General features: G+C 36.0%; 7 protein-coding genes across 13 annotated transcripts in view; 2 read left to right on the top strand and 5 right to left on the bottom strand.

Annotated features, from left to right (window-relative positions):
- rapgef5a (Rap guanine nucleotide exchange factor (GEF) 5a) overlaps positions 1–47,981 on the bottom strand; it is a 57,604-nt gene extending 9,623 nt beyond the window's left edge. The window contains exons 1-13 of one of the 2 annotated variants that reach the window (XM_039678396.2): positions 47,622–47,981; positions 39,175–39,228; positions 35,030–35,136; positions 32,805–32,926; positions 30,444–30,606; positions 24,745–24,826; positions 22,939–22,987; positions 22,387–22,463; positions 17,499–17,627; positions 8,541–8,671; positions 7,904–8,004; positions 2,886–2,964; positions 2,273–2,417 (exon numbers count right to left, since the gene is read on the bottom strand). In XM_039678396.2, coding sequence (XP_039534330.2) covers positions 2,273–2,417; positions 2,886–2,964; positions 7,904–8,004; positions 8,541–8,671; positions 17,499–17,627; positions 22,387–22,463; positions 22,939–22,987; positions 24,745–24,826; positions 30,444–30,606; positions 32,805–32,926; positions 35,030–35,136; positions 39,175–39,228; positions 47,622–47,780 — 1,398 coding nt within the window. In that variant the 5' untranslated portion in view covers positions 47,781–47,981. The remainder of the gene's footprint in view (positions 1–2,272; positions 2,418–2,885; positions 2,965–7,903; positions 8,005–8,540; positions 8,672–17,498; positions 17,628–22,386; positions 22,464–22,938; positions 22,988–24,744; positions 24,827–30,443; positions 30,607–32,804; positions 32,927–35,029; positions 35,137–39,174; positions 39,229–47,621) is intronic. The other variant, XM_089122880.1, reaches the window with a different exon arrangement.
- An 18,669-nt stretch (positions 47,982–66,650) lies between these two features.
- Positions 66,651–70,394, top strand: il6 (interleukin 6 (interferon, beta 2)). Its single transcript, XM_039678470.2, has 5 exons — positions 66,651–66,752; positions 66,836–67,044; positions 67,120–67,230; positions 68,185–68,328; positions 70,132–70,394. Exons 1-5 carry the CDS (start codon positions 66,737–66,739, stop codon positions 70,348–70,350), a joined length of 699 nt encoding a protein of 232 aa, XP_039534404.2. The 5' UTR covers positions 66,651–66,736; the 3' UTR covers positions 70,351–70,394.
- Positions 70,395–70,539: 145 nt separating this feature from the next.
- tomm7 (translocase of outer mitochondrial membrane 7 homolog (yeast)) lies at positions 70,540–76,395 on the bottom strand. Its single transcript, XM_039678501.2, has 3 exons — positions 76,195–76,395; positions 70,938–70,986; positions 70,540–70,857 (listed from the first exon to the last, which is right to left on the bottom strand). Exons 1-3 carry the CDS (start codon positions 76,295–76,297, stop codon positions 70,842–70,844), a joined length of 168 nt encoding a protein of 55 aa, XP_039534435.1. The 5' UTR covers positions 76,298–76,395; the 3' UTR covers positions 70,540–70,841.
- Positions 76,396–77,738: 1,343 nt separating this feature from the next.
- hycc1 (hyccin PI4KA lipid kinase complex subunit 1) lies at positions 77,739–113,241 on the bottom strand. Of its 4 annotated transcripts, XM_089122774.1 has the most exons (12): positions 113,097–113,241; positions 104,095–104,155; positions 92,158–92,239; positions 91,972–92,073; positions 90,304–90,483; positions 87,950–88,030; positions 87,757–87,872; positions 87,509–87,604; positions 85,967–86,083; positions 84,909–84,996; positions 83,488–83,647; positions 77,739–79,192 (listed from the first exon to the last, which is right to left on the bottom strand). In XM_089122774.1, exons 3-12 carry the CDS (start codon positions 92,206–92,208, stop codon positions 78,645–78,647), a joined length of 1,539 nt encoding a protein of 512 aa, XP_088978900.1. In that variant the 5' UTR covers positions 92,209–92,239; positions 104,095–104,155; positions 113,097–113,241; the 3' UTR covers positions 77,739–78,644. The 4 variants fall into 4 exon arrangements, with proteins under 4 accessions (XP_088978900.1, XP_039534370.2, XP_039534372.2 ...); XM_039678436.2 differs by lacking the exon at positions 104,095–104,155; XM_039678438.2 differs by lacking the exons at positions 104,095–104,155; positions 113,097–113,241 and adding an exon at positions 107,895–108,078.
- Positions 113,242–114,563: 1,322 nt separating this feature from the next.
- On the bottom strand, positions 114,564–118,598 carry LOC120483440 (uncharacterized). Its single transcript, XM_039678471.2, has 4 exons — positions 118,420–118,598; positions 116,573–116,645; positions 115,963–116,172; positions 114,564–115,433 (listed from the first exon to the last, which is right to left on the bottom strand). Exons 1-4 carry the CDS (start codon positions 118,534–118,536, stop codon positions 115,063–115,065), a joined length of 771 nt encoding a protein of 256 aa, XP_039534405.2. The 5' UTR covers positions 118,537–118,598; the 3' UTR covers positions 114,564–115,062.
- Positions 118,599–122,085: 3,487 nt separating this feature from the next.
- cdca7l (cell division cycle associated 7 like) lies at positions 122,086–129,259 on the top strand. The gene is made up of 10 exons (XM_039678446.2): positions 122,086–122,236; positions 123,269–123,343; positions 124,048–124,167; positions 124,245–124,631; positions 125,277–125,339; positions 125,476–125,646; positions 126,847–126,999; positions 127,070–127,219; positions 127,429–127,565; positions 128,910–129,259. The coding sequence occupies exons 1-10, from the start codon at positions 122,207–122,209 to the stop codon at positions 128,929–128,931; spliced, it is 1,308 nt and encodes a 435-aa protein (XP_039534380.2). The 5' UTR covers positions 122,086–122,206; the 3' UTR covers positions 128,932–129,259.
- Positions 129,260–131,551: 2,292 nt separating this feature from the next.
- On the bottom strand, positions 131,552–140,783 carry sp4 (sp4 transcription factor). Of its 3 annotated transcripts, none has more exons than XM_039678393.2 (6): positions 140,200–140,783; positions 139,750–139,835; positions 136,841–138,272; positions 135,353–135,557; positions 134,043–134,242; positions 131,552–133,503 (listed from the first exon to the last, which is right to left on the bottom strand). In XM_039678393.2, the coding sequence occupies exons 1-6, from the start codon at positions 140,204–140,206 to the stop codon at positions 133,253–133,255; spliced, it is 2,181 nt and encodes a 726-aa protein (XP_039534327.1). In that variant the 5' UTR covers positions 140,207–140,783; the 3' UTR covers positions 131,552–133,252. The 3 variants fall into 3 exon arrangements, with proteins under 3 accessions (XP_039534327.1, XP_039534325.1, XP_039534326.1); XM_039678391.2 differs by lacking the exon at positions 140,200–140,783 and adding an exon at positions 139,930–140,162; XM_039678392.2 differs by lacking the exon at positions 140,200–140,783 and adding an exon at positions 139,953–140,162.
- Positions 140,784–144,179: the final 3,396 nt, after the last annotated feature.

Below are 144,179 nucleotides of genomic sequence, written 5' to 3'. Positions count from 1 at the left end.
TTTCTTAAATACCATTGAATAAGATTTCAATTTAAAGATGGTAATATATGGCCATTGCACATTGAAATCCAGGAAATTCCATATCATTAAATACAAATCCAGTCAGCAGATACCAGTCATATTTTATTACTATTTATATACTATTATAGAATTTATAAATGTTTTGAATTAGCTTTTCTTTTTACATATATATATTTTTTTCATTTAAATTTTAGTTCAGGTTTTAGTAATTTCGTTATGTCCTTTTATCATTTATATTTGTTTCAGTTTTTTTTTCTTTCATTTGTATTTTTTGAGGTAATATTTATAGTTTGTTTTATTTCAGCAGTATTTCAATTAACAATTTTTTTTTATTATACTGCCAATTACAGGTTTGAATATATATATATATATATATATATATAAAAGCAGAATTCTGTAATGTGTGTATATGAGAGACTGTGTTTTTGCACAGGCGGTTGACCTTGCATCCATGCTGGGCAGTAAAGGGAAGATTAATTACCCAGCATGCACTGGGAATGTATGTTATAATGGTGTACACTTCCTCAATGCATGCTGGATAATGTCAGTACACTAATACAGTGAGGAAATAATGTAAATAATCCCTGTTTCAATGCTGTAAAACAACATAAACTACATCCACATTCACGCAAACACACACACACGCACACACACAGTGTCTCAGCAGCATCATGTGCATCTGTTCCTAGCGTTTGATGGAATGTGAATGTTTTTGAGCGTGGTGTGTGTGACTGAGCCGATCACATGCGTGTGTCCGCTGTGAGTGTGTCTGACCCATCACCCCCCCCCCCCCCCCCCCAATTCTGTCTGTTACCAGGCAACTATCACCTGGGAAACGCTCCATGTAATGATCTACACGGCGACCGTGAAACATCCCCGTCACTGCAATGACACTACAGTTGCCATGGAAACACTGCGTGAGCGTGTGTGTGAAAGGGTGCAGACAAAAGCAGGTAAGAACAAGATGTACATTTGTGCTGCGTCTGTGTGTGTGTGTCTAATCTCCTGAAGATGACAGACTGAAATCTTTGAAACATCGACACACACACAGACACATCTATGTACAAATAATAAACACCTAAACCCAAAATAAACAACTACACAAACACTCAGTTTCAGAGAACACATGGTTCGTGCTTTTAATGACGCTTGAAAGTGTTTTCTGAAGTGTTTTCCTCTGCATGTGGCCTTGAGCGACGAGCAGAAGGGAGAAAACATGTTTTATGGAGTGAAAATGTGAAAAGCCATTAAACACACTCCAGTCCTGACATGAGGCCGAGTCGATCCCTGCGGAGAAGCCGTGAGTGTGTGAGTCACCCGTGCTAAACTAGCACTCGCACACTAAACTAGCAAACAGTTTAACACAATCACACATCTGAGGAGATTTCACTGCAGGTTCAGGCCACTAAATGCTCCTTATAGCTACTGACAGCCTTCACATTTTTTTTTAAATATTAAAAAAATGACATAATTATAATTTTAATATTATTTTTATTATTTTGAGTAAAAAAAGTTTTAAATAATATATATATATAATATTTATTATATGATATTTCAAATATTATATAAATGTATGTACATATATATATATATATAATGTTGAATAAATATTTAATGTGGAATATATAATGTTGAATAAATATTTAGCAATATAACTGTAATTTTTCCCCTGACAGCCTTGAATTATTTTTAAATATTAAAATATTACATAAATATAATTGTAATATTTTTTTAATTATTTTGAGTAAATATATAAAATACAGGTAGAAATTTTAGTGACAGTATTAAACAAAAAAGATTTAAAAATACTAAAGTATTATATAAATACATTTTTTAATTTTAAATACAGTAGATATGGTGTAAAAAAAACTGGTGAAAATTTTACAGATAGACTTGAATAAAAAAAATAATTATTAAATTTACATATATAGACAGTCTAAATTTTGAGTAAATATGTCAAATACAGGAAGAAATTCTACAGACAGTCTTAAATAAAAAATATTTTTAAAATACTAAAATATTATATAAATACAATAATATTGTGTTTAACAACTTGTGGAAATTTTACAGATAGACTTGAATACAAATGTTTTCAATATTTAAATATTGTATAAATGTAAAAATATTAAATGTGTTTTTTAGTAAATATTGTGTAAAATTGGTAGCAATTTCATGGGCAGTCTTGCGAAATAATAGTTAAAAATATTAATAATATTATCAAAATTGAGTAATACTCCCAGAAGCATTTCACCTTCATGAAGAGTTTGACGTTCTCCTCCTCCCGCAGGAAGTCCTTGTAGAGTGTGCTCCACTGGGACACCAGGTGCAGGACCTTCCTCTTCCTGAAGAGGGCCTCCTTTCCTTCCTCCTTCCCTCTGGAACGCTTCGTACAGTAGGTGAGATCCGGTTAAAGACCCGTAACAGACTGAATCTACACACGAGCACTCTCAGGCCTTCATCTATAACAAGGCCACACTGATTAACTAAATATTAGACACACAATACAGGTGAAACTCGAAAATTTTGAATATCGTGCAAAAGCTCATTTATTTCACTGATATATAGACTCATTACATGCAAAGTGAGATTTTTCACGCCTTTATATGTTATAATTTTGATGATTATGGCTCACAGCTTATGAAAACCCCAAATTCAAAATTAGAATATTGTGAAAAATTATTGCAAATAAAGGCTTGAAATATCTCACTTTGCATGCAATGAGTCTATATAATATATTAGTTTCACCTTTTAAGTTGAATTACTGAAATAAATGAACTTTTGCACGATATTCTAATTTTTCGAGTTTCGCCTGTAGATCTGCATCTGGCATTTGAAAGCTGTGTGTTTGTGATGGAGAAGGATATTGTCCGAGCAGGGCTTGGCAGAGCTCACTGGTGGACATGAAGACCAGATACGTCAACAAGAAGTCGTCCAGAAGCATTTCTGAAAGACAAACGCACAGTAAAACATAATGGACCACCACATCCGGATAGATGAAGGATGTTGCCATCATCAGCAGATATTAGCGCATGCAGAGACAATTAATCAGACCTTCAGCTGATCTACATTTCCCTCTCCTGGAAGGCATGTTTAATGAGAACTTAGATGAGATTCATGAACGTGGGGCTAATTAGTGCTGTTTGATGAGGCAAGCGTCACCATTACTAGTGCTCATACTTGGGGTTCGTGATTTGAACAAACCTCTCATGCACAATATCTAGTCAAATAAAACAGTATAAAAAAGTTTTATATTTATGTAATATTTAAAATTTTTAGAGTTAGTAACATTTTATTTTTTTAAAATAGTTTATATTTTTGTATTCATAACACATATATATTATGATGATTTATGAAGATCCTAACAGAAAATGTTTTCATTTGAGAAATGAATATCCATTCCGCAAATTATTTTTTTGTTTTGGATCATCATAAATCATCTAAATTCTGTCATTTACGTACTGAACTTTAGAGTTTCTTGTTGAGGAAATGTGCCATGTTACTTCACAAAAATGGCATATATATATATATATATATATATATATATATATATAGTTTTTTATAAATACTGTTTTATTTTGAGTACATATTGTGTAAAATACTGATAGAGATTAAAATAAATCCAACCCACTTGCAAAGAAAATTTCAAAATATTATACAAAATATACTTATTGTTTTTAAACACTGGTAGAAATTGTATTGACAGAACAAAAAAAAAAAAATATATATATATATATATATATATATATATATATATATTACAATATTAAATAATAATAAATAATAGTTTTTACTATTTAATATAAACATAGATATACACAGCTTTAAATTTATATTTAACTTAAAATTAAAATTTTACTATTTTTTTGTAGAAAGTAAAAATTGTAAATGTAAAAAAAATTCAATAAATAAATAAATAAATAATTATTAGTAAGTAAGTATGTGAGTAAGTATTATGTAATACTGATACTGGCAGTAATGCAAACTAAATATTCAAACCACAAATTTCTGCACTGCACTCCTCTAAAACCCACAAACCCCTTCTTCATCTCCCTTCATCCTTTCTGTTTGTCTTCTCTGCGTCTGCTGATAAATATTCATTTCCATTTTTATCATCGACTGCCTGTGCTAACAGAACGCCGGCCCACAATGCACCACTTTCAGCGACTGCAGAGCGACAGAAGAAGCAGGAGGGATGAGATGTGTGCATCATATAATTCACCATTCATACATACTATGAATGATAAAATCATTTCATACTAAAAACTCATGTATTTGTGATATGTAAATATAGTGGAAAGTGATAATTGACAGAATTTAGATGATTTATAATGATCCTATCAAAACAAAACAAATTTGCGGAATGAATATTAAATTCGCAAATGAACATATTTTCTGTTAGGATCTTCATAAATCATCATAATATATAGCCTATGTGTTATGAACACAAAAATATAAACTATTTTTAAAAAAAATTGACTAAAATTTTTACTAACTCTAAAACATAAAACTATTACATAAATATAAAAATGTAAATACATTTGTTTTTATAAATACTGTTATTTTTGAATAGATATTGTGTAAAATAAATTAATCCCCTTGCTAAATATTATACAAAATATACTTATAATTAATTGTAATTAACTTATATATTTATAATTAACAGACAAAATATACTTATAATTAACTTACTCGTCTATTGCAGTTTGGCTGGTGGTTATGTTGCCTGCCCGCATACCGCCTCCCATGGCCGAAACTGGTATTACGACACCTGCCGGGCCTTTAGCATGCTAATAGCTTGATATCTCGGCAACACTATAACTTGCCAGTTTTTTAATGACATCATTGCACTTATTTCTTCTCATTATTTTGATGTGTGTAGCACATTTTTTGGATATTTTTACCTCAATTATTACATATGGCACCTTTAAAAATGATAATATATTGGTTGATACTGATAACATTAAAAATTAACATATATCGGTTGATACCGATAACATTAAAAATTAACATATATCGGTTGATACCGATAACATTAACAATGAACAAATATCGGCTGATACCGATAACATTAAAAATTAACATATATCGGTTGATACCGATAACATTAAAAATGAACAAATATCGGTTGATACCGATAACATTAAAAATGAACAAATATCGGCTGATACCGATAACATTAAAAATTAACATATATCGGTTGATACCGATAACATTAAAAATGAACAAATATCGGCTGATACCAATAACATTAAAAATTAATATTAGCTGGTACCGATAACATTAAAAATGAACAAATATCGGCTGATACCAATAACATTAAAAATTAACATATATCAGCTGGTACCGATAACATTAAAAATTAACATATATCGGCTGATACCGATAATATTAAAAATTAACAAATATCGGCTGATAGCGATAACATTAAAAATGATAAAATATGGCTATTTATCTGTATATATGGCTATTTCTTATAACCCCCATATGTTCAAGGTTTAATTGTTGCATTCAGACTGACCCTTAAAAGCTCTCCTTTACATCAAATATGAGTTTTCAACACCCAAGAAAGCTAAGATTCAGCCTCATTCATAGTCCTAATGATTAAACTCACACCTCCTTCTCCTAAAAATACTATGATCCCTTTTGCTTCCCTGAACTTTGGTTTCCCGCCGGGAAAGCATTCACACGATCTCTCATGAAGTCTCTGAACAATTATCACTGAACACTGACACAGGTCTGAACACAAACACTGACTCAGAGTTATTCTTCTCTATGATACACCGTTTGACATTTTACACCGCTCTAGGCGAAGTCAAGTCCGTCTAATATCAGTATCTGAAGGTGACGGGAGTGTCTAATGAGAAACTGCCACCAAAACACACACGTCTGCGTGGAATAGTGAGACTGTTGGCATTTGACAAAAGGTAAAAAGCCTCTCTCTAAACACAGCTGCCAACACACCGGTAATTACCCAGGATGCACTGCACTGTGAGGCTTCTCGCCTATGGGTGTGTTATGCTATGCACCACACAAGGGTCATTGAATTACACACACACACGTATATATTACATATACGCATGCACAAACATGCATACACACAGAAAAACTCATTATCTTGCTGCTTTCCTGCTTTCTTCCTCCCCTCACATCATCCCACAGCATCGTTCTCCTTATTTGGTGTCTTTGATTAAATGCAAACATTAAAAACCCTCAGAAACTTCTGTCATAAAAAGATGTTATATATCACTCCGGATGTCTCAGAGAAGGTCTTCTCCAGTCGAACACTAGACCCTAGAGTCTGAGAATCTGTATTGAGCTCATCTGACCTTCAGAAACTAAACACACACACACACACTATCAGCCCTCCGCCTGCAAATATTACACTGTGTGCAAATGCACTCATGAATAATGATGCTTTTGCGTAACTGCAAGCAACACTCGGAGTAAATCAATCGGTTTTGCATGCAGAACTTCAAAAACATCCTCAGAAACTTGGCTTCACATGTCACTTCAGAGAGCAAAGACACCTGGAGGCACAAACTCCACACAACAGAAAGCAAAAGAAACCCTGTCGGCATTAAGACACAAAGCATTCCAGACACGCTCATGGACGGTCGTTCTGACACGCACGGTGTGAATCCCTGACAGCTGCGGTTCTTTATGACACCCAATCTGACCAGTGCCCACAAACATCACAGATAATGAAGAGAGCAATATTATATTCCTGACGTGTGCTGCACTGTTTTCAACATTAAACCCGATGTTATTTAACTAGTTTAGGCTGGTAAGAGAACGCCATAATTAAACCACAGGGAGCATTGCTATAGATATTATTCATGTAGCTTAATGAGGGAAAAACTTTCTGCACTTACTTGGAACACACACACACACATATATATATATATATATATATATATATATATATATATTCATTAAGCAATTATAGTAATTAATATAAGTAATTATTAATCGATCGTTTAGTCATATAAAATTAAAAAAAAAAAATTACATATATATATATTTGTTAATTAATTATATTAATCAATCATTTAGTCATATAAAACTAAATAAAAAATAAAATATTACAAATTTTATATATATATACATATATTCGTTAAGTAATTATATTAATCGATCGTTTAGTCATATAAAACTAAATAAAAAATAAAATATTACGAATTTTTCATATATATATATATATTCGTTAAGTGATTATATTAATCGATCGTTTAATCATATAAAATTAAATAAAAAATAAAATATTACAAATATATACATTAAATTAAAATGCACGTAAATGTCTTATTTCTTATTATTGTTTAGATAATAATATTTAACAATTATATGACATTTATAATTCATATGAATACAAAAATAGTAGAATTAAAAATGTAGATTTAATAGTTTAATGGGAAAAAATATTTTTTTAAGGTTATTTGGAACAAAAAAACAAAACAAGTTTTGTATATATATATATATATATATATATATTCATTCTTAAGTGACTATATCAATCGATTGTTCAGTCATATTATATTAAATAAATATGAAATATTACAAATTATTTATATATATATATATATATATATATATTAATATATAAAATATAATATTTAAAATTATATTTATATATACAGCATATATATTAAATACACACACACACATATATAAATATATATATATATATATAAATGAAGTATAAATATCATATAATTGTTAAATTTTGTCTATGCACATATATAGACAGTAATTGCCGATGCATTCAAATATTGATGAATAAAACGACATTATTTCCCACTGAATCCCGTTCAGATTACAGGCAAAATGCATTTCAGAAATTCCAATCCGAAACTCATCGAGTGATGTGCGTGTCGTCACTCACCCGCCTCTTTGCCCTCCGCCGCCCCCTGGTGCTCGTCCAGGCGCAGGTCACTCAGCAGGTGCTCCAGGATCTTGTGGGGCGTCCCGGACACCACGACGTACCTGTCGGACAGAGCAGAAGAGGAAGACTCGCATGGGTACTCTTCATCAGAGGAGGAACACGTCGAACAAGAGCCGCTCCACCGCTGTCTGTGTATCACATAATCATCCTCATCATCCTCATCATCGTCGATGAAACGAAAATGAGGAATATTAAACGTGGGTATTTCATCTTCATCCTCCAGACTGTTGCTGCATTTCCAATATTCATCATCATCATCATCCTCTTCTGCCTGCACCAGAGTGACAGGTCTGAGTTTTACAAAAGTCTCGCCGTCCATTCCAGCAGGGACATGTGTGTCGCATCATGCCCAGCGCAGGAGTGTGTGTCAGGGCTGGCACACTCACAGCAACCTGCAAACTAACTCTGCACACTCGCAGTTTAAAGCAGACGAGTGTGTTCACGTGCTGACAGCGAAATGAGGAAGCAAACACCAGGAATGTGTTGTGAAGAGAGGGAAACACACTGATTGGAGGATGAAAGTGCTTAAGATATGCACACAGAAGGGGAGGGGTCAGAAAAGGGGGCGTGGCCTCACCTCTTATCACCGTCGTCATCTTTGACTCCGGCCGACTGTGGAGACGCGGGATCCGATGGGACTCGCTGGAGAACCAGCACGTCCTGACCCCTCTCCTTCAGACACACACGCACCACGTTTTCCCCCTGTGCCTGAGAGATACACACACACAGCGAACATGAGGAGACCAATCACAACACCACAACACATAGAGGGATCAGGGAGAGTTCACTCAAATAGGAACATATCTACTGATTCATTCGACATACAATTATTGGTAACACTTTACAATACGTGTGCACTAATAAGCATTAATTCATGCTTAACTAATGCACAGATAATACTGAATTAATGTGTAACTAATGATTATTTAAGCTATTCATTAATGATTACCACATTAGGAACTAATTAAGAGTCTGTAAGGTTAATGTATTAGTTCATACATGAATTGTAATTCCATAATAACTCATTTTTTTAACTAATAGTGTTAATTACCAGAATGAGCCAAAGCCTTGTATTTCAACTTCCAAGTAATATGACAGGTACACTAATATGCATTAATTCATGATTAATTACTTCATTATTAGTGCAAATTCATGTGCAAATTACTACAATTACTAAATGACTAGTTAATAATGATGTGCCCCATCAAGTAAAGTCATAACATAATGATACCTTTGCAAATCATTAGCTAATGATTAATTAAAGCAGACAACTGGAAGTTGAAGTGCATAGCTTTGACTAATTGTGATAATTAACACATTAATTTACACTATTAGTTAAGAAAATATGTTATTAAGGAATTAATACACAATGACACATTGAATTAATAGCAATTCATGTATTACTTAATCTATTAATCATATTGACTCTTTATTAGTTGCTGATGCAGTAATCATCAATTAATGGTTTAGTTCTTCATGAGTTATACATTAACTCATGATTATCTGTGCATTAGTTAAGAATGAATTAATGCACATTAGTGCACCCGTATTGTAAAGTGTTACCCAATTATTCATTACAACTTCTCTCGAAACTAGAGCGGATATCAAGATCTTTAGTGAACGGCGGCTTCAATTTAGACCTGTTTGACCTAAACTTAGATCACTTTTAACTTTTAAATGTGACATTTTTAACTGGAATATAGCGCACAAGTCATATGTATTACTTTTAACGTTGTTTTTATGATACTTTCTCGTCATTTATGGACATTGGTGGAAAATTATATTGAAAAGAGCAGTTCAGATATTCTTCATATTCTCGTTTCACGTTTTATGAAAGAAAGAAAGTCAAACAAGCTTGGAAAGACATTCATTTACAAATCATTCAATCACAAACTATCCAAAAACAAAGGGTGTGATCAAAACCACAACGTGTGTTTCTGTCATTAAATCTGACAAGTTTCTACTTGCATAACTCTCAAACTCACTCTCTCTCTCTCTGTTTCAATTAAGTAACTCGTCATTAGGGAGAACCGAGAGTCATTATAGTCACATTCACAGCAGAATCACAAAAAAATTGGAAGGATGTGCTAATATTTGAAATGCCGCTGTAAATAATGCAATAGTGTGAGTACTGTGGTTGTGTTCCACTTGGAAAAAACCCAGAATCAAACACACAGAAAAGCTTCATCAATACGGCCTGTGTAACAGAGTAGCTTGAACGCGCGTGTGTGTGTGTGCACTTTTAGACGTGTCTGGACAGCAGCGTTTGAGAAAGATGAAAGGCAGGAAAAGGATTAAGAAAATCTGAAATGTCTCACATAAACACACACACACACCTGCCGGATTCACAGGTGTGAATCATAATACACACATTCAGATGCATTCCGTCTCATCGGATGCTTTTGTGTTAGAAATCCAGCTCTTGTTATAGTCTTGTGGCCCGCAGGTGTAAATACTTGAAATACTATATATACTATAAAACATGTTCTGCTCTGAAATAAGGCTGGATGGCAGATCAAGAAGTGAATAAAATCAAGAAGTGAATATCTGATTCATCAATGCACATTATTCTTAGTAAAAAACAAAGTTTACTGCAAAAAATAAAACATCTATTCCAAAATAATCACCATATTTTCCAAAGGAGGAATGATATGTAATCATTTGCATTTATATGCACCAATATACCAACACATAAACAACATTTCCTTATACCATAAAATATAAAGTTCAAAAGCACAGCATTTATTTAAAATATAATCTTTTGTCTTGAATATACTGTCATCTATGATCTATGTAATGCAAGGAATGCATTGTTCCTTTTAATTTCTTAAAAAATAAAAAAATTAAACCCCACAGAAGTTACTGAGATGATTCTGCTCTGAAAAAAAAGCATTTGCTGTAATTTCAGAGCAAACACACATATATAAATATTGAATAATTTTTTTTTAGCTATTTAAGTTTTTTGTGTTCATAAATCATGTTAAATATGATATCAGTCCAGGTGTCTTTAAATCTGGTGTCATCATCAGTGTGAACATCTGCTGTTTGAGTCAGCATTAAACAGGGCTTTTATCAGACAGACGTGTGGCGGTGTGTGTGTGGCGGTGTGCATCCGCTGAGACGACTCACTCATTGACTGAGCACCTTTACAGGAGAGTGAGATCATAAGCTCCGCCCACACGTCTGTCTGCGAGCAGGTGGGCGGAGTCACACAGGTGATGACATGCTTTAATGCAGGACTTCAAAGTTGACAAACCGCCTGCAGTTGATCCTGCAAGTGTGTGTACAAAGTTGCATTTTATTTTACATTATGTGTATTTACAGTGTATTTAGTACTGGGTAATATAAGGTAACTACACTCTCAGAAAAAAAGGTACAAAAGCTGTCACTGGGGCTGTACCTTTTCAAAAGGAAAACTTTTGTCCATTTTAGGTGCTAATAAGTACATTTTAGGTGCTAATAAGTACATTTTAGGTGCTAGTATGTACATTTTAGGTACTAATAAGTACATTTTAGGTGCTAATAAGTACATTTTAGGAGCTAATATGTACATTTTAGGTGTTAATATGTACATTTATAAGTCTTAATATGTACATTTCAGGAGCTAATTATGTCCATTTTACTGTAGGTCCTAATATGTACATTTTAGGTGCTTATAAGTACATTTTAGGTGTTAATATGTACATTTTAGGTGCTAATATGTACATTTTAGGTGTTAATATGTACATTTTAGGTGCTAATATGTACATTTTAGGTGTTAATATGTACATTTTAGGTGATAATATGTACATTTATAAGTGTTAAAATGTAGCCTACATTTCAGGAGCTAAGATGTCCATTTTACTGTAGGTCCTAATATGCACATTTTAGGTGCTAATAAGTACATTTTAGGTGCTAATATGTACATTTAGGTCCTAATATGTACATTTTAGGTGCTAATAAGTACCACTAAGGTACCAATATGCAGCCTTTGGGTACAAAAGTGTACCTTTTGAAAAGGTACAGCCCCAGTGACAGCTTTTGTACCTTTTTTTCTGAGAGTGTACATGGTTAGGTTTAGGGGTAAGTAGTGCCTATATTATTGGAAGGACATAGTATGTACATGAGGAACAGGACTATAAAATAAAGTGCTACCGAAATGAGAACATGCAAACTAAACACGTGCATTTTCTACAAAGCTGCTTTGAAACGATAAATATTGTGAAAAGGGCTAAGCAAATAAATGTGAATTGAATTGAATGTTAGCTATTTTAAAAAGAGAACAAGTCTTTCGATTCTTTTCTCAACCCAACTTCCTTTCTTTTACATCAACACGAGAAAGAAAGCTAAAGTCAAAGTCCATGGAAATGTAAGAGATGTGTGTTCAGACACACACTGACCCCTGTACGTGACAACGGTACGATGCTATCGACGTAGCCGTGTTGAAACTGCCCACGGGCATCAAACCCAGGACCAAATGTTCCGGAACATGTTCATATACTAAATCCATTAACAACTGAAGCTCAGACACACTGTGAACGACCTTCGGTGGAGAGAACGCAGCCTGTCTCGGGCCTCAGAGACTCTGACTGATGATTGGTCATTTCACCCGCTCTCCCGCAGAGTGAAGGATGCTGGGACGCCGCAGGAGGAAGGGAAACACATGGATTATCTGCACTCAGACACACAGGCGGATCCAAAACATGACCTCTGACCTCTTAATCACGGTCAGTTTTCACTGTTACTTAACCAGAATTGGCATTCCAAAAATACTCCCAAATAATTCAATCCGGAACAAACATGGAGCGTTTCCCTAAACACTCCAAAACAAGCGTGGATATCAGATCGAGCCTGCAAATGTGTTTATATAAAAAGCAGCAACGTTAATAGGATTTGCCTGCAGTTACGCAATTCCACGGAAAAACACCTACATTAACAAACACCGGGCCAGATGCTGCTGGGAAAAATGTTAGCCATGCGAACGATAACAAATAGTAGATCTGCTCTGTCCCTGTTCCTCTAGAGCCTTTCCAAAATCAGCCCGCGTCTCTCTGGGGAGTTAATGCACTACAGAACGGGTACACCCTGAACACACACCGCATTTCAATGTCAGGCCATAAAAAGCCTGTTTGCTCATGGAAAAAATATATTTTTATAATGAAGCTGGCAGTGAGAGCGTTACGCAACAGAGGAATGAAAGAGGAGAATGTGCTTCGGTACTCTGTGAACGTTCTCACAGGATCTGCTACTGTAATAAAATCATAAATAAAGTATGTGATGATGAATATGGTCATCATATGTGACCACAGAATGATGAGGTCTGACGTGACCAATCGGAAAGAGTAAAGTAATTCAGATATAATGAGGGTTCACTGCTCACCCAGAACCATCAGCTAAACCAGATTATATCATAACCACATCAGATTACAGTCCAGATGAACCCAGACCGGTCCCTCGGATATCACCGGATCTCCTCCAAACCGTCCTCTCGCGCTTTCGTTTACATTTATGCATTTTGCAGATGCTTTTATTCAATGAGGCTTGTATTGCATTCAGTGTGTGCATTTAATAAATAAAGCTCTACTTCTTCTTTATCAAACATGTTCCTTTTTGAATGTCACGTATTGCCTCCTGGTTTGCACGGAAAAAACGCTAATACTATAATAACAGTGTAAAATGTAATCTTTAGCAAGTCATATTAAAGAAACACACACACACACACACACACACACCCTGACGAAGGCATAAGCCGCAACGCGTAGGTGTCTCTGTCACCAATTTTATGAATTAAAGCCATGAACTAATAAAGGCTTTTTAACTTTTGTACTATAAATCGAGTACAATAATAGTATATTGTACTATACTATAAACTTGGTTGGATCATTATTTTGATTTCAAACACATTAAAAGAAATACTTCAGGATTTTTAAGCTTTGTATTAGTAGAAAACTTGTAGTATTTTCGAATTACCATGTTCATATCCCCCTGAGACGCGAGATTTGTGTATTTTTTGTCTGGAAAAAATCATCCGATGACGCAAAAAATCGTCATTTCACGTCATCTGAGGTTTTTGCTTTCTGCAGTCGTCTTTCATTGTTTACATGCACAGCTTTTGTTTCAATCTAACTGAATTCGTTCCGATTGGTGAATCTGAATGTAGTGTTTGCATGAACGCTAAACAGGTGATCAGTTGATGTGCGTTTTAACATTGCTAAGAAAATCCGGAAAAACGCAAAAGCCGAATCCCGGACATTTCGGGCGATCTCGAAACACATTTTCGGGCAGACTCATCACTAGTAGCCTAGACTTGTTGTTTAACGACTGCGTTCTGTTACTGGTAGGCGTGGCCTCCTAGGGCAGCGAAGCAAGTGCATTCTGGGAGTTGTTGTCTTTCATCCACATAAGCCAAAAATACATTTTCTGGTTTTTCTCAGTCTAGAAAGCTCCAAATTCAAAAATAATTTCACATTTCTTCTACATAAATGACCTGTTTTAAATACACATTCATCTTTCCAGAGGTGGAGTATCCCTTTAATATTGTTAATTTCATATTTTAGAAATATAATATTGTAATATATTTTTTATCACACTGTACATTATATATGATTTATTTTAGCCTTTTATTTTGTATTTATTTAGACACAAGAGAATACTGTAGCGACTACACTACCGTGCAAAAGTTCTCAGCAGTACGATTTTTAAATGTTTTGTTTAAGAAAAATGTCATACTTTTATTCAGAAAAGATGCATTAAATTGATCACAAGTGACAGTATTTATTTTGTAATGTTACAAAAGATTCAATTTCTAGTAAATGCTGTTCTTTTGAACTTTCAATTCATCATGGAATCCAGAAAAAAAATGAAGCATTATTTTCAACATTGATAATAATCATAAATCTCCATATTAGAGTGATTTCTGAAGGATCATGTGACACTAAAGACTGGAGTTATGATGCTAAAAAACAACAGGAATAAATTAGGTTTTACAATATATTCACATAGACAATGGCCAGTTTGAATCGTAATAATATTTCACAATTTTACCGTTTTCACTGTATTTTTTGATCAAATAAATGCAGCTTTGGTGAGCAGAAGAGACTTCATGCGTCTCTTTTTTTTGAGCTGATGAGGGAGGACACGAGCAGGTGTGTTAAACTCCAGGCGTCAGTAATGACAGTTATCACGCAGAAGTGTGTGTTTAAGCAGCGCTCCACCTGTCCTGCGGGTCAGCGGGTGACGTCGGTTCTCACGCTGGGTGGAGATCCAGTCCAGAGACCTCGCTGACGCACAGCACAGGGGAAAGGCGAGAGGAAGCACTCTGTGTTCCTTTCCTGTGTTTCTGCGCAGAGAGTGTGTGTGGTAGTGTGTGATAGTGTGTTTTGCTTTGTTTCCTTAATTATGCCAAAAAGTTGCACAGAAAACTCCCATGTTCCTGGAAAACCAAAAAGAGCACAATCTTTACTATAAACAATGAAACGGGACCGAAACACCCCAAACACACAAACTCCACCTTAGGTCTCAGCGCGACCCTTGGTCTCTATACGGGATCCGGGAAAGGAAATCCCATTATATAACTCTGGAAATGATTTGATTACAAAAGCTGCATAAAGATCTCTTTAGGAAATAGATGCATGACAAATGTGTAATGTGTGTGTCCAGACTTCACCCTGGCTCACGTAAGGCCTCTCTGGAGTCTGTGATAAAGCCATTTGCTTGTGAACAGGGAAAAGAAACAATGCAACGCTTCTGTCCAATGTAAACATGAGATGGATTATGTCAATACATTTTTTGCCATTTTTTGTGTGTAATGGAAGGCGAGGAGTGCCACTTCAGTATAAAATAAAGGAATCAACAGTCAATTTATTAATTTATAATTAATTTTAATACTCACTACCTGATGTGGTCTATAATGCAGCTAGATGCCAATAAGATTCAAGATATCAGAGCAAAAATTGCGTCGAGATGACTTTTTTGTCTATATTAATATCATGATATAGTTAAGCAATATCACATGAGCGCTGTTTTAGTCCCGAATAGCTCGAGTGCAAATGTGATATTGATTTTATTCAATAGTTTAATAAACAAGAAGTTAATATCGTGTTATATTTGATTTATTTATTATTATTTTTGCTAAATTTAGCCAACGAAAAAAATATTAAAGTTGTGAGTCTATGAGCAGCACAGTGGTGTTTAGTTTGTAAATCAATCTATATTTTGAGCAAATCAATGATTCAACGACTCATTCATAAAGAGAGACATTTACTTCATTCCTGAATGAATCGGCCGTTTGTGTAATAAATTTTGTTGAATCAAATAAAATATTTATTTCTTATGCTATTTTTTTTGTAATGTCTATTTGATGCTTTTATTTAACACAATAATACCTTATAATTATATTTCAGTATATATATATATATATATATATATATATATACAAATATAATATATCATATTTTTTACGAACGGAACTAAAGATTAAATAGTTCCGTATTTATCGTATTTATTTAATTTTTAATAGTTTATTTAAAGATTAAGTAAATAAGTTACTAAAACTAAAATGAAAGTTCATTAAAGCTAAATAGGAATATTAACGAAAACAAAAACTAATAAAACTTACAAAAACAACAAAATTACTAAAACTCAAAATATGAATAAATACTATAAAAGTATATACATTTTACTAAAATAACACTGCATTTAAAATAATTGATCAGTTTATTATTTATTGTTACATTGTATTCTACTTGATTTGATCGGCGCCTGTAGTCGCACATTACGACACCATGGCAACTGCACAACAACGGCTTGGTGACAGGAAGTGAGATCGGCCACAAATTCCGTGGTGTGATTTGTGACCGCTAGTGATACCAGAGCCGCTCAGCGCGCATCACACACAGACAGCACTAGTTAACACACGCTGGTGTGTCCAAAAACTCACAGGTTAAGTTCATTCATCAACAACACCTTATAAATACAACTTCTGGTCTGTACTTTCACAAAGAAACGGCATTTATAATCCATTTTATTATATTTAATCTTTTATCTGTTTATTTATTTCTTTTATGCAAAATGTATACAATGGTGTAAATGATAACAATAATAATATAACTGTACTATATTGTTATTATTGTTGTTGTAAATATATTGTCATGATTTATTTTGCTAAACAAATTTTTGTATGATTACAATGGTGTAAATAATAATAATAACAATAATAATATTTTATCTAATTATGATATTAATAGTCAAATATTCGTATCATATATTTATACTGTAGTCTAATTAGGCTATTTTTAGTTGTAATGGTGTCAAAATCCAAAAGATCTTAAATATGAAAATTATCTTTCAATCTAAATGTTTTTCATTATGTAGCTTAAGATCTCCAGTGACAGCTTGTTTGAGTCTACTGTATATTTTCAAGAATGTATTACCCATGTGCTTTAGAAAACAGGACTCTGGAAGTGTTTAAAAACACTGCAACAAGTGGATATGGTGACCTCCTAATCTGACCCCTGACCTGCTGTTGCTATGCCGACAGACGCGAGCGCTGGTCTACCTGTGCGGAGCGGTCCGGGAGCCGGTAGTTCTGGTTCTGAAGGAAGCGATACCCGTCTTTGGCCAGGCGCTGGACCATCTCCAGCCGGGAGAAGTCATCTGGAGCTCGGAGAGAGCAGACGCCCGCCTGCTGGAGAACCGGAGGCAGAGAAAACAGATACTTTAATCCACAACCCCACGACATCACACACTTCCAGATCGAGTCCAGACACGGCCGGGAACTACTGTGTGTGAACCACAGGATCCATGCTCTCCTTCATCCTGACTGTGGGAAGTTTCCTCTGGAAGAAACTCTAAACGCATGTGAGAGTGTGTTTGAAAGAGAGAGAGGGGCGTGTCTGTGTGGCTCCGCCCATAAAGAGGCGGGGCTAGAGGAAGGACTGCATATACAGTAAATTCAATCATACTTTGTATAGAAAATCATTTCCACTAGGTTAAGGGATTCAAAAGGTTTTTTTTTATGTTTTTGAGTAATATTTGATCAAAGGTATAGTAAAAGAGTAATAATGTAAAATATTTTTACTATTTAAAATTAATGTTTTCTATGTGAATGTATTGTATTATCAATGTTGAAAACAGTCCAGCTGCTTCATATTTTTGTTGAAACATTTATTATAGGATTTTTGATGATTTCATTAGAACAGCAAATATTTGAAATAGAATTATTTTGAAACATTATTAATGTCTTCGCTGCCACTTTTGATTAGTTTATTGCATCCTTGCGGAATAAAAGTATACATTTATTTCAATATGAAAAAAGTCAAAATCACCAGAAAAAAAGTCTAAATCACCAGAAAAAGTCTAAATCACCAAAAAAATCTAAAAATCACCAGAAAAAAATCTAAATCACAAGAAAATAAGTCATTATTACAAGACGAAAGTCAGAATAACCTCCCAAAAAGTCTAAATCACAGGGAAAAAAAGTCTAAATCACCAGAAAAAAAAGTCAAAATCACCAGAAAAAAAGTCAAAATCACAAGAAAAAAGTCTAAATCACCAGAAAAAAGTCTAAATTGTGAGAATAAAAGTCTAAAACACCAGAAAAAGTCTAAATTGCAAGAAAAAAAGTCTAAAACACCAGAAAAAAAGTCTAAATGACCAGAAAAAAAGTCTAAATGACCAGAAAAAAAGTCTAAATCACCAGAAAAAAAGTCTAAATCACAAGAAAAGAAGACAGATTTGCAAGATGTAAACTTGCAATGAAGTGGCAAATTGTGTCAGTGATCTATCTGAACAGTTTAATCCCGCAGCAGAACGCTGATGTCCTGAGGAAGAACAATGGTGTTTTTGAAGCACACATGTGCACTATCACGAGCAGATAACGGCTACCCTGAACACACCAGCGCTCGCTAGCGAGGGAGGCTCAGTTATCATCACAGTTATTTACTCAGCGCTGTGTTTGGATTGGCTGAAATCACAGCGTGTGTTTCCTCTGAGGTAAACCACCGTCCCACAAAACCCCTGACACACAAAACCATCCCAGACCGGCACAGGCAGGACCAAAACACACACACACGCCGCTGTGAAAACATCTCTGCCATTCAGAACAACAGAGACGGAAAAAACGCAAGCTGGCGCTCGTCCTCATGAATATGACATGATAAACCCTGCGCTCCTTTAGCCCAGTTACACTGAGCTGAAATATTCATTCACAAAGATCACGTGACACACACTAACACACACTCATTAGGGGAACAGCTACTTCAAAGAGGAAGTTTAAGATCTAACTGAGGATAATTAGTTGTGTTAGCTCAAGGAAATCATCACTGTTAGCTCTCATACTCAAAATAAACCCCGAGCCTGAAGCCTAAAACAAACACTCAGTGTTAGTGTCGCATGCACTCGTGTCATTACTGAAGACAGCTTTGATTTGTATGGAAGCTTGTTTGCCACTTGATGAAAAACAAAAAAGACTATTCTGACTTTATTTGTCAGAATTGCGAGATATAAACTCGCAGTTGTGAGAAAAAAAGTCAGATTCATGAGATAAAAAGTCTCAAGTCTGTCTTTTTTTCTCACAATTGCGACTTTATATCTCGCAATTGTGACTATTTCTCAAAATTGCAACTTTATATCTCGCAATTGCGACTTTATTTCTCAGAATTGCGACTTTATATCACGCAACTGCAACTTTATTTCTCAGAATTGCGACTTTATATCTCGCAATTGCGACTTTATTTCTCAGAATTGTAACTTTATATCTCGCAATTGCGACTTTATTTCTCAGAATTGCGACTTCATATCTCGCAATTGCGACTTTATTTCTGAGAATTGCGACTTTATATCTCACAATTGTGAGATAAAAAAGCCGCAATTTATTATTTTTTTTTAATTCAGTGGTGGAAACAAGCTTCCACGGGATTTGCATTCAAGTTTTCTGTGAAAATGAAAACTCAAGAGTTTATCGGAAATGACAACCCGTTCGTTCTCACGGCAATTTGTACGAAGGAGGCTAATTCATAAAAATTCATACAACCTAACTCGTACGAATTAGTACGATTTTTGCTAAATCGTACATATTTTACGAGTTGGCCAATTCGTATGAATTCGTACGAATGACCTACCGCTGACCCCGCCCCTAAACCTACCCATCACGTGGGTTTAGACAAATCGTACAAATTCGAACGAGTGAGGATGTACGAATTCTTACGAATTAGCCACCTTTTAATCACTTGTACAAATTCGTACAAATTGGTCGTGAGATAGCGTTGGAAATGCACTGCAATACTGCATGAAATTGAAAAAAGTATGCATTTAAAAACAGATCAAATTAATCAAAGAATATAAGTAAACAAAAATAATAAATTGTTACAAATTAACGAATTAATAGAGCAATATAATAGCTGTTTCTGTGCCATTAAAACCTAACATAATAAAATATATAATAATTATAATATTCTAATATACAATATAATAATTAACATTAATAGATTTGCATAAACTGTAAAAAAATGAATGCAATAATAGAAAATTAAAATTGAAAAATTAAATTAATATTGAAAAATAAAATTATAATAATATATAATTTAATGACTTAATTCATTCAAAATAATTAATTGTATTCATAATTATTAAAAAAAAAATTAAATAAATTTATTAACAATGTAATTATTTTTTACATAATACTTAATATGACAATAATAATAACATAAATAATAATATAAAGAACTAATGCCACAAAAGAACACGAAAACAACATTACATTTAATTAATACTGTAAAATAAAAAATTTAAATTATGAAATCTTTTTTTTAAACTAAACTAATTGTTTTAACATAATATTTGATATTGCAATAATCATACGTGTGTGTAAACAGTACTAAGAAGTAATGCAACGGCACAACATTCATCAATACTTCATCACTGTGAGACACACTGAAGGTGTCAGGAAAACCCGAGCAAGTACATCATGCACACGTGACTCCTATTGTCTTCCGCAAGTGTATATCGAGTTCGAGACTACAATTGAATCTATAGAGCTGACAGACGAAAGTAAAGGCGTCAGTGCGGGAGACGAGGAAGATAACGAGAGCTGTTATTACCTTGCCTGTAATTATGGGCTAATGAGCGTCCTGACTCCGGCTTGATGGAAACCACAGAGGAGAACTAATCAGATCTTACCCTGCTTCACTAAACACACACACACACACATGCAACGTCTCCCTGTGAACTTCATTAGGTTGATATGGTGATGCAAACCGACCACAACACTCTTAACGAACTTCCTGCCGGACAACGACACGCCAGACGTTACACAAGACCATTAGTGTGTTGTTGTGGGTGTGTGTTAGCACTGAGATCAGGCCCATGATGAATCATGCAGATCTGGAGTAAGAGGTTTCCTCCGTTTGAAGACGCCGATGCTGCCCACTCCCTCACACACACGCTTTATGAAAGAAACATGATCGCACGTGTAATCTCATGTTAAACGAGAATATAACCGTGTGAACAGCTGAAGCCCAATCGTCAGTCTGTGACCCTGCGAGTCTCCTGTCAGGGCTTATTTATGAACAATTGTGATTTTTTTAAAGGGGTGGTTCAGGATTTTGGACATCGGGCCTCATTTCCAATGAAAGTTTTCACAAAACGTCATCCAGTCCTTCCAGTTGCATAGTTCGCCGGTGCTAGGGCTAGCCTGCCATTACAGTTTTACACACTCCACACCAAACACAAATACATCACAACACCAGACCATCCATTACAGATTACTATTGGACAAAACGCCATCTCTAAAGGAAATCAGATAAGTGTGTGTGTTTGTGTGTGTGTGAGTGTGTGTTTGTTTGTGTGTGTGTGTGTGTGAGTTAGCGTGTGTATGTGAGAGCCTGTATGTGTGCGTTAATGTGTTTATATGTGTATGTGTGTGTGTTTGCGTGAGTGTGTGTCTGTGTGCGTGTGTGTGTTTGTGTGTGTGTGTGTGTGTGTGTGTTAGCGTGTGTATGTGAGAGTCTGTATATGTGTGTTAATGTGTTTGTGTGTGTTTGCGTGTGTATGCGCTAGTATGTGCGTCTGTGTGTGTGTGTGTGTGTGTGTATGCTATAATGTGTGTGTCTCTGTGTGCGTGTGTGTTTATGTGTGTGTGTGTGTGTGTTAGCATGTGTATGTGAGAGCCTGTATGTGTGCGTTAATGTGTTTATATGTGTATGTGTGTGTGTTTGCGTGAGTGTGTGTCTGTGTGCGTGTGTTTGTGTGAGTCTGTATATGTGTGTTAATGTGTTTATGTGTGTGTGTGTGTGTGCGCTAGTATGTGTGTCTGTGTGCGTATGCTATAATGTGTGTGTGTGTGTGTGTGTGTGTGTGTGAGTGAGTGAGTGAGTGTGTGAGTTTGTGTGTGTGCACTAGTATGTGCGTCTGTGTGAGTGTGTGTGTGTGTGAGAGTGTGTGTTCACCTTGCTTTTGTCTTCAGTGGGTTTCGGGGCCTCTTGTGGAGAAAGGTCTGATGTCTCTGAGCTTTCGTCTTCTGACACTAGAGTAAGAGTAGCACAAATGTGAAAACACAAACACACTCGTCTGATCACATCATTGATCACACATCTGATCAACTATGCAAATCTTGCTGTAAAATCAAAATACATCAGAGGGTCATATCATCAATAATTGTTAACCTTCTGAAATAAAGCAGTTGTGCTACGAAAACACAGAAAAAAGACTGAAAATAACTACAAAAATGACGTTTTAAAAATGAATAAACATGAACATCGTCTTCACACACCAACAATGACGTTCTGTTGCCCATCCACTGTTACTGAACTATATGGACCGACAGCAAATCATTTCACACACTCCTCAGCCAATCACAATACAGGATTAAAACATGCATTGTAAGGATCAGAGAGATGGTGGATCGTATTAATTATGGAAGCAAAAAACTTGACAAAGCAGTCCAAAAATTTGTCAGATACAGACAGTCTGATCCCTGTATGAATATAAAAGCGTCTTACTTGATTTCTTGGCTTTTCTTGCGAGAGCAGCCGCGAGTTCGTTCTGCACCTGGAGTAAAACACATCAGTGTTAAAGCACAAGAGGACAGTGTCTTTACTTTAGTCTACATGCAAATGAGCTCATCTTTCACCCGCAGCCAACACAGAAACCAGACGACCCGCCGGTGTGGAGATCTCTAGAGCCGGTCAAAACACAAGAATCCCACAGCAGGGGCTCATGGGATAGCGGAGGACGGCGGTGGGGATTCGCCTCCGTCTGGAGACTGATTCATCAATGCCTGTATGCTTTATGACACACAGTTTGATCTTTAACCACTAATTCACAATCTACTCGCGGTTTTTATGTGTTTAATGTCACAGTTGATATAAAATATGTTGATTTCATATCTGTATATCTGCTTTAAAAGTGACCTTTTCATCAGAAATCAATGTAGCTTATAAAACACTTAAACATATATATTTTTTTCACTTTTGGGTTCAACTGAGAACTTTTCTTAAAAAAAATAAAAATAATAAAAATTCTCGTGTGAAGAACATTTTAATAATCTTAAGAACTTTTGTGGACTGGAAAGGCCAGTAAAGAAGCTTTATTTTAAAAGTGAAGGTGAAAATTTGTTTTAATGTGTTCTGGGAAATGCGTTATGAGGTTTATGGTTTAACGGTGTATTTAATTTACTGGCACACAACATTTAGTTTGCGTTTCACAATTAGAAATTTTCAAGTTATTCTGAATTTTAATAAAGAGAGAAAGATGTATTATGTGAAAAATTATGTCAAACACTTTCACGCATTAAAAAAGTGACTAAAACGAGTAATTGAAAGTACTTTCCATAATGATAAACAATGTAAAGCACTGTAATTTATTACTTTTTGGAATGTCACAAAAATCAGTAATTAATAAGCAATTTGTAACTAAAATATGTATATGTATTATTAAAAAATATATATATATATGTAATGTATACACTCTAAAAAATGCTGGGTTGTTTCAACCCAAATTTGGCTCAAATATGGACAAACCCAAATGTTGGTTTAAAATTGTAATAAAAAAAAAAATTACAGTTGAAAGAGAAAGTTGGAAGTTGGGTTGACATTTGAAATTACAATTTTAACCCAACATTTGGGTTTGTCCATATTTCAACCCAGCATTGTTTAGAGTGTTTTTACTGAAGTGTATATCATAAAAAATATTATGTTTTACTTATTATTATTAATGTTATGTTTATATGTTTTATTATATATATATATATATAGAGAGAGAGAGAGAGAAAGAGAGAGAGAGATTACATTTACATTTTAATAAATTTATAAATACACATAATATATATATATATATATATAAATAATGTAAAAATATTTAGTTTTGTAGAAAAAAATCCCTTTAAAAAATGTATATTAAATTAAAATAATATATATAATGTATTAAATGTATCTAGAACTATAAAAATAAAATGTTATATATATATATATATATATATTTTTTTTTTTTTTAATTAAAAAATATTAAGTTTTATAGAAAAAAATCCCTTAAAAAAAATAAATGTACATTTCATGACTTTAGAAAAAATTCAGAAATTCTGATTTGCAGTATAAATCCTGGTCGCCCTAAATCATGTACAGAGCCCACAGCGACAGGACTGTGCCGGTGTCTGTTAGAGAGCGAGCGGCGAGTTAAATGGATGGTTTCTGTGTCCGCTGGTGTCACATGAGTGTCCGTGTGATGGATGAGATTCTTTCAGGCTGGAGTGGATATTTACACACACCAGGGGACTGAAGACATGGGTCAGCAAACACACACACGCTTACCGTGGACGTGAGTCTCTCCAGAGCCTTCATCTGGAGGATCTCACTGCAGATATCACGCTTTCTGTCTGGGTCTTCCTCGGGTCTGCAAGAGAACACACACACTTGATAAAACACCTCTGAAGTGGCAATGCACGGCTGTCTCGTGAGAGCTGACCTCCATGACAGTGATGTTCTGTAAGACAAGAAGCAGATGTCATGTTCAAAACAGGCCCCGTCCCAAACGCTGCACTTGATGTGTGTCCCAGGTTTCAGAAGTGCCCTCGACACACAACTGCGCTGATATGGATTCCTACTGACAGGCTAAACGCTGTTATCACACCAGACTGAGGACTTGAAGGAAGACGATGGCAAGGAAGGCATCATTTGGGACATGAATACTAGTGTAGAGTAATAGGTGAAGAAACTATTTTTACCCAGAAATTGCACTACGGCAAGCAACACATTGAAAGAAAGGTGACATTTTCAAGTAGGAAGTACTTTCTTGTAAAACCAAAATCAATTTTTACAATGTTCCTACACTGTAAAAAAAAATATTGTTGGTTTAACTTTAAAAATGAAGTAACCTGGTTGCCTTAAAATTTTGTATACAATGAAGGAAATTGATTTAATCATCAGAAACTTAAAATATTATGTTATCTGAACTACATAAATTATTTAAGTTGATTTGAAACAAGAAAAAATGTTGTGATTACATATCATGAAAATATTTTTTTTACAGTGTTGTTCTGTATAGTGTGCAATATAAAGAAGCTTTCCGTGATGAATATTATATTGTGCATGTACATTCAGAGAGTACATCCTCCTGTTAATGGTGCAAAAACACCAAAATTGTTGGCAATATCCTCAAATAATCAATCAGGAAACAATCGTTTTAAAAAATGTGGTCAAACTCGTCACTTTGGAAATGGAAGGTCAAGTCGAGTGCAATGCATTGTGGGATGCAAGTGTGCACTTTTTGGCAAGTGTATAGTGAATGCCTATGGTATTCAATCCATGCCAACAGAAAATGCACATACTGTGCACAGTTTACATATTGCATACTGAAAAAAAAGATATAGTATGCACACTCAAAGCCCTCTCTGCTGCCTCCTGCTGGTGGTGCACATGATGCTCAAAACACACATCAAGCTCAGACTGGGTTTTATAGGACGTTTAAAATGCATGTAAGATCTGATGGACAAATATCTAGCCCAAACAATCATTTTTTGGCGGCTTAGGGTTCTTGAGTTACGATATGCATTAATAATTGAATTAAAGCTCCTGATTATCTTCCGAACATGCTACTGTTACTAAAGAGTGTATATGCATTAGCTATATGGCTCTTTGGGGATTTAAAAAGTACATTTTTAGAGCAGATTATGGATGTATAAACCACAACCACAACTATAATCTGGGACAAAGCAGTTGTGAAGAGGAAACCTCCAGCACATCCTTCCACATCACGCTGCTGAAACTGGGCCAGTGAGTTTGAGAAGTGGGCCAAAGTTTCCCTCCTTCTCCTCCACTGTCGGTCCATTCATCACGCGACTGACACGCTTTCATCACGGCGCATCTCTCCTCCTCGTCTCTCTCTACCGCCACGAGTGATTCGTAATGGCGGAGACTTCTAAATGAGTCAGGCACGCTTGCACGAGAGTACTAACACACACACATATATGCATGCAAACACAGGCAGACAAATGTACATAAAGACACACACGCAAATGCAAGCTCATTCAACCTAACCATTACTAGCTTCACCAGACCTGAAGATAAAATTAAAATAACATGCAAATGAGACGTGCAACACGAGGTGTGTGTGTGTGTGTGTGGGTGGCTGAAAGAGAGGCAGTATCCAAACAATCTTGGCTAAAAGCCGTCCTTCCTGTAGCTTCAGGGCTTTTTGATTCAGCTGAAGAGACCAGCACAACACAAATCAACAGAAACCACAAAGCCACACCAAAGTCAGACTCATTTGACCATCTTTTTTACATGTTGCATCTTTCGCTCCGGTGTAATAAAAGTCACATGTGTCAATAACTAAATAATTTCTACAGAATAATTCCTCCCATAACTAGACCTAACCAGTCAGTCAGCTGCAAAATACTGTATCTACACAGTTGTAAATAAACATTATAGAGGGTATGCGAGTACTCTAAAATTACTATAAAATCAAAGCCATGAATCTAACCAAGTTATGTTCCAAATTTGAAGTTGATATCACAAAAATTAAAGTTCCCATGAGATTTTATTTAGGCGTAGTACCAAAAATAGCCACCGGGTATTTGAATTCCATTGAATTTCGTTGTATACATTCTGCCATAACTAATTAATACATTTCTGTCCAAATATCAATTCTGTCACAAAATTTGGAACCTTGAGACTCAGACCTTTCTGACAATATGGGTTTTGTCAAGATTAGAAAAAGGTTTTGATCATAAATTATGAAATGACGCCCAAAAGGGGCGGAGCCTGATAGAATAATTTAGAGTACTGTTTTTATGGTAACGCAACGTTCAATTATAAAACTGTTTTCACAGGATGAATTCAGAGTTTTTAAGCTTTCAAATGTTACCTAATTTATGATAACTACTAAAATATGTGATATAATAAAAAAGGCGATAAAAAGATAATACTATATTTTAGAGGATAGTATTAAATTATAATTTTTTATTGAGAATTTAACTAGATTATATGTTTTATAATGAACTTTTAGCATGAAAACCCACATTTTCAATCATTAAAGGTGTGTGCGTCAACTTTTTGTGACAAAGGTCACAACTCCTGCGCACTCTTGTCAAAAAAAAAAATCATCAGTTACTCTTCTTACATAATTTGTAGCAAAAAAAAAAAAAAACAGCAGTCAAATATCTATTTAGCAGTCTTAGACCTTTCCAACGATATATAGTTTGTCATGACTAGATTAGGATTTAATAGTAATATAGTGAAGTAAATTTAGGTTGCCTGTATATGGGCAGGTGACAGGTAAGGGGTTAATAATGAATATTAGGGTTGGGCATCGTTTGAATTTGAACGATTCTGATTCCGATTCCGATTCCTTGTTTCGATTCCGGTTCCTAACAATTCTCGATTCCGATTCTTTTAAGAGGCAGGGTTTAGCTAACCTTGCTAACCAAGTCTTTCTGAAGGAAATACTCCTTTTGTCACAAATTTTGCATTTTGCCGAGATTTCGTTAATTTAAAAAAAAAAAGTGAAGCCACACTTTGGACCGCCAAACATAAGCTACCCATGTTCGACTCGCGCGGTTATGCAAACACTTCCGGTAGACGCTTCTTCGTTGGTGTTGTTCAGCGGTTTCTTCTTCCGCTCGGCGGACTGTGAATATCGAAACTAGGAATCGAAATTTTTACTTTTGAACGATTCCGGGAAAAACAAAAAGTTAGTCCCGGTTCCAATCGATACTCGATTCTCGATACCCAACCCTAATGAATATGAACTTAGATTAATAAATGCTGAAGAAGTATTGCTCATTCTTAGTTCATGTTAACTAAGCTAGTTAACTAATGAACCTTATGTAAAGTGTTCCCAGATATTAATTTGCGTCGTGGGTAAATAATTAATGACAGAATTGATATTTTCGGGTGAACTATCCCTTTAATTAATTCATCTGATTAACCCACATTGATTCCTTGAGTGTTATAGATGATTCATTAAAGAGTCATTCGTTGATGAATCGGACTTGGTCGTGCTGTTTGTGTTTTTAGCATGCCGCGTGATAAAAAAACATGCTGTCGATTCACTTTTCTTCATCATTAGTCTGCACTTTTCTCATCACGTTCAGTTCAGAATGCAATCTCAGTCAGAACTAGGGCAAACTTGTATTTCTTTTGCCGTGAGGCTGTAGATTGGGTAATATCAGCAAACTTGCATGAGTTTCGTTTTTTCATTTGATCTCATTTGGTTGGCTATTGCGTGAGGATCTCATTTCTGGTTTAATACACTCTCGGATGAGAAACGAGGCGGGCGAAGAGGTTCTGGCTGATTGGGGTCGAGGCGCAGCTCTGTGACGCCGAGCGGGATCGAACATCTCGCCGTCTGGTGTCACCGAGGCCAAACCGTGTCACTTCCAATTCCGTCAGCGAGGGGGAAAATGCTGCCGTGGACACGGGACGCCATCCCATGTTCACCTTCCCGAAAATGACATCAGCTGTCTGTTCAAATTGAATCTCTCTGCGATATCAACCTCGTCCTTCACTGCTAACAAAACAGCCTGAATCAAATCTCACCGCGGACACACTTGAAGCGATGAAAGCTTTAGAGGATAGACACGTTCTCAATCCCATCATCTTTAGCAAAGACATGTTTAAGCCAATCAAAAGCTTTAATCTACACAGAGCGAATAGAGGTTGAGTGAATGACCCGGGTTTGTTCTGATCGGGTCGTGGACTACAGGGAAAACAATGTTGAATGTGAGCTTATCTTCTTTTAAAAAGGACCCAGATCTTTAGTTTTGGATGTCAAAGGCCTCGATTTTGAAGGAGGGGAACAGTGAACCTCTTTAATAAAAGTATCACCCGTAAAACGATCTGTATTGTAAAAAGCGCTATACAGTATAAATAAAGGTGACTTGACTCGGAAACTCTTTTGTGTTAGTGATATACAGAAATACAAAAGCATTCAAAGGTTTGGGGTCGACAACATTTAGAAGTCTGCTATGCTCATCAAGGTTTATTTATTAAAAAATACGGCAAAAATTAGTAATATTAAGAAATATATTTTTCCAGTGTCACATGATCCTTCAGAAATCATTCTAATATGCTGATTTGATGCTCAAGAAACATTTATGATTATTATAAATGTTAAAAAGCGAAGAGCAGAATTTATTTAAAACTGAATCTTTTGTAACATTATAAATGCCACTTTTATGCATGTAATTTGATGCATCCTTGACGAATAAGAGTGAGTGTTTTCAACTCTTTTTAACATTGATAATAAGAAATAAATTTACTGAACCCAAACCTTTGCAAACTTTAACAAAATCATCAATAACATGATTAGCAAAGATGTTGTCTCTGTACTAAAAAAGAAATACCCATGTAATGCTCATATGCATGAGCCTATACACACTCACACAAAACAAACACACACATATTTGATTTCCTGCTTCCTGAGAAGGATTTGTGGTTAAACAGGATTAACAAGGAAAAACCGAATCAAAAGGTCAAGAGAACAATCGGTTTCCTGATGCATCCAAATCAAACAGACGGACACATGGAGACCAGTGCACTGCACACTGCATACTATTTCTTTAAAGGCACGCTATGCAAGAATTATGAAAGCTTGTTTCCGCCACTGAAATAAAAAAAAAATAAAAAAATACTTGCGACTTTTTATCTCACAAATTGCTAGATATGAAGTCAGAAATAAACTCGCAATTGCGACTTATAAAGTCAGAATTGCGAGATATATAAATTTATAATCCGATAAATATATTTATTCCGACTCTAGGGGGCGCTGTTTGACAAAAACGGAAATCCTGCATAGTAAATAATACAGGATACGAGACAATATGCTACTATAGTGTGCTCTGAATGTGAATACTGTATTTATGTGCATATAGAAAGTTTACATACTGCACATAATATACAGTACATATGGCAAAATGAAGATGAGTAGTACATTAGCATTCTGTACATAATAACTGACTGAGCAAATTAACCAAGACAGAGTTAGCATGTCACATGTTGGTTGTACTTACGGACTGACGACCCTGAACTGGACGTAGGGGACGAGCTGCAGAAGAAGACGGACCCCGTTCTGCCATTCCTCCTCGTTGCGAAACTCACAGCCCTGAGCGTCGCACTCCTCAAACGAGAACTGATAGTACGTGTTTGAGTCTTCAAAGACCAGCCGCTGGTCCACTGGGGGGAGACAGAGAGGGATTTCAGGATACAACGCAAAAACAATATCCTGGAAATTGCAAATAAAACTATTATTGCTGTATGTTTTATAAGAAAATACTATTTCAGTTTTTCTACCGTTTTTTGTAATTAATTGTTATATTTACAAGCAAATTCTGTGAAAATTAAAAAAGTGAAAATGGGAAGACGCAGACATTTCCCTGCGGTTTGGCCTCTCATTTACACCAAAACCCCGTTTTTATTACAGAAAACGATTATCTCTAAAAACTCCGGCTAAAGTAGAGATTTCTGATATGTGTTGCCGTGTTGAAAAACAGGGTTTTAGGTTCTCAAACGTCACATTATGCGCCAGAAAATGCTAAACGTCATGTGAGGGCCCACTTTGGTTATGATGTTATGATGGCGTATTAATGCGGGCTGATGTAAATGACAACTTTTTTGAAAACGATGTTGTGTGTGCGATGTGATTATTGAAAACGGAGGGGGGGAAGTATTTGTTTCTCTAAATACCCGGCTATGTGTCGTGGACTTTCAGGCTATGTTTTTACACGGAAACAATCTGAAGAGAAAATGCAAAAGTGGCGTTGCGTTATCACTTTTAATTCTGCGTTTAGACGAGCGTTATGGGTGGGAAGTCCGCGTGCATATGGTGACGCAAAAGTGTGTGAAATTCAATGTAGTATGCACTCCAGGCGGCTAGGTGGCGATGTGGAGCACTGCCACACAACAACACCAAGTTCGCGCGCCTGCGTACAACCTTCACTGTTTAACAGACTTTTGCGTTTTAGACGGGAACGCGACGGGGGAGCGTTTTTAAGATTTCCACTCTGGAGGGTGGTTTCACTTTTTTGCGTTTTTAAGCCCCAAAAACGCTGTCGCCATGTAAACGAAAGGCACATCCGATCAAATATTTTTACATTTTCACCCACAAGCGTTCTCATGTAAACAGGGCCTAAGAGTACGTTCACACGACAACGATATGCTTAATCGTTTTTTTCTTCGAGTTTTATGCATATACACAACACCATTGTCAAAACGATCCATATTCACGCGGATCCGCGAAAAACTACTAAAAATGCTGTATTCTGCTGCCAGGCCTTTAGATGGCGATGAAACACTAGATCAAACACGTAATACGCATGTGCATGATGCAATCGTCTTCAGAGATTCACGATTTCGTTGTTTACACAAGAGACCGGTTTCAAAAACTTGCACTTTGAAACCTGTTTTAAAGGTTTGCATTTGCATTTTTCGAAACGCATACAAAGTTTTACGTTTTTAGTTTGTCATTTTCAGTCACATGTGTTCCTTTGTTCAGTTTCCCGCCACTCTTTAGTTGTCATGAGTCATGGAGATTAATTTATTATCACAGGTGTTTATGATTATGTCCCTCATTTGCTTTGTATTTAATTTTGTCCGGTCACGTCTATGTGTTTTGTTGGGTTGCCTTCTAAGTGGATTTAATTAAAGTCGACTTTTAATACTTGATCATCTTCCTGTTCTTCCTTCAACCTTGTGCGAATGTGATGTGTGTGTGTGTGGTTGATATAGAGCTGTTCTGAGTTTATAGTCCTACAGAATTACAATTTTCCCAGTGGAATTTCTAAAATGATTCCCTAAAAGCCCATTAGAAATTCCAGAGGGAGCCCACGGTGAATGAGCCTTCTGGGGTGACCTACAAATTTACATCATGGCGGAACAACTCAATTTGCTATCAGAGTTGATTCTTCACACTTTACAGTATTGGGGATACAGTATTTATCCCCACAAGGAGATATCCCCATACAAAGAAAGTCACACTTATACTGTTCATGGTCAAAAATGCCGGTATTGAAAATGAATGGGAAATGAATTTCATCAAGTGGAAACGTTTGGTACTGCGGCCAAACAAAATCTTACTGAATACTATACTTACTAGTCATAACAACTTATTTAGATTTTCCTCAATGTTTTATATATATATATATATAGTTCATATAAAATTTAAAAAAATGGTATTATGCATTTTTCATGGATTGCATCAAATGATTCATTTAAATTTTAGTACATACAGTACTTAAAGACACATAATGCAAAGTGGGACCAAAAAAAATTACAAAAACACAACAAAATGACTAAATCTTGAATGAAAATTAAAATCAAATCAAATTCAAAATATTCACAAGCCCTATAATAGTAGTCTAGTGGTGTGTGTTAACCTGAGTGCAGAATCCCCAGCTCCAGAAGCACCTGCCACACACGGGACGCCATTAACCGGCACTGAACCGACACACACTGTTCCAGGAGCCACTGGACCAGCTCCACGCCAACATAACTCCTCCTGCGTGCACACACACACACACACACACACACACACACGTTACTTTCGGTACTCAAAGTGTGCGGTAAATAATTTAATACTTCCATTCAGACTCATTAAATTGATCAAAAATGACATTTATAATGTCAATAAAAATATAGATTTTATATTTAAATATTGACTGTTTTCAATATTGATAATAATCATAAATGTTTCTTGAGCATCAGATGTGACATGTGACACTGAAGAAGTAATGATGCTGAAATCATGCTTTGATCACAGGAATACATTACATTTTACTATATATTACTCACATAGAAAACGGCTATTTTAAATTACAAAAATATTTCACATTATTTCTGTATTTACTGTTTTTTAATCCATCTTGGTGAGCAGAAGAGACTTCTTATTAAAAAATATTTGAAAAATCTTCCCAACCCCAAACTTTTGCGCGGTCGTGTCTCTTCATTAGCAGAATAAAACACAAACAGTATTATAAAACGACTCTAAATTCCAATTGGATGAGCAGCATTAAAGCCGACACACACACACACATTTATTTAACACTATACGAGATTCTTTGGCTATTTTCATGGAGAAAATCACCCTTGAGTTATTAAAATACAAAATAAAAACGAAATAATATATTTAGGACCCATTTTTCCTAAATAGTCTAAGAACGGATGTACATGATTAGAAACCTTTCGAAGGGAATCAACACAATAAATCAATTTTCAATAAAAAATGCTTTGCCATGTTGCATGACATCCATAAACGGCCTGCAAAAAAAATTAATTAATAAATAAATGACATGCAGATATGCTAAACGAACATCACTTTGTGGACAAAATATTGCTCATTAGGATTTAATAAATGCAATTATTTAAAAATAAATAAATGCAATTATTTAAATTTAATTAATGCAATTTAATGCAATTAATTTAATAAATGCAATTATTAAAACAAATATTGAATAAATAAATGACATGCAGATATGCTAAACGAACTACATCACTTTGTGGACAAAATATTGCTCATTAGGATTTAATAAATGCAATTATTCAAAAAAATAATTAACAAATGCAAGTATTAAAAATGTATTAATGCAATTTAATTAAATTAATTTAATAAATGCAATTATAAAAAAAAAATAATAATTAATAAATAAATGACATGCAGATATGCTAAACGAACTACATCACTTTGTGGACAAAATATTGCTCATTGGGATTTAATAAATGCAATTATTTTTTGAGTATTGAGTGTTTTGATCATATTGCTGCTTTGTGCATCCATTAAAATCAACATAAAACAGTGTTTGCAACCCATATTACTTAAAGTGAAGCACATTATTTCCAAATAAAGGGCAGGAATTGATTGGATCATGAAAGGCGAACGGAGGGGGTTACAACAAATAAAAAGAAGAAAATGCAAAACACATTTTTAGATTGTGTTAAATGACTGCAACACTTTCATCGCATTTGCTTTGATTGACATTAACATGCGTAAGATTATCACACTGTCTCTGATTTGCATTTTTAAGTCAAGCTCATTTCCATTGGCTTCATCTGCTCAGTGTTTTCTTTAAAAGCGTGTAAAGCTCTGTGTGTTTCTGTCACACATTCACACTCCACCTTCTGACGGGACGTTTTTATCCAATCAGAGTGAAGTTTGGACAGCGGCCATCAGCCAGAGCGATAATGGACATCTGATGATTCAGCCCAACCACACACACACACACACACACACACACTATGACCTTCAAACACTCTTTTACCCTATTTTACATTGATCCTGCGTTTGATGAATATGATTGTAACGTCACACAGTTATATCACACAAAGTGTTACTCCAGTTACTCCAGTGTCACATGACCCTTCAGAAATCACTCTAATATGAGGATTTATGATTATTATCAATGATGAAAACAGTTGTTCTGCTTCATATTTTTGTGGAAACGTTTTTCTTGATGAACAGAAAGTTCAAAACAGCATTTATTTGAAATAAACAATCTTTTGATTATACATGTCTTCACTGACGGGTCATTGCTGAATGCAGTTTCTTCTAAAATGTAAAGCCTGAATACATCTTTAAATAAAGTGTGTAGAGATGTGAAAGAGTCACCTGATGATCCGAGCGAGGTGGATCTTGTCTTTGGCTGGATACGGTCCGTGAGACAGAAACACATTTCTCAGAGCTCGTCCAGCGCAGGGGAAACTCTGTGAACACGTCTGTCAGACAGGGACAGTTCAGATATTATTACTGTAAGAGTCATGTTGCTATAAAACAATCAGAAATATAATGAGATCCACAGGAATGAGAAATGAACAAATAAAATCTCGAAGCGTCTCCTCTAGAGATGCAGATCTCAGTGATGTCTCACACTGGGTTTAAAAGATACACTTTCACGAATGATTATCTGAGACAAAGTGACTCACTGTAAATGAATCATAATTAAAAACATAATCCTGTATAGAAGGTTTCATCAGACGCGTTGCCATAGTGATGAGCTGGCTCAAAGTTAACTTCCGTTCTGTTCGTTTATTAGTGTTTACTGGATAATATGGCATTGACTACAAATTGAAATTTAAGGTGATGAGCAGGTTATTGAGCTGTGGGGTGCAACCTGACCTAGGGAGCAAACGCAATTTTTAAAAATAAAAATGTCAAGGTTTTCTATGAGGGAGACGGCGGTATTAAAATAGCCGAGTGATAACCGGTACAGTGTTCCCCATACATTTATTAGTGGCAGCCCACCACATTATCAGCGCTGACCGCCACATATTGATTTCCGTGTTTTTAACAATTTAAGATGGGAAAAGTTGTAATTGACTGCAGAGTTGCGTAACTTGCGTGCAGCGCATATTCGGACGCTCTCACTCTCTCTCTCTCTCTCTCTCTCTCGCTCTCTCTCTCTCTCTCGCAAACACATTGACAGCGGACCAGTCTGTGTATTGAATGGTTAGTATCATAAACAGCGCTGCACAGATCCATCCAACATGCTGTCAATGTGAGACCCACCTTAAAAAAAGGTTAGCAAGCATGTAAGTAGCCTAGCTATGTTAACCTTATCAAACTCCGCCGTCGCGCTCGCCACAGTTTTTTTAACACTGCGGTAAATCAGAAACGTCGGTAGAAAAACATCTTGTCTCCAATTTTTGTTCAACGGGTCTGGTAGTGTCACATTTCAGTTTGGCCAGGTAACATTTATTTTCTTTGACTGGCAAGATACCAGCTACTAGGTTATTTACTTGTCTCCGCAAGTCTGCCGGAAGTTAAGTTTGGGCCAGATTAATGCACATGCGCAGTACCGTTTGTTTATGTTGTCACTGCTGAAAGCGTCTATAGCAATAAGAATAATAATTGAGCAATATATTTGTCCCGTGGGATGTTTTTATTAATGTTAGTGTGTTTTGTTATAGGAATGTGTGTGTGTTTTGATAAAATTTACTCTTTGATGCAGTTTACGTAGATTAAATGCATGTGTGTGTGTGTGTTTAGCTTGATTTTTAAAACTACAGAAGTTGAATATGCAGTGCAACACAACCTCAGCCACATTTGACCTACATATACAGTGACATCACCTGCCGTGTGTATGTGTGTATTTCTGCTGACATCCACAGTTTGCATTTCTGATATCATAACGCTTCCTCCTAAACCTCTCGTTCCATCTGTCTCTCTCTCGACTCAGTTTAATCAATATAACACTGGCCTCTCTGATCCACTCAAAAGCACCTTCAGCATTATTGATCGTGTTTAATAACACTGTCAGAATCCATAGCGACACCTTCAGCACAGATGCCCCATATGAGGTCACAGGTCATGACATTCGACCCCCAGAGCAACTGACACCAAAAGACTAAATTCTAAATGGATAATAAAAACCAGTTAGATTATTAGTATTAATACATTTAGCTATTTATTGAACATTTCTTGAACTTTATTAAAGCAATATATTAATTTTACCAAAATATCTAAACTATAGAGACCTGGCTTACACCCATTCCTGAGGTCAAATCACTGTAAAACCAGGTGGGATAAAGCAACAAGCTCTCGTTAACTTATTATTTGTCCTAACACAACTACTGCATTGGCTAGACTGTAAAAAAAATATTTTCAAGATTTGTTATCACAACATATTTTCTTTTGTCAAATCAACTTTATAATAATTTATTTAGTTGAGATAACTTATTATTTTGAGTTTCTGAAGATTAAATGAATCTCCTTCATTGTATTAACTCACTTTTTCCAGTTCAATCAACTTAAAATTTTAAGGCAACCCAGGTTACTTACTTTTTTAAGTTAAACCAACAATATTTTTTACAGTGTAGTAATCACAACATTTTTTCTTTTGTCAAATCAACTTAAATAATTTATTTAGTTCAGATAACATATAATTTTGAGTTTCTGCTGATTAAATTGATCTCCTTCATTGTATTAACTCACTTTTTCCAGTTCAATGAACTTAAAAGTTTAAGGCAACCAGGTTACTTACTTTTTTAAGTTAAACCAACAATATTTTTTTTACAGTGTAGTTGCTTGGTTTCCATTATTTATATGATGTCATACAAGATAGCTCCGCCCACAGTGGAAACTCATTGGTCAAAACTCTACATTAAACATCCAAAGTTCTGATTTTTCTGTCACAGGGTAATGCTCGTTCTCTCGTGGCTCACTGAAAAAACAAACCAGATAAAGATCCTGATCTCTATTCAGGGATAATCATCTGTATTCATAACTTTTTTATTGTTCTGTAATGATCTATAAAGCAGAAGGGCCTGTAGAGGCGCTTTGTCTCGTCCTTGTGTTTGATCCCGTATCTGATGTATGTTCTTTTGTACACACACACCCCGTCAGCGGCGCACACGGGCGATTAGACGTTAGCTCGAGCATTTAGCACAGCTCAAGCGCGGATTAAACAAAGCTTCAGCGATTCTAATGAGACGAGAACAATCACGTGAGAAGATCCACAGATTAACATCACAGAACTCACACCACCAACAACATCAAGTGTGTGTGAGACGCTTTCAAGGGGAATGTAATGCTCAGATGTTTACTGCAGAGTTGTAACAGTAAGCAAAACTAAAAGTTTTTTTTTTTTTTAATTGGCTTAAAAAACTTAAATTACTATTAAATTAAAATTATTAAAAAATATATTAAATTAAAACTTGAAGCCACAAACAAATATTAAAAAACTAGTTAAAATGGCAAAAGCACAAAAAATAACTAACTCTTTAAAAAAAGTGAAAATATATAAAAATCTAATACAAAATATTAATACATTTTATAATATTATATAAATAATATTGTAGATAGATAACACGATGGATGGACGGACCGAAAGACAGACAGATAGACAGAGAGATAGACAGACAGACAGACAGACAGATAGTTGTAGATGTAAAAAAAAAGCACATAACAAAATTACTAACACACTAGATAGATAGACAGACAGACAGTTAGATAGACAGACAGACAGACAGTTAGATAGATAGATAGATAGATAGATAGATAGATAGATAGATAGATAGATAGATAGATAGATAGATAGAAAGATAGAAAGATAGATAGATAGATAGATAGATAGATAGATAGATAGATAGATAGATAGATAGATAGATAGATAGATAGATAGATAGATAGATAGATAGATAGATAGATAGATAGATAGATAGATAGATAGATAGATAGATAGTACTGAAATTTCTGAAACAAAAGCTGGAAATCAAAAGCTGAAATGAAAATCAATAAATGTTAATCAGAAATATTTAAAAATAAAAACAAATAAAAATGCCAAAACACAACAAAATTACAAAACTTAAACTTAAAATAAAAGCTAATCAAAATATTAGTAAGTACTATAATAGTATATCAAATCTAAAAGTATATATATATCTATAAAACATAACACTGATTTACAGTATCAATTTAATCTCAAACATGTCTCCAACATGTCCTACAAGAAAAAAAATGTTCTGCAGAAAAGTGTGAGCTTGCCTTTCAGCCCTTTAAACGATTCATTGACATTCTTGGTCTTGGATGAATCTGATCAGAAATGTTTATTTTGAGAACTTCAGTCTGAGACATATCATCTCAAATTCCTGAAGGAAGTTTAAGCATAAGTCTCTGCACTCCATTTAATCTCATTACTGTCTTTAGAGGATTGTTTTTCTTTCATATGGAATATGATTGTCAGTAATATCCAGGGTGGAGTATGGAGAAGTGTCCCAGCTCCTGGCCTACTCCAGCTTTAGGTTGCAGTTTCTCACCTTGGGTTTGGGTGTGACGCCGCCGCTGGGTCCCGGGATGGTGTCGGGTGACTGCTACACAATCATAAAGAGAGAAACGAGAGGTGTCTCAGTTCAAAAATAAACTTAACACAACCACATATAAACATTATGAAGCTTTCGCCACATGTTCACAACCTTCAAACACAGCTGAAATGTTCTGAATTTCAGACACCGACGTGACCTTCACATGAAAAGCACTGCAGATAGTCACAGAAATGTGATTTTATGAGGTAATCCCAGTGACATTCTGCCATGTTTCTGGATGTCATGATGTGCCTTTGATGTCGTACGACTTGTGCATCTTTCTTTATGTTCGTTTTGACACTGCACAATCATACCGTCATGCAAATTGTGTGGTAACCTTTAGATGTGCACTGAAGGTGAATGGGGTCAAACCTTTGGGTATTTTGATATATACTATGGGACTAAATGACTTCCACATGCATATAGCATTATGTTTAATCCATGGTCCTTGAAAGAATACAACAATACAATGTCTCATATGCAACAAAAAAAATAAAATAAATAAATCCTACTGCCATAAAAGACATCCAAAAAAAAAACATGGTTCAGTAAATAAATATTTCTGGCAAATTTCGGTAAATAAAAATAAAAATTTAATTAAAAAAACTTAAATAAAAATATATAATTTATAGATTATAAAAATAATGTTATCAATAAAAACAATTAAAACAGAAAAAATGAATTAAGGCTAAATAGAAATAGTAATAAAACTAAAAACAATTCAAAAAAAACTATTAATAAAATTAAAAATTAAAAATTGAATTTAAAATATGTATAGTACTGTCAAATAAATGTGTGTGTGTATATATACTATATATATACATATGTTAGATGCTATTAATTGTGATTAATTAATTCGAAAGCACTAAATATGAATAAATATTATAATAGCACTTCAAAAATACTAAAATAACATTGACCCAGGGTAACACCGTGGTACTTGCTGAACCTCTTTGCAGAAACTTTGCAGGCACGCACACGGTGTATGACATGAGGGACTTAATGACATCCCACTTCTACTTAATAATGCTCTCTCAGCATGACATCAGTTTATATTAAACATGCGCAGTCATGTGATCATGTCAGCCGGGAACGGGCTTCAGGAAAGTGACGTTCTGTTAGAAAGAAGGCTTGTTAGGTTTTATCTGGACAAACTCTCAGTGTCGGGCCTTCATATCGAGAGCTCCTTAAACGAGGAAGAGCCGGATCAGTGGACAGAGCTGGAACAAAGACTTTGATCCTCATTATAACCATCAGAACTTTGATCAGAATGAGTTTTATCGGTCAGGAGTGGCCCACATTCGTTCTTCTGTCTCGTATTCTGTTGCAAGCCAATATTTAACGTATCTTGTGTCTCCATTGTCCCATTATACAACAGAACACATAGGATATTTATATAAGGATATTTCAGATTGTGTGGTAATTTTTCTCTTCTACGTGTGTGTATTGTCTTATTTAAGTTAGCTGCATAGTAGATTAAATGAGCCCAACACCAAGTTTCTCTGGATAATGCGTCTATATACAGATCTGGGGGCTCGTCCGGGATATCCCAAAGAAACACGGGACTAGTATTATTATGTGTGGAGGGTTTCGAATCCTCCTCCCATGCTTTTCTGAAACAAACTAACGATTCAGAACGTACTAAGTCGTATTAAAGCCGTACTAAAGTCCCTCGTTACTAAAGATTTTAAGAACTATGTAAAAACTCCATAGTAACCATCTGTGACAACTACCAACCAACTAGTAACCACCAAAAAATACCTTAACGACCGCCCTGAACACCCTAGCAACCACTTATAAACACCCTAGCAACCACCCAGAACACCGTAGCAACCACCCAAAACACCTTAGCAACTGCCTAACAACCACCCAGAATACCCTAGCAATCACCTATAATCACCCTTGCAACCACCCAAAATACCCTAGCAACCACCAAAAATACCTTAGCAACTGCCTAGCAACCACCCAGAATACCCTAGCAATCACCTATATACACCCAAGCAACCACCCAAAATACCATAGCAACCGCCTAGCAACCACCTAGCAACCACAAATATTAGTGCAACATATCTGGAAATTGTGTTAGCAATATGAGATAAACTTAAGATACGATTTAAATCAATAAAAAATGAAAGTCATAGAATAAGGACACATTGAATATGAGTCTCCTGAGTAAAGAAATCTTAAAAAGCATTAAAATGCATTAAAATCATATGCCAATGCAACTCTGAAGGTGAGCGTATCACAATAAATTACTTTAGTGTTCAATGCAATTTTTAAAGAAATATATATCTATGCAAGTCTATGGGAATCTTCAGCCTGTTTTACAATCCATCAGTCAGAAGTCACACCTAGTAACAGTAACAGCACACCTCTCCTCAACGAGACAAGAGGAATCATTTTGAGGAATCATTCAAACGTTTAACTTCAATACTTAGTGTTAACTGGCATCACAAACACTCAAACGCGGCCGTTTAGACTACCAGATCAGGAAGATACAACATTACCATTCTGCTATCATGTTTAACATCAAAGAAATCTGAAAAATAGAAATAGATTCATCTGTTGATTTGGCTGAATATAGTTTTAAAGGCCTGAGAATGCCTGTGATGATGTTATCGGACAGACTGCTATCAGCCAGCGTTTGTCTCTCTGCAGACGAGTCTCTCCAGGGGCCGCGCGCACGCTTGTTGGCTTTGTTTTGACTGGGCTCTGAAGACGGCGTGTGTATCAGATTTACTGTATTGATCTGCTGTTGGAGATCTAGGAGCTGAACTCTGTTTGGCTCGGATAGGGGATGGAGCAGACAGGCCGCAGAGATAAGCAAAAGCATGAGGTGGAAAAGGTATTTTAGATTAAAAGGGACGTTCTTGTCCTTCATGCATACTTAAAATCTTTCAATGAAATCACTTTGCGGCTCATAAATCACAAAATGATTCCTATCTTCTCAATGTCATTTGGATAAACCCTTAACCTTAAGTATTAAACTTTCATGCACATCTCGCCTCACACCATTTGTGCTTCAGACATGAATGATTTTTTCGAAAAACTTTGGAGAGGTTTGCTGTTACTTTACTAAAGACGTTTTATCCAATCACCGTACAATGACCTATCAACTACCCAGGTAACCAATTAGAACAAGAATACTCTAGCAACCACCAAGGACACCCAGACCATCCTAGTAACCAAATAGAACACAAACACCCTAGCAACCACCCAGGACATCCCAGAAACCACTTAGAACACCCTAGCAACCACCCAGATCACCCCAGCAACCAATTAGAACACATTGACCTTAGCAACCACTTAGACTATCCAGACCACCCTAGCAACCAACAAGATCACAGGAACCTTTAAAAATGGAACAACCTAGCAACCACCTAAGACATCCCAGCAGCCAATTAGAACACCAAAGCTACCCCAGAAACCACCCAGAACACTCCAGTAACCGATTAGAACACAAACACTCAAGAAACCACAAAGAACATCCCAGCAACGACTTAGAAAACCTAGAACACCATAGAAACCACCCAGATCACCCCGGCAACCAATTAGAACACATTCACCTTAGCAACCACTTAGACTATCCAGACCACCCTAGCAACCAACAAGATCACAGGAACCTTTTAAAAATGGAACAACCTAGCAACCACCTAGGACATCCCAGCAGCCAATTAGAACACCAAAGCTATCCCAAAAACCACCCAGAACACCCCAGCAACCAATTAGAACACCAAAGCTACCCTAGAAACCACCCAGAACACCCCAGCAACCGATTAGAACACAAACACTCAAGAAACCCCAGCAACAAATTAGAACACAATCACCTTAGCAACCACTTAGACTATCCAGACCACCCTAGCAACTACTAAGATCACCCCAGGAACCTTTTAAAAATGGAACAACATAGCAACCACCTAGGATATCCCAGCAGCCAATTAGACCACAAAAGCTACCCTAGAAACCACCCAGAACACCCCAGCAACCAATTAGAACACCAAAGCTACCCTAGAAACCACCCAGAACACCCCAGCAACCAATTGGAACACCAAAGCTACCCTAGAAACCATCCAGAACACCCCAGCAACCAATTAGAACACCAAAGCTACCCTAGAAACCACCCAGAATACCCCAGCAACCAATTAGAACACCAAAGCTACCCTAGAAACCACCCAGAATACCCTAGCAACCAATTACAACACCAAAGTTACCCCAGAAACCACCCAGAACACCCCAGCAACCAATTAGAACACCAAAGCTACCCTAGCAACCACCCAGAACACCCTAGCAACCGATTAGAACACAAACACCTAAACAACCACTTAGAATATCCAGAACACCCTAGCAACCAATTACAATATTAACAACCAAGCAACTGATAAAATATACAACCAAGAGAACAGACGGGAAACAAAACACGGGAAAGGATGCAAGCATCCTGATTCACTATGTAGTGCACACACTGATCCAGAGTGCAGTGAGTCTGTGTGTCATTATATGTCAGAAATGGATTACTCTCAGATTAGAGCGCTCACACACACATACGCGCACGCACACACAGACACACACTCATGCACCTCTCTCTTGCATGGCTTGTGGATAAATCTGTCGCTCTGGATGAGTGCACTGCAAGATGGAGACATCAAACAAGCCTTGTCTTTCTCGTTAAGATTTCATTACATCCAGAGGCGCTCACTCTCTCTCTCACACACACACACACGCGTGCACACACCCACCCACACACACACACAGCAGCATGAGGACTATGTCGTTAAGTGCAGCCTCCCCATCTGAGAGTTGTCACATCACCAGGGCTGGTTTTAAAAAGCCCTTCCTCTCTTCAAGGCATTAACATTAACAACACAAACAACAGCAGGAATATTAGGCTGCTGTCACTTTAAGAGCTAATCCAAGGATCTGTTTACGTTCAGTTAAGACACACCTGACTGTGTTTACAATGATTCTTGACAGGCATTTTTACATAATTTAGTTAGAATAAGTCTGTTCAAGCACAAGAAAACGTGAAACAGAGATGTTTACACACGAGTTCCCTTTCACATCTTCTTGCGCTTGAATTTTTAAATTGGCGAGGCTTAAACTATCCTGACGATGCATCATGCAACACTGCACTGTCAACCATCCCGAGCGTCGTTCATGTTTGTTCACATTCTCACAATTTTGCCTTGTTAGAATTCATAAAAACATTACTGTACAACTGGCGACAACATTTCATATACTCAGGGACACCAAATTTTACGCTTGGCGAGTGTTAATTTTAAGTGTGTGTTCACACTTGGCATGATTTGTCCACTTAAAACGAACCATAGTGCGATTCATTTGAATAAGTGTGAACGCTGCCATCTGAACCCCGGTGCAAGACGAGGGATGGGTTTTGGTCCACTTCCAAACAGACTCGGGTGCTCTGGTGCAGATCGACTGAAATATGAACGCAACACGGCCTAAAAACATGTAAATGAACCAAAAACAGGACGTGATGTCACAAGATGTGACCTAAAAAGGACTGAATGCTCAAGCATTGCCCATCACAGTACCTCCACACGGCAGATTTGTGTGTGTAACCAGGGGCGGAGTTTTAATAGCCGATAGCATTTACAGTTTTACTGGTTTAAAAGGAACTTTGTTGTACTATGCTGGAGTAAAGTTCATAAATGGTCGTTCTTTCCCATAGTAATTTCTAAAACTATGTTGGGTGGACTCTGTGCCTCTAGGGGGGTTCGGGGGCATGTTCCCCCACAAGAAAATTTTGGACATTTTAAGGTTAAATGCATCAATCTCGTGCTCTCTGAGAGATCACAATTAAGAGCTTCAACCCATGAACTGCTCGTTGAATAAAGAAAAAGTATTAATTTGTACCAGGACAATAAAGAGGGCTCAAACATCTCTTTAGTTATGAGAGTCTCAGTCTGCATTACATTATCAATGGTGTTTTAGGGATGCCAAACAATTATTATAATAATGTAATAATGATTTATAATTATTCCTATGACGTACTGTAAAATCCATTTAGCCTATAAATGTACTATGTAAATGAAAATGAGTATTTCAAAAGTATATTTAAACCTACATTACACTATAATATAGGAAAATTAAAATACTTTTGTCCTAATTTCTTCACTTGCAAGAAATAAACCCTTGAGCTTTTATTTTGGAGAAAACACCAGACCATGATGATCGCCGGAACAAAGTAATCATCATGGTTTCAATTTTAGTTTGTTGGCAAAATATAACGCTAGAGATCTTAATGTTAGGTTTTATATTTGACATCTTTACATATGTGTTGGGAAAAGCGAGAAGAGAGAGTTCGGCAAAAGGCGGATTCGAACTCGCGTTCAGCGCATCAAAAGCTGCTTTTAAGCAGTTCACGCCCTACGACCTATACGTCACTGAAGCTGTTTCAAGACGGGCGTCTTTTTGCTGTAAAGACAGGCACTTAGTGCAAATATATGCTCCGTAATAGAAAATGTAAAAAAAAAAAAAAAAATTTAAAGGAAAACTCCCAACTCTCCCGATTGCCACTCCGCTACTGTGTGTAACGGTGGGATTTCTGCCACTGTTTTGACTCCTTTACACATTTTCGAAGCTCTACATGAGTTCTCAGCTGGTCAGAATACCATTATATGTAGGCTTTGCACATACAACGAGCTCATTTAACCCAGAACACAACATTGTGTTGATGTTCGAGAAGATCCGTCTTGATATATGTGTCATTAAAGCCGTCCAATGAGGTGCCTTTAGGTTTGGCATCTTTAGGCTTGGTTTTAAAAATCCAAAGTGAACCGAGCAGACCAGGACTAACAGTGGTTGTTGGTCCAGACTAAATAAACCAACAAACCAAACTACAAGTGTAAAAGGTCTTCCTTTAGCATCAGCCCTAAATTGTATTTCTACAGGAACTGTATGTTACCGCAGAAGAACCTGGTGAACTGACGCTCCAGTGGCTGTTGTGAGTGCAGCACACAACGCAAAACAAATGTCACGAGTGTAATATTTGTTTCTCATTTAGTGCTAATGAGGCTTTCATTTTTTAATTCTCTAATCACCCCGGGGCGCATGACTTGAGTCAAATGAGCCCGAACCAAACATTCTGTTCGAAGGCGTAAGAACCCTCATGGTGAAACACATCAGAGACGGAGAGATGAAACACTGTATGCTGTCTTTTAACAACAATAGAAGTTACTGAATATAATGCAAAAGCTACATTTCTTAAATGTTAAGAGTTACAAAAGTCTTCATTGATCATCACTGTTGATTTTCCTCTCATCCTCGTGATTAATCAGGCCTTATACAAATGAGAGATCTTCACCCACACACACAAACCAGCAAAACAATTCCAGTCTTCAACCCTGTGAAGCTCTGAATAGCCCCTCTGTCACGACAGGAGAGTATAAACAGAATATATATCAGCTCTTTCCTTACAGTCCACAAAAACCTTCTGTGATGGTACTATGCTTAATTGATGGCATCTGATATTTGAATATATACCAAATATTCACATGGTCACTCTTAAAAAATAAAGGTTCTAATTAGAATCATAGGCACTTGAAGTATGATGTCATAATAGAACCTTTGTGAAGTGATAATTCTTTTAATAACAGCAACCACTACAAAAATCACATTATGCAATATTTCGACTATATTACACCCGCAGAACGATATATTCATACAACAAATAAGCCAATCAGCTGCCTATTTTCCAGTTCACTCTTATAAGATACAGCATGGTATTTACACGACACAATATACTTCAAGAAATACACGGCAGTGTCCAAATACCACACCACAGCATCACGTCCAAAAAAACATCATACTTTTTTTGTAAACACCCTCATTGACATATTAAGCAGGCTTTAAAAATATCTGCCAATACAACATTTACTATGGTAACCTGTTATTGATACCACAGTAAAATTGTGGTAAATTGATATGAGTCACGATGTGAAAAAAATAAATAAACAAAAATGACCATTTTCTCAAATGATCGTGCATTAATTTATCATTTTACAGCAGTAACAAAACAAATGTGTTTGTACTTTAGCGGAAACTATTGATAAGTGCAATATTAATCAAATTCAAAAACATTTTCCTTTTTATTTTTGGAAGTTACAGCCGGTGTGTGTTTGTGTACCTGACTGTGTGTATGTGGATCTCTGTTTCCTTAGATACCACGACTGAAAAAAAAAAAAAAAAAAAAAACACACATTAGCCTCTCCTTCATAATCAATGACATTTGGATAAACGCATTACTGCACTGACAAGACACATCAATCACATTTCCTCAAAACGTCAGGTTGTTCAGGCACCTTATGATATTAGTGATGGTGGATATGGGTGGTGTATTGATGCTGAAAACACACAACCTTCATCATGCATGGGTAACTCACGCTCTTTTTGCGCAGGTTCAGTCCGTGTTTTAATAATCCGGGCAGATCTCTGATCTTCTGCTTGATCTGGACCTGATCCCTGGCGGTTCTGTTCCATCTCCAGCTCGACAGGAGCCCGTCCTCCGCGGGACAGGGGAGGCTGTCGGATTCCTCCATCATCCTCCTCCACCTGCTCTTCACGCACACGGACGCCGGAACCACATCCTGCACGACAGCCGCTCGATGGATCTCCAGCCGCCGCAATGAGCCGCTCAACCGAGAGAGGAGACCTGCCGAACACTGCTGCTCCACCCAGCGATCACACACACACACACACGCGCACGCACACGTTCTGGAGACACTCGCACACAAATGCACTCACATCGCTGGTTAAACGAGGACATTCAAAAACACATCTGCAGTAATATGAAACATGCACCTAAAAGAAAACTTCACTAAAATTCATTACTTCACGTGACGTGAGAATCATGAGCCACATGCCTGAAGGCGGTTGCATCAGTCATAGCCAACTTCTGAGGATAATATCTTAAGTAAACACGCGTTATGAGGACATAGACTACTGAGAATTAAGGTAACAAGTGCCACTTTTGAAATATATAAGCATTAAACTGTATTATGAAAATATCACCAAAATCAAGCCATGTGGCTTTCCCCATGGTCAGGAATTATACTTTTATTTTAAATAGTAATTTTATGCCTTATTTTAACTGATAATAAAATGGGCATGAAGGCATATGTGAGGGTCTCTACGTTGTGTTATTGATAATGAAATATTCTAAATATGAACCATTATTGCTTTCAACATCCCAGTGGGCATTTGGTGTTGAATGACGTCAAATTGACATCAAAACCAACCAATCCATGATATTGATATGATTTGATGTAAACTGAATATTGACCTGCATACATAAACCAATTTCAGTGAGGGTATTAGCTTTCTCTTTTCACCTATTGCCACTGGAAGACATTGTAACCTTAAAATGAAATGCAGTATATCTTGATCAAGTCTTGACTAACTTTTGACATGAAATTTACATCAAGGATCCCATTGAAATAATCAAAAGAACCATATAGCCTACAGCAGGCTAGCTATTATTTCAGCTGATGTTGGAGATAAAAGTCTTTTCATAAATTAATGAAATTTTGCAAATCTCAACATTTTCCCCATCATCACAATTACATTCATGATATACTACACATTTAAATGTTCATTAGCTGCATAATACTTAGCAGGGAGTTTGTCCTGTCCACCAATCACATCATTCATTCATGTCATATGACATCCCTCATGAGTTGCATTGTTTTCACGCTAATCGACTAATAACGATTGATAATATTAAAAAGTTATTTAGTAATGAAAACATTTTTTAGTTTATCCGTTGATCTTTTTTCCCCCCCAACTGAAAAAAGGAAGTCCAGTTTAACTTTGAGGGACGATTTTGTCAAATATAAACACCCACATTTACATGTGTAACCCTGGTGTTTATTTCAGTAAAAGATAAATGGGCCAAATATTGCCTTCATTAAAACGTAAAAATACGGAAGATGAATATGCACTAAAAAGAGCACAAGTACTGGAAACATATCACATCTTTTATTGCACCGATATGAAACTTTAGCACTAAAGATCCATGGATCAGTGTGTCGTTGTAATTAGGGGCCAAGCACCGAAGGTGCGGAGGCACCTATTGTATCTGTGCCGGTTCTTATTATTATTATTATTAGGGGCCAAGCACCGAAGGTGCGGAGGCACCTATTGTATCTGTGCTGGTTCTTATTATTATTATTCTTCTTCCGACTGGGCGTCTATGGCAGCCCATAGACCGGTTTGCGGGAAAGTTGTTTTGGTTTGACATTCTGATAGAGGACAGTCCCAACTTTAAATACACCAATTTTGGTGTCTCTAACTCATTCCCTTTAGCGCCACCAACTGTCCAAAGTTTCACTTTTATTATGCTAATAACTTTTGAACCATAAGACCTATCAACAAAATTCTTTTTTCCTCTTATTCCTGAGCTCATGCCGATTCGATCCCACCCTATGACGTCATTTTCCGTCATAAAAACATGGCCGCCATTTTGAATTTTCTAAAAAACGTACTTTTGCGAACTCGTCCTAGACCGTTTGTCCGATTTTCACCAAAATCGCACCGGATCATCTTCAGGCAGTGCTGACAAAAAGTTATGGAATTCAAGATAATTCGAATAACCGTTTTTGATAAACGCACAAACTAATTTTACGTAACGCTTGCGAAAACAGACGTAAGGCTTTATCTCCGCAACGCTTCATCCTATTCAGACCAAACTTGGTACATGTAATCACAAGCATGACCTGAGGCTACATGCAGCGTTTCGGCGCAGCGCCACCTAGTGGTCCGGAGATATGAAAAATGGCTATTTTCGCTCGTAACTTCTGAACGGTTTGTCCAAAAATCATAAACTTCATCTCGTTAGATTCAGGGCATCATGCCGAGTCGACTGATATCCAATTTTCCCAGATCGGCCATTTTGGCTGTCGGCCATTTTGAATTATGTGCTAAAATGCTGTATTTTTTGAACGCATGAACGAATTGTTACGAAACTCGGTATGGGTCATCAGTACGATGCCCTGAAGAAGCCTGAGAAGTTTCGAAACAGCGCCACCTAGTGGTGAATTTTTTTTTTCAAACGCTTATAACTTTGGGTGTGGTACACTTATTTTCACGGGAGTCATTTTTTGAGTTCCTGAATCGTTGCCGAGTCCAACGATACTAAACATGCTGGGTTTCGTGTTACGGTTGGTGTAGCGTAGCGATTTAGCGCGAAAAAAACACTTGGCGATATCTTCAAAACCGCTGTTCCGATCGAGACGAAACCACCGCCAGAAACACGGAATCATAGCTTGTTAACTATACGCTAATGCCCAAATGCGAAAATATTGATAGTAAGGGGTAGTAAAATTCAAACAAAGTCATGTGTCAGTCATTTTTTACGTGTTTTTTCATATAAATGTTTATAACTCGGAAGTGAATTGAGATATTTGCACCAAAATTGACACACATATGTATGGGGTCACTCTGAGGACACATAAAAAAAATTGTGGGACTGAGCCTCTTGGTGGCGCTATAATAGAACAAAACGTGAAATTCCCATTGACTTCAATAGAGTTTTGTGAAATAAAATGCTATACTAAACAAATGCATTGGTGTAATATTACAAAACTCAGTGTGTGCCATAAGCAGCATGCCCTGAAGGTACTCAAAAGATTTTGAGACAGCGCCACCTGTTGGTCAAAAGTTATAATTAATTTCTGAGAACGCTAATAACTTTTGAATAAATTTGCCTATTGCAATGAAACTGATCTAGATTCCTTCGGTTATGCCGAAAACATAGATATCAGGTTTTCCATAATCAGACAAACGTCCTGTTCGCCATCTTTATTTCCTTGGAAAACCTTCTTTTTCGAACTCCTCCTAGACCGTTTGTCCGATTTTCACGAAAATTGAATCGTATCATCTCCAGACCGTGCCGACTAAAATTTATGAATTGCACGATGATAGACAAAACCGTTTTCGTATACCACAGCATCGAAATTTAGGCACGCTGCCAAAATTACTATTTAGGCTTTATCTCTGCAATGCCTTCACATTTTGACACCAAACTTTGCATGTGTCATTGTCACCTCACTCTGACCACATCACATCTATTTCGTAACTGCGCCACCTATTGTTCGAAAGTGATAACCCATTAAATCATCTTATAAGTTAATGTTTATGTGATTTTCTTAGCCATTTGCCCAAAGTTCTCTCAAAATGCCCTTAATTGCTCCTTGCTGCAGTTGGTCTGCCACTCCTTGCCATTTTGGCATATGTTGCCGCTTCTTGCGCTTGGCCCCGGTAATGGCTGCTTGCAGCTATATTTATTATTATTATTCTTCTTCCGACTGGGCGTCTATGGCAGCCCATAGACCGGTTTGCGGGAAAGTTGTTTTGGTTTGACATTCTGATAGAGGACAGTCCCAACTTTAAATACACCAATTTTGGTGTCTCTAACTCATTCCCTCTAGCGCCACCAGCTGTCCAAAGTTTCACTTTTATTATGCTAATAACTTTTGAACCGTAAGGCCTATCAACAAAATTCTTTTTTCCTCTTGTTCCTGAGCTCATGGCGATTCGATCGCACCCTATGACGTCATTTTCCGTCATAAAAAAATGGCCGCCATTTTGAATTTTCTAAAAAACGTACTTTTGCGAACTCGTCCTAGACCGTTTGTCCGATTTTCACCAAAATCGCACCGGATCATCTCCAGGCAGTGCTGACAAAAAGTTATGGAATTCAAGATAATTCGAATAACCGTTTTTGATAAACGCACAAACTAATTTTACGTAACGCTTGCAAAAACAGACGTAAGGCTTTATCTCCGCAACGCTTCATCCTATTCAGACCAAACTTGGTACATGTAATCACAAGCATGACCTGAGGCTACATGCAGCGTTTCGGCGCAGCGCCACCTAGTGGTCCGGAGATATGAAAAATGGCTATTTTCGCTCATAACTTCTGAACGGTTTCTCCAAAAATCAAAAACTTGGTCTCGTTAGATTCAGGGCGTCATGCCGAGTCGACCGATATCCAATTTTCCCAGATCGGCCATTTTGGCTGTCGGCCATTTTGAATTATGTGCTAAAATGCTGTATTTTTTGAACGCATGAACGAATTGTTACGAAACTCGGTATGGGTCATCAGTACGATGCCTTGAAGGAGCCTGAGAAGTTTCGAAACAGCGCCACCTAGTGGTGAATTGTTTTATTCAAACGCTTATAACTTTGGGTGTGGTACACTTATTTTCACGGGAGTCATATTTTTGAGGTCCTGAATCGTTGCCGAGTCCAACGATACCAAATATGTCGGGTTTCGTCTCACGGATGGCGTAGTGTAGCGATTTAGCGCGAAAAAAACACTTGGCGATATCTTCAAAACCGCTGTTCCGATCGAGACGAAACCACCGTCAGAAACACGGAATCATAGCTTGTTAACTATACGCTAATGCCCAAATGCGAAAATATTGATAGTAAGGGGTAGTAAAATTCAAACAAAGTCATGTGTCAGTCATTTTTTACGTGTTTTTTCATATAAATGTTTATAACTCGGAAGTAAATTGAGATATTTGCACCAAAATTGACACACATATGTATGGGGTCACTCTGAGGACACATACAAAAAATTGTGGGACTGAGCCTCTTGGTGGCGCTATAATAGAACAAAACGTGAAATTCCCATTGATTTCAATACAGTTTTGTGAAATACAATGCTATACTAAATAAATGCTTTGGTCTAACATTACGAAACTCAGTGTGTGCCATAAGCAGCATGCCCTGAAGGTACTCAAAAGATTTTGAGACAGCGCAACCTGTTGGTCAAAAGTTATAATTCATTTCTGAGAACGCTAATAACTTTTGAATAAATTTGCCTATTGCAATGAAACTGATCTTAATAGATTCCTTGGGTTATGCTGAAAACATAGATATCAGGTTTTGCATAATCAGCAAAACTTCCTGTCCGCCATCTTTATTTCTTTGAAAAACATTCTTTTTCGAACTCCTCCTAGACCGTTTGTCCGATTTTCACGAAAATTGAATGGTATCATCTCCAGACCGTGCCGACTAAAAGTTATGAATTGCACGATGATAGACGAAACCGTTTTCGTATAACACAACATCAAAGTTTAGGCATGCTGCCAAAATTACTATTTAGGCTTTATCTCTGCAATGCCTTCACATTTTGACACCAAACTGTGCATGTGTCATTGTCACCTCACTCTGACCACATCACATCTATTTCGTAACTGCGCCACCTATTGTTCGAAAGTGATAACCCATTAAATCATCTTATAAGTTAATGTTTATGTGATTTTCTTAGCCATTTGCCCAAAGGTCTCTCAAAATGCCCTTAATTGCTCCTTGCTGCAGTTGGTCTGCCACTCTTTGCCATTTTGGCATATGTTGCCGCTTATTGCGCTTGGCCCCGGTAATGGCTGCTTGCAGCTATATTTAATATTATTTTGTGCTGCATTGCATACTGATTTGGCGGCCTCAACTAGTCACCATTAACATAATTCTTACCCTGTGTTTTCTGAGACAGTCGAGCCAAAACGATTTTCCCAGCTGGTCCAGATCAATGAGACGCTCAGAATCAGTTAACCTCTTCTGACTGGCACACAGTAAACCTCACACTCCCAATCACATGTGAACAATCACTGAGAATGTATTGCATTTTTATCACCTCTAATCTTTAGATCCGAGTTACAAATCCAGGGTTAAACAATACAGATTTCAGCAGAGATTATATTATTTTGTAAGGCTCATTGTTTTGTGTTTCTTTAATGTGTAACAAACTGAAATCTTCTAAATGATCAGGTTTATATTTTAATAAACATTAATGTTGCACTAAATTGACTACAGGGACAGTTTTGTCCTTGGCATCTAAAGGACAGAGTCTTCAATAACCCATTTGTCTGAATAAATGAAATCAATATCAATGTTCAGAAGTTCACATCAATAGATCTGATTTGATTTTCAGGTCTGTGCTGTTTCTTGCGACGGTACATTACGGCGTGTTCAAGTATTGATCAGGTTGTTTGTCTCTTCAGACTGGTGTTCATATAGTCCCTAATTCTACACTAGAACACTAGAGGCCAGATTCACTAACAGCTTGCGCCAATGCAAACCTGCATTTGGTGTTAACTTCTGTCAGGATTTACTTCAGACACAGTGAAAAATAAGTGCTGAAAAGATGCTATTTTAGCGGCTGAAGTTATTGCTTATGCATTTGTAGGAGTTTCCCTTTCAGACACAATATTTATGGGAGGAGAGTATTTAAAGGGTACATATCATGCTTTTAAATCATTCATTTTTACATATAAATCATACCGTTGTGGTCTATATAAAACATAACTGCAATGCTTGGGTCTGAATTCCTCATTATTATAGCTCCACAAGCCCCTTTTCTGATGTGCGTCTGTGAGCGACCCGTTTCAAAGCGGCCCCTTTAAATAAAAAGGAGATGCGTCACACCCCGCCCGCTCTCCAGGTCGATGAGTTCACGGTCAGTTCAACTCCCCTGTCGGCCATTATTGTAGTTTGATTAGGGATATACGATTATATACGATACCTTCAAAGAACATTTTTATTCACACGTTAATAAGATGTCAACAACGGAAGACTTGTCCATCAAGCCTTACATATTCGAGCCAGAGCGAGCGGGTCGATAAAGACGACGACGAACCTGCAGAACAATGTGAGTTAACTGTTTTGTGTTATTAGTGAAAGTCGACTATTTCTCTTGTTAAAACAAGCACACTGACAAGATAAATGACTACGGTCTAATCTTACCACAAACAATCTGTATTGATAATATGAAACCACAGCAGCTAAATGACCATTGATGAAACTCAAGAACAATAATACTGCAGACGTGTAACGTTACTTCAAAACAAAAACAAAGAAAGACAAAGGTACTGCTAAACCATGACCACCATGTGTTTTAAGAAAGTAAAGTACTTTATTTTTATTAACGATATTTACAGCTTATCGAAATGCTCTGTTCGTCGTCTCCAAAGATAGAAGGAATTTAACGTTACCTCTCATTCAGACGAAGTCAATCGGCAAACCCTTCTTTATAACATTACTGGCGGAGGTTGTTGAAGTGGGAATCCTTGAAGTGCTTCAGGTCACTAACGTACATCCAACAACCGAACATTTTGACTTTCCCTCTCGTAACTTCTGCATCATTGAGCTCGGACTACAAAATCGGAGCGAGAAATAATAATGGCGGATTGCTCGAAGTGTTGGACCGGTAGTCAATGTCCTTATTTGTCAGTTCTGCTGCAAATACAGCGACGCACTTGCTCAAAAAACGTCATAGACAACAGAAAAATCTGAACAGGTTGAAAAATATGACCAAAACAGAATATAAAGATATAAACGAAGCACCTGAAGAGAATAATTTCATCTTTTCTGTACTTATAATATAGACAACTAAATGCATTTAAGGGCTAAAAAAGTGGATTTTGCATGAAATGTCCCCTTTAAGGTTTGCGCTGGTCAATATTTCCACTGTTATTTAACGGCCAAAAAAGCATGTATTAAACCAGATGCTAATTTGTAGACTGTGTTGGTCATTATGGAAATGATCCAGCTGCGTCTGTTCTTTAATTTGCACGTCGTCAATAAATTACACTTCCATCTGAGCTTTTTTGGACTTGCGTTCTCATGCTAATTTGCCCTGTTTAGTAAATCTGTTTCTCCTGCATTGCAGTTATTGCTATAGTTTGACAGATATTGTTTTGTCAGTTACAAATAATTTGGATGTTGAGGCCATTTTTTTCAGTTAAGGTCAGATCAGACCGTTTTTTTTTTTCGGGTGCTTTGGCATGTATTTGATGACAGACACCCGGGGTTGTTCATTAACACCCACAGCCAGCATGACGGGTTGGCATGCGTCCTCGCTGCTCACAAATGGATGATGGGCCAGAAACAGCGCCACCCCCTTCAGACAGATACAATCTTCAGGACGCTTTCAGAATAAGCAAACCTTAAATCCACAAGCGCAACTTTGGGAAAAAAAAGCCGTCGTCTAATCTAAGATTAGGCTCGGCGTCGAAGCAGAGGCCTGTTCCTCAGTGTCGACGGTACGAAGACTTTAAAAGCCAGTGGTCGTGCTCGGCAAACCAGTATCTCCACATCTCGCATGAAAGAATAGCTGATGATCTGTCGAAATGAAAGATCACCTCTATACGGCTGAATGGAGCATATGCCTGGAGGACACGTGTGTGTGTGTGTGTGTGTGTGTGTGTGTCCCAGTGGAGTTCATTGGGGGGTGATGTGTGTGTGTTGTGGGTGTGTCTCTCTGTGCTCTAATTTCAGGTGTAACACAGAGGTGTTAGATGACAAGAAACCCACATGGGAAGCTGGGCAGCACATTCAAAGCAGGTGTTCAGTCTCGAAGGTCTGCAGAGAGAGACAATGATTAAGAATCTGATGACATGGATGTGAAAAAAAAATAAAAAAAAAATAACTCTAAGGAATATGTACAGGATTCCAAAACTCTAAGGAATATGTACAGGATTCCGATTCCAACACTCTGTACAGGATTCCGATTCCATTGGAAATTCTATGAAAATTTGGAACATGAATAAAAAGGAAATCTGGAATAAATTGGAAAAAAAAAAATTGTTACCTTTGGGATACGTGGAGATGCTCTGGATGTTGAACTTGATCTCCAGCTTTTGATCTCCCGACAAAAAGCCTCCTCAAAAGTGTTTGCCACAATCCACTGCAAACTCACAATCAGGTCTGACCAGGGTTATTATAGACAACTAAAACCATAAAAAATAATAATAATTAAATAAAGTAAACATTAACAGAAAGTAGTTCATTCAACATTAAAAAAACAAAACAAATTCTTTAGGTTTTATTTTATTTTCAGATATTTGCCAAGGAATAATTTCTCGTTTTTATTCAGTTCAACCTAATGTAGCCTACTACAATAGCTAAAACTGTAACTGAAATAAAAATCAATTTATAAAACTAGACATTAAAAAACAAAAACTAACGAATGAAAATGAGTAAATTACTAAAACTTTAACGTTAAAACAGAAAATATAAAAACAGAAGTCTACTAAAACTCATAATTTGTGACCTAAAAGGTCTTAATGGAAAGTTAAAAAAGTATTAAAAAGTAATATTATTGTAAATATAAATATTTTTTTAAATATAATTATTATATTTTTAATTATATAAATATATTTATATTCAAATATATTAGGGCAGAAAATCGATTAATCACATCTAACATATTAAAAGAGTACATAATATATGTGTGTATATATATATATATATTAAATTTATATATATTTTATATATATATATATATATATATATATATATATCTGTGCATGTGCACTGTATACACACATAGGCACATATATATTTATACATATATACTTTGTGTATATATGTGTGTGTATGTGTATGTATATATACACAGACACACAGAGAGAAATATATATAATATAGGCTATATAAATATAATATTACGCGCATATATTATGTAGGCTAAACGCAGACTTTTATGTTAGATGAATCGATTTTACAGCCCTAAAATATATACTTTTAATATTTCTTCAACAATATATCCTATAATAGAATCATTTTATCAGATTTGCATTTGATTCCATTAGGATTCTTTGGGAAACAATCATTTTTGCAATTCTGTTTGTGGTACAAATTACACACTTCACTTTTTGATGGCATGTGCGCATCTAGAACGTATTTGTAAACAAAATCAATGTCCCTTATGGGAGATAAATCATGTTATTCTGCTGTTATGGCCTAATGCATTCAGACACAGAGTCTATTCTTAGAAAGGTTTATCATGATTAAAAACACTCTGTGAATATTCTGTGTAATCCCACCGTTGAAGTATTTACACATCTCCTCAGCACTGATATCATGTGATCTAATGACACGAGCTCAGTGATGGCAGGGCCATTTAAAGCCACGCTGTTACACGGTGTGTGTTCAGAGTCCTGATGGGAGGACACCGCTGCGATCTACACTGTAAAACATCATCACAAATTACTGTAAATGGAAAAATGCTGAAGTATATGTTAACTGTACATTACCATTTGACAAATGGACCTGAAAAAGAAAATTTAGGTTAAAATGTATATATTATAATGTCTAGAATATAGACATTGTTTTGTCTTTGCCTATGATATTCCTCAAAAACATATTTACAGCAGTATTTATTTAAGTACTTATTTAATAATAATATTTTTTCATGAAAACAGTGAAAAAACATGAATTCACATCAACTGTCCATACAATAAAAAATAATGTTGTTATTTACTATACGGCACATAAGTTTTACTATAATATATCCTACAAATATATTTTTTTCAAGCTGCGGTCCGCAGTTTTTCCTCTTTGTCGCCATCTCTGTTCGAAATATATTTAATTTTATATATAATTAAATAGGTTATGTTAGTAAAAACATAGAGGGTAGTTAAGTAAGTTACACAGTTCTGATCATGTATCTAGTTTATTAATCACAAAATGTTTCTTAAATAATATCTTTTAGTGATTTGATGTCACTTACCTTGCTAACTTTGACAAGGAACCATTTCAGCCTTGAAAGATTTCATCCTGGGTAAACACAACTGTTCCCCCCAGACAGACTGAAGAAAAACCCCATGGGTCTTCACTCTTGGAAGCTGTGAAGTCATCCAATCACATTAGAATTTACTATATTGAGAAAGTGCTCGAGTTTCATGTGAAACATGCCTCAGACAGTCAGCGAACACGCTGTGGGAGGCTTGTCTGATGCTGAGAGAGAAGAAAATCTTTCATCTTAAACTTTCTCCTCTCCAGTTCCTGCTCTCACACACAGACAGAGATCTTCAAACACACCCTTGATTAAATATTGAAGAATGCCCATGGCTCTCTAACAGAACACAACCTCCAGAACTTACAAGGAGAGGAGAGGGGTTTTGGTACCAACACAGAAAATGTTCCGGGTCAGCATCTTTGCCATGAATCGGATGGATTTAGCTTGGAGCTGATATTAGTGTTTAATGGTAGATGTTGTGACAGGAATATTGTTCCAGGACCAACAAAAGGTCAAAGGTAAAATTATAGTCGAGTTTTAAACTTTAAAAAGTATAATAAGTGTAATTAAGTTTAAAAAATCTGGAATCTGAACTGGACATTACTGTTAAGAAACGTTTTACAGCCATCTAGTGGTTACTTAGAGGACCTACCTAGAGGAGGTTTATTCGACTCAGAAGGTAAAATGTCCTGTTCAAACAAACAGAAGAATCCATTCTCTGCATAAAACAACAAATAGTATACAACAAAGTGCCAAAATTTCCCGTAAATATGCCATCATTTACATTATGCATATCATTTTGTAGTCACATAATAACGGAGTAACTTATAGAAGTTCCAGAATTGAAGTTCATAGAAAGAACGAAACTGTGGTAACGTTAAAAAATTGAATTTGAAAGTCAATTAGCTACCCACCAGCCAAACCAAGATATTTACTAATAGGCCTGCTTTTCTTCGGGGAGAATCCACCGAATTTTCACCAAAGGGAAGCCACCAAAACCAGAGGAAATCTCCCCAATCTCGCCCTAAAAGATTTGGCAAAATATTTGGCAAAATGTCGTATTTCCCCAACGCTGGTCTTGTCCAACAAACCTTTACGATTAGTGATCTGGCTCGAGTGAACATCGACCTAGCTTTTCGCTCATTTTAAACTTGTTTTGCAGAGCCCAAATCGTCTTTTCACGCCCAATGTTAATTATCTTAAAGATGTTTTACACTTTTTAGATTTAAAAGTAGCCTAAAATAACATGGTTTATCGATGTACCTGTCAGATACAGACCCAAAGGCAAGCGCTTGCTCCAACGGCTGATCTGCTGTTGCTATGGTTACCTCCATTACTGCGCGCGAATACTTTTCTTGACCTGTGAAAACGCGGCTTCTTTTTTTGGCGGCCGGTTACACGATGTTTGATGAAACGTTTCTTATGTAAGACGAAAAAATTAAATTTTCAACACATTTGTAAAATTTTAACAGTGCTGTTTTGCAACAATTTGGCTCTCTCAGTAATGGGTTTTTGAATTACAAGTAAAAAGTCAGTCACATTTTGTTCTACTACAACAACAAATCTCAAATGTGAATTTATAAGTCACTGTTTTAAAAAAAAAGTGGCTAAAAACGTCCGATTCCTCAATCATCTCACATCTTGCTGTAGTCGCCATTAAAGGGATATATAACTATATAGTTCACCCAAAAAATTCACCGAAAATCACTGACGGTGATTTTCAAAAACTGACACTTCAGAAAGTTCATAGGAAACAGTAACATACAAACATATCCATTTGAATTGAATGGTTTAGTCCAAATTTTCTGTAAAGAGGTCGCTTTATATGATGAACAGATTGAATTTAGGCTTTTTTTCCCACAAATAAACATTATCATTTAGTGAATATCCCAATAAGCAGAATGTGAGCACCACCCTGCAGTATGACATGCATATGTGAAATATGAATGAGAGTGTCAATGAGATTCTGCTGTGGCAATAAATGGAGAAAATGCTTAGCTCAGCAAAACTTTGACACATTGTGGCTTGACCTTTGAACTGTTTCTTCATAACACCGGAAGAGATCTCATTGACAAGACATGTAACTCGTCATGGAAGCTGGATAAAGCTGGCATTTGCCCAAGCCGGAAACTCTAAAGTTGCCCAGTTTAAAAGCCCTCATATAAAGCATAATCGGTGGTCTATTTTTGGAGTATTGGGGTCTGATTCACTTTTCTAAGTGCTGCTGGTTGGATTGCACTCTTGCCTTAAGTTACATTTGGTGTTCACCAGTGTATGGCAGTAATAAAAAACCCAGAATTACAGAAACTGAAAAGCCTCTAAAAAAAACACCCACACAATCATATATCAGATGCTGAATTTCTGTGGAAAAAAAAGGTCTTAGCATAAATGTGAAATATCTCTAGTGCGCATCTTTAGTTTCGAAAGCATTTCCGTGAAAACCATTTTGTTTTGACCTCACAGCAACCTTACAACGTGTGCCCACTCCTAAAAGAGCAACAAATGTCTCAGATTTTGAGTGAAATAACCTCTCTCCTGAAAAGGCCATTGTGGCACTCCAACATCCTAAACCATCAAGACCACATGAGATAATCAGCTTAACCAACAGACCTGCTACTCTTTAGCTTTATCACCAGGTGGGTCAACCAGCGCCACCAGTTTGGTTTCTTTAGTGAACCAACAAGCTGGGAAGTTAATGCTGTGCTAAACTAGCAGTTTTAACAGGACTTGAAAAACCAAATCAAGCACAAGAGCAAAACCTCCACATCTGAAGATCCGTTTCAGTCATTATAAAACTAAATTAATATTCAGATCCAGTAACTGATTCATTGGTTGTGTGGAATGCAAGGAACATGTAGTATTTCTCAGAAAAGAAACACTTTAACTTTTCATCCGTTAATAACACAAGCATTCGTGGAATTATCGTAATGCAAAGACGCGTGATATTTCTGCAGAATCACAGATCACACCTCAACAACAAAAGAAAAAAGAAAAGTGGTTTCCGCTGTAGGCCGCTTATACTACAGGGGTAAATGAACCACGAAAAGAAATGTTCACTTCATGATAGTACAGAACATTTCTCATCTAGTACCACCCACTGATACTTGTACCAATGATGGAAATAAACAGTAAAATGGCAACACAGGAAATGGTACAAGGAATGTATATAGGCCTATATATATATATATATATATATATATATATATATATATATATATGAATGGGTTTGCAAATAAAAGAAATGAAAGTAAACAGTAGCGTGTGTGTCTCGGTCTTTTCCTTCTGTCTTTCTTTCTTCTTCATTTTGAATTCTGCTTTCTTTAAGTGCTTTCAATATTGTTTTTGTTAACTAACTGTTAAATAATTTAAACATTAAATAAAATATATTTCACGAAAATGAGAAATCTTGCCTTGGCAAGTACTGAAATAAGGTGAAGTACTAAAATTAACAGCCCGTTCTCATCCCAAGGTGACGCTTTTGACAACGCATATATCCAACGCACATGGCACCCTTTAGCGTCAATATGAGACGCAGATATATATGGGCCAGAAGGCGCCTCCTAGTGGTCTAACCCTATCCCGGACTAAACCTACCATAACCAAAGCGTGTTATATTGATGCTAAAGGGTGCCATGCATTGTCAAAAGCATCAGTATATGATGCCCTATAAGAATGCGTTGAAATTAAATACAAATAAAGCTATATAGAAACGTTAAAATAAAATAAAATTTACTGAAATTACTTCAACTAAAATTTAAATGAAAACTGGAAATAATACAAATAAAATCTAAACTGGCCCCATAAAAATGATGGGAAACTGTATATATTTTGTTTTTTTTGGCTAAGTGGCCTAGTTTCAAGGTTAACAAAGCAAATATCCAGTCTATTTAAAATTCAACAAAAACCCACAGACCCAGAAATAAGACTTTATTTAAATAAGATTAAGAAAATATATTTCATGACAATGAGAACTGTTGACTTGGCAAGTACTGAAATAAGATGAAGTAAAATTAAATACAAATAAAGCTATATAGAAACATTAAAATAAAATAAAAACAAAAGTACTAGACAAAATTACTAACATTTAAATGAAAACTGAAAATAATACAAATAAAATCTGAACAAATTTTGGGAAAGCGGCCTATAGTTTCAAGGTTAACAAAGCAAATATCCAGCCTGTAACAAAACCCCACAGACCCAGAAATAAGACTTTATTTAATAAAAGTAGGGCATTTTTTTGTCCCCTTTTGCCGAAGCAAACCCAGAAAACTTCCACCATTACTTCAAATAACATCACCCCCGTTCAATCTTAATTTGAATATTTTCCCTCTTTCTGAAGGGGAATCCTCTGTTCCACAAACCACTGTCGTCATGCATATTAACCAGAGGCCTTCACGACTCGACGCCCCATCAAACCCCCACCACGCAAAACTAATAGATACAACGAATATATTACAGAAAGCAGAATTCAAAATGAAGAAGAAAGACAGAAGGAAAAGACCGAGACACACACGCTACTGTTTACTTTCATTTCTTTTATTTGCAAACACATTCATTTGATGCTTCCTTAGACTTACAATAAAAGAAACGAAGAGAATCTAAAACTGTTTAATCAGCAGTTTGCATTATATAATATAAATTATAATTCAAACTAAGCTGCTGGATGTCATAAATGAGATATTTCATATAATACGGCATGCAACCCTCCTATTGATTTTTTTTTTTTTTCAGATTTAATGACTTTTCCTAATTTAATGGGGACTCTGTAAACATAAAATTGACCTGCTGATATTTTTTTAATGTCCTGTACACATTTTGTAGCATCACTGTTCCTTGGGGTCAATTTGACCCCAGGCTCTTTTAGATGAATAATAAAACAGAAGAAATACTAAAATTTCACACACACTTGTTTTGGTTGTTTTATTGAGGTCACTATAACATGTTATCATTTTAATTTATACACTTTTAATATGCTGGGTTGTTTTAACCCAATTTTGGGTAAAATATGGACAAACCCAGCCATTGGGTTAATTGTTTAATTACATTTTTAACCCATTTAAGTATTTTACCCAAAATTGCGTTAAAACAACCCAGCATTTTTTAGAGTGTAATGTTCATTGTAATCTTACATATTAAATATTATATTCAAAAAACGTCCAAACATAATCATATCTGTAATATTGCGAGAACCACTAGTAGTTATTCTAGTGAATAAAGAATCTTTTTCCACTCTAAAGAACCTTTTGTGGAATGGAAAGATTCCATGGATGTTAAATGTTCTTCATGGAACCATCGATTGCAATCATGCAGCTTTATATTTAAGAGTGTATGAGCAGAGCCTGGGGCAAGTTGTCACAACGTCGATAAATCAGTAACGTAGATGTTTAGTCACAAAGGCTTGATTTCTATAACAGTGGTTTGTTCAAAGTTCAAACTATACTGTCACTTTATGGATTCCCAACTTTTTAATTATAATGCAAAATAGAGAAGATATAAAACATTTTTTTATTTATTTGTTGTGAATTGTACACATTTTGTAGCATCTGTGTTCCTTGGGGTCAATTTGACCCCAGGCTCTTTTAGCCGTATGATAAAACCGAAGAAATATTAAAATTTCACACACATTTGTTTTGGTTGTTTTATTGAGGTCACTATAACATGTTTTAATTTATAATGTTCATTGTAATTTTACATATTCAATGTTAAATTCATTCTCTGTTTTAGGGATCTAACCAAACATAGCCATATCTGTAGTATTGCGAGAACCACTTGTAGTTCACATGACGTGTGACATAATTCTCATGAGAACTAATAATTCTTTCCTTTGCCATGGGGGAGGGAAAACGTCATTTTTTGTGAGAACTAATAATTCTTTACCGTGCCATCATGCAGGGGAAACATTATTTTTGTGAGATTGACCCCAAACATAACTCGTGTTACTATCTTTGATAAAATAGTTTTTCTTTCCAAATGTTATAGATGACAAAAATCTATACTTAGAGATATAATTAAAAAATAACACACCAAATATATTTAGATTTTTCCAATTTTAGGTCAAATCACTAAGATTTTGTGATGATTTGAAAATTTGTCCATAGTCGTGCAATGGGTATTCTGGATGTATAAGGGGTTAGGTGGGACGTGGGGTGGGTGGATGTCAACTTAAAAGGTTACTTAAGTAGTCAACAAAGACATAAATGACCTGAGACAAGCCTTTGTTTAAAAAAAAAAAATACCATAAAAAAATGTTAAGTTTTTAGGGTAACAGGAGGGTTAAAAAACGGGTTTAGAAATGAGTGTTTCTCTTTGAAAACAATCAGAGAGAATTAAGATACACTCTAAAGTTTTTTTTTTTTGTGCGCGATGCGATAGAAGCAGCATTTTCCGGTTCCCAAAGAACTATTCAGTGATCAGTTCTAAAAAAAAGAATTTATTTTATTTTGCTTAGAGTGAAGAACAGAATATTTAAATAGAATAAAAGAATCTTTTTCCACTCTAAAGAACCTTTTGTGGAATGGAAAGATTCCATAGATGTTAAATGTTCTTCATGGAACCATCGATTCCAATCATGCATCTTTATATTTAAGAGTGTATGAGCAGAGCCTGGGGCAAGTTGTCACAACGTCTGTACATCAGTAACTGAGACCTTTAGTCACAAAGGCTTGATTTCTTGGTTTGTTCAATCTGAGAATTCTTCATCCAAACTATTTTGTCACTTTATGGAATCCCAAATTTTAAATAGCTTATAATGCAAGATATGTTGTTAAAGATGTTTTATTTACTTGTTACGAATTTGTGCATTTGAAAAAAAAATTATATTCGCGTTGTGAAAAATTATATGATCAATAAGTTATGACAAGATATGTTTGTGCACTGCTTTAACTCAAAATAAGTTAAGCAATTTTCTCTTTTTATATAAGTTTCAACTCATTTTTTTTTAATTTTTAAGACAGATTAATGTCATTTAAGTTGAATTAGATTAGATCAGATTAATGTCAAAAACAAGTTGATTGTACTTAAAAAGAACATTTGTCCTTAAAAGGCAGCAACTTTTTTTCAGTGAGTGTCAACAAACATGTTATAATTGTGACAACATACCCCATTGTCCATGTCTCTGTACCTTCAAAGATTTTCAAAAAAAATAAATTATATATATATATATATATATATATATATATATATATATACACAGTGTATATATATATATATATATATATATATATATATATATATATATATGAAGAGTTCAGATGCAAAAGCCTCTAAAATGCCATTTGAAATTTTCTTCTTTAATGCTGATTTTTATCAAACTTGTATATTTAAGTTCAGTAATTTCACTTAAATGGCAATGATAATTACCTATTAATTGTAATTTAGTGAAATTACTGAAGTTAAATATACAAGTTTGATAAAAATCATCATTAAAGAAGAAAATTTCAAATGGCATTTAGAGGCTTTTGCATCTGAACTCTTCATATATATAAATGTATATATATATATATATTAGAATAATATTATAATATATGTATATATATATATATATATATATACACACACACACACACACACACACGCACACACACACACACATATATATATATATATATATACACACACACACATATGTGTATATATATATATATATACATACATACATATATTTGTATATATATATATATATATATATATATATTCACATTAAAAGTATCAAAACCTCAGGCTTGTATCAGTTATTTAAAAAAGAAACTTGTGGAAACCTGTAAGTTTAGAGGGGGGGGGAAGCAACAAGAAAAATATGCATTTATGAAAATTTGATCAGATTTTCCCTGTTCCAAAATGATGAAAATCTTGTAAAAAGGCGGGTTAAAAAGTGGAAACTCCTGAAGCCAGTGTATAAAAACCACTTGAGAAGTGTCGTTGAGAAGTCTCCTGAGATTGCTTGAAGACATCACACAAACTTTCGTAATCAGGATGCCGTCAGCTCTGAGTAAGTGAAGCGTTCGAGCGATCGGATATCCTCTCATGCAGTCACACATCTCTTCACTTTCTCTCTCTCACTATTCTCTGCAGACAAAGTGCTCATCCTGTCTGCCACACTGGCGGTGCTCATGCGTCTCGTGGACGCGGTGCCTGCGTACAGCAGCATGGGGGAACTCTCGGAAACCTCTGGAGAAGAAGTTCAGGACGTGGATGTGAAGAGTCTTCTGAACGACCGGCACAAATGGCATCTGATGGCGAGAGATCTGCACAAGGACGTGAAGAAGCTTCGAGATGAACAGGTGCTTTAAAATCCAGAGTTAAACAAAGGTGTGTTGTTCTTCGGCCTGTCTTTAACTGTGTTCTTCCACCTGCAGTTTGAGAACGATTTCAGGGAGGCGGTGAACATGACGGCGTATGAAGGCGTCCGGGTCAGCACGCCTCTCCTCAAACCTTCTGACGGCTGTCTGTCCAGAAACTTCAGCACAGTAAGAACGCTTATCATGCTTGTGCTTTATCCAAATTTGGTAAACTGTTCTGTCCCCTAACATGTTAACGAATTTTAAAATAATATCAAAAAGTAGTTTCTAAAAATCTTAAATTGTACATTTTTAGGAAGATTTAACAGTTGAATTTGCTCTTTAGTCACTATATAATCTCAGTATTTCCATTTGTTCAATGTAAAAAAAAGACTGCCTTAAATTTTTAATTACAATCAATTCGACTTGTATTATGTTAAACGTACTTAAATGAGTTGAATCTTGTATAAATTGTAAGAAGTTTAAACTTATTTGAACGAGTTATAAATTCAACATGTTGTCATAATTTATTGATTGACCATACAATTGTGTATAACAGCAGATCTATTCCACAAAGACTGAACATTATCAACATTTGTCAAATCCATTAAAGGGATAGTTCACTTTGAAATTAATTTTTGGTTGTTTTATCTTACCTCAAGGGCATCCAAGATGTAGGTGTCTTTGTTTCCGCAGTATTTTCAATTTTTATATTTTTAGGTCAAACCGTTCATGTCTGTCAGTCATATAATGGACATCTATGGTCACCACCTCAAAGAGCATGCACAGAGAAGTCCAGATTAAACATGATTTAATGACTCGTAAATGTAAGTACACATTGATGGCCTAAGACAAGAAACGAGCGGTTTGTGTGAGAAAACAAACATTATTTATATTGTATTGAGGTGGTGACCATAGACCTCCATTATATGACTGACAGACAAGAACGGTTTGACCTAAAAATATCAAAATTGAAAATACTGTGGAAACAATGACATCTACATCTTGGATGCCCTTGAGGTAAGATAAAACATACCAAAAATTAATTTCAAAGTGAACTATCCCTTTAACATCAGAGGGAGTGTCATGACATTAAGTGTTTTCATGTGATTTTCTCAATATCAACCCTCATGAATGTTTCAGGAAAGGTGTCTGGGGCGCATTTACAGTGTCCTGACGTGGTATAAAGAGAACTGGAACTACATCGAGAAGGAAAATCTGACCTCAACCCTGGTGAACGACATCAAGCACGGGACGAAGCGACTGCTGGAGGCCATTAACAGCCAGGTAAAGTTAACGCACCTGAACTCAATATCTGCGGTCCTCAACCCTTTCCAAGAGGCCGCTACGCTACTGGGCGTTATTTTAGACATCAATTTGAACTGTACTTGGTAACTCTTTACAATAAGCAAATTCAATTTTATCTCTGAAGACTAGTAATAAACTGATATCAACTAGCTCAACAGTCGTACATTAGCACTAGCAGTGTAAGTGCTGGCATGACACGTACTGTATTTAAAGGGTTAGTTCGACCAAAAATGACATTTCTGTCAGAATACATCAGGCTCACTATTGGCCGACGCTGGTCATGTGTGATGCTGGCCAATGGTGAGCCTACGTTCTGTTATACTACATGAACTCTCTCAGAGGCCCACATAGAAGACGACTACGGTAATATTTGCATTAAAGCAACACCAAGTAACTTTTACGGTCGCCCTACAGGTTGGAAGTGGAATTGTCTATTACCGCTGTCGTAAATAATTTAGCCTAGCGTATCCTACTGTCGCACGCGCTCGTTGTTTAACCAGCATCGGCTTTGGAATGAACGATGTCCACAGAAAAGGTAGATTATGTTGCATGATTTCATGAAAGAACGATGTATTAAGACATCCGAAACGAAGAAAAACAGAATAGTGACTATTGTAACGCTTGCCGTAAAGCAAGTCAAATTTGTAGTTTTCTTATGCATCATTAGAACTACAAAAACGCAACCCGATCTAGCAATCTTACATAGCGTGGTTATAGCAGATAAAGGAGCGCACAGCGAATCCACAAGTGCCTGTCACCATGTTACGATTTAATGAACCACTGAAATGATTTTGGAAACATTATTTTAAGGTAAAAAAAAAAATCTTATTTAGTGTTGCTTTAAGTCGTCATTTATGGAAGCGTATTGCATTCACTTGAGGAAACAAAATCTACTCTGTTTTTCTGAATTAACAAGTTAATTAGAATTACGAGACATATTTTTCTTGGTAATTTTTTTTTTTTTCACTCTGCTTTTATGAATTAATGAGTTACTCCTACTTTTTTAGATCAAGTCATTAATTCAGAAAAACAGAACAAAACCTTTTCTCCATGAAAAAATCTCGTAATTCTGAGATAATTAACTCGTTAATTCATAAAAACAGAATAGATTTGCAATTTGCAAGTGATCGTTTGCAAGTGAATGCAACACGCTTCCGTAGTTATTTAGTTTACGATTAATCGCATCCAAAATAAAAGTTTGTGTTTACATAATATATGTGGGTGCACTGTGTATAATTATTTTATATATATATATAAAAAATACACACACATGCTTGTATATATTTAAGAAATATTTTCATGTATATACTGTATATAGATTTATATATAATTTATATTATATATATATATAATATTTTTTTCTTAAATATACATGCATGTGTGTATTTATATATACTGTATATATATATACAAAATAATTATCCACAGTGCACCCACATATATTATGTAAACACAAACTTTTTGGACTTTTTGGATGCGATTAATCGTTTGACAGCCCTATTTTTTTTTTTTTTGCGCACAAAAAGTATTCTCGTCACTTGGTAAACTTAAGGTTGAGCCACTGTAGTCACTCCGACTGTTTTAACAATGTTTTTATTTACATTCTGGGGCAAGTTTCAATTACAATAGAAGCCCGAGTGAGACAGCTCTCAGATTTAATCAAAAATATCTCAATTTGTGTTCCGAAGATGAACGAAAGTCTTACGAGGTTGGAACAACATGAGGGAGAGTAATTCATTTTTTTTTTCGTGATCTAACCCTTAAACGTTTATCTCCCTCCAGCTCCAGCTGGGCGAAGGACAGGTGGACCCGATCCCCAGCGGTCCTCTGTCGGTCAGATCCGCATGGATACGCAAGGCCACCGTCCACTCCATCCTGTTCAACTACACCAACGTCATGATCGACACATGCAGAGCCATCAGTTACATGAGCAAAAGGAAGGGTGGACACCGGGGGAAGGACACGAAGAGACCCGGACACTGGACCTCAGACAAGAACTAATCAATACTCATTTAGAGATTTATTTATTAATCATCGCAGTATTCGATTCAGGGAATGATATTTTAATATTTATGAGTATGTACTTTAACTTATTGAACGTTAAATGTTGTTTGTACAACACTGATATTTATAAATGTAATATTTATGTGTCTTTACTTTTATTTACTTTCATTTGTACAACACTGAAAATCTGTGCTGATAAATATTTATTAAACATGTTTAATTTATTCGAAACGGAACGTTGAGCACATCCTGAGATTGTTTACAATGACGATTCAGATTAAAAACAACAAAGAAAATCCAGTTACATTGTGTGTGTTTCTCAAGACAATGTTTAAGAAAGACGTAGTAAAACAAAAGAAAACAAAAATGTGACAGCCGAGTATTTACGTCCCAGCATAACGTCGCAACCCAAGCGGTCAGTGTCCCGAGACTCCCGTGAGTTCAGTGGGAGGATCCGGATTGGTCTGTAGTGGCCGTCGGGAGCGTCTTCATCCCCAAAGCAAACTGAAAGAAACCGCAACATCTTCTTCAGCTCTCTGTGGAAAAACACTGTGAGCTTCATGTGTCCGACTCACACAACTCACCTCAGGACCGTGGGTTCAGGCATCCCTGGATCGGCTCCACGTTTGAATCCTGGGAAATAAAGAAATACCGGTAAATAACTATTAATAAGTGTGCATGGAAATATACATCAGATTCAGAAGTGTGAACACTCAGTGAACCAGATTGTTCAGTGGCTGATGCTGATCGTCCACGTGAATATCGTGGCGACTGCGCTGGGTCACATTTCACAAATAAATAAAAAATAATAATAATAAAAATAATAATAAAAAAGGTTATATATATATATATATATATATATATATACACACACATACATACATATTATATATATATATATATATACACACACATATATACACCACACCATTACACCACCAGCCTGCACAGTGGTAACTAAAATCTAAATTATTTAGCTAAATAAACTTATATAAATATATATTAATTTATATAAATATATATTAAATAAGAAAATAGAGTTTAATTGATTAAAAGAAAACTCAGCTTTGATCACAGGAATAAATTACAATTTAAAATATATTCAAATAGAAAACTTTTAGTAGAAATTGTTTTAGTAGAAATTGAAAACTTTTAGTAGAAATTGAAAGAAATTAAAAGAAAACTTTTAGTAGAAATTGTCACATTTCACAAATAAAAAATAATAATAATAATAATAAAAATAATAATAAAAAAGGTTTTTATATATCTATATATATATATATATACACACATATATACACCACACCATTACACCACCAGCCTGCACAGTGGTAACTAAAATCTAAATTATTTAGCTAAATAAACTTATATAATTATATATACATTTATATAAATATATATTAAATAAGAAAATAGAGTTTAATTGATTAAAAGAAAACTCAGCTTTGATCACAGGAATAAATTACAATTTAAAATATATTCAAATAGAAAACTTTTAGAAGAAATTGTTATATTTCACAACATTACCATTTTACTGTAATTTTCATGAAAACAAAATGCAGCCTTGTTGAGCAGAAGAGACTTTAAAAAAAAAAAATCATACCGATTTCAACTGAAGAATATATATATATATATATAAACACAAAACTGTTTTTTTGTAATTCCCTTTGTCATCAATAATTCTCATAACTACTATGTTTTTTCTCATTTAAATCAGCATAAAATGAAAACTAATATAGCAGAAAATAATACAATCATGTATGAATAATTTACAATTTAATGTTTTTTGTTGCATTTCAGTAATGGCAATAAGATGTTAATATTTGCAAGATAATGAGAATTTGAGAAAAAAAAGAAATGAGAAAGAAGAAGATTTCTTAAATGTCATTTATTTTGAAATAACACTCAATATTTATTGACAGCTTTTGTGAGATCACTGATATAATGCTGATATACTAAACACGTCAATAATGACAAATGATACACACAATAGCTAAAAATAATTAAAAAGTGTATAAATTAAACTCAAAATAAATTACATTATACATTAGCAAGGTGAGGGTGTATATGGAAAAATCAAATGACCAAACGCAGGCGGATATGCAGTATATATATATATATATATATACAGTATTTGTCATATTTTCAAGGCATTACATTATGTTTGAGGATGACATCAGCACTCTCGCAAGTCTGGGTTCCTCAGTTCTCAGGCACCGACAGAGAAGCTCTTCAGTGAGTCGACTCGACTGGCATCATGAAACTGCCTCACATCCGTCTGAGATCCGGAGTGGCGAGAGAAAAGCCCTGCGTTGCAGCGTTCACACGGGTACTTTCTTCCGTTTTTATTCAATATTGGTCATAGCACAACAAAGGCATCATCCATGTGAGATCTCGAAGAATTCAGACGTCAGAGCTGATTCATCTCCGTTTCATGTATCGTTGTGCAACACGCTTTAAAATAGCTCTGCGGCAGAAGAATGACACGACCTTTCCACACAATCTTAGACTTCATTATTACAGTTATCTTGGATAGTTCTGACTGGTCAACTGTGAGGACTTTAAGAATCTCATGTTATCGTGAAGTGGTTTATTTAGCTAAATAATTTAGATTTTAGTTACGACTGTGCAGGCTGGAGGTGGTGGTGATGATGTAATGGTGTGGGGGATGTTTCCTTGGCACACTTTAGGCCCCTTAGTGCCAATTGGGCATCGTTTAAATGCCACGGCCTACCTGGGCATTGTTTCTGACCATGTCCATCTTTTTATGGCCACCATATATAAATATTAGGGCTGTGCAAAAGTTAATTACGATTAATCGCATCCAAAATAAAAGTCTCTGTTTACATAATATATTTGTGTGTGCTGTATATAATTATTTTGTATATATAAATACACACACATGCATGTATATATTTAAGAAAATATGTTATTCATATATAAAATATTTATATTTATATAATATAGATTATGTATTTATAAATATATACAGAATTTAACCGCAAATAATTCTTATATATATACATGCATGCATAGGTATTTATATATACAAAATAATTATATACAGCACACACAAATATATTATGTAAACACAGACTTTTATTTTTGATGCGATTAATCGCAATTAACTTTTGCACAGCCCTAATAAATATGTTTAATGGAAAAATATAACAGAAAAAAAAATATATATATATATATATATATATATATATATATATATATGAAGAGTTCAGATGCAAAAGCCTCTAATGCCATTTGAAATTTTCTTCTTTAATGATGATTTTTATCAAACTTGTATATTTAAGTTCAGTAATTTCACTTAAATAACAATTAATAGGTAATTATTATCATTGCCATTTAAGTGAAATTACTGAACTTAAATATACAAGCTTGATAAAAATGATCATTCTAGAAGAAAATTTCAAATGGCACTTAAGAGGCTTTTGCGTCTGAACTCTTCATATATATATATATATATATATATATATAAATAATGGAAAAAATATATAAATATATAATACATAATGGAAAAAACTGTATAAATTTTCAAATTTTAAAGGTTCCTCATGGTGACCCGGACACTGTTCTGCAAGAGGAACGGCTCAAAAGACGCCGTGAAGGACTGATGCTGTATTGGCTACAGTAGGAAACCCTACCGTACTAATAAATTACTGAGGACTATAACCAGGTGTTTAGTTTCATTGTCCAACCCCTGTATATGGGTGAGTGTGCGTGTGTAACCACATATTATAAATATAGTGTTATATTTTTTACAACAGCTGTTTATTCTAAATATATTCATTCCATTATATGTAATATTATGTATAATAATCTAGCAGGCTTATGATGTCCTCCAGAAATGCTGATGTTTAGACTCGAGGGGCTTTTCCCTGTGAGGCAATTTAGCCGACACGCAAAAAGCTACAACTTCCTTCTGCATCTCATTTGTCTCTAAACGTCTCCCATCATGCCAAAAATACAGACGCAAATTTGTGTGGAACAAGGAGTGTACGAATCAATCACAGAGTCCCTAAAGCCTCATTAACATTTCCTCAATTCCCATTTAACCGTGATGAAGCTGTAGGACGAAGACGCTGCTGAAGAACATAACCCTGACGGAGCATCTCTGACTGTCAATCACAGCTGCAGGAAGTGATGCGTGTTCAGACACTTAATGACCCCACACATGAAAAAAACTACATCAAGCTCAACATTATAATCAGAAATGATGCGGTCACCCTGTATTATAAACACACACACACATCCCAGAAGCCCTTGATCCTGACGAACTTTCCTTAATGACATTTCTAGTAAATAAATAGTATGATGGCATCAACCCAATACATGATACGATTCACCCCAAAAGGAAACTTCAAAAAGTCACCAATTTCTCGCCCTCGTGTCTTTCCAAACCTGCCAATGCTGATCATCTCAAACATGACAAAAATCAAGAGATTAATTGGTCTTTATCTGAGGGATCGGTATCGCTATTAAAGGATTAGTTCACTTGTCTCATGTCTTTCTTTCTTCAGTCGAAAAGAAATTAAGGTTTTTATAATGGACTCCATATAATGGACTTCAATGGGGTCCAAACAGTTCAAGGTGAATATTTTTTATAAGCACAAATGCTCGCCTTGCTCTGTTCTGAGAGACCTTTTCAACGCAATTGCGTATTATGTGACGTCACGAACGCGCATCACAGAGCAGGGCGAGCATTTGAGCTTATAAAACTTAAACTTTTTTATATATTTTTGAAATGAGCGATCGTTTCGCTTGATAAGACCCTTATTCATCGTCTGGTGTCATTTAAAGACCTTTGAACAGTTTGTAGTTTGCACTGAAACTCTCATTTGGACCTTGAACCGTTTGGTTCCCATTGAAGTCCATTATATGGTGAAAATCCTGGAATGTTTTCATCAAAAACCTTAATTTCTTTTCAACTAAAGAAAGAAAGACATGGACATCTTGGATGACATGGGGGTGAGTAAATATCAGCAAGTTTTTTTAAAAGTGAACTACTCCTTTAAGCATTATATCGACATTACACATGGTAAACCAATTAATAATTCCGGATATAAGCTGTTAAATTCACAAATCTGCAAATATTAGTTATAATTAATTAACGAGGAGACTGTATCCGTTTTAACTGATATATGCAGACATGCAAATGTCAAGTGTCTCAAATGCTTTCAAATAGAAAAAATATATATATCAGAAAGGCCAGTTAATAGGTCAATATAGAAAAGAATTATCAGCATTGGCCCGTAATTACACCTGATTGGCCAAAAGAAGTGGTGTTTTGTAATCACCCTAAATTCACCATCAGCTTTGTCAATGTAAACTGCACGTCGTCTGTTTTCAAATGTTTCAATTTGCATAAACAGCGTGAAAATAAGCATTAATTAACCAACATTTAAACATGAATCACAACGAATACTTTCTTACAGCTCAAAACCACAAAGCTGGGGTTGTGGTCAGACTCAGAGCGTTGCTATGTGGCTGTTAGGTGGTATAATAGTTTCTAGGGCGTTGCTAGGTGGTTGCTAAAGTGCTGGAGTCGTTGCTATGTATTTCTAGCAGACAGTGTTGTTTGCTAGTCCAAATCACCGTCAAATCGTTAATCAGGTTTCTAGATATGAACCGGTCCGTAATCATGTAAAGTCTAATCGCTTAAAAAAACATAACAATTAGGACTTGTGATCAATTCATCGATTCATTCATTCTTCATGATGTATATGGGTGTGTATATCAAAAACTCATCATACACCTCACATAGACGCAAATGATGCATAGACTCTTGACATACAGCAAGTTAAACACACATGATTTGCGTTTACTGACCCAAATAAAGCACAGTGGGGATGAAGCCCCAGCGGATGACGAACTGGCCGCACTGGAACACCTGCTGCAGCCGCTGCTTGCTCTCCTTGCTCAGTTTGCTCATGATTTCGCTCAGATTTGATCAATTATCGTCTTTGGATCCGATGTGGAGCAGTGAAGGGCAAGGAACACCGCAGGAAACACGTGTTACATGCCGTAAAGTGTGCGGCGACGGCGTTCCTGTGGTAACCCGATTTACGACAGTCGCAAAAAGGCGGAACAGTGACACCTAGTGGCCACACCAGGGACACCGAGACGGCGGCAGGTACACGATAATGTGCATTTTGATCAGTTCGACATATGTTTGAGAAGTTTTTCATGATGTGAGATGCTAAATGTAACTCTGTTCTGCTAGATTGTTTATTTATCTTAACATCGACATGTTCTAAGTTATGTAAATGCATCTTACATTATTGTTTTGAGCTATGTGAAGATCGCACTATTTCAATATAGTTGTTCATTTGTGTTGCAGTTCAACTGGTCAAACTGTAAAGTTTAGAGATTTCATTAGGCCTATTTATTTATTGTGAAAAATCATTAATAAATCTAAATTTAATATTGTATGTAAATATGCATTTTTACGATTTAGTTGAATTACTGACTCATGAAAGATAAATAAAATAACAGAATCCCAGTCAGATTTTTACTTCATATAACTACATTTTACACTATATAATTATATGACGTATATACAAGCTTTTAAGTTTAATCGACAATTTATTCTAAAGCAACTATGAGCTTAGTTTAATGTTTTAGCTCATATCTTATATTAGGGATGCACCGATATGAACATTTTGGCCGTCACCGATAATCTTTATATTTGAAAGCCGATAACCCAATCAATATATATATAATAATATAAATCCATATATATATATATAATTTTAACCTAATTGCAAAAACAAAAGTCTCACCATTAAAATCCATGTCCTAAACACACAATTATAATGTTCTCATTATGTATAATATACTGCACATGTTGGACTTTACTGTATTTTCCTTTTTCGAAGTGATTCCAATCATATTTCAAGCAAACCATCATGTTGAACAGTGTTCATCTTAAGTGCATCAGCTGAAGGAAATAACACATTAATTATCGGCTTTAATATATCGGCTAAATTTTCTTATCGGACCGATAACGATAACATTAAAAATGAGCGTATATTGGCCGATAACGATATGGTGGCCGATATATCGTAGGTCCCTATATTATATTATTATGAATAATGAAATACATAGAAATACAAAGAACTAAATAACTGCATGAATTATAACAATTATCAAATTAAATAATCAAAACGTGAACTTTCCAACCCTAAAAAAACTGTAATTAATTATGTACACAACCCGTTGTTAACAAACAGACATTTAATTTGAATACAAAATAAATTCACACATCACTTTTGTTCAATCATTTAATCTCAAAACTGTTCAGAAGGAATAAATCCATCGTCATTAAAAGTTGATTCGAAAAACATCATTAACTATATAAAAATCTAGAGGCATGCTGAAATAGAAATATTTATTTTCAGAGACTGTAACCATGTTATTTTGTTGATGAAAGGCAAAAAAAAAAAACGACTTTAGTACAATAATATTTACAGTTCACAAGAAAATATTCACATTCTCAAAATAATCTGAATACGGACACAACCACTTATTGATGACCCACTTCAAATTAAAAGCACAAACCATTTTGACCAGAAAAAAAATGTCTTCCAAAATATAATTATAATAGAACCAGACAAATATTGATGCACTGACGCACCAATAAAAAAAGAAAATGTCTTTCATTTTTATATCAAGAAATGATTTCTGGCTTATAATCACACTGCTTTATGGGTCTCTGCCGTAGTGCTTTGCATTGAAAAAGCATGACATCAGTTGCTGAACTCCCATAATGCATCTCTTATGGCCTCGCGCATCCTCACACACAGCAATTCAAACAATATTGCTCTTCAAAAACCGCAAGAAAAACAATGTAAACGAAGACGGCCACAGTTGTTTTGGTGTCCATCCAAATTCCCATGGAAACAGTGTGAAATGATGGCTTCGGTTCAAGCCCAGTGCATGCTGGGATACTAAGAGCAGGGGGAACTGCAGAAGACGTGTGAGACACATAAAATGAAAACCACACACGGTTCAACATGCGTGATCTTCTCGTGAACGCTCCCAGACAGACGCCGCGTTAAAAACACACAGCACCGCGTGTAAACTTCATGGATCGACTTCATACCTTAAAGAACAAACTGGGAAAAGTTCAAGTTCGCTTTAAAAACACTTACTTCAAAAATAAACACGACTTTGGTGATCACACACAACTGACAAAAAGAAAAAAACTCGAAACTTTCCCGTAAGGTGCAGTTTTGTGCCTGTGTGTGTGTTAGAGTCGCATTACTGCAGTCAGAAGGTCACAGGTCAGAGGTCACGTGGATGCTTATGGTGGGCGAGCGCTGCCGATGCTGGTGGGCGGGGCTTAGGTGCTCGGAATAGGCCACGCCCTCGTCCCCGTCAGGAGCGTGATTGGCCGTGGGACTGGACGCGCGGCTCGACGACTGGTTTCCGCCGGAGAACACGTTGCTGACCTGCTCGAACGAGCGCGAGAAGACGGCGCTGGCGGTGCGCGACAGGCTGAGCGAGCCGCTCTTGGGCACCGATTGGCTGGCCGTCAGCGTCAGGCGTTTGAGTGACAGGAGCTCCAGGTTCTCGCTCATGGCGCGGACGGCGGCCTGCTTGCGCGTGAGCTGGTCCATGTCCTTCTCTTTCTCCTTGTCTTTGCTGGATCTGCCCGTCAGGCGACGCAAACCCTTTCCCGCCGGCTTGGCTCCGCCCCCGCTGTTGCTGATGACGATGGTGGGGGGGCTGGCCTGACCCTGAGCTCCGGACGCCTGTGTGCAGATTCCCTCGTCCACCTCCGCGATCTCCGTCAGCTCATCCGGGGAACCCAGATCCACTGCGTCTGCGGCGGGACACAACAATCGTTTTTTACTCAGTCATTATGGTTGTTTTTTTTTAGCTCTGTATAACAAAATATATGCATTTTTGCTTTCGACAACTATTTGTTAAAGGGATAGTTCACTTTGAAATTAATTAGCTTACCTCAAGGGCATCCAAGATGTAGGTGTCTTTGTTTCCGCAGTATTTTTAATTTTGATATTTTTAGGTCAAACCGTTCTTGTCTGTCAGTCATATAATGGAGGTCTATGGTCACCACCTCAAAGAGCATGCACAGAGAAGTCCAAATTAAACTTGATTTAATGACTCGTAAATGTAAGTACACACTGATGGCCTAAGACACGAAACGAGCGCTTTGTGTGAGAAAACGAGCAGTATTTATATCGTTTTTACCTCTTGTAATCACAGCCGCATCCAAGTGATCTGAGGGCGCGGGCGCTTTGTGATTACAAGAGGTAAAAACGATATAAATACTCTGTTTTCTCACACAAACCGCTCGTTTCGTGTCTTAGGCCATCAGTGTGTACTTACATTTATGAGTCATTAAATCATGTTTAATTTGGACTTCTCTGTGCATGCTCTTTGAGGTGGTGACCATAGACCTCCATTATATGACTGACAGACAATGGCCTAAAAACATAAAAATTGCAACTACTGTGGAAACAAAGACACCTACATCTTGGATGCCCTTGAGGTAAGATAAAACATACCACAAATTAATTTCAAAGTGAACTATCCCTTTAAGAGCATTCTCAGGACAGGCCGATGAGAAGCACAACACTAGAAAACTCTTCTTAAATAAAGCAGGTTTCAGCAGAGGGAGCTGTTGGCAGGACGGAGAAAGAAGGAAGGAAGTGTGCAACATCACAAACCAGAAGCTCAAACTAGGAGAGAAGGAACAGACTGACCGGAAGATGATGTTTTCTGTTGGGAGGCACAATACAGGTGAAACGTTCAGGAAATCAACTTGGTGAAACTAAAGTCAAAGTTTATTTCTATAGCACATTTAAAAACAACAGGGTTGCGCCAAAGTGCTGTACAATATCACAATATGCAATTTTAAAAGTATTGAAATTATAACTAATGTATTATAAAGACTCATTACATGCAAAGTGAGATATTTCAAGCCTTTATTAGTTATAATTTTGATTTTGAGCATACAAAAATGTGAACACCTCATAATACTTACTGTATGTCTGCCTCTATATTTTAGCCGTCCTGTAACTTGTGTGCTAGAAATATGAATAGATGTTTTTTTTTAATAGTTGTACGGATGTATGGTTGTATAAATATGTTTTATGCTGTTATGTTGCTATGGCATTATGTTTTATTGTCGTTTATTAATTGCTGTGTGATTTAATGTGCCTAATATAACATCTTGCCAATGGACTATAGTTGAAAATGACTCTGCTGGCTAACACTGGCACATTTACGGAAATGCTAATTAATGTGCACTGTCCTAAAATAAATACATGAAATCATTATGGCTTACAGCTTATGAAAACCCTGAATTCAAAATTAGAATATTGTGAAAAGGTTTTCATAAGCTGTAAGCCATGATCATTAAAATTATAACAAATAAAGGCTTGAAATATCTCACTTTGCATGTAATGAGTCTATATATATATATATATATATATATACACGATATTATAATTTTTTGAGTTTCACCTGGATATGGCAACCATATTGGTAATGGACACAATTATCAGCTCTAACTTCCATGAAACCTCCTCACTGATGGTTATATCAGACGCATCATTTCCTGTCAGTCTTGTCTGGTTTCTCTGCATCTAAAGGCAGGTCGTTTCTCTTGGCAACCCAGTGGATAAGTGTTTGGATAAGTGTGTTCATAAATGGCTTCTCTGACAGCAGAAAGTGAGGCGGGATTGAAGCAGTGAAGGCATTCCCAGCATTGGTTAGCTGTGAGTTCAGGAGGTTTGATCGGATGGAAAAACGCAGAAACAAAGAGGAAAAAAAAAACAGATGTGGAACGAGTTGGCAACTGCGACAGAAATTAGACGCGACAGTGTTAAGACATAACATAAAAAACAGGGACATTCATAAAGTTAAGGAGAGGATTTCAGGAGACCATAGAGGAATACCCCAGGATCAACAGAAGCATGATCCACAACGCCTGTGATATAATGTACACACACTTTAATGGGTCCCCTAAGTGAAAAATAAATAATAAATATTTATAGAATATAATTGTATAGAATTACATCATATAATTTAATATTTTATAAATGTTTATTTAAATAAATATTACATTAATAATAATAATAAACATGTATAATTGCATGTCATTACAATATATAATGTAATATATAATACATATTTATTTAAAAAAAATACATTAATAATAAAATATACTAACTTATAATAATTGCATCTAATAACAATATATAATTTTATAATAAATTAATAATAATAAACTTAATTATATCTAATTACAAAATTTGTTTTAATATAATAAATTAGAAATGTATTTAAATAATGAATTCATAATTATAATAATTGATCTAATTATAATATATAATTTAATATATACATGTTAAAAATTATATATATATATAACAAATATTGTAATAAATTTTAATATATAAATACATTATATATATATATATATATATAAATGTGTGTATATAAAATAAATAATAAATATATTATATGCAAAACATATATGCATGCACAAAAGACACAGCCTACACACTGCCTAAAAAAAGCCAAATAATAATTAGTCTAATTATTTATATATATTTAAATATATATATATATATATATATATATATATATATGGTGTTTTTTTTTTTATTAATAGACAGAGTTAATAACATTATGCCACTTATGCTGTGGATCGAGCTTTACCTTTGAACCAGACACATTCCTTTCAGAAAAAGTTGCTGGTTGACACCTTTCAAGGTTTACATATCTTAAATAATTAACACGCTTATGAAGACGCTCCGCCCCACACCATGTACCTCTGGGCGAGAGGGGAGAGGGGGGGATGTGTGGGACGAGGGGGGGGTGGGGCTCTACAGCTGAACCCGCCCCGCGGAGGGCGTCCCGTCCCGCACGGACTTCTGCCTCCTGACCTCTTGACCTCTAGGGTCGACCCCCACCTCAGTAGCGCCCCCTAGCGCCTCCCCCTCCGTCCTGCAGCGAAGAGCCTCTCCGTTGGCCAGCCGTTCCCCGCTGACCCCCGTTACGCTAATCTCAGGGATGGGCCCCGTCGGGCAGGAGTCAGGGGAGTCTACACTGTCCTCCTGAGACTCTGAGACACACACACGGACACATGCATGATGGGTGACGTGATGAGACGTACATGGAAATAAAATCTGAAACATCTCAAGACAAACATAAACAGTTCAAAATAATACATTCAAAATGGACTCATGACAATGAAATGAAAGCGACTCTCAAAATGCACTTCACATTTTGAACTATACTATTAATATAAATGTATAATTGACAGTGTATGAATAATATAAATATACAGCTACTATCATTAATTTTAATGAAATTATATTATCGTAATAAATTATAATAATTATATTTAACTAAAGAATTAATTATACTATTTTATAATAACTGAAATTATTTTATTATTATAATTAAGTTTATAATTTTTAATAATACATTATGTTATAAGCATAATATATATAAATTAACCATTATTAATATTATAACCACATATGTTTATAATTTTATGAGCATTAAAATATATAGTTATTATCAAATATAATGAAAATACTAAAATATTTAAAAAAATATAGATATATTTTTAATAATATAATTTATATGTTTAATAGTTAAAATTCAGTTATGTTCTATATTAAAAAAATATTTTTTTTATATTATTCTTAAAATAAGCCATCTGCTTCGAGGCACAAATGATTTAATGGGGCGATTTATACACTAAAAGTGTCAAATTTAGGGCTAGGGCTTCAGATCACCAGGAGCGATGACGCTTGCCTTGGCGAACAGCACTAATGAGTGTGTTTGGTGCTTAATTGTGGCTGACGAACAGAAAAGCCGTCATTAACTCTGAACGCCTGAGCACTAATTAGTCAGATGGCGTGGTGTCGGGATGAGAGAGATCTGAAACCTCCTCGTCAAAGCTGTGCCAGATACCACGCTATTACTATATAAAACTATCCGCTGAGATGTGAGCCGGGATCACGTCTGGCCCGACTCGTCGAAACATCAGGATGTGGGAAACACCTCCGGAGAGTTTTAATACTACGGCGTGGAATCCATCAGGAAGTGTGAGTCACCATGGCAACTCATCCTCACCGTGGCGTTTCCAGCGATGTCCTCGGATCGACAGGCTGGTCACGGCGTTCCTGGAGATCCGGGAGGCGGTGGGAGTGATCTCCACCTGGATGGACCGAGTGCCCTCCTTATTGGACTTCAAAGTAGCGCCGTGAAGAGACGATTTGATGGCGTTTCCCACCTGAGAAACATCGAGAACAGAAGATCAATCTCTGTTTATAGCCATGCAGACACATCTATGGCACATTTTGCAAATTAGCGGCGTAAAAATGCACAAGTGTATCTGACAATGACAATTCAATGCATTATTGTGTGTTCCATTTAAACGGTGTTTAAAACAATGTATAATAATGTAACGCATGTGTGTGTATATATATATTGTCTATGTGTGTATATTTGTATATAAGTGTGCGTGTATATATATTCACATTAGGGCTGTTGAACGATTAATCGCATCCAAAATAAAAGTTTGTGTTTACATAATATATGTGGGTGCACTGTGTATAATTATTTTGTGTGTGTGTATATATATATATATAAATACACACATGCATGCATATTTAAGAAAAAAATATTATTTATATATAAAATATTGATATTTATATATACTATAAATTATATATAAATCTATATACAGTATATACAGAAAATATTTCTTAAATATATACAAGCATGTGCGTATATTTATATATATAAAATAATTATACACAGTGCACCCACATATATTATGTAAACACAAACTTTTATTTTGGATGCGATTAATCGCGAAAATAGTATATTTCCTGTATATATATAAATATATATATATATATATATATATATGTATGTATGTATATACACAATTATATACATATATACAGGCAATTTTGCAAGTTAATTTAAGTAAATTGCAACTGTAAATTGTTATAAATAATACAATTACTTTTAATAAAATTAATAAACCTACAAATATATAATTTTTATGTTTTTAAAATGAATTATAAAACATGATTCATAACATCTGGATAGTTAGATAGTTGCAAAATTAAAAACATTGTTATGAATCACATATAATAAATGTATGTGAAAATATATTTGTGGCAACTGTAAATAATTATATCATAATAAAATTACATAAAAAAAAGAAATTCTATTTATTGAATGTAATTTATTATACAGACGGATTTGATTTTAGACAGTTGCGAATTATCCATCCATTCCAATTTTGCCTATAAACACACACACATATATTTATTTAATACATATTTGATTTAATTTTAGTAAAGGCTCATTATCAAATCAAATCAGTGTGTAAATGTTTAATCCCTAAACAGCACTAATTCCTCTTGTATAGCCTGTGTTTGTGGTGTTGGAAGTGTTTGCTTCTGAGAAATGTTGGTAATCTGCAGAGCGTCAGCTGACTCCTGTAATCTCTGCTGGAGCGTGAGGGATCTGAAACCCACCAGCAGGGCTTCTGGGAAGAGCTCCAGCTGAGACCGGTACAGCACATCATCCAGAGCCTTGGAGCCCAGGTCCACTTCCCCGTTACACCTGCGCACACACACACACACACACACGATCAAACACAACATCTCTGTCATCGTCTACTCGCCCTCATCTCAATCCAAAGCCATATGCGGTTATTTCATCATTGGAACAAAAGAGCAGAATTAATTATTTTTAATCTGCCAAATGGAAATGATTATCAGCAGATGTCGATAATCACAAAATGTCTAAATAATAATGGCCAAATACGGTATACAGAAATATATGGAATATTTGTCCATACAAGGGTGACCATATCGGTCAAGAGCCTTCAAAATAATCTTTATACGTTTCCCAGAAAAATAAATGAAAGAAAATTACAGTTGTTGTTTTTTTTTTAAACATGAAAAAAAAAAGAAAGAAATATTTCTAAAATTTGGGAACTGACACAAAATTATTATATAACTATATCTAAATGTTGTAACTGATACAAAAGGGAACAACTATATTCTAACGAAATGTTAGAATATCCTGCAAAAGTTCATTTATTTCAGTAATTCAACTTAAAAGGTGAAACTAATATATTATATAGTCTCATTAGATGCAAAGTGAGATATTTCAAGCCTTTATTTGTTATCATTTTAATGGTTATGGCTCACAGCTTATAAAAAAAACCCAAATTCAAAATGAGAAAATTAAGAAAAGGTTTTCATAAGCTGTAAGCCATAATCATTAAAATTATAATAAATAAAGGCTTGAAATATCTCACTTTGCATGTATTGAGTCTATTTAATATAGTAGTTTCACCTTTTAAGTTGAATTACTGAAATAAATTAACTTTTGCACAATATTCTAATTTTTGGAGTTTCACCTATGTTTTTAAGACAAATTCACCAGTCACAGACACACCCCCACCAGTCACGGCCACGCCTCCACCAGTCATGGCCACGCCTCCACCAGTCATGGCCACGCCTCCACCAGAAACACTTGTCTGACAGGTTTGGTAGGACAGAGTCTTTAGTTTTGAATCACTCACAGTGCAAAATGAATCCCCGTGATGAGCTGAACCAGGAACTCAGACGTGACCATCAGCCGTGCGCTGATGCCTTTATACCGCCGCAACTGTTGCCTTGGATAACCGCAGATAGAAACTCTGAAAAGACATCAGCAAACAGACTGAAATGAACTAAAATCTACATTATGTTGGTCTCACTGCTTTCTAGATATCAGTATCAGATCCATCACTATGATGATCAGGCCCATGAGGGAATGTGACGGGACCTTTGACCTGTAGTCGAGGGAAATGATCTTTGTTAACGCAACTGTAAACATTAGCTGATTGGTTAAATAATCAGTCACGTGATCATCTCTCACTGGACGACGCGGCTTAAATCACTGTGGGAAAAGACCAATCGCAGGTCCGAGTCCAAGCAGGTTCAGGTCTATAAGAGGATCAGGGTGATTGGAAACAGAGAGGATCATGGGAGGATTTGAGATGAAGAGACGCATTATCCACACAAACACCTGACCTGAAGGCCTGACCAAAGCAGATCTGAACAGCCAGCATGCCAACAATGATTCTGATATATTATTAAAAACAACCTAACAGTAATAAATAATAGTATGTAAACTAGGTGAAATTAAATGAACACTTATATTACGTAATATTTATTCATATGAATAATGTAAAAAAAAATATCCTTAAATAAAAATACATAGTTACAAATGAAAAAATACAAAAGTATTTATTAAAAATAAAATAATATTGAATATATACTATAATAATAATAATAATATATTTAAACAAATAAATATTTTTTACAATATGTATTTATATATTTACCAACATGAGTAATACAGAATTTATTTAAATAAATAAAATTATTAATAATTACAGATGTATTTATTCAAGATAAATAAAAATAAAATATTGAACGTATAATGTAATAATATTATAATATAATATCTTTAAATAAATAAATGAATAAATAAAAATCCATTTAAATCCATTATTTATATCCAACATATATTTATAATAAATAAGTGTAATTATTTAACAAAAAAAAAAAGTCATTTTAAATGATTAAAAGTAAAGAAAATCTACATTTATTTATCTACCAACAGGCTTGGCATTGGATATATTACTATTATTTAAACTAAATTGGAAACTGATAAAAAAAGGGATTCATTTATTTTTAATCAGCTAAATTGAGATGTTGATATTCGTGAATGTCAAATATCAGACAAATTATTAACCTGGCCGATATATTGTCCAAGTGTGTAGGTTTGGTTTAAAACTTGGCAGGGAAACGCTTCAACATGCAGGAGACAACCGTTAGAGATAGAGATATATATCCATCCATCCATCCATATATATATATAAACCAGCAATGAAGGCAGTGAATCATAATCTTGATCATACTCAAAATGTTGCATTCAAACCCAAATCCTGCCCGTGTCTCAGTCCATCCCAACCCTCAGGGACCATAATAAAATAAACCTGACTGAATGTTGTCATGGTGTTTATAAGGACTAAAACAGTTTATGAATTCCTCAGTGTGTGTGTCATAAGTCAAACCTGGAGCTGAGCTGACACAGAGACTGCAGGGACGAGCTGGTCATGTAGCTCAGAGCCGCATTATAACACAGCAGCAGAAACGTCAGGACTTCAAACCTGCAAGACACATGACCACCATCACCATCAAATTAAAGCAGAAATTCATCATTAAATCCACTTTAACCCCCGCAGTCAGCACGCATTACTGATTAAAAATGGATGAGTAAAATAAAAGCATGGAGTGCAATATGAATATTTGATGCACGCACCTGTTCTGTGCCGTAAAGGTCTCTCGCTGCAGGTGCGGGCCGCTGTAAACCACTCGACTCAAACCGTGATTGGCTAAGGCTCCTTCCGTCAAGGCCAGAGAGCCAAACGAGGACGGCTGGAGGCGGGACAGGGAGACGGTCAGAACGAGCACATCTGAGGATCACTGTGGATCGGGACGTTTGAGTCACTCACCTCGTGGTAAACTGACGGCTTGGATAAGGAAGGGATGGTGAACGACAGCACTTTACTCTGCCCGTCTTTGTCAACGATTTCCTGGAATAAACAGGATCATCATGAGGAGTCGGACGTGTGAGGGAACATACAAACAAACATGCAGCACTATAATGACAATAACTAAAAATATATTGTTTCCGCATTGAATATATATTCATGGACGTAACCTAAATTACTCTGCCTTCGAGTCATGTGTGAATGATCATGAGTTCGTTTACCATGGGGAACTTGTTTTTGTGTGCGGTTGATGAAGAATAGAAATAAAAGCTTGCCAGAAAACACTCATTTAGCAAGTTAATGAAACAACAGGCTTTAAAACATCTCCCATCAGTCTCTGTGGCAGAATAATAAACCACAGACAAAGCATCAATTACACATAATGCACTTCCTTCCGCATTTTCATTTTGTTGCATTAGCACTTGAGAAAAAAAAAAGCTTCCTGTCTTTGTCGGAAAATGAAACGAAAAAGACATCTGCAATGGCCAAAAGAGACACTATATTATATAAATATTTATCTATATCACAAAATGTATATAAAATTATTTATATTACATAAATATTTCCTAGAAAAATATAAATATAGATTACAGAAATATTCCCCCCCAAAATCATATATATATATATATATATATATATATATATATATATATAGATAGATAGATAGATAGATACAGAACGTATTTAAAAAAAAGTGCACCAGGAAAAAGCTTATATATATATATGTATATATTAATAAATATATATATATACATTAATAAATATATATATATATACACTGTATATATATATATATATATATATGTTTATATATTTTATTATTATATTTTCTTATATAGATTATATTTTCTTATATAGTTTTTATGTATACATATATATATATATATATATATATATATATATATATTAGTATATATATAAATATGTTTATTAGTATGTATATTTTTAGAACAAGTGCACAAGGAAAAAGCTTATATATATACTAATAAACATATATATATATATATATATATATATATATATATTTATTTATTTATTAGAGTGTGTATATATTATTAGTATATATATATATATATACTAATAATATATACACACACTAATAAATATATATATATATATATATATATTTATTTATTTATTAGTGTGTGTATATAGTATTAGTATATATATATATATATATATATATATATATAAATAAAAGTTTATTAGTATATATATATATATATATATATACAGTATATATATATAAAAAGCTTTTTCCTGGCACACTATTTCTAAAAAATACATTCTATTAATTTTTATATATATATATATATATATATATATATATATATATATATGTTTTGATGCTTTTACAATATTAGTAGTCATTTGAAAACGGGACTGAGATTTTAGTGTACTATTTCTGTAAAACTGTGTTTACGTACAACAACAAAAGACCAGGACAAAGCAATTCATCATTTGATGGAAAAAGCATCACCTAACTGAAATAGTTGCTCTGAAAACAACAGAGCTATTGTCACACTACAAAAAAAATGTAGTCAAGTTGGTATGAAGTTCTCCAACAGTGATGATGTGAACACGCATGACGAGATCATGATGAGACTGCAGAACTGTTGTACAAGTCTCCGGAGTTCTTCAGGTGTAAAGACAAACCAGATCAAGTGAGATTTCAGTGTGTGTTAGTCTCTAAAACAGGACGCCCACCGGCCTGCTGCCGTCCCGGTCGATTTCAGAGCCGACGGCGTCAGGATGACTAATCGCTCCCCGACACCCCGATGGCATGTGATTGACAGATGACCTACTCTGGTATTCAGGGCGAAGTGAGGAGGGAGGGCGAGTTCACGGGGCGTAAAACCCATGAAAGACCACCGACCTCGCTGACAGCCTGGCTTCCCTTCTCACAGCCCGCTGGAAACATCACTTCCTGATTAAGTGATAATCCACGGCTAAAGTTCACAGGAGAAGCAGAGGAAGTTGCTGTCCGGCCGACATTTACAAGCCCTTTATACAATACAGATCAAATTTTTCCAGCAAAGTGAGTAAAAATAAAGGAAGAATGTGTAAATCCTCCACAACTGACTGTAAACTGCCATTCAAATCTGCCTCCATTTTGTTAGCAACGCCCAACCTCCAATGATCCAATCAATTCCTGAAGGACGAAATCAAGCCCCGCCCTACATTTTTTTCTAATTTAACAAGCCGTTTCACTCGGATAGACGTCACAATAAGGAAAAAAGGACAATCTCAACTTCCGTTTCATGACGACTAAGTGTTTCTGTGTGAAAGATGCATTGGTTGAGGAGGGCACTGACCAGGTTGTATATGCCGAGCAGAAGCGCCTCGATGCAGCCGCTGCAGTGCGGGTCTCGGCAGGCCGTGACGGACAGGTAACTCCACACCAGCTCCGGCAAGAACTGCAGAGTAAAGCGCTGAAGACGCGGCTCGCCGCTGCGGTAAAACTCGAACAACTGATGACACACCGGCTCCAGCAGCTGAAAGACAGAAATGCATTACAATTACAAATCAGTGCAAAAAATACCAAATCCAGATTTTAATGAATCACTAAACCACTTTTTGGGGTTGTTCGTTTCAGAGTCACACTCGGGATGTTCGGGTCCAAATGGACCCAAAGGGCGGGATTCATATTTTAATATTAATATGATTTTTTATTGTGATTTGAAACGATTCCAGACGATGAATAAGGGTCTTATCAAGCGAAACGATCGCTCATTTAAAATAAATAACAAAGTTTAAGTTTTATAAGCACAAATGCTCGCGTTGCTCTGTTCTGTGATGCACGTTCGTGACTCCTCTTCGTTCATCAAACTTTGTTATTTTTTATTAAATGAGCGATTGTTTCGCTTGATAAGACCCTTATTCATCGTCTGGTGTCATTTAAAGCCCTTTGAACAGTTTGTAGTTTGCACTGAAACTCTCATTTGGACCTTGAACCGTTTGGACCCCATTGAAGTCCATTATATGGAGAAAAATCCTGGAATATTTTCATCAAAAACCTTAATTTCTTTTCGACTGAAGAAAGAAAGACGTGGACATCTTGGATGACATGGGGGTGAGTAAATTATCAGCAAAAGTTTTTTGAAAAGTGAACTACTCCTTTAAGACATTTGTGAAGTCTAAAAATATGTGGTTGATTGTCTATGATTATGTCATTAGCAGAACTGTTTCCAGTAAGAGGAACTGACACAAGACGCTGGTATAAACTGACGGTTATGCCTGAAGGAGACACACCCAATCGACTGCAAAACACCTCCGTCACTCATCATCATAATGTTGACGCTGCCGTGACAACAGTCAGCATGATTGTGATAATGAAACGAGCGCCGCACTGTTCATAACTCACGGTTACATCACCAAAGACTTCAAAACAACATTCTGGGTTACTTTAAACATGATGTTCTTGAGTTTGTATATAAGATCAGGAAACGTCACAGAGCAAAACATTTATTTGAGCACTTTTTGGTTGCCTAAATTGTCCTTTTGAGGAACTTTTCTTCAACCTTCTGTATTTAAAATGAAGAAATTAGGACGTAAATAGTCATTTTACAGCTATAGTGCAAAATAAAGCTAGTTTTTATTGTATACGTGTACGATTTTTTTATTTTAGAGTACAATAGTATTATTGCAATATAAACATATTTGTTATTTTCTTTAATTTATATACTACAACTATTATTATTACTAATAATATTTTTGATACACAATAGAAGCACACCAAACCTTTAAAAATTATTTTTTTTATAGATCTAATTCGATTTTCCCACCCAAATCATTGAGCTCTTGTTAAAATAAACACATAAAGGAGATCGTAATGCATTTTTGCTTCCATAATTGAATGCATTTGAGTAAAAAAAAAAAAGATTGGGAACTGATTGGATGGTAAAAAGTGGCACACAAGCCCAGAATATACACATAAAATAATGAGAGAGTTCGAGTACAAATAGGCAAAGAAACTGCCTTACATCACTGTAATTTTCCCGTATAACTCTGTAAAGCGCTGGAACCAGAGAGCCCTTGTCCTTCAGAGAGGCGGCATAGCTGGAGACGGCCGTCTCTGGAAGAGTCTGAAACACACACACACACGGGTTAAAGCAGGGGAAACGCTGAGAAAGGACGCCGATGAGGAGAGAAAGACCGAGACGACGTACCTTATACTCAGACAGCCACTCCTCCACTACGCCTTGATCCATGGCCAACATCGTCCCTCATCTGGTGCGAGGAGAACTCAACCTGAAACACAGGAACAACAGCCATCAAAACTCACATCCTCAACAGGTTTTTTTAATGAAAAACAGGATTATTCTTGCTTTTTAGAAATAAAAAACTGGACTTGAAAGTTGAAATACTACAGTATATAGACACAGACTTCAAAAAGAACTTTAACGCCCCCCAGTTCAAGGTTGTTACCGTTCGTTAACTAAAACTATTATTATAGTTTAAATAAAATATTCATTTCAGATGAAAAACAAGTTTAAACTCAAGTACTAAAATTAATAATTTAACTGAAAATATACATAAAAAAACTATTCAAAGTTTTAACGAATACAATAATAGTACATGACTAATCCTAAAATTAAACTGAGTGTGTTCAGAAACAGAAAAATGGCCTTCATAATATGGGCATTCATATGTTAATGAGGTCAGTTAACATTCAGTATTCAGAAACTTCAACACTGGAAAACAAACATTAGCCAATCATAACAGAGGTCATTTACATGTTTTAAAGGTATAGTAGCTAAAACAGCCAGTTTATTCAAAGAGTCAGAGAGAGCAACTGAACTAGCAAATGAAGAACTCAATTATGACATTTTTGGGGCAATGAACCAACAAAAGTGCAATGCATGAGCCTTTAACACAAGGTGAACCGAGTGTCTCCGGATTTAACCTTTCACCCTCTCGCTCTGAATGGGGAAGTGAGATATCGCGGCATGTGGTGAGGAAAATCAGATTAACACAAGTAACTTAAGGACAAAAATGAACAAAGAGACACTGTTTTTTACTCCAGGGATACCCGCAAATTATATCGATAAATTATATAAAAATATCGAGCAGCACAATAATAATCAGAAACACTGAAGACTGGAGCAATGATGCTGAAAATTCAGCTTTGATCACAGGAATACGTGACATTTTATTATATATATATATATATATATATATATATATATATATATATATATATTCTAGGGCTGTCAAACGATTAATCGCATCCAAAATAAAAGTTTGTGTTTACATAATATATGTGGGTGCACTGTGTATAATTATTATTATTTTTTATATAATAAAAATTATTATTTAAAAATATATTATTTATATATAAAATATTTATATTTATATATATATATATATATAACAAATTATATATAAATCTATATACAGTATATACATGAACACAAACACAAACTTTTATTTTGGATGTGATTAATCACGACTAATCGTTTGACAGCCCTAATATATTCACAAAGAAAAGGGTTCTTTCGAATTTTAATAATATTTCACAATATTGCAATTTTTACGGTATTTTTGATCAAATAAATGCAGCCTTGGTGAGCAGAAGAGAGGGTTTGTCGAGTAAAACAACACACACACACACACACACGCACGATTTGATTTGTACAGTGCTTGTCACAAAACGTATAGTTTCAAAGCAGCTTTAATCAAGAAAAAACTCCTTTAAAGAAGTTTAACAAACCGAACGTGCACCGATATTAATATTTTGGCCAATACGGGTATATTCTTTATATTTGAAAGCCGATGACATTGGCCAATAAATCTAAAACCAAGATTAAATGATTTGAGAGACTCATAACAAAATCAAAAATATCATGCATTTTCCTTTTTTGAAGTGATTCCAATCATAACCATCACGGCGAACAGTGTGCAAGTGTCTCAGCTGAAGGAAATATGTTATTTATCGGCTTAAATCTGGGCCAATTTTTTACTTTTGGCCATCCACTCCGACTGTCTCTCTCTCACACACAAACTTAGTCATCAGTTTTTCCTCAGGTTCTGCCTCGCTTCCCAAAAGTTCATATCACCCATGAGTCACTCGGCTCTGTTAATAACCTCGACAGTCTTACAGCGAGTGTTTCTCCGCACGTCTCTGACAGCCATTAGTCTGCGGCGCTCAAAAACCTCTTTAATTAGTGAGAGAGAGAAACACTCCTTCATTCATTCATGGCTTTATTGATTAGCCTGAATCACCACTCCTTTCCCCGGTCATGGATTAATAACTGTTGCACAGCAGGTGTGTGTGTGTGTGTGTCTTATCCCAAACACAAGCTATTGGATTAACCGCAGTCAGTGCCAGGAACGGCTTCAGCTTCAGGATTTCACCCTGGTTTCCTTCTACGTTGGCCGAACGACTCGAAGAGTTATTTCAAGCAGTCGACTCTGGACGGAGAAACAGCTGACGCTGCTGAAAGGAGAAATGTAAATGTTTCGTGTTTGAGTGGTTAATTATTAAAATCAACAGGCCTCGTTTATCACCTGACGAGTCGTCTGAGGAATTTAAATACGGGCGACCTTTGACCTCGCAGAGCCAGATGGACGATATCGGTTACTAGACTGATCCTAGAACTGTAATCCAGATTCAAACAGATTAATTTAGTCTAGAAGCCAGCAGATGGGAAACAAAGTGTGTGTTCGTGAGAGAGTGGATGGATGGATGGATGGGACTCATTTGCACAAAAGTAATAATTACAAATACAACTAAAATGAGGCAATTTTTCCTGCCGGTGCGACCAAATTTTGAAATAGGTTGTGCTGTCACGACCAACGAACGAAACTGCGCTACTCGTTTGTGCTTCACGGACCGTTTATTAGTTCGTACCCATAATAGACAGCGCCGCGAGCTACTCGCCGGTCGATTTTGATCACACGATTACTACCAAGGGGGCAATCCACCAGCCGGAAACTGAAGCTTCGCTTGGGGGCCGCCATTGGCTAGCAAGCCTTCACCTGCGGTTAGCATTTCATTGACTCCCATTCATTTTGGCCTAACTTTGACAGCGAATAACTTTCCATCTGAGGTGTTTAAAGACTCAATTTGTCCATTATTTATTTCTAAAGAAAGACGACAATGTATAAAATGCTCCATTACAAGCCGTTTTTGTAAAAATAGGCTAACGATCGCGTCATAACACGCGACTCTGTGTTGCACAAGAGAGATATTACCGTATAGACAGGAGGAGAAGCTCACGGGCAATCTTATATTGTCTATGAGGCAATGGTGGGGACATGGAGGCATAAAGTCAAGGAGGCCAGAATGCTTTTGGGGTTTTCAATCTTGGGTACTGCTAAGTGGTTGCTAAGGTGTTCTGGGTGGTTTCTATGTAGTTTCTAAGGCGTTCTGGGTGGTTGTTACGTGGTGCTAAGGTGCTCTAATGGTGGTTTATAGAGAGTTCTGGCTGGTTGCTAGGGTATTTCTAAGTGGTTGCTAAGGTGTTCTAGTGGTGGCTAAGTGGTTTATAGAGAGTTCTGGGGTAGTTGCTAGGGTATTGCTAAGTGGTATCCAAGGTGTTCTAGTGGTGGCTAAGTGGTTTATAGAGTTCTGGGTGGTTACTAGGGTATTGCTAAGTGGTTGCTAAGGTGTTCTAGTGGTGGCTAAGTGGTTTATAGAGAGTTCTGGGGTAGTTGCTGGGGTATTGCTAAGTGGTTGCTAAGGTGTTCTAGTGGTGGCTAAGTGGTTTATAGAGTTCTGGGTGGTTACTAGGGTATTGCTAAGTGGTTGCTAAGGTGTTCTAGTGGTGGCTAAGTGGTTTATAGAGAGTTCTTGGGTGGTTGCTAGGGTATTGCTAAGTGGTTGCTAAGGTGTTCTAGTGGTGGCTGAGTGGTTTATAGAGTTCTGGGTGGTTACTAGGTAGTTTGTTGGGCTTAAGTGATTGCCAGGGTGTTCTAGGTGGTTGCTAAGTGGTTTCAAGGGTTTTCCGGATGATTTTTATATGTCACCGTTTTAACATATTCATGTTTTACATCAGATTTGTTTCAGATTTCAATTCAGATTTGTCTTGGCACAGCTACTAGAAGACTTACAGGTCGCTCACGTCACATCTCCGTCATCAAGCTTTAGTCCACAAATTAGCGACATTCACCATGGATTTAATGTAGTAACACGAACCGTAACTATTGTACTGTGACAGAAATACTCAAACGCTTACGAATACTACACATCTTTCTCCAGCACTTATCATATTTAAATGTTATTTTTAATGTGATGACCAAAAAAAAAAAAAGTTCATCCTTCAAAGATCCATCCTTTGTCCCCATTTATAAGATGTAGGAATACTCACACTACTTTAAAAATAAAAAATAAAAATTAAATCACCATTGTAAATAGTAGGTGGCTGCAGAGGACGCTTATTGGCTATTTTCACTCCCTAATATTTATTTGTTTTACACTGAAAAAAATAATATGCTTTATCTAATCAATAAAATTGTGGCAACATATTACAAGCAATATTATTAATTAAATTGTACAAATTAGAATTAATTAGAATATTAATTTGATTAACTATTACTCAATTCTAATTCGTTCAATTTAATAAATAATATTGCTTGTAATCTGTTGCCACAATTTTATTGATTAGATAAAGCACATTCATTTTTACAGTGTACACGTTTTGCTTTTGAATTAATATTAAGACATTTTGAATGATAATAATTAATTTTATGCGCACCAAATTAAGCTCGGTGCTTTATTGTCAGTCCCACCAAATACTTTCTGTAGAACTAGTCTGGAGCCATAAGAACTTAAAATAAAACTGCACATTGAAATTTTTGTATGTTAAGTCCATTTATTACTAAGGCATTTGTCAGGTATACAGTCAAAATAGGGGGAAATGTGAATATCTGCATTGCTGGTGGATTTGAGGCCTAATTTGGAAGTTGATTGATTGATTATTTTTATATATATATATATATATATATATATATGTACTGTGTTGTCTCTATGGACCTTTGTGTCTTGAATTAAAGTTGATTGCCCGTAAATGTTCTGCTTGCAGTCCTAAAACCCTCAGTCAGGGGCTACAGCGCCAAGCCAGAAAAGTAAGTCTGAGCAATGGAAGCCACTCGCTGAATTAACCATGCCACAGGAAACAGGAAGCAGTCCTCTACCGAAACCACAAGCCGCTGAGTGTTAACATTAGACCTGCGTCTCAGGTGCAGTCCAGCGCTGGTGCATCCACCAAACATCAGGCTCAAGAACAGAGGAAAAAACTTTACATTTCAGCTACAACAAATGCAAACATGAAAACACAGAGTTAAAAGGGAAGTTCACCCAAAAATCAAGTCATTGAATAGTGATTTTTCTTATATATTTTTTTCTGTCCTTGACAAAATTTGGCAAAAAAAGACTGATCAATAATAATAAATAAGATATTAAAAATAATAGACAAATAAATATTAATAGTGTAATATTTCACTTTAAAATAAAAATATATAATAATTTTATTACACAAATGTGTTATACACGTGCATATACACGTGAATATTTCTATTAAATTAAATTTACAGCCTTTGCAATTTGATAATCGCACTAAGCCATCGTGTGACATCAGTTTTATTTACTCTGTACTCCTTTAGAGGTACTCCATGCCCTTTTAAAGCATCTTTTGAGCAAAGTACATGGCCAGGACATTTAGCTAAACATAATCTTTAGTGTTTCGTTGCAAATGACTTTTGGGTGAAGTAACCCTTCAATAATTAACAATAAAAAGGTGCTTTAGATTATTTCTCGAGGTGAACTTAACAGGAAACGGACATATGAAATATATATATTTCAAATATAAAAACGGACTGGTTTACCTGCATCAAACTGCCCCAAACTAGACTCGAGGGTTCAGAAGCAAAGCAAGCACATCGCATCCCTGAGCACACACACAAAAGCCTGACCAAAAATAGTCTTGGCCAAGAGCTTAAAAGTACAGAAGAACGGGCCAGCGACCCGGCGCCGCACTGATGGAACATATTTATAGGATGTGTCATGAAGACTCAGTGACTCAGACGAGAGAACACGAGCACAGAAATCTCCATCTGAGACTGTTATCGCTCCTACAGAGAACGATGTACAGACAGACTCTCCTAAAAATTGGCATGCAGTAAATTTACCAAACGATATTCTTCAGTTTTAAAGGTGCTCCGATCAGGAGTTGTGGGTGCGATCACAGATGGAAGAAGTATTGGCCAATACCGATCACCAATAGCGATCAACTAAATAAATAATCGGCCAACTACATGTTTTAGGTTCAAAAACAAAAGATAGAGAAGAGAAAGTATCATGAATTGGCCATGCAATAGAGCCAGACTGATTTATCGGCAACCGATATTATCGGCCGATATTAGGCATTTTCCAAACTATCGGTATCGGCAGTTATAATGGCCGATAAATGAATATATCAAAAATAAAATAAAAATGGACGAAACACGCTTCAACCGTGTCATGAGTGTTGGAGTTGTATAGTTTGTCCACCAGAGGGCACTTTACACTATCCCTGTTGGCAACACTCATGTATTATGCACCACACATCCCGCAACCTGCTGAGTCGGGCAGAGAGAACCAGTTATCCGCGAGTGAGATCATCGGTGAAGTGCGTTCATGGTGAGTTGGTCACGAGACATACATTGCTTGAATAACAATTAAAAGAAAATCCTCATCAGTTCTCTTAACTCAAATAAGCATGACACAATTTGTGACTATTATGTCCAGTTTTGCTGCTGTTAAATAAGCCGAGAGTGAAGCGGAATTAGCCAGTAATAATTACGTTACGTTGTTTGTCCTTTTAACTTTTGACAATGTGACTGAAGTATTTCTTTAATAGTTCGTGACAGTTATAGCAATGAGACGCATCATCTCTCCTTGGCCTGTTCTATTAAAAACGTATGTTTTACAATTTGCAGTATGACGTTATCCATTGTTAAATTATGGCTCATCATAGACTAGCTAACCATAAAGCTAGCTAATGCCACTATCATCAGTCTGTTCAGTTGTGACAATAAAAGAAATAAGTTTCTTTTTAAAATGTATCATCATATTATTTTAGTTAAAACTTATAAATAACTACAAATAACTAATGTTAGGGAAATCTGTTTTGTTGCGCATTTCTGAAATAAATTTTTTATTTTTTTTAAATATCGGCCGATATATCAGAATATCGGATTTTAAAACCAACAAATATTTGTATCGGCCTTCAAAATCCTTTATCGGTCGGGCTCTACCGTGCACTTCTAATAAGTGTGCTGCACTGACAACACACTCCTTCAGAAGAGGTGTAATAGCACCCCCTGCTGTATAAAAGTGAAAACACGGAAAGCAGGACTGGACGCGTTTTCTCACAAATGACAGAAATTATCAATGGTGGTGAAAGAGTTGAACTAGTCATTGAATGGCTTTCCTGAGTTAAATGCAACATCACATGACATCGTTTTTAAGCCGTTAAAAGCCGTTTTTAAGACGTTTTTCCACGGTTGAAACACTTGGGCAATTACATGAGAAATACATTTCGATAAGCTGTATCAGTTTCAACATACCTTCTGATGTTCATTCACGTTTATTTCTATAACTATAACTTATAACCGCTTGAACTGAGGTGCTACAGTGTCTGTCAAGCCAGTAAAACACAGAAAGCAGGACTGGACGCGTTCTCACAAATGACAGAAATTGTCAATGGTGGTGAAAGAGTTGAACTACAATCATTGAATTACAGTCGTTGAATGGCTTTCCTGAATTAAATGTAACATTACGTGACATCGTTTTTTATTGACCTCTTTCCACGTTTGAACGGCAATTACACGAGACATACATTTCAATAAGCTGTATCTTTCAACATACTTTCTGATGTTCATTCACATTTATAACTATAACTACTAATATTAAAGAGGAAGAGACGTGCATTGGTATACGTGCTACAGTGTCTGTCAAGCCACCTCGAAATTGACAGAATTTGAAAGTAGACACTTTCAAATTGAAGTTGTTAATGCATCAGCTGAAAACCACATAGACTATAAGATCGATTCTTGGGATTTTAGAAACGATATCAGTTCATCTAAATGAGAATCCATTAAAACCAAGAAATCAATATTTTCAGCCCAACCACAGTGTACAGTTTATAGTCCACAGTACAGAAGCACCGGAGAGAGAGCTCACTCAGACCATTACATGAGCGTTAAAATCTGATTGCTCCATAATGGAAACGATAAATCCTGGACCTCCAGTGACAGATTTGTTTAAACATGAGGCTTTTTAGATTCAGCAACATGACAAACGTATAATTAGAGCTCAATCCTGAGACTTGGTGGTTTCAAACTGCTGGAATGACTGCAGAGAGCCTGATTAAAGCCCACGGAGAGGTGAAGACGGTGTCCTGCTGCGTCTCACTGAGAGCTGAGAGAGGAGTACGGGGTGTAGAGACGCTAATGAGAGCCCTCGACACGTCCCGCAGACGGTAAACCGGTACCTGCCACCACAGACGCAACCCACACGCCAACAGCGGATGATTCAGAGAGAGTTCTGCACAGTTGCTGCCATAGTAAAGTGAGATGTTTTTTTAGCTTAACTGAACAGCTTCAGAGTTATTGAAATGGTTATTTCAAAAGTTCTGCCTCTGGACCATTAAAGTTCATGGGGATTATTGTCGGATCCATGTACGTAATCACAAGAAAACATGTTAGATCTCATTAAAAGACAAATTAAACACAATGACTATTGTATACTATGTAACACACCACGGAGTGGTATTTACGACAGTAAGGTTAAATTCAAGTACTGCACAGCGACTCTAGGGGTCGCTGTTTTGACAAAAACGGGATTCCTGCATAGTGCCCCTTTAAAGGATTAGCTCACCTGAAAATTATAATTTCCTGATAATTTACTCACCCCAATGCCATCCAAGATGTTCATTTCTTTACTTCTCCAGTGGAAAAGAAATTAAGTTTTTTTGAGGAAACAAATTTCAGGATTTTTCTCCACACAATGGACTTCAACGGTAGCCAAATTGTTGAAGTCCAAATCAAAGAGCTACGAAGTGCTTCAAGCGGGTTCCCAGCTGAGCAATTGGGTCTTATCTAGCGAAACCATCGCTCATTTTCTAAAAAAAACCCAACAACATTTATATACTTTACTTTTTAACCTTGTGCTGGTCTGCAATGCGCCAGGCATTACATCATCACGTTGGAAAGGTCACGCTGGACGTAGGCGCAAGAACCGCTCACGAAAGTACCATTTTAAACTATAACTGACACAAAGTCATTGCAAAAAATGGCATTTTGCTGCTTCAAAAAGTTCAAAGAGATCGTCAAACTAATCCATATGAATCGAGCGGTTTAGTCCAAATGTTCTGAAGAGACTCGATCACTTTATATAATCTAGTTTATGCTTTTATTCATAAAGATGAACGAAAGTCATATGGGTTTGCAATGAAATGAGACAAAAGTAAACGGGGGAAAAAGTAAATTACAAAAAGTTACGAATTATAATAGTGTGTGTGTGTGTGTGTGTGTGTGTGTATGATAATATCAACAACATATTACATATCATTATATATTAAAATCTAAATCCACATAAATTTAAAAATGCAAAGTTTATCAAAGATGTGCATCAGTCAGCGTGAACACTTTTTCGCCATTATTTGTGTTGCTTGGTCACACTGTTTGTCTTAAAAAAAATAAAAAAGTGAAATCACACAGTAACACATGACACGTCTATCAAACAGACGCTCTGTTGGCACGTATGAGTGGCAGAATCTAAAACAAGAGTGGCGTCTGTTTCGAAACGACCAGATCTAAAAACATCCATCACCCGCTGGCCACAACCCAGATTTCTGCAAGATGAGCGGAGGAGACCTTAATTTACAGAGAAACCTCAAACCGCCGTAGGCTTAAAATCAAATCAATCTAGATCAAAAAACTTCAGACTGATAACAAGAACAGAGAAAAAGAGCAATAAAGATATAGAGATAGACGTTCACAGAAGAGGATTTAATCTCAAAACACCATTCTCAGAAAACCTACAGGATATATAACAGGTTTCTCAATCATACGGAGGAACACGAACACATGAACATTATCCTCTGATTCAGTGTGTTTGCCGAGCCAGTTTTTCTTTTGAATCACATGATCAGGTCAAAACTCTCAACGCCCATCATTCACAGACTCCTATGCATGCCCCGCCCCCTTCATTTGCATAATCCGACTACGATTTAATCTACCAACTCGGATGTATTTGTATAGAGCTTTTCACAATACACATCATTTTAAAGCAGCTTTATGTTTGTGTTTATAATATCTTCAAGCCTTAGTCACATTAAGCAGATTAGAGCTGGGCGGAAATATTTCATACATAGATTCACTTTAGTTTATATCACCCTACGTGAGTATACTGGATGCATGTGAATAAAGCTGGATATATTTTTATATTCAAATTTACATACAGAGATGGGCAATAACTGTATTGCACTGAAATGAAAAGAATCAGAGTATATATCGCCTTGCGCTCCACCAATTAAACTGTAGTACTATCAGCTTATTTTAACGTGAATTTTACCAAAAAATCAGCAAATAAAATGTGCTCTGACTTGAAACTCCCATTTCAAAAAGCTTAAAGGAGTAGTTCACTTTAAAAAAAACTAATGTCAACTCAACCCATGTCATCCAAGATGTCCATGTCTTTCTTTTTTAAAGTTTTTGATGAAAACATTCCAGGATTTTTCTCCATATAATGGACTTCAATGGGGACCAAACGGTTCAAGGTCCAAAAGACAGTTTCAGTGCAAACTGCAAACTGTTCAAAGCATTTTAAACGATTCCAGACGATGAATAAGGGTCTTATCAAGCGAAAAAATCGCTCATTTAAAAAAAAATTACAAAATTTAAGTTTTATAAGCTCAAATGCTCGCCTTGCTCTGTTCTGTGATGCATGTTAGTGACTCTCCTGTTCGAACTCGTTCATCAAAATGAACGAATCTTTTCCAGAGTCAACTCGTTCATTTCGTTCATTGAATGAACATTGAATGAAAAAAAGATTCATTAATTTTGATGAACGAGTTCGAACAGAAGAGTCATTCGTCGGACGCACATCACTGAACATAGCAAGGCGACCATTTGAGCTTATAAAACTTAAATTAAAAAAAAAAATTTTTAAATGAGCGATCGTGTCGCTTGATAAGACCCATATTCATCGTCTGGAATCGTTTAAAGCCCTTTGAACAGTTTGCACTTAAACTGTCTTTTGGACCTTGAACAGTTTGGACCCCATTGAAGTCCATTATATGGAGAAAATCCTGGAATGTTTTCATCAAAAACCTCTTGGACATCTTGGATGACATGGGGGTGAGCAAATTATCAGCCAAAGTTTTTTCAAAAGTGAACTACTCCTTTAAGCATGTCCATCCACCCGTTTACAGTTTACTTTTTGTATTTGGTTTAGACATGTTAAATGTGAGTCCGCATTGAAGCCTGCCAATAAGTGCACTATTCCCAAACCTTTAACAAGAAGAAACCCACAAAGCTGTCAATCAAAAGAGCAGATTAAGATCTACAAGATCACTTTGACGTTCTCCAACTCGAGTCAACACACACACTTCAGTCTCCCGTTGAGTGTGAGACTCACATGACCGCACACATGAAACATTAACAAACACATCCACACTAACATTCCTCATAATTCCTGACAGACGGCATGTTTTATTTTGAGTGCACTTACCGTCCGAAGTCCGAATGACTGAGGAATATCCCAGCACACCCACAGAGCGACTGCTCTCATTGCACAAACCTTTCATTTCCTGTTTCAAAACGCCTAAGCCCAACCCACCCACGCAGACCCGGGCGGCGCGAGGGCCAATCAGAGCGCAGGAGGTTTGTGTTTTAGAGGGGTGTGTGGGAAATGCGCCCAGTCTGCTTCGACCAGTGCTGCCACTGAAACAATTCAACCAAACACACACAACTGCAGGGTTTCAGAGGGAGGGAAACAGGCGAGGATCTGACACGATTGTTTCTGAAGCGGCCCTCTGAGAGCAAACGTGACCCGTCAGAAACAACCCTGAGGACATCTCAGTAAATCCACAGACACATTAAAACACTCCTACACACACCACAGTAATGGCAGGAGTCCCGTCTGAAACACAAGGCTTGTCGGACTTTGAGCTTCAGGGGCTGATGGACTACAGATGAATGTTTGAGGGAAACAGAACTACAAGTGCAGTGTTGTATAGATGCGTCAGCATGGTTGACTAGTGGTTTAAAATAAAATTGTCATCATTTACTCACCCTCGTGTCATCCCAAACCCATATGATTTAATCTTTTGAGTTGCATGAGGGTGAGTAAATGATGACAGATTTTATATTTTTGGGTAAATTGTCTATTCAATTTTATAAATGTGACAAACTCGGGATAACTCTGAATAAATAACTCGGGATAAACTCGGAAATTATTCGGGATGCACAAGTTATCGGCAACCATATCTCCGTATCGTTTATTTTTTATGTTATGGTCATCGGCCCGATAATGTCCAATATATTAAAACCGATAAATAAAGTATTTCCTTCAGCCGAGACACTTCAGATGTGCACTGTTCGTCATGATGGTTTTAAATTGATTGAAATATAAATCACTTCCAAATCCAATTCAGTTCAACTCGTGCAGCGCAAGTGTCATACAGGTTATATAAAAATATATAATTGTGTGCCTGGGATGTGGCTTTTAATGGGGAGACTTTTATTTTTGTTATCAGGAGATTAAAAAATTATCTAAAAACTTGGTTTTAGATTTATCGGCCAATATATCGGTTATCGGCTTTCGATTTAAAGAATTATCGGTATCGGCAAAAAAAAAAACAAAAAAAAAAATGTTCATATCGGTCCATCACTAAATTCTATTTCAAATAAATGCTGTTATTTTGAACTTTCTGTTCACCAAAGAATCCTGAAAAAAAAAATATGAAGCAGCACAACTGTTATTAACACTATAGATAATAAAATGAGCAGCAACTTATCATATTATAGTTCTTTCTGAAGGATCACGCACTGAAGACTGGATTAATGATGCTGAAAATACAGCTTTAATCACAGGGATAAATTAAACTAAAAAAATATATACAAATATTTCAAAATATCACAGTTTTTACTGTATTTTTGATCATGTGGCCTTGGCGTGCAGAAGAGACTTTCTGAAAAGTTACAGAATATTACCAACCCCAAAAACTTTTAAACAATAGTGCATAATTACAACAAAATAAATGGACAAGATTAAAAATCTATAGTATTTTTCATGTAATTTAAAAATAAAACCCTTAACTGTTCAGCATGCAGTTATCATTCAGAAACATGCAGTGTTCAGTCATATTGAGGCTCACTATGACTCCCCTCAGACCTAGTCATTCATTTCACATAACTCAACTATAGCCTACTTTGAAAGGAAAAGAAAACCAATCAACACACAAGTTTGTTCCTTTCTCACACACACTCTAACGGCTATCTGCTGAACACACACACCTAGGCTGGGTCACGACTTTCGATCTCTTTCAAACACAACAGGACTTGCTTGCGTCCGAAAAAACTGTTTCTCGTTCAAACTAGTTTTCAAATACATGATGTCATGAACCTCAGCTTACAAAACCGTGAACCCTGACTTCTGGAAATGAGCGAAGTAAAGCCATTCAAAGAGGTTGAAGCGGGACATTTTTCAACACAACATGACGTTTCCTGAACCTTTTCAAATGACTCACCATCAACACTGAAGCAAATATTGTTTACATCAATGTTGCATCATTACTTGGATGTTCCCAATAACCTTGTTTGTGGCGTGCATTACAATAGTGTGAATCCACGTCAGATTGACGAGTTCTTTCTGTGATGCGTCTGGACTTTTATCTATTTTAAACTCAATGCATGTTAGCTCTGTCACTTGATTTGCTGTTTTCTGCGATGCTCTTCATGTGGAGGTGTCCTGATGGTTGTTCAGGTAGGATTTATCCAGGAGGAGGATAAAAGGATATTGATGATTTCTACTGACATTTAGAAAAGCTTTTATTCTGTTTACAAAGTAGCACACTAATGGACAGCCCACAAAGAGAGAAATGGGTTATACTCAGGCCATCAGCCGTATAGTCGTGCCATTCATGCAAACCAAGACCAGCGTCATTGCCTTAAATAAAAAGTTGACACTAAAGTCTGAGGCAAGAATATTATTCGTTTGTCACACAAAGCATCATACAGTGTGACTTAAGACTTGGAAAACAGACGAGTCACATGCACTACATTTTGGTCGTCTTTGCAGTTTGACGTAAACTGGAAATTGGGAAAGATCAGCATGATAACCTGCTAGAAGATGGCAGAAAAGGACTGATTTATCAGCAAAAGTGTGGTTAATGTGGGTGTATTTGCATCCGTTGGTATTTGAACCTGCTTTCCTGATTAAATATCTGCCCAAACTTTGGATTAAGTTTGCAAAAACTTGAGTAAAACTTTGCGTAAATATTTTGTAATTAAAAAAAGTATATATATATATATATATATGTGTGTGTGTGTATATAGACTTTTTAATTGAAATTCAATCATTTTAATAATACTGGGGTAAAAAACAAGTCAAAAAAATAAAATAACCACAATTTTATTGAAGTAACAATGAAATTGGGCAGACTAATATTAATCTTTATTCAGTTCAATGCAACAGAATAAGATTTAACGGATTCATTTTTTGACCAATTTTGACTGATTAAATATTTTTGTTTTACAGTGCTTCTTTTTAATATACAGGCTATTTATCATACCATTCAGCATAATAATGACAACAAATTATTATTATTTCTTAATTGTTTGGGTTACTAAAACACCAATGTGAATTCTCTTTAAAGTTCAGGCATTGCAGACTATTTTCTTCTCTGTTTTTTGTTAAATTTGCACACTTACCGGGTTTATTTTGAGGACATTTTTACTAGAAAAAAAATAGTTTGTTACATGGGGGAAAAAAGAACGAAATAATACAAATAAATATAAATATCTGCTCAAACTTTGTATTGTTAAGTTTCCAAAAACTTTGCGTAAATATTTTGTAATAAAAAAATAATAATAATATATATATATATATATATATATATATATATATATATATATATATATATATATAAAAATTTAAATTAGCTTCTTTTTTATTGTTTATTAGACTTTTTATTGAAATTCAATCATTTTAATGACACTGGGGGGGGGAAATACAATAAAAAAAGTCAATAAAATAAAATAACCACACTTTTATTGAAAGTAACACTGAAATTGGACAGAAAATATATTAATATTAATCTTTACACAGTTTTATGCAATACAATCAGATTTAACAGATTCCTTTTTTATTATTTATCTATTTAAAGAAAAATGTATTTATTTTACAGTGCTTCTTTTTTTATATATAGGCTATTTATAATAACATTAAGCATAATGATAATAACAACAAATTATTATTATTTTCTAATTGTTTGGCTTACTAGAGACACAATGTTACTAAAAAGAGGGTTTAGTACTCTTTAAAGTTCAGGTAAGTCAATGCATTGCAGACTATTTTCTCTGATTTTGTTAAATTTGCACACTTACCGGGTTCATTTTGAGGACATTTTTACAAGAAAAAAATAGTTTGTGTAACATGGGGGAACAAAGAAACAAACAAACATATATATGATATGTCTACATGTTTTTGAATTTAGCATAAACTTTCCTTTAATGAAGGAAAAAATATCCAACATCCAGTAATTAAATGCCTTTTCCGAACTGAACTCTAATGTCAATTGTTCACAGACAGATTTTCTGCCAATTTGTCCTCAAAACACCAACAGTTATTCAAATAAAACTACATTTTGCCATCACAAATCGCTGAACAAAGTGTGAAAACAGTAATTTCACTCACCCTCGAGTCGAGACTTTCCTTTGCCTGTGCGATATATTAGGCGCACAATATCCACCTTTAGCACAGAAGAATATAATCACACCATTTATGAAACACTAATGCAGTTGGACTCCAGACGCCATTTAAAAAATTATGCAACTCACACACGACACATGAGTAATACCAGAACAAATGTGTCCTGTCAGAGGCATTATGAGACAAGAACGACAAGCACCAACGGAGACAGCATCACACACCTAACGCATGTGACTGAACAAACGGGAAACGTCAAGACTTGAGTAATCCTGCAACACAAACAATGTTCCGCTTAACTTAAAAAGCAGAAACTAATTATTCACAACATCCTCTAAACTGGGAGACACCAGTCCAGCACACGGGCCACTGCGAGTGATTCAGTTCATTGACTCTTTACACTGTAAAAATGATCGTGACTCGTGAGTTTAAAAGACTGTAAAAATGCTACAGTGAAAACTGTTAACTGGTTAACAGAAAGTTTCCTATATGGTAAATAAATGTGATATATATCAGCTCTCTCTCATGATTTCTCCTATTACAAATCACAGATACCGTATACACCAGATACAGTAACCACAGATTACTGTAAGATACCGCTAAATTTACAGTATTTGGAAGTGAAAAATAACAAATTGTATAATTTACAGTGAAAAAAACAAAATTATATGTATATATTTATGGGGTGTAATGATACACGTATTCGTATTGAACCGTTCGGTTTTTGGTACGCATTTTTTGAACCGAACGGTTCGTTGGACCTTTTTCCCATGCCGAATTTCAAATTAGAGCCAGACCGATATATCGGCAAGCCGATATTATCGGCCGATATTAGGCATTTGCATTTTCCAAACTATCGGTATCGGCAGTTATAATGGCCGATAAATGAATATTTAAAAAATTTAATAAAAACCGACGAAACACGCTTGAACCATGTCATGAGTGTTGGAGTTGTATAGTTTGTCCACCAGAGGGCACTCAGTCATCAGTCTATTCTGTTGTGACAATATAAGAAACAAGTTTCTTTATAAAATTATCATATTTTTTTAGTTAAAACTCATAAATAACTAATGTTATGGAAATCTGTTCATTTTTTGTTGAGCATTTCGGAAAAAAAAAAAATATCGGCCGATATATCGGATTTTAAAACCAACAAATATTTGTATCGGCCTTCAAAATGCGTTATTAACAGATCAAACCGTGCTGACGTGAAAACCTTGTGCCATGAATGAACTATTCAGTGTCCACAGATCAGCAACATTCATCATGGGTTTACTGTAGTAACACTACTAACTGCAACCACAGAAGTTTGGCAGGTAGAATATAATGCTTTCAATTAACATCACGTCGGTTTTATTTTGACATTATGAATACAATTACTGCTCTCAAATGCTAATCTGAACTAAAATTTGTTTATAACTACTACAATATTACATTTAATTTTGTCCAAGGAGCTGATTTGTTTTATAAGCTCCTAAGAAAAGTCAAGTATAGCTCCATCATTGCTTAAAGTAAAAAAAAAAATACTTTATGATGTTAGTTTTAATACAAATCTAATTTTAAAAAAAATTAAATCAAGGAAATTTCTCTGGCATTTCTTTCTTATTGCTGTATCGGAAACGTACCGAACCGTGACACAAGTGTTTATCGTATTGAACCGAACCTGAATTTTGTTAATCGTTACACCCCTAATATATATATTAGAGCCCGACCGATAAAGGATTTTAAAGACAGATACCGATACAAATATTTTTGGGTTTTAAAATCCGATATTCCGATATATCGGCCGATATTTTATTTATTTATTTATTTATTTTAAACTGGACATGATAGTCACAAATTGTGTCATGCTTATTTGAGTTAAGTGAACTGATGGGGATTTTCTTTTAATTGTTATTCAAGCAATGTATGTCTCGTGACCAACTCAACGAGTGTTGCCAACAGGAATGGTGTAGAGTGCCCTCTGGTGGACAAACTACACAACACTCATGACATGGTTCAAGCGTATTTCGTCGGTTTTTTTATTTTATTTTTGAAATATTCATTTATCGGCCATTATAACTGCCGATACCGATAGTTTGGAAAATGCATATCGGCCGATAATATCGCTCTGCCGATATATCGGTCTGGCTCTAATATATATTAAAAATGTGTGTTTGTATACACACATAGATAGATGTGTATGTGTACTAATTCAGATGACAAATTTAAGCATGCAAAACTTTTGCAACGATTGAAACTCACTTCCTATTTATTTCACATCCTTTATCCTGATATTAAACACAACAGTGACTAGCTTCATTAAACTTGAGCCTGACAGGAGAAAGCTCATAAAAGCATGGAAACTGCAATCACAGCGTGCATTTAACTAGGAGACAAAAATAATTATTTCTAGGCCACTTGGCTGAAAAGTTAATAGCTATAAAACACTTGAGATATCGAGGGCACTAGAAGGAAAAGAAAAACTCAATTTGATTAAGGCAGCAGGACAAATCTCTGGTTTTCGTCCGAGCCGTGAGCGAGCGAGCTGTCAGATCTGCAGAGTTATAAAGCTCTTAATCTTAATGACAGCTCTGAAGCGCTGGACCCCGAGGATCCTGAGAGACGCTGTCAGAGCCAATTACACCACACACACACTCCAACACATCACAAACACCCACATTTACATATTTGCACTTCCTGTATCGTATTGATTTGAATCACAAATTAATGAACTGCCCGTGGGTCACGCATGTAGACCAGAGAGTGGACATCCACTGTAACACTGGCAGTAATGAGCTTCACAGACCTCGCTCACACACACATCTGTGTGTCTTAATAAAGTGGCATTTAAAGGCCAGACGTGGAGCAGACATCACTGTTCAGTGCAGCGAGGACGATCCAAACCACAGAGGCTGGGATGACAACAGTGAAAGAGGAACCAATGATCACTATCACTCTGCGTTAGCGGAACGGCAGTGATGCTAACGCTGTGACGCTAACGTTGGACACAAGCATTCCTATACTTTTAACTGTCGCTTATTCTGCCCAAGAATACAGGAAGAGAATTTGTTAAACAGCTTGTTTAATCTGAGAACCATTTTGAGTGATTTATCTGAAGGTTAATAGCACAAAAATAGATTGACATGATGGAGAAAATATTTAAGGTTTTTGTATCGTGGGGAATAGGCAGCGGGAGAGGATGTTTGTTGAGAAATAGTGTTGTCAAAATCATCAATATTCGATAACGATATTGAAATGGACCCAATAAGAAGAATATATATATATATAAATATAGTCATTATCACCATTCAGACAAAAAATAAAATGTTTTGTCCAATGTCCATGTCACACAGCCCTTTAGATATACTATCAGGTACAGTACATGACATGTCAATATTTTATTAAGAAAAACAATCTCTTAACTAAACTATTTAGATATGGAAGTTATGGACACAGTTGGGAAGTTTGTCAGTAGAGTAATATTTCATTTTTCATTTCATTTATTTATTTATTTCAACAGGGACAATGTGCAAAAAACATTAATTAAAGATGCTTTGCACCAGATTTAGCTTTAGTCCCCGAGCAGGTGAATTACAATACAAAATATACAATATAAAATGTTATAATTAGTCACTCAAATACAACTATCAATTAATTAATTCATCCATTCTCTATTTCTCTATTAATATAAAGATTAAACAACAAACTATTCAATTTCAGTTTTTTTAGACTAATAATCAAGTCATTAGGCAGTTTTTATATATTTAGTGCTAAACTTATGTTTCTATACAGTTCGTTGTAGAAATGTAAACATATTATGAAAATATACTATGAAATGTAAAAATATAAACTTAAAAATTTGGATTTTATAGACAACACTATCAGGTCAAGTAAAAATATATGAAATAAGCTAGCATATATTTATAAAAAAAATGAGTTATTTTACGGTCGCTTTTATGATCACTGAATGGCTTTTCTGAGGTAAATGTAACGTTACGTGAAATATTCAAGCTGTGTTATTGACGTCTTTCCGCAGTCACGTGATGCATTTCAGTTAGTTTTACTGCTTCTTAAAACAATTATAGCTTGAATTTCTTGATTAAATTAAAGCTGACACTTTGTTTGACATAAAAATCAACAAAGCACAAAGCATATTGTGATTACTAGTTTGCACACACATCAGCTGAAACCAGCACAGACTAAAGATCAATCTTAGGATTTAAAAATCGATACGCAGTTCATTCAATATAGATTTCTTGCTTTTTAATCTATCTTTTTGTCAAGTCTAGTTTTCTTTGCTACTAAGAGCCTCAAACTCAATCTTTAAGCATCTTTAATGCCACAACCCCAGTAAATCCAGTCACTCGACAGTAATTTCACCTGCAGCTCTTGTCATTCCTGGCCACATACGCACCAGACGGTCTGAAACACTGCTCACATCCACTGCATAATATCAGCACAACTCATCTGTACAGCTGTGTGTGCTTTACTTCACATCTGCATGCATCTAATCTGCTGTCAGACACGACTGTGATTTTATACACACACACACACTGGACACTTATCTCTGCACTAGTGGCTTCTGTCATATGATAGAGGTCATTTCCTTTTATAATCTGGTTCCTTTAAAAACAGGTTGATCATCTGTCCTGCAGTGACTGGAAGGAAGGCAAACCGGCTGAGTGTGCAAATCACATTACACAACTTAGACACGACTGCATGCAGGCATAAGGCTCACATCCATCCATACTCAAACACTCTCACCTAAATGCATGCATGCATACACACTCAAACATGTAACACAAACACTCAAATACATACATTGACAATCAAACCTGTGTGGATACACACAAACAAGCGTTTAAACATGCAAACACATACATACACTCAGAAACAAACACATTTGCATACCTGCATTCACACACAATTCAGCAATGACAGCTCGTGCATAACTGTGTTGCACGCCAACTGCTTAAAACAGCTAAAGCAATGTCTGTCCTCCATTAACCCTTCTCATGTAACATGTCCACATCTGTGCTTGTTCATATGAAGTTTGCAAAGACACATAAATGAGTTTACTCATCAGAGCTGCTTCTCTAAGCTCAGTTTGTTTAGTCAAACACATGAGATGAACCGCCACGCCATCGGTGCGTGTACAGGAGACAAATTCAAAGCTTAAACGAGGGAAGTATTAAACATAATACTCACTTATCATGCTATATGCACAGCCTGTCTGCCGCTCGTCTCGTTTATGACTCGGTTAGTCCATTAACGCGCTGAAATATCTGAACACACACGAGTCCTTCACCAGTACTTTCACACACTTCAGTCTAACATGGAGCGAGAGTTAGGATTTCTGATTGACAGCGGCACGGGCCAATGGCGGAAGAGCATATAAAGTCCAGCGTCGTGTCCACAAATAGCAGCCAATCAAATGGTTCGGGAGGCGGGGCTACACGGTTTCCACTAGCGAGGTAGACTGTGTCGATTGTAACTACTGTTAAATATATTCAGTAATGTGCCATGCGTTATTAATGAAGTAATAGACAAGTTTTGTGTCCTAAATTTGACCATATAAGTACATAAATTTAATTTAAAATATTAAAAAAGAGCAAATTGCATACAAATAAGTCGAATCATAAGGAAAGTAGCATTGCAGGCATACAAACAACTTACCACTGTACACCATACAGTACTTTAATATATACTACAATACTGAGACCTATCATGTTACTTTCACGATATATTTGGTTTACCATAGTCGGGTTTTTTTTTTTTTTTTTTTGTTAGTGATGTTTAATTCACTTTGCCTGATGGATGTCTTAACATTATAGGATTATAAAGGTTAAGGATAATTGCTGTCCTAAAAACACCGTGGTGGTCTATTATAAGGGAATGGTATACACTAAGGTACTTGTACATGATATATAGGGTAAATTCAGGGTGATTTGGACACTTGGCATTGAGTTGACTGGGAAATAGCGTCGTGATCAACCTGAATTCACCCATGTTCATGTATAATGGTTAACTAAAAAATAAAAATAAAAAAAAAGAAATCAAGTAAATGTTCATTGGACATTTGAAGGATAAAGTGACTGGAGAACGAATGGTTGAAATAAAATAAAATATATAAAAAACTTGCCAAGGCAACATTACTCATTTTAATTTAGTTTGACTTAGTTAAATGTATACAAATTATATGCAAAACATATTTAGAAAATTGTAATAAATTGTACAAAAACACACAAAAATTACTAAAACGTTCAAATTAAAGGGAAAACAGAAATATAATTAATGATAATCAAAATATTAACTATCAATGATAAAAATAACAATAGGTAGTCCAATTTAATTATTAAAACGGTTTAAGATAATCATCAACATATTAACTTTTATATGAAGAGTTCAGATGCAAAAGCCTCTAAATGCCATTTGAAATTTTCTTCTTTAATGATGATTTTTATCAAACTTGTATATTTAAGTTCAATAATTTCCCTTAAATGGCAATGATAATTACCTATTAATTGTTATTTAAGTGAAATTACTGAACTTAAATATACAAGTTTGATAAAAATCATCATTAAAGAAGAAAATTTCAAATGGCATTTAGAGGCTTTTGCATCTGAACTCTTCATATATATTCTATGCTGCAACAAAAACTATTCTGATAATAAATAGAAAAAGGGTAAATGTTGAATTTATTTAACTGGCAAAATCATTCTAACATAAACAAATGAATTATTTAATTACAAAATAAAACCGACACATTTAAAATATGGATGAAAATGTTACAAAGTATTCAAGATTGTTTTTCCTCTACTCTGTAGATCAATAATTCATATACACTCATATTCACATTCACAGCCACGAGGACTGATTCTCTACATGTATGACAGTGCTTTTAGAAACGAAACTGGCTCATTAGTGGAAAATACCCATCAGGAAACACACAAAAGAGGATGTAAAATAACAAATGGCTTCTCTTCTGTACTTGGGTCACCTCTTTATGCTTAGAGTAAATGGAAAAGGGTCGTGTTATTTCTACTAATATATATTTTTTAGATCTTATAAATATATATATTATAGTCCTTCATCAGCCTATAGTTCTATTATACTGGTCAGGTTTTATGTTCTTGTATTGTATCCGTCTCTTCATATTAATACATGATATATTTCACGGTGTGATGCCGGACAGCACCGCTGCCTCATTGAGAAGATTCCCAGCCTCCTTCCTGTACCTCGGACTCGTTTCTTTCGCTCTCCGTACCTCTCTGAGGTTTTCATTCAGGTTGTCCAGAAGCCTTTTCTTGTCTTGGTTGTTGTTTTCTGTGGACTCCACCTGTTTGATCATGGAGTCCTCCTTCTTCAGAAGCCAATCGATCATTTCTTGGAGTTTAGTGGCCACAGATATGATGGCTTTGGCCGCTTTGCTCAGCTCTGTGATGTTGTCTTTCGTCATCTTCAGGCCGTTGGGGATTTCGGCCTCTGACCTCACCATCAGAGTGAAGTCATATCCTTTAACCTCCAGACGGATGTAGCAGTTCTCTAATCCAGGGGAAGTGAGACACAAATTAAGAGGATACTCCATAATAAAGGAAATGACGGTGAAAGATGTCACTTGGAAATCAAGGTTTCACATTCACCCTTTAGCAAGACACCAAAATCATGTTTACTTACTATATAAAATTAGTATTAATAATAAAAAGTAATAAAAGTAATAAAAAAAAGTATTCGGAATGACTAACTACAATACATAATTCAATGCATAACTGTAATAATAATAAAAAACAATACAAACAAAGACATTTATAAATTACAAATAGTTAATAGTTGAGTAAAATTGATTAAAAAGTACTGTTTAACTCCGGGGTACTTATTAACCATACACAAAATTACCACTGAAATACCATGAATAAAATGCAACATAAACCTTATGGGCTACTTTTATGCTTCATATTAATCCTAGAGAGAATCTATTTGTAATAGTCCATCATGAATAAAGTGTTTTGTGAGATGCATGAGTTGCTGATGTGTGTGTGCTGCCCCCTGCAGGCAGTGTGTGAGGGTCTCTTACCATGTTCCTGCTTGACTTTGTTCAGGCACTGGGTCAGACTGTCATTAGTCGGGCATTTGTAGCGATCTGCAACAGTCTGAAGCATGTTCCTCATAGTTTCATAGTGTTCCTGCTGTTTGTTGAACGTTTCAGCAACGTCATTGAAACGCTCATCGAGGTCATTCACGCCAACATGTCGGGCAGTAAACCTGCCGCTCTTCTGATCTGTACCTGATAAAAGATAGATAGATAGATAGATAGATAGATAGATAGATAGATAGATAGATAGATAGATAGATAGATAGATAGATAGATAGATAGATAGATAGATAGATAGATAGATAGATAGATAGATAGATAGATAGATAATAGAGATAGATAGATAGATAGATAGATAGATAGATAGATAGATAGATAGATAGATAGATAGATAGATAGATAGATAGATAGATAGATAGATAATAGAGATAGATAGATAGATAGATAGATAGATAGATAGATAGATAGATAGATAGATAGATAGATAGATAGATAGATAGATAGATAGATAGATAGATAGATAGATAGATAGATAGATAGATAGATAGATAGATAGATAGATAGATAGATAGATAGATAGATAGATACTGACCATTAGCTGCTGGACGTGATTGTCTTGCAGATTCAATTTGTGTTTTACTGTTTGCCTGGAGCAAAGCTTGTCTCTGAAACATGACATTAAAAAAAAAAAAATCATTTATCAAACTTAAAAGCATACTTAAGTAAAGTTCAAGTAGCTATATTTTAAGTATAGTAAGTAAGTAGTCTAATAAGTAATAATGTACTAGAAGTTTACTTATGAGTGTTTTGATACTTGGGACCAAATTGGCTCACTTTTTATAAATGTAGTAAATATTTTATATTTTTTATATTTTATAAAATATAGTAGCCTATATTTAAAGTGTGTGTATAAACTTTGAGTTCACAACTACATTTCTCATTTGTACCGCAGTTATATAAATAGTAGGCTAAACTATAAGTTTAATGAAAACCTAGTAGACTTGCTGTAGGCTATAAAACGACCAAACCAGTAGTTTCCTGAGAGTATATGTACTTTAAAGTGTGCTTTCATTAACTAAAAATGAGCTACAAGTATTTGACTAGTAAACTATCAGTAGGCTATTATTTTTGCACTTGAAATAGGCTATACAAACCTTAACTGTATAGGCTACTTTAATTCTTTCCACTTTAAAATATTTTTTTATTCTAGCTTCGTGCATCATCTTTTTTTATCAACAACTGAATGTCGGTAAGTTTCACTAAAAAAATGTAACGTTAGTCAAAAAAATTTTTTTCAAAGACGTCCGGATGGGATTCAGAACGATAATACTAAACACAGATGGAGCAGATCGAGTTCATCGACACCCCAAAGCTTCACAGTGCTTTCCACGTCATGTCTTCAACATTTCATTCGGTAACGTGAGGTATGTATGAACATATGTTGTTTAATGTTTGATGATTATTATTTTTTCACTTATTTCAGCTTCTTCTCCTGCGTTTTGGTCAGGAGATTCAATCTGTACTCTTTTAGAAGAGATTTAACAGCGCCCCCTACCGTATAACAGTGAGAACACTGAGAGCCAGTCAGTGGCGAGGAAAGAGTAGGCTAAAGTTAAAATAAATCCCTTCGTACACTACCAGTGGACAAGACACACACATTCAACAACTCAGAAGTAGGGACATATCTGTTTTCTTAACAAATCAAAATTTTAAAACAATATAAGTTTATAATAAGTTTTTCAAAAGAGTAGCCTAAACAACACAACTACAAGCCAAGAATACTTAGAATACTTAATTATACTTTTAAGCATATCTCGATCAAAAGATAGCTATAGGCCAAATATAGCCTAAATCAATTAGCCTAAATGCAATCATAAGCCAATATATGTAGCCCCATATTTATGAGAAGTAGGCCTACATAAAGTATATTTCACGTCATATTTCATGTAAAGAAAACTGAAATTATATTTCTTATTTTTAGTTTAAAAGAAGTAGCCTGGCTATAGCCTAGCCTATATAGCAAACTTGAATAAACTTCTTTTCCGTAAGGGAGCCGTTCCTTCAGACATAATTCCTGAATCTTACAGTCAATACGTTTACTATAATCATATTCTTGCTTAATATTTACTTTCCTCTTTCGACAAGCCCCACAGATGACCTACTTTTACAGTGAGTTGAAAGGCTTGTGTCCTGAACTACTGGGCCGTGAAAACAGTTTGAAAAAGACAGAGTGATACTGATAATATACGTAGTCATAATATATAGCCTATGCGTTTTCCTTAACTTAAAACTAGTGAAAGAGAACAACGTCAACGTCTTTTGTCTTGTAGCTTATTCACCTGTGACTTGCTCCAAAATAGTTCGTGTTTTTTATCATATTAATTTTTTAATCCACCTGCAAAATAAAAACAGGCATATCCATAAAAATCATACTCTTACCTCATCGTTTCCACCGGGAGAGGAACAACAACATCCCATTTTCAGTGCGCAGGAGTTTTCATTCCCATTTAAACGCTTGAAATGAAAGTTGTGCGTTTGCCGTGACGTCACGGTCATGTGCTCCACGCGACAGACAGGTGCATTAGTTCACCTGCGGGAAACAGCCTTTAGAAATGTGTGTACATCTGTATCGTTTTCTTTATCCTCGTCAGACTAGTTTTATTTAGCACACACGCACACAAATCGGTCATAGCAAAAGATACAATCTTTCCAAACTCGTTTAACCAGAGAGATTCTTGTAACATGATAGACGTATAGGCTACTACTTTTAGCCTATTTAAAGTATTTTAAGCAACAATTTGAACAGTCAAATAAATAAATTAACAAATTATAAAAATTCAATGTAAAAACAACGGCATTATGTTAAGAAAATAATACGCCTTAATGTTAATATTTTCCCCGTGAGAGCATTGTATTTCTTTAGTGTGAAATAGCAGTTCTCCACAACTGCCTCTAGAGGTCGCCATCGACTCACTTTAATGCGCTCTGCTTACTATGAATATTGTCTCATACTTTCTGGGTGTTTTTATTTATCTTTTGATACATTTTTGTTGTTTACTTTCTTAGGTGTCTCTACATTTAATTATAATTCTGTGCTGTAAAAAAACGTTTTAATGGTCCTAAATATACAAAGCTAATATCAATTTAGTTATAATCATGAAAGTGTGCAGTGAACAATCAAGAACACACATTGTGGTAATAATACACAGAGCAACCTGGCTTGCTCGTTAGCTTCTTCCCAAAATACAGCTAGCTTGAATTTGAGACACAGCCCCCAAAAATAAGCTGTCTACAGTAGGTAGGCAGCTCACTAGAAGCTCCTTAGTTGTTGTCTCTTTAGTAGACCTAAACGCGCGCGCATGCAGAAGATGTGTGTGACACAGGCACTGGTTTGTCTTTGACTTTGTGTGTCAAGTGCTTGAAAACACAAAAGAAAGCAGCTAAACAAAGCTTAACCAGCTGTTGGTAATTTTTCTTCTTTATGTGCCGCTACCTGCTGTGAAATGGCGCGCTGCGCGGGTGGGCCGCGCGCACTGTGATTTCCCGCGCGCATTGCGCCGGTACCGTATCATTTCGCTGTCATCCGCGCGCCCGTTTACTGAGCGCATAAGTGAAGGTTTGCGGAATTAAGCAGTATTGATGGGGGACGTCTCCGGATGCAGGTGTTTGTGCTGACAAACGAGAAAAAGCGCCTCACTGGCCACTAATTGAGCAGAAAACATTATCTGTGGGCGAAGAGACGCGCATCCAACCAGAGCAATCACACGTCAAATACAACAATACCGCTCAGGATTACACGAGGCTTAGCTTCCAACGACTTTATTAATCATTTCATTAATTTACAACAGAAAACCGGCTTCCTTCACACTCCTACACAAGATAAAAGAGATGCAAACACAAACCAAAAGCATGATAAAAAAAATACATATCTAAAAACTATGTAAACAATAGATTTAATATAAATTATTAAATGTAGATTGAAATAAATAAATAATGCAAGTAACAGAATAGCATTATGTGTATAATGCGTAACAATGTTATGTAATAGAAACCAGTGTTGGGGAAAAATTTTTTTGAAAGTAACATACACACACATATGCACAAAAGTTCTATTTCTGACAAATGTAAAGCCTCTTTCACACCAAAAGTGAAATGAATGATCCTCAAGACGAAGGAAATGCAAACTCTCACCTGTACAGTAGAGGGCGCCACTCAAGCAAACCTTTCAGCTCTGCTGCCATTCTGGATCGCAGAAGATGGGGCTGTCAAACGATTAATCGCGATTAATCGCATCCAAAATAAAAGTTTGTGTTTACATAATATATGTGGGTGCACTGTGTATAATTATTTTATATATATAAATACACACACATGCTTGTATTAAAGAAATTGTTTCATGTATATACTGTATATAGATTTATATATAATTTATATTGTATATAAATATTTTATATATAAATAATATTTTTTTTCTTAAATGTACATAGCCTATGTGTGTATTTATATATGCAAACATTTATATAAACACAAACTTATATTTTGGATGCGATTAATCGCGATTAATCGTTTGATAGCCCTGTCAGATCTGTCAGTCAATACATGGCAAAACAAAGTAACTTGCATGACTTATTTAAAATGTATAAGTTTAAAAGGAAGGCGTTACTTTAGTTACTTGAAAAAGCAATCTGATTACAGCAAACTTTCATTACACTGATAGAAACCAAAAATATACATGAAAATAAATATAACATTTTGCCTCTTAAAGATTGAAAACCCCAACAGCGTTCTGGCCATTAGTGCCAACCTGGAAACCTCAAAACCTGAGCTTATAACCAGACATCATCTGAGCCAAAGCCAAAAAAGGCATTTTGCGCAAGTGAAAGTCAACATGCATGGACGTTTCGATAGTCTTTTCTCCCTCGTTGCTTTTTGAACTAGAATAAATGAAGAGTTCAGATGCAAAAGCCTCTAAGTGCCATTTGAAATTTTCTTCTAAAATGATCATTTTTATCAAGCTTGTATATTTAAGTTCAGTAATTTCACTTAAATGGCAATGAAGATTACCTATTAATTGTCATTTAAGTGAAATTACTGAACTTAAATATACAAGCTTGATAAAAATGGTCATTTTAGAAGAAAATTTCAAATGGCATTTAGAGGCTTTTGCATCTGAACTCTTCAAATGTATGGCGGGACTTGATTTTGTCCATGGGGACTTGATTGGATGATTGGATCTTTGTCACTTATTGGTGGATCTCATGTGAGTGACAGGTTGTCCTGCCCTAGAGCCAGTGAACATGTCATCAGAGAAGTTATTTTGATTATTGATTATAAAGACACATTAATTTAAAAAGAAAAAAAAGATGCATAGATAAATATAATGTGTATAATGAATACCACAATATGATAAGTATTGTCCTTTGATTTCATGGGGACTTTATGCATTGGGTAGCCTATATGAGTGTCTAGATGCCCAAATTGTTTGGCCATCAGATTCATAAGCTCTTAACATTGCACGTTCTTACTATCTTTCTACTGTTTTCAACAAAGCCGAGTGCAAACATAAAGCACTTTCCTGTGAGATAAACACTCGGGTTAAACCACTATAGCTCTGTTGGTCTCTGTGAAAGTTTTCAGTCTTTCATTCATCAAAGCTTTTCCTCAACTGCCTCTTCCTATTCAACTCCATAAATGGTCGTCCATAATATACTGACATAAAATAAACCATAATATATTCAGTCAGACTAGTTTATGGATCGATGTTTAATAGACTTATCTTCAAAACATCTTTTACGGTCTCTTTAGCTACAGTTATAATTGCAATATGCACTTTGTATGAGGTGAGTGATGTGCGTGTTCACGAGGCATTTCCCGCGAAACTGCAGAGCGTCGCATTCTGGACTGTTCCATTCAGGACCCAAGCGCGATCGCGGGGGGAGGCGGTAGATTAAACGCTCTCATCTACGTCAAGTACAGAGACTTATTTTTGTACTAAACTCTATTAAATGTCTATATATGTACTATTTAATGCATAGTCGGTCACTTAATCGAGTTCAAAGTGAATTGCTGGCATCTTTAGTGATGGACCCAACACACAGTCTCCCCTCCGTTTCCTCACGGCCTCCTCTCCGCTCGTGTTGTTTTTTAAACCATTCATTCATTAAAGAGTTTTAATCACACACATTAGAATCACTGATAAGCACGAAAAATCACTTTATTTCTTAAAATGGTCAGAACCCGCAAAGCGTCATTGAAGGTAAGAGGGAAAGGGATTTTTTTCCATTTTAAAATGCGCTCCTTATCTTATTGACACAAACAGCGACGATAACAAAAGTTGAGTTGCTGCACTAACACTACAGTACACACACAGCTACATGCAGAAGACATAATGCATATTAACTGAGTCAGACCATCAGCAAACGTGTAGTGAAAACTGTTGATGTTTATGATTTGCATGTGCTGATCACTACAAAATTATCTTTACATTGTCTTTATTTTAAATGTATGAATATATTTTGATGCCTGCATTAAGGTAATATAATAAGAACGATGATGGTAATAATAAAGCCCAACGATCATATTAAAAAGAAATATAATGTGTTAATACTTAAGTCCATAGCTCATATGAAAAATAATGATCAAAGTGATTACATTCTTATTCGATGCACTATTATTATTAATAATACTAGTAATATATATTGTACAATTTAACAGCAATAATTAATCGTTTTATTTTTCTTGTTTGACAGTGTTGTTATGCATAATGATTATTTTTAGGGGTGTAAATGCAACAATATGCATCATGGATAGTGACAATATGTTTTGTGTATAATTCACCCAAAATGACAATTACTGTGTGTGAAAGAAGTTTTTTAGTGTCAGTACATTAAACTGCTATATATAATGCAATGGGGGAATATGTGATTGTCCTGATAATCCCACATGTCTTATGTTATCAGTAAAAAGTGACTATTATTATTTTAAATATATAAAGTCAGTGAAAGAGTGCAAGCATATTTGTCTAAAATACTGTATTTTCATCTTCAGAATCATGAATATTGTTATTCTGGTGGGTCTATTGTCTGTGCTTTGGGTTTCAGCACCGAGTCCAAGCCGATTCATTTACCCAACTAATGTAATGCCAAATTAATTGCATTTTAATCAACAGTTCATTTTTGTTAACCTTTTATCATATCTCTTGAGTATTGCAATAATATCGTATCATGACATGAGGGTATCCTGGTTACACCCCTAATTAATTTTCATGATAAAATTCTCGTTGTTTCAGGCGAAGCAGCTGGAAGTGACGGACCTGTCGGAGGACAGCCGAGACAGCATCCAGTCCAAGGGATCCTGGAAGAACGTTAGTATCTTGTGGAACTGATTTGCTGAGAGATTTTTGCTTTATGAGAACATTATTTTATTTTTCCTAATGTAATAAAAAAGCTCAGAGCAAGCAGTACGTTGATGTCAAACACTCGGCTAATTGAAATTAAACCCCAATATCTGAACGATTATGGCTGTAATTGATGAAATCAGCAGCAAATACAGAAGTAGCACAGTATTTGTGTGCCTCAAATCTGTACTTCAACCCAATGCTGGACTGATCTAGAACAAAATGTAATGCTAGTAGAAAACCAATGCATTTCAAACATATGCACCCTGGTTCTCATCTCGCCCTGATGATCTTAGTTTTCCAAGATTTGATTGTACAAATGGTCCGGGGAATTGAGTTGTGATTCACACAACCTTTTGTGGGTCTCAAGACACCCTCCATCTGTTGTGGGGTTAGACTTTACCTCACACAAACACTGCCTTGAAATCGCAACGGTTTCTCCTGCCAATGTCACATCAGGTGTGTTATCGTCTCGTCTGATTTAAATGATATTCTCATTCGTCTGCATCTGTATTAGAAATATAAATATACTAGAGAAAATGGCGGGTCGCCTTCCTGCTGTTTATCTCTTATGATTCGGCAGTAGCGGCAAAACAGCTCTATTAATAATTGAGTTGGTTTTCGCACAATCCAGGAATAATAATGTGTTCTGTGTCACTCTCACGTCGCAGGATGTTTGCCTCATGTCCAAAAACATCTCGGATGAGCTGGCGCAGGCCTTCATGGACACGGACAGCGAGGGGGAGTTCCAGGGTTTCTCCACGGAAGAGTGTGAATGGAGGAAACCAGTGGTAATCCTCAATATGTGCTTGTTTACTGTAAACATTAATATTCAGATATGATCCTAACGAAATCATTTGACTTGCAGAGTCAGAGCTCTGTTGAAGACAGCGACGACAACGGCTTTTATTCTGACGGCGAGGAACCGGCGTCTAAAAAGAAGCGCAGCTCTGGACTGTGTGTTGCATTCAAGTTTCCTGCCAAAAGAGGCCCCGCCCCTAAACGGAACACGACCAAAAAAGGGAACACAGAGGCCCCGCCCACAACCCCGCCCGTCAGCAGGAAGCCCTCAGGGGGAAACAGGAAGCGGCGTGAAGCGGAACGAACAAAAGAGCTTGTTTTATGTGAGAGTAAGCGTGCTGAGAGCCAATCAAAACCCTCTGGTGACATGACCAATGTGGAGAGTCTACTGACAGATGAAGAGATGCAGATCCTGAGCAAAAGGGCCAAAAACATTCAGGAAAATAAAGCAATGGTATCAATAATATTTTTAAAATATTATATTAATTCAAAACGTGTGTGTTTGTGTATATATATATATATATATATATATATATATATATTAGTTTTGAATTAATAATACTTATGCAAATGCAAAATATACTTAAAGTATTATTATATTAAATATGTTACAAATATAAATATATATATATATGTGTGTGTATTTATATTATGTGTAAGTATATATAAATGTGTGTATATATATATATATATATATACACACATATACAAATATATATACGTACATACATACACATATATATACATACATACATATACATACATACAGATATATATGTATCTATGTGTATATATATTTGTATGTATCTATATATATACACACACAATATATATTATACACACATTTATATTTTATATTTGTAACAAATTTAATATAATAATATTTTAAGTTTATTTTGCAGTTTTAAAATGTTTTAATAAAAAAAATATATATAGTAGCATAATAATATTTATTTATAGTTAATTTAAAATAAATACTATTTAAAAAAATAGCAACATATTTAATCATTGTAATTAAATGTTTATATAAATGCAATTTCTTTTTGTGTACATTTTAAAAAATATCTTAAATTACCTTAAAAACAATCTTCTCTTGCAGCTTGCAAAACTTTTTGCAGACTTGAGTTCTTTGCCTGAACTTCCTTCCAAAGCAACACCTACGGTAAGAGCCGCGATCTCCAGCACGACGCCTCCGTCGAGCTCAGACCGCACAGAACACGCCAGAAAATGACTTGATCTCTCTGCCAGTGCCATTACATTACGTTTTTTTAATGATGGATATTCTATGCCCTAAATAGAAGAAAAAGAAGCCATCCACCCCGAAGCGTCGGTTTTCAGAGGTTCAGAGCGAGCGGCGGAACCCGGGCCGCAAGGCGAGACCCCCGGAGCATTTTGGGATTGAGGCGGAGGACAAACCGGCTCCTCAGAAGAGACAGAGCCTCCAAATCGACATCAAGCGCCTGATGGAGGCGAGAAACACACACACACGTCACTGAACTAAATGTGGTGTAGTGATAGTGTAGCACCAGAACAATCGTAATATTTCTTTTTCTTTTAAAGTGCCCCTTTATGCTTTGTCGAATATTACTTTTCACACACAAAATCCATCGTAGAGACTTTAAAAAAGGCATAATGGGGCACTTTAATCAAGAATGGGGCACTAATCAAGAAATGATTATTATTACTAATATTTTCATGTATTTCTTCTAGAGCCAGACCGATATTAGGCATTTTCCAAACTATCGGTATCGCCAGTTATAATGGCCGATAAATGAATATTTCAAAAATAGAAAAAATAAAAACGGATCAAAACACGCTTGAACCATGTCATGAGTGTTGGAGTTGTATAGTTTGTCCACCAGAGGGCACTCTACACTGTCCCTGTTGGCAACACTCGTTGAGTTGGTCGCGATACATACATACAAAAGAAAATCCCCATCAGTTCTCTTGACTCAAATAAGCATGACAAAATTTGTGACTATCATGTCCAGTTTTGCTGTTAAATAAGCCGAGAGTGAAGCGGAATTAGCTAGTAATAGTTGCGTTACGTTGTTACAGTGTAGTTGACTGACTGTCCTTTTAACTTTTGACAACGTGACTGAAGTATTTCTTTAATAGCGCGTGACAGTTATAGCAATGAGACGCATCATCTCTCCTTGGCCTGTTATATTGAAAATGTATGTAGTAAAATTTGCCGTATGACGTTATCCATTGCTAAATTATGGCTCATCATAGACTAGCTAACCATAAAGCTAGCTAATGCCACTATCATCAGTCTGTTTCGTTGTGACAATAAAAGAAAAAAATGTGTTTATTTTTAAAATGCATTATCATAATATTTTAGTTAAAACTCATAAATAACTACAAATAACTAATGTTAGGGAAATCTGTTAATGTTTTGTTGCGCGTTTCAAAAAAAAAAAAAATATCGGCCGATATATTGGATTTTAAAACCAAAAAATATTTGTATCGGTATCGGCCTTCAAAATCCTTTATCGGTCGGGCTCTAATTTCTTCTATTAAATCTATTATGTAGGCCTAGTATCTTTTTTTGAGGATTAATTGTGTATTTTGTATTATATTATTAGTTGCATTGGGATTCCCGCCCAGTTTGTCATTGAGTTTTAGTGAAGTCTTGTTTATTGAGCGCGCGCTGGTTTGGTTTTCAGGTGAAGGATGGTCTCGGAGACGCGCGGCCCAAGCAGCAGAAGAAGCGACGGCGGCGCTCGCGCGAGTCCATCCGCATGCCGGATGACATCACCGAAGAAGAGCTGGAGAACGTGGCCGATCGCGCCAAAGACAAAATCCTTGATAAAGACAACGTGAGTGTCGCCGCACTGTTACCTCGTCACGCTCGTGTTCGATGCGCTAATGTGACTCGTGCGTTCTCAGGGGAGCACGTGTCACCAGTGCCGTCAGAAGACCCTCGACACCAAGACGGAATGCAGGGGCTTGTACTGCCAGGGGGTCAAAGGTCAGTTCTGCGGCCCCTGCTTACGAAACCGCTACGGAGAAGACGTCCGCGCGGCTCTGCTGGATCCTGTAAGTCCTTTGAGCCAGTGGGATTGTTGACTAAAATGATTACTAATGAAGATTTATGGATGGACTTTCTTTATGAAATGTAAAGTTGTAGATGATACTAACAGATGGTGAAGCTGTGGAGTAATTAACCCGTTTTGAAAACATTAAAACACTTACGGAAGTATGAGCCTGAGCCGATGATGATGATGATGAGCTTGTGTTTCCTCCAGACGTGGGAGTGTCCCATCTGTCGAGGAGTGTGTAACTGCAGTCTGTGCCGGAAGCGTGACGGACGCTGCGCCACCGGGGCTCTCACCAGACTAGCCAAATTCTACGGACACGACAACGTTAAGGAGTACTTGGAGAGGTTTGGAGTTTGTTATTTTTTTCCCACACGGATCCACACACTTTTACATGCATAAGCAGGGCCTGACTTTACCTTTTTGTCTCACCATTTTCACTGGCCACAATTTTGACATGGGTAACATGGGGGGAAAAACCAACATAAATATATTTTTAATATTATCTCATAATTTAGGTGCAGGTATATTAGGCTACTGTCACTTTAAGATCTGACGCACGGATCTATTATAGTGTTACACATGCATTTTCTTTCTCAGCGGTTTACATTCACTTAAAAGATAACTGACTGTGTTTACGTCTTTGAATACTTGTCATTTTAACAATATTTTTGTGTGTATTTGGCTGTTTAAGTGCACGAGGTAGCAAAAAAGTACTGAGAGGCGGGAAATCTGCAGGAATGAGTCAAATTAAACATGTATGGCTGAAATAAACCAATATTTCCTCTTGACATCGTGCAGCGTTTACTACAGACGAGCTGGTGCGAGTAAGTGGAGGCGGGGACTCATTTGCATATTCATGATCTGCGTATGCTAAATGAGGCAAGGGTGTAGAGTTACATTTCAAGCAGTTTTAAAACATGAAAAAAACATTCACAGGAAAAACTACCGCTAAACGTTTTTTTTTAGATCATTAAAATAATTTCGATCATTGATTATCGAAGATAAAAAGGGATACAATTATTGACTATAGGCTAAGGGGGACTTTAAGATGATATTTTAACAATTTAACAACACATTTGCATGTTCACAGTTCTTTTGTTGATTGAAGGTCACATGAGATGCAGGTAAACTAATAAAATATTTCATCTTTTTTATAGTAATAACTTATTTTTATTAAATAAATATTTATTATACATTCTGAATTAGTGGCTTTTACAAACTTACAAACCACCCTCATAGTAATTAATACAAATCAAAATAAATTAGACATTTAGATTTTCCATATGTAAATAATTATTAGCTATTATTAACTAATGAACTTGTATATCTGTGTATATATATTTATTTATATTATTTTATATTTTTATATATATATCTACACTTGTAGTTCCCTCATTAACCCTAGTTTGGTAAAGTCTGGTTTATCAGAAGGTATTTCAGATTTTTGTAACTTTTCACAGCGCAGTTAATTCCTGATAGATAAAATCAAGTGCCTCTTTACATTTGTTTTTCCTCATTGAATATCCTATTTCACTTCGAGAACTTTCACATTACAGAAGTCAAATGTGAATGGTTTCATGCTGACTTCATCACAGCGTGTTGATCATTATTTTCCTCTATTAGTCTGAGCAGAAAACGGTGAGCGTGAGTCTGAGGGATTTTAACGTTGTTTGTGTTTGTGCTTGAAGTCTACAGAAGGACATGGAGTGAAGCGGGATCGTCTGGCCTCCGTGTGAAGGAATCAAACGGATCATCGTCTACTCCACGCTTCACTCCTGACACTTTTAAAGTTGAGCATGGAAACACTGACGGTTTAACACTGTGTTCAGCACGGATATGCAAATCAGGAGTTTCACTTATACTTCGTGTTTTACTGAACTTTTCTGATTTTAATTTCGCTTTTATGACTCGTACTGTTCTCTTGCGTATTATACAGATATCATAAAAGCTTGTAACATTACTTAACATTCTCTTATTTGCACAATTTCTCACTGAAAACATTGGAAATTAGAGTTTTAATAAAGGTCCTTTTATTTCACTTTTTACATGGTCTTTTTATGTTGTGAAATTAAGTATTTCAGTTTTTGAGTTAAACCTATTTTGTTTTAACCTATAAACTTGTGTGTTCATGTCTCTGATTTAGTTTGAGTATTGATATTGAGTTATATAATATGAATGGAGTTATAGATGGCATCCAAAGCCTTACTTCCTATGTTAAATAAAGTGCAGATACGAATCTTTTCATCAAAATGAACCTAAAAATGAAAAGTCATTTTCTTGAAAGGCAAATCTTGTTCAATTTTGTTTTCATTTGCTTTGGCTTTTCAACATTGTTTATCTGTGATAGATGGATTATTTTTTGCAAACCTGTCTCGATGCTGAAAGTATCTATGAATCTCATTATCATACGGTATGAAATATTAACATAAAACTGGTGAGACATGTCATAAACATTTTTTGTAGAGACAGGTGCTCGATTCCTGTCTCGATGCAGACACACACACACACACACACACACACACACACACACACACAGCTGTTAAAGTGGATAAATGCTCGAGCCCCTTTGCTGGCGCACTGCAGGTACAGAGCTGTCAATCAAATGAAGAAAAGAACAAAAGAGATCCGCCCACCTGCCCACATGAAACCACCTCCACACATCATCATCATCCTCACTCCTGCCCTCCTGCCACTGACTTCAGCACTCGACAGATCCTTCAGGTGTGGGTGATCAGATTCAATCAGAATGACATCGGTAGCGTCACATGACCGGTCAATCAGCTGCGTGACATGCCGTACCTCAGCTAAAACTAGTGTTTTGAATCGAGTTTATATACAAATGTCTAATTTGTATAAATGTCTGAGTAGTTGAGCTGCGTTCGAAACCGAACATATTGAGTTCGAAATGGGAAAAGACTGAGTGCCGAAGTGATGACGTCACTTTGTAGGACAACTCGGAAGTTAGCGGCGCATGGGTTCCCTCGATTTGCATTTTCCCCATAAACTTTTGGAAAATCGCAAAAAATAAGATTGTGTTTAACAAAGAGTTGTGACTCTTACACGTTTTGTCTATCAAGATCAACTTTACAAGATAATCCAAAATTTATACATTCTGAAGCCTTAAGTTTTTAAAAAATACAAGCAGACAAAGTAAAAAAAAAAAACCACACAAGCAGGTTATAACTGTGTATTTTATGTCATAGATCAAAACGTGAAAATATTTAGAGGCTTTGTTCACCACAGACCTTATTTCAGGCGATTTAGCAAAAACCCATAGACTTTAGAGCGATGGAACCGGGAGCACTTCCGCGTTTTGGCCTACAGATTGACGTTGTAACTTCGACAACACTCTATACTTTCGCACTTGTGACATCATTACGTCATTATTACTGCTTTCTTGGCAAGCATTCAGCTAAACATTGCTAATTGCTAAGCATTATTATGTTTAATTTATGAAACCTTGCCAACTTTGTAGTAACCACAGCATTATTATTGCTTTAAAGGGGTGGTAAAATGCCATTTTCACAAGATGTAATGATGTCCTCAGAGTGTGTGTGACGTTTTAGCACAAAATACCCCACAGATATTATTATATAGCATGCTAAAGTTGTCACTTTTTGAGGGTTTGCAAAACACAATGTTTTGAGCCTGGCCCTTTAAATGCAAATGAGCTGGAGTGGGCGGGATTTCAAGAGCGCGTGTGTGTTAGCAGCTGCCATTTCCTCACGCAGACACTAAAATGACAGGAACGGTTGCCTTTAAAGTTAAAACGGAGTCAGTCAAAGATGGAGAGACTCAAGAAAAAGTGACAACATGTAGAATACAACAGGAAAATATGCTAATCTGCAATTAGCATATTCTCTCATATAAGCTATAAATCGCTCATATAGGAACTGTTTGAGCTGATTCACAAATGTACTCATATATAACTACTCTTCCTCTTCTCAACATGTTCCCGGGAGCGGGGCTTATGCACATTTTAGGGTTGGTGAGGTCACTAACCCGGGAGGAAGCTCGTGTAGTCCCTACCAGCCGTTTGTTGTAGTCCTTTTCTTTAAAAGCAAACATCTTCCTTTGCTTTGAACTTTGAGCGTTGTAACTTAACGATAATGTCGTATATGCTCAAACAGCAACATTACACACTAACTAAAGTTAGAAAGGTGAAATCATACTTTACCACCCCTTTAAAATACAATCAGGCATCATGTTAGCGAAGGTCCAGGTCCATGTAAAGTGTTACCAAGAAAGGAATACTGTAATTCAGGATACGTTCGGTCTTACGCTGTAAATGAAACCACAGACTGAAATAAAGAATTCGACATAGACATGAAACATTTAAGACAGAATTACTCACTTTAATTTCAAGTGTTATGCAGGCAAAGATTTTTTTTCTTTTTCCTCTTTTTTTTGTTTTGTTTACCCATTAACATAACACGTTTGTACAAAGTTGTTTTAAAAATATCAATAAACTGCAGCCTTTCAGGCTAACCTGGCAAAAAAATTCATTATCAAATGCCATGAGGACAAAGGAACATCTTAGAAAAATGATTTACAAATGAGGTGTCACTAGAAAAGATTAAAGAAAAAAAATCGCTCGCCACAGAAAATATTACCAAAAACATCTATTTATAATTGTTTGGTTTCAACCATTTCTCTTTAAACTTTTTTTTTTTTAATTCTCCATTTGAAACACGTCATGGTGGGAAACTTCAGATAAATTAAAAAGCCATGGTTTTACTTCTAAAAGGACCACGTTTAGAAATAGCAAATCGTTACTAAATAGAGATCGTTAGAGGAAATGAACCATGCAGCACGTCATAACTGCATTAACAGCGCACGATACACATTAGCAAATACTAATAGAAGGATAAATAATAAATTAGACACACAGACACACTCACACAGGTGGCATGTACTCGTGTTGTGCGAGAACCGAAAAATGGGTTTGAAATGAAAACGAACCAAACTAAACGAGAGCGGGAGAACATAAACCTCACGAAGAAGAACGCCACACACCACGGATTTCCGAACATCAAAGTGGCTTCGTGGTTTCCCGTGACCTGGAGACGTCCCGTACCGGGATTGGTGCACGTGACGGGGTCAAATCTCTTTGGAGAGCGCACTAAAGTCATCGGGGGCGACAGGAGGACACATTAACGGGTCGGGAGGATCTTTACCTGGGCGGATCATAGTGGCCACAGTCAGTGTATAAAAAGGGCACTCGAATATGTTTGAAAACACAGTCGAAGCCCCACGTCCCCCCACCCATCCGGTACTGCAGTGTTTTTAAGGCATCAGAGTACAGTTTATATGACTTGAGATCAGGTGTTTTTCTTGAACCTTTTCGACCCCTCGGTAATGTAAACATGGTTTTACAAAGATTGTCTTTATAGTATTGCCTTCGTTTAACATAGCATGTCTTAGAAAGCTAGATTGTTTTTGTGTTTTTTTTTCTACTTCTTTTCCTTTCTCCTTTATTTTTTTTTTCTTCTAAAGAGAAATCGTAACTGGAATGCATTATTTGTAAATCTAATGTGCTTTTCTTTAAATAGCCCGTCTCTATAATCTCGTTTCTCCTACATAAAAGTTTGACTGCTGATAATCAACACGCGCTCGCCAATTCGACGGCGTTGTGCTGAGGCTCTAAACGTGTACATACGCTCATCTTTCTAGCCTGATCGTACGCGGAAAAAACCAAAGCTCCAAGATTCTCATCCCCGACTGTATATTTCATAGCACTGCGAAAACAGATAAATATCTTTTTTTTTTTGTGCATAGCGACATCTTCTGGAGCATCTGGGAACTTGTGCTACTCGAAACGCGCGTGTTATGTCTCTTAACAGCTCATACATATTTCCTCCTTTAGATTATTCTTTGTCAGAATATTTGATAGTATTAAACTTCCATATGAAAAATCGAGTTGTCCATCGTCAATAGAAAAAGAATGAAGAACATAAACAAATCAACATATCAACAAAAGAACAAACAATATCGTGGTGCTTTTCGACGATAATATAATTTGGAGGGAAAGCTACTCAAACTCCTCCTCTAAATTGTTTGAAGTCGTGGGCGTGGCCGGGTTCGAATCCTGCGAGAGCGACGCCACGGTGACGATCCTCGGCGAGCCCAGGACCTCGTCCACCTCCTCTTCCATTTCATCTGTGGTGATGATGGTAAGTGCCGCCCCACCTTTTTTGTTCTGGTGGGTTTTGATGTGCTTCGAAAGGTGGTCGCTGCGCATGAACCTCTTGGAACATTCCGGACACTCGAACCTCTTCTCACCTGATCGGGACGGAGACAATCGTTAGTATTCAGATCAGAGCAAAGAAAAAACAGGCAATACATTACTGAGCTGCTTTCTCAACATTTTAAGGCCTCGTATTCGTGCTCGCGATGCAAATGTTTTTCCAAGCGTGCGGCACAAGCCCCGAAAAGCCAAGCCAAAATGTCTCGAGCGCCCCCCGGTGGCCGGTCCTAGTATAGGTCATAAACCCCATAAAGTGAGACCAACTAAACAATTAAATTACACTTCAAATATGGTTTTTCCAAAGATGATTTCCGTCATCAACAGTAGTTTTTATCAAGCTGATGTAATTCCAAGAGTTTGTTTTTAAAATAAGTTTTTAGTTAGTTATTTGATGCGGAGGTGTGACGTCATGATTGACAGGTCCTTTTTTTCGGGATCTTCGGAGGACTGAAGAGATTGGAGCGTTAAATTTAATATATAAATTTCTATAATTAATTTATAAAAAAGTGTCAAAGCGTGCGTTTGCGATACATTCTGCGAGAGTGAGGGCGGGGCCTTGATTTCGTGTGTGCACCTGTGTGCGTCCTGCGATGCCGCTGTAGCTCGTCGCTCCTGGTGAAGCGTTTCCCGCAGAAGATCCAGTTGCAGACGAACGGCCTCTCTCCCGTGTGCCAGCGCAGGTGAGCCCTCAGGTGAGACGTCTTGCCGTAAACCTTCCCGCAACCCTCCATGTGACACACGTGCTGTTTCTTCTTGGAGGGGTCACTGTTGTTTCTGTCCAAACAGAGGAATACACACAACTGATGCTCAAAAATGCTTCACCTGGTCAAAACCCACAAAAAACATTAAGTTAAATACTTTTGTATCCGTTAAAAAAGGCTCTTGAGATTTGTGTGTGTATTTTTGTACAGTTTTATCAACTAAAAAAAACGGTAACACGTGTACGGGTCTAAATATCGGCGCGTTATTCGCCAGCGTTTTTCAGCGTGTTTTTTGATCACACCCAAGCGATTTTTGCTGGCAATGAGCCGAGTTGCTGATAATTTACACACCCCCATCATGTCATCCAAGATGTCCGTGTCTTTCTTTCTTCAGTCGAAAAGAAATTAATGTTTTTGATGAAAACATTCCAGGATTTTCTCCATATAATGGACTTCAATGGGGTCCAAACGGTTCAAGGTCCAAAAGACAGTTTCAGTGCAGCTTCAAAGGGCTTTAAATGACACCAGACGATGAATAAGGGTCTTATCTAGGACCCTTCGAGTCATGACTCGAAAAAAGATTCATTCATTTTGATGAACGTGTTTGAACAGGAGAGTCACGAACGCTCATCACAGAACAGAGCAAGGCGAGCATTTGAGCTTATAAAACTTAAACTTTTTTTTATTTGTTAAATGACCGATCGTTTCGCTAGATAAGACCCTTATTCATCGTCTGGTGTCATTTAAAGCCATTTGAAGCTGCACTGAAACTCTCATTTGGACCTTGAACCGTTTGGACCCCATTGAAGTCCATTATATGGAGAAAATCCTGGAATGTTTTCATCAAAAACCTTAATTTCTTTTCGACTGAAGAAAGAAAGACGTGGACATCTTGGATGACATGAGGGTGAGTAAATTATCAGCAAAAGTTTTTTTTTTTTAAAGTTCAAAGAAGTATTGTTCATTCTTAGTTAATGTTAACTTATTGTAATGTTAACCTTATTGTAAAGTGTCACCAAAAAAAAAAACATTTGACATTTTCTGATGATGATGATAAATGGTGTGTAAAAACGCTCTACTCAAACTCTTCTAATCCTCCCGTTTAATCTCTTTCGGTTCCTCTGCTTTAACCCTCTCATTTTACACTCCTCTCCTTGTTCCCTGTTGTTAAGCTCTGCCGTACCTCCCCTCTCCATCCCTGCAGTTCGGGCAGGAGCAGGCCACCCTGCGCAGCCTCTTGCTGGGCTGACCCTCCTGGTCCGACGGGCTTTGGACCTGTCCCATCTGGTCTGGGCTCACTGCGTTCAGGGTCGTGCTGCTGATGTTGCCCACAGTGACCGTCACTGGGGTGGACTGAACTTTGACCCCATCTTGACCCTGCTGCTGACCTGTGGGAATTTACAAACAGCACTATTGATTAAATCACTCGGTGAATGCTTGATTGCAAGAACTGTTCAAACGCCAGTGGATACGAATAAATCTTACAAGTTTTGGGAAATAATGAAAAAGGAAGCTTTGGATATAATTTAGACCCTTAAAAGCAAGTGTCCTAAACGAGTGAGTCACGGTGGTTGCAGTGCTACCCGAGTAAAACACACTTACAGGAGACGAGATCTGCTGAAACTTTCTTTTCCAGGGTGAAACCAAACTTGCAAAGGGCAGTAACAAAGAGTCTGAAATCTGACACCTTACAAGGGATTTGGAAACAGCATTCAGACTCTGACTTATAAAATATAATTGCCTTGATTTGCCGTTTTACTTCATGAGTAATAAAGAAAACACATCACTGCATTTCATGCTACTTTTCCACTAGTTTACAGAGTCTGAAATCTTTCAAATTAAACACCAAGAACAGTTCACAAATGGTTAAAAATATAAATATCTTCAAATTTAAAAGTAAAATATTTTACTTTTTGGATATATGTTAAAAGCATATTGATAACTATCGCAAAACTTATTGATTTGTGCAGCTGAATCATTATAAGCGTAGGAAAAATTAAATTATATTTTTTAGAATTAAAAAATGTTTTGCTTTACTGTTTGTATTTTTAAATTAAATTAAATGTAATATTAGGGATGGGCAATGATTAATAGCGATTAATCGCATCCAAAATAAAAGTTTGTGTTTACGTAATATATGTGTGTGTGGTGTGTATAATTATTTCGTATATACTGTATATAAATACTAACACATGCATGTATATATTTAAGAAAAATGTGTTCTTAATACATCAAATATTTATATTTATACATAATATTAATTATGTATAAATATATATAAAGTATATACATGAAAATATTTCTTAAATATATACATGCATGTGTGTGTATTTATATACAGTATATACAAAATAATTATACACACCACACACACATATATTACGTAAACACAAACTTTTATTTTGGATGCGATTAATCGCGATTAATCGTTGCCCATCCCTAAATTAAATTAAATTAATTTTTTTATTACTGTAATGCAAAAAATTATAAATAAATAAATAAATACCAATTATTCGTATGGGAAATATGGTTTGTTATCATATATGCATGCGTTTAATTTTTTCAATGAGATTCTCTAACTTAAATGTAAGTGAAAATGTATAAATTCCTATACTATACACAAATATTAAACACCGTTTTCAACAGGTGTCACATGACGTGCGGGTGTTACCTTGCACGCCGGTGATGGTGAGCGGGAGGCCCTGCACCTGGACTCCAGCCGCGCCCAAACCCGCGATGTTCACCGTCTGCACGCCGGTGCCGGAGGGCAGCTGGGCCGCGGTGAGCGTGATTGGCGAGCCTCCGAGCGTCAGCGGGGCGATCTGAGCGTAGGTCCCGCCTCCTGCGTTCGACGCCATGGGCGCGAGCGTCAGCTGCTGGGGCATCCCTGCGTTCTGGACCTGGACGGTCTGCCAGCTGATCTGGCCTGACGGGGTGAGCGTGGGCGTGCGGATCAGAACCTGCGTGGGGTTCTGGAAGGCCTGAAGCTGGAGGTTCTGCTGCAGCGGTTGTAAAGTCTGGCCGGGCTGGATCTGTATGGAGCCCTGGACCAACTGCTGCTGCTGCTGGGGCGACTGGATCTGGATCTGCTGGAGAACCGGATGCCCCACGATTTGAAACTGCTGGATTTGGCCGGTCTGATCGGATGCAGGTTGGAGGCCGTTGGACTGAGCGTCTGCATCCCCCGACTGACCGTCCTTCTGGGTTTCGGGGGCTCCGACGGACGCTGTGGATAACGTCACGCCATCCGTAGAGGTCACAACGACCGAATTGGTGCCCGTCGCAGTCGTCGTGCAGGTTGAAACGCCGGAGGATTCTGCTGCGCTAGTGACAGTCGTTGCTATCAGCTGGTTTCCATTGGAAATACTTCCGTCGGCTGATTGGACCAGTTGAACCGAGCCTCCCGCTCCCGCTACGTTATTGATAACCGGGAGAGCCAAAGTCACACCGCCAAGGTTAATAGGTAACGTGGTCACCATCGGCGTTTGCGTACCCTGAATGGTTTGCAGCTGCAGAGGAAACGACGGCCTGATTTGAAGCGGAATCGACTGGTTTTGAGTGACGATGCTGGTGGATCCCGTCCTTTGGGGCGTGGCCAAAATAGCTTGGTTGTTTCCGGTGGGAATGAGCTGGATCTGCTCGGGCTGAACGCTTAAAGCTGCGGGGTTACTGGGGCTTATTTGGATCTGCTGTCCATCCGCGGTCTGAAGGTGCGGGATGACCTGATACTGAATCCCACCCGACGAGTTCGGCAAATTCTGCACCTGGATGATTTGAAACTGTTGCTGTTGCTGTGCGCCAGGGGAATTATTCGAGCCGACCGCCTTGATCTTTCGCCCCGCGACGCCTTCATTGGTTATGACGTTAGTGCCAATGTTGTCCTTGGCTGCAGTTGCAGGGGAAGTTGCGATGATCTGCCAGCCGTTTCCTGTCAACTGTGCAGGAACGAGCTCGAGCTGCTGCGTGGGGTTCTGGAGCTGAAGAAGACCCTGGTTCGGGTCGATTATTATCTGCTGTTGTGTGTTCGCCTGACCCTCGCTGCCAACACCTCCTATTTTACTGCACGTCGCTGCGAGCAATGCGAGAGGAGACGGTTGTGCATCCTACACACACACACACACACACAGTGAGATGTCAGAGTCAGCAGATGTGGGCGGGTTCACAGGAAGAGTAAGTGGGTGTGTGAACCACAGTCTCTACGCTTGAGAAACAAACTCTTCATGGCAAAAATGCTTTTCTGTTGAAACCAACTGATTAATATTATACTAACAAATATTTAAAGTACAGTGGGTTGCAAAAGTCTGTAAACACTAATGAAAATACTTCTAATATCCATTACAAATAATATATTTCTTATATATACATTTACAAATTAAATGTACTTGTGAAAATGTCTGGAAAATGTCTTTTGCTTATATTATTATAATTATTGCTTTAATTACAGCAACACTGGAGCTGACATTACAATACATGATTACCATGTTCTGTGTTCCATTATTTCTTATTAATACTAATATATAGATGGATATACACATATATATATAGATATATAGTTATATTAATGAATTACATATCTTTGAAAATATATACAATATGTGAACATATATCAAATAAATAAATATAAAATATTTATATAAATATTTATTTATATTTATAATAATTTATATCAAAATATATAAATATCTTTACTTATATTAATAATAATTATATTATTATTATTACAGTAGTGCTGACATTAACAAAACATGATTATAATGTTTGTATCCACAAAAATGTAATTTCTTATTCATGTACATTATATTATCATATTACTAAAGGAACTTGGGTGAAAAATGTAAAAGAATTTGAAACTATCTCATGCTTTTATTATTATTATTGATTTAATTAAAGTAACACTTGAGCTGACATTACAAAACATGATTATGTTCTGTTCTTTATATATATATATATATACACCGACACAATTAACTTATATTAACAAATTAATTTTAGTGAAAATGTACAAGAATTTGAAAATATTTTTTAATAACTTTATATTATTATTTTTATTATAACAGCAGTGCTTCCATTATCAATGTTCTCTTTGCTTCCACAAAAACGTATATATATTTTTTAGTTATTTATATTATATTGCTATTCAAAAATATACTTGAGAGTGAAAAATGTACAAGAATTTGAAAATATCTTTTGCCAAGATATGACATAAACAAAACTTGTCGATTGGTGACAAAGAAATACCGCAGATTCATACATCTTTATTCTTTATTTGACGCCATAATGTCTTACATTTTTCAGTTAGTTCTTGGGTTTAAACTACATTTCAAACCAGAAATACAGTGTCAGCCTTTTGGATTCCACTGTGTTTGTTTGTGTAAAATCATTATAATGAAATGTTTGTTCCGACTAAAGATTAAAAGTGTTACCTAACACAAATGTTTTATCACAGAATTGCACAGCATAACAGGTTAAGACAGGAACAGTGTGTGTGTGTGTAACTGTGCACCCAAGCGCCCTGCAATAATCAGGAAGTGCTTTCAGTGCAGAAATGATAGACCACTTCAAGTCAAACTTTACTGATACCTGTGATCCAGAACTTTTCCCTTTCGTACCCTCTTCACCTCCACTGGCTTTCCCTTCATCTGTGGCCATGGCTTCCTTCTTTTGATCTGTAAAAAAACAAAAAACAAAAAGTCAAATGTCAAAACCAAAGCAAACAGGAATTTTGGAGTTGTAAATCAAATAAATGCAATGCCACATTACACTTGTAAAGCATCCAGCATTACCAAAAAGCATGATGCAAAGATCAGGTTTTAAAATGCAAAAGCCTCCAGGACATCTAAACACAACACTATCTCCAAAAACAAGGTTTCCTATCCATTACAAGCATTACACAACACCCCAAACTGATCAATGGGCACACACAAACAGCAGATCCCATTTAAAAGTAGGGGGACATCGATGGATGGATAGCACAGACGCACGCATGGAGAATTAAGGGGTGGAGACGCATACGGAGGGGAGGGTACGTACCACTCATTCCGCATTAATAAAACCCGGAGAGGAGTTGTTTAAGAGAAAAAAAGGCCGGACGCCGAGGAAGGCAGGCAGAAGGCAGGCAACAGCCCAGCAGAAGGACGGCCTATTTGCTCCAGCGGCCGCGGACTGTGGCGCAGCTCTGACGCACGGACCCACCCCGCCAGGAAGGGCGGTGCCAATGCAAAAACACCCTTCAATAACGGAGCACAAAATCCCAAGCGAGTCCGCGTGAATCGGGTCGAGCAGCGGCGGTCCCGTGTGCGTCGAAACCGGGCCTTTCTCTGCTGTTGGATCCGGAATTAACTAATATCCCTCCGCGGATATATGTGCAGGTCTGTCAGAGATCTCCGTCTGCGCGAGGGCCCACCCACTGCCATTTAAATATCTATGAATGCCAAACCAGCGTGCCTGGGCGATTTCGCTCTCTTTTTAAATCTGTCGCGGAAGTATTTGTATGAGATTATTCGGCGGAATTCACTCACGACATTTCCCGAAATTCACTTTTTTGATGCACAATTGCATTTGAGGCACACTAAAATTGCTGTGGCTTTTGTGGGCGGATGCTCTCCTCCCACATATTCAGATTGGATGGCAACCGTCTTGTGGGCGTGGTGACGTTTGGGGCTCGTAGTTCCAAAAGCGCGTAGCGTCCGTTGGCTTTTAACGGATGGGGACTACAACTCCCGTGATGCTTGGCTCCGGCGCGAGTGACGTTTCGCAAGGGGGTGTTATCACGTTCGGTTGTTCGGAATGAAGAAGGGCGGGCTCTTGTGGTATGTGGGGGTTGGGCGAATGGAAACGGGTGGAGAAACACGAACCACACCGGCCCAGTTCGGCTAACGTTATACATATACACACTCACACACACACTCAAATAAAAATACGCGCCCTGAAGTCCATCACGACTGGTAAATAAAATAAACGCACCGTTAGAATAACTGCAGTGTTTCTTTGCAGTATAGCTAGACCTTACAGGCCACAAAAAGTATTTAGACACTTCAGTCACACTTAAAAATGCATGAATGTCATTGATTACATAACAATATTAAACCATGTGGCGATTATTGTTTATAAATATAGACCAGCATACCTTTATAGCTAAATATTTAACAAAAAAGAAGCTTGTTAGCTTTACAATTATATAACGCGACAGTGTAAACCCTAATGCTCAAAATAACGAATTGGTCTGAGTAGGGTAAACTTAAATTAAGCAAATTAGTAGATATATAGTATATATCTAGAACTTTCTTTTTCTTTTGAGTTCACAAAACACATTTTAAGTAATCTGAATTGTTTCACTGTTTTGAGTTCATGAACTTGTTTCTTTTAATTTAGACAGGCTTGAATTGAACTAAAACGTGGCTTGGATTTCTATTTCCCAGCATGCTTTGCCATGATCGAAAGGGAAAGTAGCCTAAATGCTAGAATTAAGTAGGCTATTATATAATGTGTTTGTTTTTTTTTTTTGATGGATGCAAGATTAATGCTAAGTGGGGAATTGTTTAATGTTTAGCTATGCTAATTTAGGAGAGTTTATGTTGGGTTTTTTAGGGGATTATCATCATGGAGAACAGGTATATGATAAATCATCTATATTGCCGTACGTATTCAGCAATTGCTATGCTATGATAATGTTCTTTCAAAGTGTGGTTTTACTGATTAGCAAGTTAGCAAGTTAAAGCTAGCCACGTTTACACCAATAGCTAAAAATATTTAAATTGAGATTACATGATAATTTTAAATGAAATGTATGAGTTAGCTTAGCTTACTCTAATTTTTCAATTTAAGAGAAATTAATATGTACAAGTACATAATAAAAATCTGAAAATAACCTAAAAACCCTGTGCTGCTTACTTAAACTTTAAATTTAAAACATAAAAATTGAAATATTTTGATGCATTTATATATTTTTTTGTTTTCCCAACTTATTCGGGCCCAGTTGTTGGAAATGCCATGTTTTACTGTCCAGGATCAGGTGATCCATCTTACTTTTGTGCCAGTGTTGTGCTGAATTCTGACCCCCGCCAAATTATTCCCCCCCTATTGGCAGGTTTAGGATTAGTTGTGGGGGAGGGGTTAGAATTAGGGGAGGGGTTAGGATTAAGGGAGGGGTTAGGATTAGGGGAGGGGTTAGGATTAGGCAATCAAGTACTTACGAGGGGGGTAATAATTTGGCAGGGAGTCGAAACTCGTCACAACACTGTATTTTTCATTGTAAAATGGGATTGGATCACCCTGATCCAGATACTTTTCAGATTACCAAATCTGGATCCATGCTCTACGGAGACCCTAAAGGGACATGGCGAGGGAAATAACATGAGATATGGTGGAACTTTGTTTCAATGCTTTTGCGTTCCCTCTTAAAAGTAATCATGAAAAATAATCAACAGCAAAATAAAAAAAAAAATGTTTGTGTGTGTGTTAAATGATGCAAAAGTTTTCTTTATTTTTTGGACAAGTTTAATTACATTTTTGTTACTGAAATCCACCCTTCTGCTGGGATCATAATCATAATCCTGAAGTTTTTCCAATCATACTAAAACTTTTTGAACTACACAACCTGATGATTTGATCAGATCAAAACCAAGATTGGATTTTGTGATCTAATCAGTTTTCAGAATCCATTTTTTCTTTTGAACAACCCATTTTCAAGATTTGATCCAATCCGATAGCTTATTTAGCATCACATTGACTTTGTTTCCTAAGATAATAAAGCTAGCCTATAAATATTGTTGCCTAACTGCATATTTGTAAGTTCCTGCCTGGTAAATGTAAAAAGTTATATCCTGCAGCGTTTGAAACATATCTTCTTAGATAACAATAACAACTTTAGTGCAACTACTAAGTGTTCATATACTGTACATGCACATGGAATATTTGAATTATTTCTTACAGTCTGTGAAAGGCACAGTCTTTACAGCCACCAAATATCTTCTTTTAGCTCTTATTTCTCTACTGGGTCTGATGTTTACTCTGTCAAAATCGTATTATTTATATTATGTTGTATATATGTCTGTATATGAAATTACAAATGAAATTTGTTTGACTGAAAATTGTGCAAGAATTTGAAAATATCGAATTATTATTTTTCTTGACAGCAGCACTTGAGCTGACATGAGCAAAACATGATTATGATGTTCTCGTTGTTGACACAATATGGTTACATTAATATTCACACTTAATATTCAGCAATATTACTGATTTGACTACACTGACATTATTGGATGAGATCTCAGTTTAGCTGATGAAAAGCTCTGAAATGAACTCTGTTTGCATCACTGAATTTTCCTGTTATCATTATAATGCTTCTTTGAAACAATCTGTATTGTATAAAACGTTATAGAAATAAAGGTGACTTGTCCTGACATTTGATTGTTGACCAAGAATAGAGCAGATATTTTATTAGTTAATAGTTACCATAAAGTTTCTGTCTTCCAGATTAGTTTATTTTAAACTAGATTTTCAAAGAAAAATGCAAGCGGTGTCCTAAATGACACATTAGTACTTATGCACTACTGTGAACTCTATGAGGTTATTTTGTCAATCAACATTAAAAAGAGTCTTGTAGTTTTTTGCTGTTATTAAGTGCATCATCTGAGTTTCTGAAGTTTCAATTTGTAACTTTCAGTGTGAACACACTACGTCGTGCACGATTACTACTACGAAACGTCACTGAATAGTGCATGAGTATGTGAATGGGGACGCACCCGCAGTCTCAAACGTTTCTGCAAAATCATCATAATGAAATATTTGTTCCTATTCTGAAGTGTTAAAGCGTTCGCTGACACATTCACACGTTTAGGATCATTTTTCTGTTTATTCTGTTAATTCGGGGTTTCTGTGGTACTCACAATATCTTAAATTTGGTTTTGACAGGTTATAAAAATGGATTTTTTTTTTTTATTATTATTTTTTTTTTGCGTATGGAGTTAGTGTTAGGGCTCAAAGGGCCCTTCAGAATGCATGATTTACCA

This window comes from Pimephales promelas, chromosome 18 (assembly GCF_988280905.1).
Source record: "Pimephales promelas chromosome 18, fPimPro1.hap1.1, whole genome shotgun sequence".
In the NCBI taxonomy this organism is placed as follows: domain Eukaryota; kingdom Metazoa; phylum Chordata; class Actinopteri; order Cypriniformes; family Leuciscidae; genus Pimephales; species Pimephales promelas.
The sequence above is the reverse complement of the archived record's forward strand: the minus strand, read 5'-3'. Positions and strand labels throughout refer to the sequence as shown.

Coding starts and splice junctions, on each gene's coding strand:
- il6 (XM_039678470.2), top strand. Junction 67,231..68,184: donor TGTCCAGAAACTTCAGCACA/GTAAGAACGCTT, acceptor TGAATGTTTCAG/GAAAGGTGTCTGGGGCGCAT. Junction 68,329..70,131: donor TGGAGGCCATTAACAGCCAG/GTAAAGTTAACG, acceptor ATCTCCCTCCAG/CTCCAGCTGGGCGAAGGACA.
- tomm7 (XM_039678501.2), bottom strand. CDS start 76,297: ATGAGCAAACTGAGCAAGGAGAGCAAGCAGCGGCTGCAGCAGGTGTTC. Junction 70,987..76,194: donor CCCCACTGTGCTTTATTTGG/GTCAGTAAACGC, acceptor TTTATTTCCCAG/GATTCAAACGTGGAGCCGAT.
- hycc1 (XM_089122774.1), bottom strand. CDS start 92,208: ATGTTGGCCATGGATCAAGGCGTAGTGGAGGAGTGGCTGTCTGAGTAT. Junction 88,031..90,303: donor TGCTCGGCATATACAACCTG/GTCAGTGCCCTC, acceptor TGTTTATTCCAG/GAAATCGTTGACAAAGACGG. Junction 79,193..83,487: donor ACATCGCTGGAAACGCCACG/GTGAGGATGAGT, acceptor GTCCCGCCGCAG/ACGCAGTGGATCTGGGTTCC.
- LOC120483440 (XM_039678471.2), bottom strand. CDS start 118,536: ATGACCGTGACGTCACGGCAAACGCACAACTTTCATTTCAAGCGTTTA. Junction 116,173..116,572: donor ATCACGTCCAGCAGCTAATG/GTCAGTATCTAT, acceptor ATCTTTTATCAG/GTACAGATCAGAAGAGCGGC. Junction 115,434..115,962: donor CAAAGTCAAGCAGGAACATG/GTAAGAGACCCT, acceptor CCCCTGGATTAG/AGAACTGCTACATCCGTCTG.
- cdca7l (XM_039678446.2), top strand. CDS start 122,207: ATGGTCAGAACCCGCAAAGCGTCATTGAAG. Junction 122,237..123,268: donor CCCGCAAAGCGTCATTGAAG/GTAAGAGGGAAA, acceptor TCGTTGTTTCAG/GCGAAGCAGCTGGAAGTGAC. Junction 125,340..125,475: donor CTTCCAAAGCAACACCTACG/GTAAGAGCCGCG, acceptor TGCCCTAAATAG/AAGAAAAAGAAGCCATCCAC.
- sp4 (XM_039678391.2), bottom strand. Junction 135,558..136,840: donor CACCATCACCGGCGTGCAAG/GTAACACCCGCA, acceptor AAATTCCCACAG/GTCAGCAGCAGGGTCAAGAT. Junction 134,243..135,352: donor TGCAGGGATGGAGAGGGGAG/GTACGGCAGAGC, acceptor CTGTTTGGACAG/AAACAACAGTGACCCCTCCA.